The 144,179-nt window shown below is 42.1% G+C and overlaps 1 protein-coding gene and 1 pseudogene across 1 annotated transcript; both read right to left on the bottom strand.

Moving 5' to 3' along the window:
• Positions 1-16,474: 16,474 nt before the first annotated feature.
• On the bottom strand, positions 16,475-22,446 carry LOC130088880 (ornithine decarboxylase-like). Its single transcript, XM_056255856.1, has 11 exons — positions 22,310-22,446; positions 21,305-21,438; positions 20,447-20,580; positions 19,640-19,813; positions 19,330-19,502; positions 18,653-18,869; positions 18,481-18,564; positions 18,220-18,382; positions 17,746-17,861; positions 17,436-17,650; positions 16,475-16,803 (listed from the first exon to the last, which is right to left on the bottom strand). The coding sequence occupies exons 3-11, from the start codon at positions 20,546-20,548 to the stop codon at positions 16,665-16,667; spliced, it is 1,383 nt and encodes a 460-aa protein (XP_056111831.1). The 5' UTR covers positions 20,549-20,580; positions 21,305-21,438; positions 22,310-22,446; the 3' UTR covers positions 16,475-16,664.
• A 52,612-nt stretch (positions 22,447-75,058) lies between these two features.
• LOC130088841 (nucleolar protein 10-like) lies at positions 75,059-123,925 on the bottom strand (annotated as a pseudogene).
• Positions 123,926-144,179: the final 20,254 nt, after the last annotated feature.

Raw genomic sequence — 144,179 nt, 5'->3', positions numbered from 1 at the left:
ACAGTATCCCCATCTATTCTCTCACACACTGTCCTACCCATTGTCAAGTAATAAATAAACTTGTGCTGAATTTATATTCCGTTTTGAGTCTTAATTTATATAATGCAGGGTATGGGGGGAGGGGGGCGTTGGGGTGGCCCTAAAAATTTCCCTTATTTTCAAATCCCAATGTTGACAGGTATGGACAACCATAGCACTACACTTAATCTATATGCTTTGTCGATGCCATCAAAAAACAGCCCTAGGGCACTAAACCCTCTCAGCTATCAGGCTGCGATGCTACTGACAAAATGTTGATGGGTGACTAAACAGCAGGCCCCGGGCTTGAAGAAAAATATATGTCGCTGATGATGGAGAACATTTTGGATAAGACTATCAGTGCCTTTGACGAGTGATTCGATAAACTAGGAGTGACTCTTCAAGCCATACAAATGACGCAACGAGAGTTAAATGAGAGAGTCGAGACGGTAGAGGGGTAGGGCAGTGATCATGAAACTCATATCCTTTCTCTGGAAACTTCCCTGGATACTTTAAGTAAAGAGAACAAGATGCTGAAGTCCAAGTTTAATGATCTCGAAGGCCGATCGCGCTGTAATAACATCAGAATTGTCGCTATCCCAGAAGTAGCTGAAAAAGGTAGGCCAACCGAGTTTGTGGTGGAGCTCATCGAGCATCTTTTCGAAGACTTCTCAGATCCCCCAGTCATCGATCGTGCACACCGCATTCCACAGCCAAAGCCCCCTGAAGGAGCCAGATCGCGCGCAATAATCGCACGGCTCCGTTACTGTCAGGACAAAGAGTGCATTCTACGCCTTCCGCAGGGACGTCAGCTTGAGTACCAGGGGCGTATGGTGCTGTTTTTTCCAGATTACACGGCTGAGGTAATGGAACAACGTTGGAGCTTTCTGCGAGGTGATGCAATCATTAAGAGAGCTTAAGGTGCATCGTGCTCTGCCCTTCCCTGCTAAGCTTATAATCACTTATAATGGAAGTACCCGAATGTTTACATCTCCCACAGACGCAAAGCTATATACAGTATAAACAAAAAAACTGAGGCAAGTCGCTGTGACAGATCAAGAATAAATTCTGTTGTGTAGGACTATAGAGTCTGTATAGAGACTGTAAATGTATATGATCTTTTTTCTTGTTGTTGTATTTTTTGTTTTTCCTATCTTGTTTTACTTAGTTTAATTGGGAGTGTTAGTGTACTTTGATCTTCAAGTATCCAGTGCTCTAGTCACTAGGGGGAGCCATAATGCTTCGTTTGGGGAAGTCATTTGAGGCACTGGAGTGGGATGAGGGGCTAAAAGTTTGTGGTTTGGTTTGTTTGTTGTTGTTTTTGTGGAGGGGGCATGTTATGGTGGTTTTACCTTGTGGTACAAGAGTGAAATGAAAGGGAATGGTCAAACCAGTAGAAGAAATCTTAACTTTGGCATCTTGGAATGTTAAAGGGTTTGGAATTTTATAAAGCCTTCTCTTTAAAACTAGCCCCTTACTTATTGAGAATGATCAACGACTCGTATAACAAAGGCAGACTCCCCAATTAATTATATGAGACCAATTTGTGTTCTATTAAAGAAAGGAAAAGACAACACTTACCCGGCCAATTATAGACCTATATTGCTTCTTAACGTTGATTAGAAGGTAAGGACACTTAGTGCGATCGAGACACTTTGGCTTCACTTTTCAGCACTTGTGCAGCACGCTTGGTTTATACCAGGTCGTTTTTCCTTTTTCAATGTTCGTCTCATTGAAGCCTCAGGAGCAATCATTTCACTAGATGCCCAAAAGGCGTTTGATCAAATAGAGTGGCCATTCATGCTAGAAGCGCTTGAGCACTTTGGGTTTGGGAGTCGTTTTATCAAGTGGGTAAAAATTCTATATTTATGTCCTGTTTCATCCATTCTGACAAATTCTAACAAATCTAACCCCTTTGAGTTGTGTCGAGAAGTTAGGCAAAGGAGATCCTCTTTCTCCTCTTCTTTTTGATATCGCGTTGGAACCGCTAGCAGTAGGGATCAGAAGTCACCCACATATACATGGAATAACGATTGTAAATTAGGAAGCTTTAGTTAGTCTATATGCTGATGATGATCTATTATTATATCTTTCTGATCCAGCCAAATCAGTTCCCCATTTAATTTAATGCCTTTTGCAAAATCTCTGGGTATACTATTAACTGGTCCAAAAGTGAGTTTATGTCACTTGCTAGACACACAAATACAAGTCAGGTTGGTCCCTTGGCTTTAAAAACAGTCGAAAACCCTTTTACATACCTTGGCATTGTGGTTCCAAAGATCCCTAAGCAAATATTTAAATAACATTTTTAAGCTAGGATTGACAAATTAAAAGATAACACAGAGCGATGAAGGCTCATTCCGCTTTCTATGATTGGCAAAATTAATGCAATTAAAATGTTCACTTTACCACAATTCCTCTTCCTTTTTCAAAATGTAACTATTTGTATACCTGTATTTTTTTTTAAAGCTTGTTGATTGAATTATCATACTGTTTATTTGGGCTTACAAGACTAGCTGGATAGCAAAAACTTACAGAAACCCACCCAGATGGGAGGCCTAGGGCTCCCAGTGTTCAAATTGTACTATTGGACAGCAAACGCCAGGGCTTCATCTTATTGGCAGAAGGGTATTCCTGGTGAAACTTTCTCAGTGGCTGATCCTCTATGATGGCTTAGGATAGAGAAATTGTCTCTACCAACATCTTGTCTCCCAGTTTTACTTTTTTCCAAAGTGTCTCCCTCATCAAAACTAATTGGGACCAATTTAATAATTAAAAATTCAATACAAATATTAAATCAAATAAGGAAACATCTTGTCGCCTGACGTCTCTGTCCTTACACCCATGGCTAACAATCACGCTTAACCCTCTCAGCGATTTTATTGAATGGAAAAGCAAAGGCCTGATGTCTATTGGGTATCTTTATATAGATGGTAAATTAGCATTTTTTTTATTAATTGCAATCTGCATTTAATCTCCCAGGTTCCAACTTTTTTTCCCGTTTCTACAAGTGAGACATTATGTTCAAACGGTTACTCCATAATTTATTGACAAACCAAAGTCTAATAAATTTGAGCAATGTTTTTTGGTAAATCAAAAAACAAATTATATATTTTGTGAACACAAATTATATAAAAGAAGCCTGGGCTAAGGACTTTCATGAAGAAGTGTCCAATGAAACCTGGAATGACAGTCTCAAGAAGATTCAAGACTGCTCAATAAATGTGAGGCACAGGTTGATTCAGTTCAAGTGGTTCATTTACTATTTACATGGTACAGACTGTATTATTCCAAAACTAAATTGAGTAAAATATACAATTCTATTTATCCAGTCTGTGACAAATGTAAAACAGAGGAGGGTTCTTTGTCACATATGTTTTTTTTTGGGTTTTGTCCCAAACTGTTTAATTTTTGGACTGCCATATTTTATTTTATTTTTATTGTATTTTTTCAAAAGGAGGTTAAGACCATGGCCTTGCAATTCTCTGATCTATTAAACACTCTTCCAAACTCTCAGCAACGACCTCTATTGATGGGTTCCTTGGAGTCCAAATCTCATCGCCAAATTCAAACTAAATGGCTGCCCTTCGTGGATTTCCTCAAGTCTGAATAGTGTATTATAATTGTTCTCACTGTAATAATTAATTGAATCTGTGATTATGCTTTGTTTATGTTATGTTTTATAAAAATAAAATATTTTTAAAAAGAATACAAAAATACAGGTCTTTATTGGCATCGATGGTTCCATGAATCTATGGAACGTCTGAATAGTGTATTATAATTGTTCTCACTGTAATAATTAATTGAATCTGTGATTATGCTTTGTTTATGTTATGTTTTATAAAAATAAAATATTTTTAAAAAGAATACAAAAATACAGGTTCTTTATTGGCATCGATGGTTCCATGAATCTATGGAACTTTCCATTGCATAAAAGTTTTTTTTATAGCGCCCCCCCCCCCTCCATGGAAACCTTATTTTTAAGTGTATTGTAATGCTTTATTACACACCATGATTATTCAGACATCCCAACGTTCTGTAGGTTAGCCAGGAATGTTTTCTTAAATAGTTCGTTCCCTGTTGGTTTGGAGAACGTTCTCCTAACATTCCCAAAATGTTCCCAGGACGTTTCCCTAACCTCTTCCGACATCACCAATCTTCCAGCACGGATAATAATCAGCAGCAGCAGCGTCAATAATCATATACAAACCATATGTCTTGTTTTGAACTTTTAATCAAATAATCACATAAACCTTCATATGGAGGATTAAATAGGAAATGTATTTAAATTAAATTAAATAAGAAATGTATGCATTATGTAAGATTTCGTAACTTGCTTATTGAGTTCGCTTGAGTCACAGCCCCGTGATCGGATGTTTCTCCACATTACCTCATGTTCTTTCACTCGCTGTTCCGTGAGTTTTGTCGTCAGTGAGGAGGAAGATGTTCCCGGAAGCGGTTTTTACAACTTGTGCAAATTTAAAGAACGCGTCACTTTTTTTGTTTATTATCCTTTTTCTCTTTTTTTCCCTTCCCTTTTTAACTGAGATCAGTTGCCTCTCCCAAAATGATAGAATCGTGACATTTCTCACCCGAAATGCATTTAATAGGCTAATATTATCAACATTTATGTCGAAATGTTCCAAACAAAAAGTAAAAAATTTAATTTTAAAAAACTAATTCTAATGTAAACATAATTAGGTAACTTTGTGTAGGCTATGTGTGTTAAGTTTTATCTAGTCTTATCTTGTCAGTTAAATGAACAGGTTGGTCAATGTCAAATCAGTCAAATTTCAGAAAATTTCCATTACCTAAATGTGGCATTAAGGTATTATAAACATGAACATTAGCTGCTTTGAAACAATGTGTTTTGCAGAGTGAAGGGAAATACACAACTGATCAAAGCCAAAATGTTATTGAATATTAAATATCATATATTTAATATATAGGCCTACCAAGTAATCCATTATTTATTTTGTAGAGGGTTATCAAACATAAGTTTAGGTGACACTTAATTTTAAGGTGACGTAGTTACACATTACCACATGTACTTAACAGCAAATTATGCATAATTACAAGTAACTAACCCTAAACCGAACTCTAACCCTATAGTGAGTACATAGTTAACTAATATAACTCAGTGGCAGTTCTTGTGTGTGTGTGTGTGTGTGTGTGTGTGTGTGTGTGTGTGTGTGTGTGTGTGCGCGCGCGCGCGTGCATTCCTTGGTAAAAACAAATGCATAGAAAACTATTTTTGCCGAAAGTGCACTGAAATGGTCATTTTGAGGCACATTAAAATGGTTGATAAATTATTAACCATTTATAAGACAACTGGACACTCATTGCATCATGTAGTGTTTAGTAACGGTCTGTTTAATCGAAATTGTCCGTTCAAAATAATTTAGTAAAATGAAGCAAACCTAAACCTACGGTGGCCGAGACAGCTCAACGCGCTGCAACTGAAGCAAACACATGCAAATAGAGAAAAACGCGTGCAAATAGAAAAAAACGCATGCAAATAGAAAAAAACACATGCAAATAGAAAAACACGCGTGCAAATAAAAAAAAAACATCATCAGTTTCACAACACACGTGTGCTCCAAATAAGGAAACGCGCTGCAAAAGTTCACAACACAACCAAATACAGAAAACGCGCTGCAAATAACACAGACCACAACGGAAAAGTTTCCAGGGGAACCAAATAAGTGACGAACCCGGCTGAGACGTGCTTATTGCCCAAGGGGGTAATCCATCAGCCGGAAGTTGAAGCCTCGCGGGAGCCGCCATTGTAGCAGACCATCACCTGCTGTTAGCATCCCATTGACTCCCATTCATTTTGGCGTCACTTTGACAGCGAATAACTTTACATCTGAGGCGTCCAAAGACTTCATTTGTCCATTATTAATTTCTAAAGAAACACGACAATGTCTAAAATGTTCCATTACTTTGTATCTTACGTTATAGCCCCGTAGAAGCCGTTTTTTTAAAAATAGGATAGTCTGCGTCATAACCACGGGACTTTCTGTCGCACAATAGAAACATTACCGTATGGAGGAGAAGCTCGCAGGCAATCTTTAACTGTCTATGAGGCAATCGGGGGGACATGGAGGCACAAAGTCAAGGTAGAAGCCCATAAATAGAGAGTCTATAAAAGCAATGGGACAAAATATTTCAACAACGTTTTTGAGGAATTAGGTGATTTCAGATTTATCTTGGCACAGCTACTTGAAGATTTTCAACTGCCAGACTGTCGTCACGCTCAGTTTGAGCCTGGGCAGTCGCTCAGACATCAGACAGGAAGTGCAATAATCGGGCTTCAAGTCTTCTCCGTTGAAATCAATGGGGTCGCTCTGTCCATTTCTTTTACTGTCTATGCTTATTGCTCGTGAGCTTCCCTATGCCATACTCCCTTCGAAGGGCAGATTGCAGAGCCCTTTTGGAGTGAGCAAGGCTCTAGTGTGCTGTTAGGCAGCCGTGTGGAGCGCACTTGATGAAGGGAGCAACTAAAGACAACGTAATTTCCTCATTATTTTCACCTGGGATGTTCCCATGACAACGCAGCACGGCGTCCATCAGCTGGTCTTACTACAGAAATATAATGCTGTTAACATAACGGATGCAAATACATTTTTATTTTTAGTTTACAAAAAAAGCTTTTAAAATATGCGTTATATATCTGTGTCTCAACTTTAAAATTGTGGACCCTACATTACCTAACATTTCTTATGAAACTTTTCTTTATGAAAATGTAATAACATGAAACAATTTGTACAGTGTAACTGATCTATAGATAAATATCTTACCTTCATGTTTTTCTTCTTTATCTTTTTTATTTATTTATTTTAGTTTCCAGCTCATTGTTCTTTTCTCATTTGTATTCTGATGACATTGAACATATTGTTAATACATTTTGTACATTGTATACAAGTTGTATGTCATAAAAAATGTAATCTCTGTATGTTTTGCACAAACAAATAAATAAATAAACAAATAAATAAAGTATAATTTTAAGCTGTAAGCACCAGCACGCATGGATTTATGGATATCTATGCCAGCACGTCCCAGCCGGGTTCGTCACTTATTTGGTTCCCCTGGAAACATTTCCGTTGTGCTCTGTGTTATTTGCAGCGCGTTTATGAATTTGGTGGTGTTGTGAGTATTTGGAGCACACCTGTGTTGTGAAACTGATGAAGATGTTTTCTTAATTTGCGGGTGTTTTTTTTATTTGCACGCGTTTTTTTCTATTTGCATGCGTTTTATTTTATTTGCATGTGTTTTTTTCTATTTGCAGCGTTGTCTTCTATTTGCATGCGTTTTCTTCAGTTGCAGCGCGTTGAGCTCTCTCGGCCACCGTATAAACCTGTTGGCTTTAACTGTAAGAAATACAAACATCACCAGTAGATGGAGCTACAGTCATGTTACAGTGCTTTACAGTTGCTTATACAACAAAAAGTGGAACTTGAGACCCACTCAGAGAAACCATTCCCTCATTTATCTTATCTTTAGACCAAGTCTGAAAAACTGCAAGCACATTATCTGTTGTACAGCACTTTTTTTTTTTTTTTTTGAAAGAAATCATTTCTTTTTACTCCCTTGCATTTCTGTTTATAGTGTAAATATACCTAATTTGTTCACTTAGAAGCCAAAACTCGATGTTTTGAGAAACAAATACATTTTCACCCTTGCATTTGTTTATTGGTGACGTATTGAGGCCCTTGGTGACGTCAGATCCAATGGGGGCGCTTCGTGCCCACTACGTCACCTCCCGCCACAGCGGGCGTGGCCTGGGCCTATAAATATAGCTCGATGGGCTGATATAATCTGGTTTTTCATCTCTGAAGCGAACCAGAGCGTGTTGCAGGCACGGCAAAGATACGTACTCGTTCCCTCTTCTGGAGAGAACCGAGGTTACGTTAGTAAACGAGTACGTTCTCTTAGGAGAGGTTCTCTCGTACTGCGTAATATCTTACGCTAGGGGAACACAGTCTAAAACGCTGTGCGTGCTGGGATCCAACACCAAAGTCCCAAGGGCAGGTGCCCGGGGCTCATATAGTGCATAATCACCAGGGACTCACAAAGAGTCTGAGAAGAGAGGCTAGAAGCATCATTCCCAATAAGTTAGCGTACTAAGGGAGCTAATCACATTAACAGTGTTTCACACAGTCAGGGTGAAAATGTTCGGCCTGAACTGTGTAACAGTATGGGTCTTACTTTTGCCCATGGAGTAATTTTATTGATCAGCAAGCGGTGCTCAAGCGGTTGTAGTATTCTGAGCCGGAACAACGGAGCAGACAGTTCTGATCTTTAGACCGAAAGTAGTTTAGCCTGTAAGGCGGGAACCTCTAGGTTATAAAACCTTATAAATGTAGACAGGGAGGCCCAGCCTGCCGCAATACAAATATCCTGCAAGGTAATCCCGCTAGACCAAGGCCACGACGAGGCCATGCCTCTTGTGGAGTGCGCTCTAACACCTAAAGTCAAGTCAAGTCATCTTCATTTATATAGCGCTTTTAACAATGAATTGTTTCAAAGCAGCTTTACAGAGATAAACATATAATTTAAGGTAACAGATTGTTTTGGCGTTATAGCGGTTCTTGAATAATGTTACTTCCAGCTAAAGTTAACTTTGATTGATTCACCTCCGTCGAAATGATCAGACTTTAAACGCGAACCTGTGATTAACGCTGACGGCGTTCACATGCTCATTCAGAATTCTATAGTTATGTGCTTTTTAAAATATGTGCGCAGGTTTGAGAGGACGTTTGAGAGGACGTCTTAAGAACACTTCAAGCCTTTAGACGTGTATACCAGCGCTATGGCATCAACTATCCATCTGGATAGGCTCTGTTTTGATGCGGCTAGTCCCTTAGCACGTCCGCTGAACGAAACGAAGAGCTGCTCAGTCTGTCTGAAAACAGACGAGCGAGACACATAAGCTCTTAATGCCCTGACTGGGCAAAAGAAGCTTGCGTGCTTTTCCTCGTTGTAAACCGGCAGGGCAGACAGGGAAATAACCTGAGCCCTGAACGGTGTGTTGAGGGATTTAGGCACGTATCCGTGTCTTGGTTTGAGTATGACTTTCGAGTTATTTGGCCCAAATTCCATACACGTCGCGCTTACTGCGAGCGCTTGTAAATCCCCTTTGTGCTTCACTGAAGCAAGAGCCATAAGAAACACTGTCTTGAATGACAGATGTTTCATGTCCGACAAGTGGATTGGCTTGAACGGGGCACCTTTCATAGCTTCCATAACCGTGAAAAGGTCCCACATGGGGACTGAGGGGGTCTGGGAGGATTCAGCCTCTTAGCTCCTTTAAGGAAGCGGATGACCAGATCGTTCTTCCCTAGATGACTGGCCAGTCGCAGATTTTGTAAACGCTGCTATGGCCGCCACATAAACTTTGAGCGTGGATGGGGTTCTGCCCTTATCCAGTAGCTCTTGAAGGAAGGAGAGAACTTCCGTAACCCCACAGTGTAGGGGTGAAAAGCCTTGGGCTTTGCACCAGCCAGAAAACACAGACCATTTTGAGGAATAGAGTCGTCTAGTTGACGGCGCTCTAGTCTGCGTGATCGAGTTTAACACTCCCTCCGGGAGGTTTGCGGGTACCCGTTGATGGCTCATGCGTGCAGGGACCACAGCTCTGGGCGAGGATGCCAAATCGAGCCCTTGGCCTGAGAGAGGAGGTCTTTCCTCGTCGGTATTGGCCATGGGGCAGTTCTTGTCAGCTGCATCAGACTGGGAACCAAGCCTGGTTTTTCCAGAGCGGAGCCACAAGTAGCACTGAGCATCCGTTTTCCCTGATTCGTTCCAATACCTGAGGCAGGAGCGAGACGGGGGGAAAAGCATAGAGTGGGCAGCGGGGCCAGACGTGGGACAGCGCATCCCTGCTCTTGGAGAAAAACTTCGGACAGTGAGCGTTTTCTTGGGACGCAAACAGGTCTACCTGCGCTCTGCCGAATGTCTCCCACAGCAGTAAGACCGTCTGTGGGTGTAGAGACCATTCTCCTGCTGGAACATTGTTTCTGGACAGTCTGTCTGGTCTCAAATTCAGTTGACCAGGCACATGTGCTGCTCTCAATGAGTGCAGATTGTGCTGAGCCCAGACCAGGAGGCGTTCAGTCAGCCTGTAAAGGTTTCGGGACCTGACGCCACCCTGCCGATTTATGTAGGCCACCACTGACATGTTGTCCGAGCGGACCAAGACGTGGTGACCTTTTATTCTGGGACAAAAGTGCCACAGCGCGTTGTCGACTGCCATCATTTCTAGACAGTTTATGTGTAGGAGCTTCTCCCGTTCTGACCACTGGCCAAAGAACGGTCTGCCCTCGAGCAGCGCTCCCCATCCCGAGGTGGAGGCATCCGTGGACACCACTCTCACACTCGAGGAAGTCCCCAGGTTTACACCTGACTGGTACCAGTCGATTGCTCTCCAAGGTTTCAGAGCTGTGACGCATTTCTGATCGACCTTGAGGCGAAACAGACCGGAGGCCCATGCCCGAGGTCGCTCTTTTAGCCATAACTGCAGCGGGCGCATGCGAAGCAGACCCAACTGGAGTACTGATGACGCTGAGGCCAAGAGACCCAGCATTTTCTGAAACCTTTTGAGCGGGACTATAGTGTCGCAGCGGAAGGATTTCGTGATGCACTGAATGTTCAGTCTGCGCTCTGGTGACAGTCGCGCTGTCATAGACAGTGAGTTCAGTTCTGTGCCCAGAAAAGATATTTTCTGACTGGGAGACAGCAAACTTTTCGCCCAATTGACTTTGAGACCTAGATTCTCGAGATGTTTGAGTAATATGGTACTGTGTTCTATGAGCTCTGAGTGTGATCGAGCTAGAATCAGCCAATCGTCCAAGTAGTTCAAAACTTGCATGCCCTGAAGTTTCAGGGTTGCGAGAGCCGCGTCCATGCACATTGTAAATGTACGGGGTGCTAGGGACAGGCCGAACGGTAGGACTGTGTATTGATATGCCTGGCCCTCGAAGGCGAATCTCAAGAATCGCCTGTGACGTGACGCTATTTGTATTTGGAAATACGCAACCTTCAGATCTATTGACATAAACCAGTCCCCTTGGCAAATCTGCACGCGGATTTTCCTGGTTGTGAACATTCTGAACTGGCGTTTCACAAGCGCTTTGTTCAGCTGTCTTAGATCTAGAATGGGTCTGAGACCCCCGTCTTTTTTCGGTACCAGAAAATATCTGCTGTATAGGCCCCCTTAGCTCTGAGCTTGAGATAAAGGCTCTATTGCCCCTTTGCTCAATAGTTTCGCTATTTCGGCTCGAAGTAGATGGGCTACTTTGGTTTTTACCGTAGTTTCGACCTGCGCCGTGTAGCGGCGGGGACGTCGAGCGAACTGCAGCGAATAGCCTCTTTTTATAATGTTCAGCACCCATTCTGATACACCGGGAAGCTTTGCCCACGCATTTGCATGAATAGCTAGGGGTAGAATGAGATCTGGGCTCTGGCCGCAACATAGTGGCAACAGGAAAGCTTTGGTGTTCTGTAACGTAAACACTGTGCTTGCAGCGTTTGAGGCCCGGGCGCGCCGTTCACGGCGGGCAGCCTGGCCGCGCTCGATTCCCTTATGGCAGTTTGTTGAGAGAGAGCGAGCGGGGTGAGCCCCGTGGGGCTTAACATGTCTGTGAGTGAATGTGGGCGCGGGACAGCGGGCACATTTACTGCACTGAAAACACCGTCTGCCTGAGCTGACTGTATGTGTGTTGGTTTCGTTTTTACAGAAACCGTGGGACATGCAGTGTGTAGTGTTTGTGGGCACTGGGTTGTGGGCACAATCACTACATTTAATGCACAATTGACATGAGTCGATTTTATTTGTGCGAGCCCTGTACCGTGGCGGGCTGTGTTTGTGTGTAGAAATGAACACTCGGCTGTGGGCATTTTTATTACACTCATAACACCATCGGCTGTGGCCGGAATACCAGAAATTACACTGTTTATGTGATTTATCTGGGTTGCCGTGGAAACCGCATTTGTGTGCAGGCAAGCGGGCCGTAGTACCGGCTTGTTTACTGTAAAATACACTGGAACAGTCGCATTTTCTGGAACTGAACGAGCGAAAAGTTTCGGTGGAAGTCTGGCCGCGGCGAGACTTTAACACCGTTGTTTTCCTAGGAGGGCTAGGAAGACTTTGAGGCCTCGGGCTTTATCTCAATCTTTTTCCGGGGCCCACGCGGAGGGGGGCGGCGGCCGGCAGAGCGAGAGCGTGGTCTCTGGTCCCGGGCTTGACGGCGCTGTGAAGCGGGCGGAGGCTGTGGCTGGGAGCTTCGAGCAGACGGCTGTTTTGGGCGATCTGCTGCAAAGCTAGAGCGCTTTGGTAAGAAGTGCTACATAGCCTGCGATGTCTTCTGAACCTCAGCGAATCTATCCGCGAAATCTTTGACGGATGATCCAAAGAGGCCAGCTGGGGAGATGGGTGCGTTGAGGAATGCGGAGCGCTCCGCGTCCGGCATCTCAGATAACATCAGCCATAGGTGTCTCTCAGCCACAGAGCTCGCCCAATTCTCACTGTCCGACGCCAGGATAGAGCAGCTGGCCTCCTCTACAGATGCAGCTATCTCGTCGTCGTTAATGGTGGAAGCGGACGGCGGCCGTTGTCCGTCGTGAGCGACTCGAGTGAAGCTGGTGAAGCTCGCGGGCGAACCGGCGAGCTTTCACGGGCTGGAGAAGGCTCGGGGACCCAGCTGAGTACGGCGCTTTTTATAGCGAGGCACTATAGCGGGCGGAAGTGCAGACTCTGAGAAAAATGCCAGGCGAGTCCTCAGAGTCACCATGGCAATAGCTCGCAATGATGGCAGCCGCCGTCAGCGAGGGCGAGAGCTGCATGATCCTTACCCAGGCAGGAAACGCAGATGAAATGGCGGTCCCCGTCGCTGAGTGCGGCTCGGCATGAGAGGGTGCAGGTACGGCGACTGAAGGCGGCGAGGTGAAGGCCAGCGGCTTCAGATGCAACGGCTCGTCCCGCAGAAGGCTTTTCTCAGACGGCGCGGCTTCTAGACTCCGGATCCAGCGATGCGTGAGCTTCGCTGAAGAGATGAAAAATCTGATTATATCAGCCCATCGAGGTGTATTTATAGGCCCAGGCCACGCCCGTTTCGGCGGGACGTGACGTAGTGGGCGCGAAGCGCCCCCATTGGATCTGACGTCACCAAGGGCCTCTCTCGATAGGCTGCTGCAGTTGCCGCAGGACAGCCAATAGGCACGCGAGCCGTCTTGCCTATGTCTGCATCAGAGTTTCCGCTAGAAAAAAATGGTGCCGGTCAAAGTGACCGGCAGAGGTTTGATTATACGGACATTTTGATGATATGCCGGTCAAATATCGCCTCTTAATTAGTCAAGTTGAGGAAAACTGGAGGCAGGCTATATAACTTAAAAAATGACATAATCAGGCCTTATAGAATGCAACATGTTATTATTAGCCTAACTTTCAAATAGACGGAAAAAAACATGAACGTCTGATTGGCGTCAATCAACACCAATTGTTTTTTACTATGGTTTCACACACATTCACTTTTTTAAACATTGAGGCACATGTACCTAACACAAATAAATAAAAAATCTCCAGCTAACTCATTCATTTAGTTCGCTATTAAATAAGAGATCTAGCGCTAAAATCAGTTGTTTTTTTAAATCAAGCTGAGCGCTCGTGTCCGCCGTTGGGCGCAGAGATATCACGCAACACCTGAAATAAAGCTTGCCACAAAGAACCGGCGAAAGTAATGATTATGCATGAAACATTTAAATTGCTGATAAATTGATAAAGTTGACGATGCAGACTCCACATCTTCTTCGCAGTAGTGAACGCGCCTATAGAGAGAGAAATGCACACTTCATATGAATAAATTCTTATTTATTAATCCAGGCAAATTTGTTGATGAAACATTGATTAAAATGAATATACAATTTATACAAAACGAAATAAACTTTAAAGAAAGGCTTTCTACAAAACAAAACTAAATAACTGGTCAAAATCATGTCTGACCAATTCCAAATGTTTTCCGATATATAGGCCTATTGGTCATCTTATGATCCTATCTTACTCATCTCATGCGGTTCCCTTTTCATATAGCCTAATCAACATAGATGAAATAAAAAAATAATAACATTATATTTTTTATAAATATGAAACTTATATTTATTTATTTTTACTTATAATAAGCGTCACACCGCTCTGCTTTGCTCACATGCTCTGGGGTGTAGCCTAATGCATGTGTGCGTGCATGTGGTGGAGGGGTGCGATTTTCGAATAATAATCAACCCAGCGATCTTCGAATATTATTTTTGCTTGAAAATTTCGTTTTGTATAAATTGTATATTAATTTTAATCAATGTTTCATCAACAAATTTGACTGGATTAATAAATAAGAAGCAAATATAGTGGACAATATAGGCTAATAGGCTAATCAGGACACTGAGGGGTCGGCGCGTGCACACTTCTCTCTATAGGCGCGTTCACTACTGCGAAGATGGCGAGTCTGCATCGTCAACTTTATCAATTTATCAACTTTATCAATAATATCAATGGACCTGGCCATATTTGAAACGTCTCACTCAATCGTTTGTTGTTAAGGTCTATATTACAGCGGCGTGCGCTTTATTTGAAATGCAGCATGCGATGTTGTTTAATAACTTTCTAACGGTAGAGCCTGTTCCTATAACATAGCCAAAGGTCGGTGTATTTTTGCTTTATACATTTTAGGCTTATTCTCAAATTCATATTGTGTTAGGGGGGCGGGATTATTACGCAATTTTAATCGGACAATTTGACCGGAGAGATTTAATTTTGCCGGACATTTCATTTTTTTCCCGGCCAATGTCCGGTAATTACCGGACAACGGAAACCCTGGTCTGCATGCTGCCACAACACGTTTTACATTAAAGGTTCTCTAAGCGATGTCGAGTGACGTCACTTCTTGTTGACGTTTAAAGTATTGTCAAACAAAACAGAGGCTAGCTAGACCCTCCCTCCTCCTCATCCGCGCACTAACCCCCCAAACCCCGCCCCCAAGTCCTTCTTGTCGGTGATTGGCTGGAACTGTTTGTCATGTTTCGTGGAGCGGGTTAGCCCAGTTTGTTTTTGTTGCTGTGTGTGGAGCCTGGGCTGTCTACAGAGATCGCGTTTCTTTACAGTGTGTACAGGGGACAGGCAGCCAGCGGATAGTGAGGAGATGTTTGCTGTATGTGACAAAAAATGTTTTGGCCTAAAAAACGCGTGACATCGCTTAGAGCACCTTTAATTCAAAATTATAATTTTTGGCTTCAATATCTTGTGGAAAAGAGGTTTTCCCCTAGCGTAAGATATTACGCAGTGCGAGAGAACCTCTCGTAAGAGAACTGTAAAATTCATCAATTGTGCATATGGACTGTATGTAGTGTATTTGTGCACAAGCCACAAACTCCTGTACACTCCACTGCACACTGAACAAGCAAGACACAAGAGTAGTTTGCATTATGACGCATTTCTAGCTAAACATTTGATGTATGCATATAGTTATTATACAATAACACATTTATTTGAAGAGTTGTAGTCTTAGATGAAGTGTTTGCTTTTGCAAAAGATGTGGCATTTTGCATGCTATGTGGTTGTGTGGTCTTCCAGGAAATGGAGCTAGTTTCAGAAATTGCATGTAAGCAATTTGAAAAAAAAAAACTAAGTGTGTAGTTCAGCATTTTGTGCACACATGCACCATGAATAATCAGAAATCATGAACAGCCATGAAGCTTATTCATTTGACAAGCTTTTCCCATTGCACTCCATATATAGTTGTATTGGTTTGTTTCAGTGTCTGTAACCCAGAATCTTTGTGCACAGTTGTAAAATACTGAAAGGCTACTAGCCATGTAAATGAAAAGCAAGACAAATCAACATTTTACAGCTACCTTTATTTATATAAAAATACAAAACTTAAAAAAAAAAAGTTTCCATAGGAAAGCAATATAAATGCAATCCCATCTCTTTCGTATCCGCTTCAAATGCATCAGTGGCATACAATTCAGATCAATAATACATATTTCAGGTCAATAATCGTAATGTTAAGTTACTAATCAAGTAAAAATAAAGAAATGGTCACTGAGGAGGAAATCTGTGCGTGTCTTTATGGAGGGCGAGATCGAAAAGCAGCCATTTCATGAAATGTTCTCCCAACAAGCTCTTAACGCTCCTCCATGGAAAGTAGCATGTGTAAGAGGGTGAATCAGTTCAGGAATAGACCTTCCTCCAAGAAAGAATAACAGAAACAATTAAACCTCCCTTGTATCCTCCACCCAAGTATCTGGCCTCAAATTACAAGTATATATGTAAAGTATATATATATATATATATATATATATATATATATATATATATATATATATATATATATATATATATATATATATATATATATATAAAAAAAAACAAGTAGAAAAAAACTAAATTAAGAAACAGCCACAGGACTGTCAGACAAAATTGTGCGTCTTTCAGGTCTGCAACTTTTACAAACAAGAGGCAAAAGAGCTGCATTTAGAATAGTTAATTAAACTTATGTTGTAACTTAAAAGCACAAATTTGGAAATGGACCTCAAGACAGTGTTGTAAAATGCATGTCTGAATGAGAGCTGGCTCAAGCTGTGGTGGTCAGAGAGTCTCACAGCACGTGAGTAGGGCTTGGCTTGGCTGGCACGTCCAGGGTGCTCTCGCGCCCGCAGTGCGATGGCATGTTTCCAGAGCTTTGCTCCTCAGCAGGAAGTGGAATCCCCTGGTCACGGATCTGCTGCATGCACTGCCTACAATGAAAGATCAGTCAGTCAAAAACAGCCTTTTCCATTAACGATTCTTTTAGTACAATAATCTGTAACACTACAATAAGGTGCATTAGTTTACATTAGTCAATGTATGAACTAACAAAGATTACAATAAGGTGCATTAGTTTACATTAGTCAATGTATGAACTAACAAAGATTAAGAAATACTGTAACAATGTCATTGTTAATGTTAGTTAATAAAAAATCCAGCTGTTCATTGTTTGTTCATGTTAGTTCACAGTGCATTAACTAATGTTAACAAATATAACCTTTGATTTTATTAATGTATTAGTAAATGTTCAAATTAGTATATTATATCAACTAAGATTAATAAATTCTGTAGAGGTATTGTTCATTCTTAGTTCATGTTAACCAAGTTAGTTAACTGAACCTTATTGTAAAGCGTTACACAATAATGATAATTTTTGTTTGGATAGAGGTATTATTTTTAGATATTAAATAAAAATATGTGTTATTTTAAACTAAATATTTAAGAAATTCAGTGTTATTTTAGATCCTACTGAACATTTTAATAAGGTGTTTGGTCTACATCAAACGAAAGAACTTAAAAGAACAGTTAACATCATGAAAATGACTTCCCAAGCCCAACTTACCAGGCTGTTCGGGACATGATGTAATAAATATCGGGTTTCTGGAAGCCATTGAAGGTGGAGGATGCGGCTACAGTGTAGGCACCCATGTTCTCGAACAGCAGCCAGTCGCCCACCTGCATGTCCGGCAGGCTGCACTGCTCCACAATGCGGTCGAGCCCATCACAGGTGGGTCCCCAAATACTGCATGGGTACATGCGCTCATCAGGCTTGGGTTTCTACAACAGAGTACGGGTTACGGGTTAGTTTTAGAGAATAAAAAACCATCATCGAACTAAAAAAAAATCTGATGGACTAAAACTCATTTCCACACCTTGTGCAGAGTGGGCAAGACATGCGCATGGTCGTACAGAATGCAGTTGAAGGAACCATAAACGCCATCATTCACGTAGTACATCAAGGTTCGGTCATTGGTCCCATCCTCTTCTTCTGAAGTGGGGAAAAAAATTAAACCAAGTCAGTCATCACATTTATTCATATGGCGCTCCAATGAGGATTCAATTCAGGTCAATAATAGTGTCAATACTGCAAAGTTAAAAAATTACACAAAAAGTTCAATTCAGCTAAAAGCAGCTCTATAGAAGACGAGTGTCATTATTCAGCTCAAGTCAGTTCAATGTTGATTAAATTCAGTTCAATAACAGTGACGATGCTGCAAATTAGAGTCATAACCCATCTCAGTTCAGTTCAAATTTTCTTATCCGATAGTGTCAGTGCAGTTAAATCGATATTGCTGAATATTAAGAGCATATTAGAAACAAACATGGTTTTGGATGTTAGCTTTTACCGTCAGAGGCTGATTGCTCCTTCATGATGACCTTTTTGGCAATGATGTTGACCGCCAGTGTGTATGCAGACGCCACGTAAAAGCGGCCAGGTTCAGAAATGATCCTCACGCCGGAGTCAGCAGGGAAGTATTTATCCAGTGCAGGGTTAATCACAGCAGCGATCTGCAAAGCAAAAAAAAAAAAAAAGTTTATCATCTAAACGTCTTTGATCACCCAAAGTGAAGATGGTGATTAATTTTTTTTTTTTTTTTTTTAAATACCTCTTCAAATTTCAGTTTGGTGTCATCTGAGCCTGGAAAGCCTCCACCAATATCAATCAGGGTCATGTTATATCCCAGCTCCGCCTGGTGGACAATGCATTTTTCAGATTAATTATACACTATCGCAGAAATGAGGGCGTTTTTTGAATTTCTACAGTAAAAGGCCACTCACCCCCATGTCAAACACACAGCGTGCATCTGAGATGGCCTGCCTGTATGTCTGCGGATCAGTGCATCCGCTGCCCACATGGAAACTGACTCCGATCACATCCAGCCCAAGCTCCTTCGCCCTCTCCAGCAACAGCCGGCTGCTCTTTAACGTGGCACCAAACTTCACACTTAATCTGCACACGGCCTTGGAGTCGTCAGTGGCGATACGGAGAACCAGTCTGCAGACACAGAGAATGGGTTTAATGGTCATGAACACCTTGTCACAATCTTCCATTTCTTTTATTAGTCTGTAGTGGTCAACCAATATTTTGGGAGGTTTTTTTACATTATCGACATTATAAGTGTCATGAGTGGGACTTTCATTTTTGATTGAGAACACCTGAGCACAGGCTTAGTCTATTTAACAGTTCATTTTTTAAGTTTAACAGATTTGTTATATAAAAAATGTTTTCCAAGTTTCACATTTTTCTAAATATTTGTAAATTGCATGTAAAATATAATTGCAGTAATTGTTATGCTTGTTTACTATCTATACATATAAAAGTCTGATTTATATTTATATCAGTTATCAGCCACCCTGCTCTCTAAGATATCAGCAATCAGGAAAATCCATATCGGTCGACCACTATTAATTTGTGTACTGAAAGTGAGAAATGGTTTTCTAGCGACGTTACTCACTTGGCACTATCATGGCATCGTGCAACCTTCATGAGCTCCACGTCGCTGTCAAACGTCATCATCTGCACGCCGTGAGCGGAGGCGTATTTGATCTGAGACACCTGCTTGCAGGGGTTAGCATAGATGATCCTGCTGGAGTCCACACCCACAGACTGCACGAGCTGGATCTCCGTCTAGCAGAGGATTGAAAGTCAGGTTAATACAGGATTAAAGCTGCTAAACATACTTAGTTTTTGCTGCTGAGGTTATTGAGACACATGGAGAAGTCACATTTGCGATTTAAAGGACTTGAATGAAGGATCTTCCATACCTTGCTCGCACAGTCGAATCCCGCTCCCAGAGACGCCAGTGTCGAGACAACAGCCCTGCTGTCGTTGCACTTCACTGCGTAGAACGGAGTGATTCGGGGTAAAACACGCAACCAACGGAGGTGCTTCTTCAGGACGTCACCCAGGTCAGCCACGTAGAAGGCATCTTTGTCATCCTAAAGGAAGAGAAGAGATGTGATCAGAACTCTTGACTGTATATGCAGCCCCATTTAGGAACAAATGGAAGTATATCAAGATTAATTATAGTGCACGAATCTCATGAAAACGTGACCGTGTCACATTTCATCACAAAAACCTTGTGCATAAACAAAAGGAGGCATATTTTTATATTAACATTTATTATTTTTTACAGCAATTAAAGCAAGACACCACAGGTGAATAGGGTTAAAAAAAAAACGACATCATACCTCCCAGCTGACTGATTATATTAACTTTAGATAAAGCCAGATTCAAAATTCTTGTTTTATTTTGTTGACATATTAAAGTTCTCATCACTCCATAAATCAGACAACACTGTCAACAACCAGAAAAAAAAAAAAAAAAACACACCACCTTTTAGAAATAAAATGTTGTATAAAATCAGGCAAAATATATATGGTGGTAAAAAACTCTGTAAAAACCTTCATAATAATAATAATAATAAATATATATATATATTTATTCAGACAAGTAAAAAAAAAAGAAAAAAAGAAGCCAAATAGCCCCAAATCTCAAAATTGCCGAAAACACCATTCCTTGCCTTAGGCGGACAAGTAGGAATGCAGGTATAAAAGAAAGGGTTAACTCACCGATAAGGATGACTCGTTGATCTTCTGTTCCACGATATCCCGTGCACAGAATCCCTCCTCCAGGAAGGTGAAGTCTGAGTCTGATCCAGTCAGTGTGGTCATCGTGTTTGTTCAAGAATTGATTGCAAAAGAAACTGTAAAAGAAAATGACAGGGGTGTTATAAAAGTGACCTCTAAGATAACAGACTTTACTCGGACAGATAGTCTTTCCTTGAATTCAACAGCCACAGTGTCCTCAAACAAGCACCTTATCTTTGCTACAATGACTCTGTACAGGACGACTATCACAGCTACTGTGCGGTTACAGTCTCAATTTAAACTATTTTAATATAAAGGAGATACCACTACAGTTATCATTAAGTTTTTATTTGTAAATTCCCCATTGTCGTTTTAAATTTAAAGTCTCAGTAATTTTATGGTGTCCTTTTTATTTATTTACAAAATGTTTATATACTTTTTTAATAGAGTTTTATTTCTGTTTTAGTTATTTTAGCACATAAGGAAAACTAAATGAAAATGAGGAATGTTTCCTTGGCAATTAGCATTCATTTTATTCTCAGAAATTCATAAACTAACAATTGCGAGTTATAAAGTCCATTTATGAGGGAAAAAAAGGCACTTTTTTCTCAGAATTGCGAGTTTAAATCTCTCAGCAACTCATGTTACCCCCATTAACAGGGTTTCATAGCTTCATAGCATATAGATTTCACTAAAAAAAATATCTCTGCGCTTCTCTCAATATCTACTTAATGATTTCATTATAGCACTAAACATTACAAACATATTCACATTCAAAAATTGTCCAAGATTTAAGATCCTATTAATTTCCTATTTTTTAGGTCACTTATAATGGCTTACCAGATGAATGGAAGAGATGGAATTATAATATGCTAACAGACGTCAGACAGCCAGGGAGGTTCACCAGTGAAGTTGAATCCTTTCAGATAAACCTCAAGGCCAGGGCCAGTGTGTACTTCTCTCAAGCAAGAATTCTGAAATTGATTAAAATGACAAGAAAAATTATTACGTCGTACTCTTTACAGTCTATTAAAGTCTAAAGAGAATGTAATAAATCAGTCCAATATACGAAGTTTCTGGTAAGTCACATTGCGTGTGAAACTTTCATTGCATTTATTAAAGTTACAACACGAAATGTGTCGTTTATCGTAACAGACAGACCATATCGTGTAAGATTAGGAAGTTGTTTCTCAACGGAACTGGAACCCGCACACATTTTTGGACACGACGCCGGGCACTTACGTAAAGACAGAGAGTAACATTAGTCCCTCCCCTTTGAAGACCGCGACTACACCAGTTACCCAATAAGGAAACGCTCTGTTTGCACAAACTATAACAGGCATTCCAGTCAGCCAATCACTGATCAACTCCAGCCGGCTTCCGATTTCAGCTCAGCCAATAGAATGCAGTCATTCAGGCTAGTCAGGCTTAGGCTTTGCAGCGTGTTAGACTCCTGACTGACTTCATTCATTGATCTTGAGAATAACCGTTAACCAAATAATCAAGATATACAAGTTACTTCGCGCTTGTCAACACAGCTGGTTCCGACAAAAAAGATATTAGTTATAACATTTATAAAAGCCGAAGTTAAAATTGCGCAAGAAAGCGTGACACACACCGGCCACGTTGACTCACAGTCTCACACCACAGAAGGCCATTATGTCATACGCCACAACTACACAAGCCACGATCTTTAAAAGTCAGAAAAACACTTTTAGCGATGTAACTAGCGGCTAGTTTTTTTAATTTATGATTATACTGTACCATACTGAAAGTGTAACGTTATCCTAACATAACGGCTATATAATGATGCTAAATTTCACTCAATAATATCATATAACTCACCTTAAAACGCATTTACAAAGAGTGTTCCCATTAGATCAGACAGTTGAAAATTAATAACGTTGTTCTCCTCGCGCAAAAACGGCTATGGTGATAATCAACTGGCGAACTGTCGGAGTAAAAGCCGGGGCTCGCTCGCAGCCCTATATATAGTGACGTGGTTTCCAAGGTGACGCACTAGCTGAAACCGGCTTCCTCCGAAAGAGCGAACCGGTTTGGTCTTGTTAGCAGCTTGAAGAAGCGCGAGCGAGTGAGTGATAATGGAGGATAAAGAACTAGAACTAGAAGTGACATACTTCCCGCTTCCCAATCAAACAAAGGTACTTACTCATTTGGTAAATAAATTAATAAATATTATACTAAAACCTGTTAATGATACAGAATCCCCTAAAATGAACAACTTGCTAATTTTTTTCAAAAAAGGTTTTGTAGTTTACAAAAAACTCCCAACTGAACTTTGTTGCTAATTGGAAAAGTTTATAGTTTTAGGGAAGTTTGATATACACACACTTACATTTTAGTATACTTTCTATGAGCATAGAAAAGTTTGAATTGTACAATAAGATTGATCTATGCATATCAGTGTTGTCATTGATATAGTAAAACTTCTACAGATTTTCTGTAATTGATATGAAGATGGAAGTAAAATGCAAGTGTTATAAATATGAAATATTAGATTAAAGACAAACAAAAGTACGCACTAAAACTTTAAATATAATGGTAAAAGCTAATTCAAAATGTTAAAATAATACTCAAATAGCACTATATTTTCTCTCTCTCTCTTAAACTATTTGGCTTAAGTCATTTTGGATAAATCCCTCTGTTAACTGTATATAATGAAAATATAGAATAGAATAGGTCTTTATTGTCATTAAAACAACGTAAGATTGTTTAGCAGAGCTCTCACAAAGATTGGTAAAAATAGAAAAAGCGTAAATTTAAGACAGTGGTAAAATAAACAATAGTTTTTGTGCAAAAAAACATCATAGTGCTGTAACAATATATAGTATAGATGTTATAAATATGACAATATATGTAGATATACTTATCCATATGATATATAGACATAACACACATATATATACACATACACACATTATATAGCTATACATACACACACATATAGATGTCAACATAAAAAATATTACTTATATGGAGTAGTACAGTGTATGTGTGTTGGCTGAGGAAGGGTGTTGTACTTCCAGTTCGTGAGACAGGTTTATTGCACCCCAGTGTTTGGAAGTGAAAGGAGGGGAGGAAGATATATTAGGGGAAAACAGTTATACAGCTACATTTGCATTTCATTAGTAACACTTGTATTTAGATCGGGCCAGTGTGGATGAAGATGTCATGTGGAGGAGAGTTTCTGTGCCTTTGTAACTTTGTTCCTTTCTCGTAACCAAAGCAATCTGGTTCCAGTTAAACCTCACTTTCATGACAGCAGCTTTCAGTCCACATGCTGCAAGACCTTGCTGAAGATGCCAAAATGGATGTTTCCTCATCTTTTGCACAAACGCCCCCTTCCGTGTTTTATCTTTGTTCTGCAGACTTTGTTGTCATCCTGCCAGATGTTAGAAATTAGCAGTGGACACTAAATATATCAATCCTAAAACTCCCCATAATCAAAGGAGTAGACTAATCATGGCTATATCCTGTGCACCTGGGCACTGCGCAAACAACGTTTTCCTTCTTCTTTTTGAAATACACTATACTTAAGAAGAAAATTAGATCCATTGAGGCTCAGGAGCATCTTAACATAGATTTAACTGCCTCAAAAGCGCAGTATTTCATACTGTATTCACCATATAGGCCCTTGTAGGTAGTTGTCAAATCAGTTGGCATTACATTAAATGATTTTATCTTAACAGCCGGATATCAGACTGCTGTTATCTTTGAATCCGTCTTTCAATTGTCTTCAAACCAACGGAGTTATCTTGCATATCATCGCAGTTATTACCATGTTTTCAAAAAACTTTTGATTATTGATGTATTATTGAATTACTGGCAGTCACCTCTAATCAATCAATTAATAATAAAAAATACACATATTATTTTGCGAATTCATACAGAATTGTGCTTAAAGGTATTCACAAATGCTTCAAAAATAATCACTATACTGGAAAAAGCCATAAGCCTCTGTATTTCACATCCTTGATGTGGCTTTTGCCCTGCTCCCTTTAACTCTATGATCCATGAAGACCACATTGCTGTGGTCAGGAGTACATTTTCCAGATCCAAATGAGCCCAGACCTTTTGTAATTCATCGTCTTGCCGCCAGTCAGTGTGTTTCCAGAATCCACACAGAACCATTAGAGGTCAAGAGCATGAGGTCATTGTTTATTACTGTCCTCGAACACCACAAACCACATCACTTTCTCGTGAACGCAATAATATTTAATGCGTAAGAAGGTTCCTATGTCAGTTTTTCCCACTCCCATAAGGCTCCAGACAACACTTTTCATGTGGCAACATTTTCCACCCTTATCAAGATGTTGAGATCTAAATAGGTTTTCTTAATCTGTCAATCATGCATTTTCCCTGGAAGTTACTACAGAGACATCATGGAAAGAATAAGGAGATTTCTCTCGTTCTTTTCCTCTCTATGTAGCTACATGGCCTTAGTGGACATTTTAAGGATTCATTTTGGATTTACTGTGTGTGCAGTTGATAATTATGGAAATATACTGATGTTTACAGCTGTGTGTTGATTTGGAGAGAGACAAAACGGCACATGCACAATATCATAGTTTCAGTAATATGATATACACGACACACGGGCTGTTCTGTGTACAGTATACACAGTCTTGAACTAAGAACCTCAATACCTCTATTTCTAGCAACACGGATATTTTGAGTCTAAGCAGTTTGAAGGGTATGCCTTATTATTTAATCAAACCCAAACACTTGACATAAACACTGAGAACATGCTAGGTAAATAATTGAGTAGTTTTTGTTTCACTTATCAAAATAATCACAGATAGAAATATCCCAAGAGAGCTCAGACAAAAAAACGAAACAATTACAGTATGAGGTACTAAGATGTTTCATCCACATATTTGAATGCAAGTTTTAGGATATCGCATATAAAAAATTGCTGGATGGAAACGCCAAGATGCGCTCAAAATCGTAAAATGTGCATATAAAATGCATACGCTCAGTTGAGGATATTTTTAATATGATAAGAAGATGTGCATAACTTACGATTTCTGCATTTACCAAATAAATTCTTGGTTGTACAACAAAAAACTTGCGTGACTTAGAAGATTATATGATTGAATCTCAAATGTTGTTTTAGTCATTCTGAAATGCCTGAGTGATTTGATATAAGTAATTTGTTATTACATCATTTCCTTAATTTATTACGTAAAAAAGTCACAGGCTTGGTCGCAGTGACTTTTTATCTTATCATTGATACGTATATTGCACAAAGTTTCCAGGAAGTCAATATTTTGTTCTCTTGATCACATGAGGTGGAAATGGTGCTTTATTCCTAAATGTTTATTTCAGAGCATTAGAAGGAAACAGACGAGCTTTTGTGCCCCTAAAGGTACTATTTTTGTACATTTTCTCTGAGAGTGTATAATGTATAATGACAGTGATTAGAGGAAGGATGTTTCTATGTCACATGTAAGCCTGCTGTATTTACCAGGACTGACCAGGTGACTATTTCAGGGGCAGCATCTGTGATGGAAACAGATCTAAGAGCATTAAGACACTTTATGTGTGTCACAAACACAAGTCACACACACACACACACGCACGCACGCACACACACACACACACACACACACACACGCACGCACGCACACACACACGTACGCACACACACACACACACACACACACACACACACACACACACACACACACACACACACACACACACACACACACACACACACACACACACACACACACACACACACACACACACTCTCTCTCTCTCTCTGAACACAGCTGATCCAGGAGAAGGGTTATTATCGTTTACTAAAACTAAAACCAATAAAAACATATCTGTTCATTAAAATAAAGCTAAAATAAAATACAATAAAATAAAACCATTCACTCGTAAAACCAATAAATAAACTAGACAGAAGTGACAGAACCCTGATAGTTTTACCTTGATTTCTCGGTCTCAATATTTAAGTCCTTAGTTTCCTCAGTTCTGTGTTCCTTGTCGTTAACGCTTTGTTGTGAGCTACCCTGGTTAACTATTTAACTGGTTAACCCCGTTTTCTATTTTTGTATTGTTATCAAAGATTGTTTTAGTTTTATTCCTTGTGATTGTGCACTTCATTGCAGCAACACATAACAAAATATTACCTGTTTTATTTATGTATGACTGACAAATATGCATCACATTGAGTTTATATTAAAACTGGGTTATCCAAACAGATGTATATTTTATGTGCAATCCGAATACATAAACCTAAATTTAGGCCTAAATATTTTTTGGAGCATACTCTTATACTGTAGCCTCATTCAGTTTGTTGTATACAGACATGAATGATCCTTCAAATCTGGCATTACATTGTGTTGAGTTTTGGTTGAAGGAAATGTTTGTAAACTTAATGGACAACGTACTATTTAATTTCAGTTTTTTTATCTGCATATTTTTAAATTCTTATGTATTTTTCAAGCTTTTAATGTTGTTTATATGTCTATGTGTTGTTTTTAATGTGCTTTAAGACAAACCATGTGTAAGTTCATAAGTCGACAGCATTGCTGAGTATTTTCTCCTTAAAACTGCAGTGAACCAAAGACAGTCTCAAAAACACGTTTTGAAATCGCTGGTGTTTCTGACGTCACAAACTACCTTTTAACCAATCAGATCAACGTGTGATCGCCAACGAGTGGATCTCTGAGCTGAGTGAGTGAGTGGAGGCGGGGCTCATTTGCATATTCATAGAGCCACGTATACTAAATGAGGCAAGGCTGTTGAGTTACATTCAAGCTATTTTAAGGCATGCAGAATTGTTTTTCAAGGAAACATTTTTTAAAATATGGATTTTTAGTGATCAAAGATGAGTTTTAAGGGATACAATTATTGACTACAGGGGGACTTTAAGGGGCAATACAGGTGTAGTGTCAGCACAGGTCATGTTGTAGTTTAGACGGCAGTCTTTTAATCCTCACACAGGATGTGTAAACATGGGTAAAGAGATTCTTTCCTCTTTAAGCAAGTAGAGTCTGGATTAAAGTTGTTCTTGATCCTGTCACATCTCACTCACATACACTGTCTCTCATCATTGTGTGCGCTACTCCCTTTATATTGTACTTCAGGTCTTTGCTGGATTGTTGTGTTGCGTTTATGTCATAGACCTGTCTCAATTCTTGTCTGGGTGTTATTGTCTAGAGTTCTGTTTGGTTAATGGTAACCTTGCAGTTCTTGCTTTGGTTTATTTTTAGTTAGTTACTTTAGATTTTCCTTTCATTTATTATTTAGCCTGGGTTTACACTGCTTTAAACCTATATTTCTCTTGCCATAGTCTTGTTCTTTTTTAGTTATTTGTTTCGCTTTTCCTTAGATTTTATAGGTTTAGTTTATCAGTTACTTTATTCTAGTTTTTTGCTCTGCCTTGTGCTTATTTGATGTTTGAGTGTTTTGATTTGTTCTTGTTGTGTCTTGTTTCTCCATTTTACATAGCATACTTCCCTACTATTTAGTAGGGCGAAAAACAGTATGTGACAAAAGAAGTGTGTCCGAATTCACAGAACTCATAAAAGAGTAGGTGAAAAGGACCCGGATGACCTACTTCTTCCGGTGAGATCCTGAAGTGTGCATACGATGGACACTTTACTATCCCATGAGGCCATTGGAGAAAGATTTATGAATGGCAATGACGAGACTCAACTGACACTGGTAGGTCATATGATAATGACAACGTGGCGAATGTAGTATGTCTGGATTACATTCATACTACACACACTCATACTATACTCACCTAAAGGATTATTAGGAACACCATACTAATACTGTGTTTGACCCCCTTTCGCCTTCAGAACTGCCTTAATTCTACGTGGCATTGATTCAACAAGGTGCTGAAAGCATTCTTTAGAAATGTTGGCCCATATTGATAGGATAGCATCTTGCAGTTGATGGAGATTTGTGGGATGCACATCTAGAGCACGAAGCTCCCGTTCCAGCACATCCCAAAGATGCTCTATTGGGTTGAGATCTGGTGACTGTGGGGGCCATTTTAGTACAGTGCACTCATTGTCATGTTCAAGAAACCAATTTGAAATGATTCGAGCTTTGTGACATGGTGCATTATCCTGCTGGAAGTAGCCATCAGAGGATGGGTACATGGTGGCCATAAAGGGATGGACATGGTCAGAAACAATGCTCAGGTAGGCCGTGGCATTTAAACGATGCCCAATTGGCACTAAGGGGCCTAAAGTGTGCCAAGAAAACATCCCCCACACCATTACACCACCACCACCAGCCTGCACAGTGGTAACAAGGCATGATGGATCCATGTTCTCATTCTGTTTACGCCAAATTATGACTCTACCATCTGAATGTCTCAAAAGAAATCGAGACTCATCAGACCTCATTTTCCAGTCTTCAACTGTCCAATTTTGGTGAACTCTTGCAAATTGTAGCCTCTTTTTCCTATTTGTAGTGGAGATGAGTGGTAGCCGGTGGGGTCTTCTGCTGTTGTAGCCCATCCGCCTCAAGGTTGTGCGTGTATTGGCTTCACAAATGCTTTGCTGCATACCTCGGTTGTAACGAGTGGTTATTTCAGTCAAAGTTGCTCTTCTATCAGCTTGAATCAGTCGGCCCATTCTCCTCTGACCTCTAGCATCAACAAGGCATTTTCGCCCACAGGACTGCCGCATACTGGATGTTTTTCCCTTTTCACACCACTCTTTGTAAACCCTAGAAATGGTTGTGCGTGAAAATCCCAGTAACTGAGCAGATTGTGAAATACTCAGACCGGCCCGTCTGGCACCAACAACCATGCCACACTCAAAATTGCTTAAATCACCTTTCTTTCCCATTCTGACATTCAGTTTGGAGTTCAGGAGATTGTCTTGACCAGGACCACACCCCTAAATGCATTGAAGCAACTGCCATGTGATTGGTTGATTAGATAATTGCATTAATGAGAAATTGAACAGGTGTTCCTAATAATCCTTTAGGTGAGTGTATATAGAACATACTTTTTTAGTGGTTGTTAAGTAATTACTTCACGCCCGAGCTTCGTTTACAGTCTGAGGGAGACGCACGCTGTAAACAAAACAATCTTCGCAAACATGTCTAAGGATTTTGACACAGAGGAAGGCTTGCATTTTTTTGCCCAGCCATATTTATTTGAACCCGAATACACGGACACACCAGATACACGTCAGCAGCGTCTTACGTCAGCAGCGTCACTGAACGTGGATCCACAACAGAACCGGAAGACAATACAATGCTCAATAAAGTCGTAGTTTTTGTTATTTTTGGACCAAAATGTATTTTCGATGCTTCAAAACATTCTAACTAACCCACTGATGTCACATGGACTACTTTGATGATGTCTTTATTTCCTTTCTGGACAAGGACAGTATACCGTACATACATTTTCAATGGAGGGACAGAAAGCTCTCGGACTAAATCTAAAATATCTTAAACTGTGTTCTGAAGATGAACGGAGGTCTTATGGGCTTGGAACGACACGAGGGTGAGTCATTAATGACATAATTTTCATTTTTGGGTGAACTAACCCTTTAATATATCAGTACCACGATTAGTTTTATCAGTATGTAACCATTGTATATCGACATAAAATATTACTTAAAAATCACCTACATAAATTATAGCTGCGTATTTATACTCGAGAATGCTTTGACGCTCTACCAGAGCATGATCCCTAAGGCAACGTCTGGCAATTCCACCAAGTGGTTAAAACGAATAATTTATTATAATATAATTTGATAAATAAAATAAAAACCATTTGGTGAATTGCAGAATTACAGGAAGGTATTCACACAATTTCACCTGTAATAAGTCAGTCTAGTCACTAGGAACCTACCACAAGCAAAAAACCTTTAGGGGAAATACAGTAGGCCTAATGTTTTTATAAAAAAAATAATTGTGTACTGTGCATACAGGGAGCTATTGGCACAATTTCACCTGTTGTAAGTCAGTCTGGTTAATAGGAACTACAACCTTTGAAACATGATAAAAGAAAAGAAAACTTTTATTATATTACAGAAATTTCCTAAAAAATAATTGTTTACTGTAAATACATGAAGGGAGGTATTGGAAAAAAGTCACCTGTAGTAAGTCAGTCTACTACCAATACAATCAAGCTTTGGATTTTGAACATGTCTGTTTTTGAATGTTAAAAGTAATTTTAATTAATTCAAATTACACGTTTTAACAACTTGGAGGAATTGGCAGACGTTCCCTTATTATGCGCTGTGGTAGCACATCTGAAGACTAAAAATGTATTGTTTAATGCTATTTTTTAGTATTATTTTTCTTTATTCATTTTCATAATAATTTCATAATGTATTTTGTGAAGTCAGAGTATGTTGTACACGTGCTGAGCAGAGACACAGGGAGGAGAGCTGGGAGAGTTATATTTTGCTTAGAGGTATGTGTGCGATGTAACATGTTCACTGAGAAGAGATGTTCCGATGATGATGATACAGTGTGTACAGTTGGCATGTTCTTTACAAGGGAAGGAATGCAACACCACTAATGTATACACAGAGTGGATTGTACCATGTGTAAGCATGAGGTATACGTTCCATTTTAAACATAAGCCACATGTTTTGCTACCTTACAAGGACATTGTAAGTCCCTGAGTGATGTATATAAGCTCAATCTTACTGTACCACCTCAGAGAAACATAAAGGCATGATGGGGTGAGAGAAATCTAGAATGAAGACCACCTCTCATGTAGCCTTATTCTTCAATGCTTGTTTCTCTCATATGTCTGATACATGTATAACATAATAAATAAGAGATCTCTTGGCAAAATATCTGATGTAGCTTCCGTGATTCAACAATAATGGGGAAAAGCATGATTTTCAAATCTACAGCGTCAAAGCATTCTAGAGTAGCCTGACTTCGTCATACTCATATTCTAGAAAGAACATGAGTCTGAAACTGCTCCATTGGGCTGTGATTATGGGGCGTGTTTCAACCGAACCAGGAAAGAAATGCCTCTGCATTCAATTGGATAGACCTACAACCAATCAGAGCAACGGAGTAAATGACGCATGTTCTTCATTCATCTTTCCGACCTATGTTTCCAACCGAAAAAAAACAAAAAACAAAAGTTTCCGACCGACAAAAGCCTTGATCGCGGTTCTCTGTTCCTCTTTTAAAAGCAATGCGCTGTCGATATCTTCTATAACAGACGCGATGGCGGAATCTACACATGATGTTTCATAAACAAAGTTCGGGAGGAGTTCAAATAATCAATCCAATCAACTTGTCATCAAACAATACCATGTCTAACGTTACCCTATCAGCACAAGAGGAAGCATATTCACTCTGTCAACTCACCTAACACTCCTCGACAGTTTCAGCATCCCTCCACCACCCCGACTCCTCACTCTTGGCCTGTTCCTTCACAGCCAGTAACGGGGGAGTACTAGCTGGGTTCGGGCCGAATAGCGATCACGGAGCCCTCTCCTCGGACAGCACGTCATAATATACGCATTTATTCTATCTGACTTATTTGTAAGTGTGAACTCGTGAAATCTCAATTCTCCAGCGGCAGTTATCTTTGTTGTAAACAAATTCAACCCAAGCGCTCTTCGATGACGTGATGATTACGTAACTGCACATCATCTGTCAATCATCGTATAAAGCCCGCCCTGGCAATTTGATTGGCCCGACGATTTCTGAACCGGTCATAATTACTCCTCTATGGACCGAGTCCAGACCGAACTTCCCGACCAAAAAATGTTGTGGGCGGGGTTCGGGCTGGCATCCAGGCTAATTCTAGAGTATAAATATGCAGCTATAATGCACGTACGTGATTTTGAATGAATAAATGTCGATATACAATTGTTAGCTACATACTGTTAAAACTAATCATGGAGTTGATATATTTTTTAGACTGCTGACTCTATAGAACAGTGGCAAGGAAAACTTAACTGTATCGCGCTCCGAGAGCCCTCCAGTGGCCGGGAGCATTTCTGTTGTGTTGTGGCTTATTTCCGTTGTGTTGTACATTTTCCGTTGTGTTGTGGCTTATTTCCGTTGTGTTGTACATTTTCCGTTGTGTTGTACATTTTCCGTTGTGTTGTGGCTTATTTCCGTTGTGTTGTACATTTTCCTTTGTGTTGTACATTTTCCATTGTGTTGTACATTTTCCAATGTGTTGTACATTTTCCGTTGTGTTGTGGCTTATTTCCGTTGTGTTGTACATTTTCCTTTGTGTTGTACATTTTCCGTTGTGTTGTGGCTTATTTCCGTTGTGTTGTACATTTTCCGTTGTGTTGCGGCATAATTTCCGTTGTGTTGTACATTTTCCGTTGTGTTGTGGCTTATTTCCGTTGTGTTGTGGCTCATTTCCGTTGAGTTGTGGCTCATTTCCGTTGTGTTGTGGCTTATTTCCGTTGTGTTGTACATTTTACGTTGTGTTGTGGCTCATTTCCGTTGTGTTGTGGATTCATTTTGTTGTGTTGTGAACTTATGTTTGCTTTTTCAATTTTGTTGTGTTGTGCACTACTGGGCCACCGTAGTTATCACCTGTGTGCCTGCTTAAGGAATTATTAAACTTTGAGTTTTTTGGTCTTGAGCCGTCTGTCTTCGTCTTCCTTCCTAAACACGAGTGTGACAATAACGTTCTCAGATTTAAAGTTTTGGCAAGCTTCTCTCGGAGTTATGAACAAACGTTCTTCCAGTAACTTTAATAGAACGCCGTTCAAAGTTATCTGGAATATATTTTTTGGAATGTTTTAGTTGGATGTTTATCTAACATTTTTTTAAAGTTACTACTGCTTGATTTATAAAGAGAATTAAAGCGAAGAGAACATGGAGTCCCAAGACACATGCATAAGGAACACACACTGCAAGTTGTACATTAAACATACAGGCAAGCAGGTATAATACACTGACTTGAGCCTAATGCATTACACTAAGCAATCAGGACTTTGAACTTCCCCTTCTGTAACAGCATTTCACCTGATTCTGAGCTAAATTAGTAACCGCATTAAAGAGCCGGAATATTCCTTTCCCTTTCGTTGTCACTCCGAGTTACGTCGGATGACGACGAATGGGGTTTCGCTTAGAAAGCCTATCAACTTCGAGTCTTACAAAACGAGCCAATGGCAAAGAAATGCCATGGGTCTGCGGAATTTGCATGGCGCAACTCCGCCCCACCTCGTGGGTATAAAACGAGAACGCCGGCAATATGCAGATATGTTTTCGACTTCGGAGCCAAGAAGTTCTCTTCACTCCTGCAGCCTATTCTCTGACTATCTTCAAGAATCTTCTAGACGAGCAGCTTCCAGTCGGTCTTGGTGTGATGGCGAGTTCCAGCGAGTTTCACAATCCTGCCTGCTGAACTGAACAGCGTGTGTGTTTCTCCCTGGGCACTTCAGCACTGCTGCGAGCTTTTCTCTCACAAAAAGAGCGTGCACGCAGCACGTCTTTCTAAAGACGATCTGCCCGTGTATTTCTAAGTGTGGTATTCTGAAAGATTCAGCTGATGGGCACGAGCGCTGTTTTGACGTGTTTCGATCACGTTCAGACAGCGTTCCTGGATGCGTCACGTTCTCCCAGCGGGAACATGACCATCACAATGTAATGATCGAGACTCAATGAGCTCAATAGAGCGAGAGTCCCCTCATCCACACCCCGATCTATTTTCTCCACGCGAGATAATACTTCGGCTGGTGGCCAGGGTGACCTAAGACGGCAGGTCTGGAACTAAACCGACGAAATATCCTCGGTCCACACCCCGTCTTTCACATTGCAACCCACGTGGTTCTGAATGAGTCGCCGACCCGAGCCGGCCCGCCGGTGGGCCCGCGATCTCATTCGGTCCCCCGGCTGATGAAATCATGTATATCGCCGCATCACAAGGTGAGGGCTCGTCTGTGCTGCCACCCTCGGGGGCGCTAGCATAACGAGTCTGATCCAGAGTTGACAGCTATGCTTTCCCGGGCCGCCGCGAGTATCGGGCTTGTGTGGAACCTTCCGCCATGTCCCGAGCACTTAAGGCTGATGATTGGTTTTTGGGGGAGGCGAACCCAAATCCTTTCTACCCGGACGTGCATGAAGAGGTCATGAGATCGTGGGAGTCTCCTTTGACTTTTCGCGACTGCTCAGCGGCCTCTTCCGCCTTCTCTGCCCTCGCAGAGGCCGCGGCCAAGGGTACACTGGGGTTCCCCCCGTGGAGTGTTCTGTGGCAACACATCTGTGTCCCCACAGCACCTACACCTGGCGTGGCGACCCTAAGCACCCCTCCAATGCCTGTAGGTTTTCTGTCTACTCCGGTGGCAAAGACCTATAGAGCTGTGGGGCTGGCTGCCGCCTCACTGCATGTTATTGCCATCCTTTTGGGTGCTCAATGACATGCACGAGGGTAGGGCTGATTCAGGGCTCATCCAAGAGATGCCTGCCGTCACCGACCTTGCTCTACAAGCGACGAAGGTGACTGCACGCTCCCTGGGTCAGGTGATGTCCACATGCGTGGTCAGACATCTCTTGCTTAACCTGGTGATATGCGCGAGGCTGAGCGAACCCGCTTCCTCAACTCCCCCATATCCCAGGCTGGCCTCTTCGGCGGCACCCAGAAGCAGACTGAGGCTACCAAACATGTTCTGACCCCGTGGCCAGCTGCTGCCACCCAGCCGCCGGCTCAGACGCCTCAGTCTGCTTGCCACCGAACGCGCCCTCCTGCGACTGCCGCCCCCTCCCGCCCGGCCTCAGCAGCACCAGGCCACGCCGTGTAGGTGGTCGCAGGAAGGCGCCCCTGCTCGTACCAGCCCCGCAGCCTGCTGAACGGCAGGCGATGCGGCGCTCCCGTTACGGGCTGCTCAGACGTGGGTTGCAGGGCCACTCCTACCCCCGGTGGAGGGCCGGGAGAGAATCTCTTCTCCAAAGAGCTGCATCCCATCTCTGAGCCCCCAGAGGGCGTGGATGGCAGTGTGCGCCGCTTACGAGCCTCGCGACTCTCGTCCCCCTCTGTCACAGAGTTCTTGGATGACAAGGTGCACCGCCCACGGGCATCGCCACTCTCGTCCCCCTCTGTCGCCAGACCCCTGGCAGAGCAGGCCCCAGTGGAACGCTGGTCCTTCCCTGGCCTCCTCTGTCAGGATGCGGCTAATGACCGTGCCCCCGCACCGGGCCGCTATGCCACCCATGTCTGGGCCGGTCATTCCGCCTCGCTGCACCACCAAGGGGACGTCTGTGGTTCGCATGACTCCGCTGGTACAGTCCTTGGGAGCCTGGCTAGAGCTTCCCAACCTGTCCCGCTGGGTCGCCCGAACCATAAGGCTCGGCCATGCGATTCAGTTCGCACGGTCTCCTCCCCGCTTCAGGGGAGTCCGCTTCACTGTGGTCGGTGGCAATGCCCCTGTCATGAGAGCGGAGGTCGCCACCCTACTGGCGAAGGGTGCAATCGAGACTGTCCCTCTAGCCGAAATGAGGTCCGGCTTCTACAGCCCCTATTTCATTGTCCCGAAGAAATCCGGTGGGTTACGGCCAATCCTGGACCTGCGCGTCCTGAACCGCTCCCTTCACAGGCTGCAGTTCAAGATGCTCACAGCCAAACACATTTTCGAATGTGTGCGGCCCCAGGATTGGTTTGCAGCCTGAAGGACGCCTTCTTCCATGTCTCCATTCTCCCTCGACACAGACCGTTCCTACGGTTTGCTTCGAGGGGCAGGCATACCAGTACGCGGTTCTCCCATTCGGGCTAGCCCTGTCTCCTCGCGTCTTCACGAAGGTCGTCGTGGCAGTCCTTGTGCCGCTTCGGCAACAAATGGCGGCGCCCTGTGTGGCTGCGGCTGCATAGGCTCACGACAGTTTCGAACTCTCTTACCAAATTACTCCGTTTTTCCGACCAAATTTTTTGTCTGGGATGGCGGAAACAGTCGGCACTTATCATGGTATATGATCGTCAATATTTATTGGAATTACGACCATACAGCGACTTTGGGTTCGTAGACAAAAGTGTCCAGGAGTGTCTAAGTAGCCTTGGAGTGCTATGTCGGCAAGTTCCAGCGGCCGATGGATCAGCGGACTCGTCTACCAATGCAAGCCGACAGAGAAGGAAGCGGAGGCGGTGCGACCGAAGGCGGAAGCGCGGCTGTCGGGGAGGTTTAACAGCTAGGCTAAAAGCTAATCCACACAGAACGCCGCTTCCATCTGTCTTTCTCTCAAATGTCCGCTCGCTGGACGGAAAAATGGATCACCTGCAGCTGGAATTAACCCCAAAACAAGAGCTTAGAAACTGCTGTGTTTTAATCCTGACAGAGACATGGCTAAAAACATCGATCCCGGACAACGTTGTTGACATTGAAGGATTTACTACATTTCGAGCCGACAGGAGCCGTGAACTCAGTGGTAAATCCCGGGGGGGTGGTTTGTGTATCTACACAAATAACAACTGGTGTAAAAATGCTAGGACAGTCTCAATTCATTGTTCATCGGACATTGAGTTTTTGACTGTAATCTGCAGGCCTGTCTACCTACCCAGGGAGTTTGGCTGTGTTATTATTACTGCCGTGTATGTGCCTCCAAGTGCCAACACGAGGGTGGCTATGTCTGTTCTCTACCAGACCATCAGTGAGTTGCAATCCATTTATACTGAGGGCATCTTCATTGTTGCTGGGGATTTTAACCAGGCCAACATGAAAACAGTTCTTCCACACTTCCATCAGCATGTGGATTTTGCAACTAGGGGACAGAACATATTGGATAAAGCGTATACAAACATCAAAGGTGCTTTCAGAGCAGCCCCCCGCCCCCAACTTGGCTCGTCAGACCATCTATCCGTTATGCTAATTCCCGCATACAAGCCCCTGCTCATCAGTGGGAAACCTACAGTGAGGCAGGTGAGAATATGGTCAGAGGGGGCAATGGAGGCACTCCAGGACTGTTTTGATTGCTCTGACTGGGACATGTTCAGGACTGCTGCTACCTACAGCGGCCATACGGACATTGATGAGTACGCCATGTCGGTGTTAGCTTACATCAGCAAATGTACAGAGGACGTTAGCGTCATGAAGACCATCATTACCAGAGCTAATCAGAAACCCTGGGTTAATGCAGAAGTACGCAAGATGTTAAAAGCACGCAACACTGCTTTTAAGTCTGGCGACGTAGAGGCTGTGAGAACAGCGAGAGCCAATCTAAACCGTGCCATCAGGCTGGCAAAGCGTTCTCATAGTGAGAAAATCCAGGACCTGTTCCAGGACCCAACCAACACCAGCAACATGTGGAAAGGTATAAGGACCATCACTAACCATAAGGTAACACCTCCTCCGGGAGGTGAGGCTGACACTGACTTTCTAAATGAACTAAATATTTTCTTTGCGAGGTTTGAGGCACTGAACAGCACTTGTGCAAAAAAAGCAGTGTCTGAACAGCAAGAAAAAGCACTGTGCCTGGACATAGCTGATGTACAAAGGTCTTTGAGGAGGGTAAATACCCGGAAAGCCCCAGGCCCTGATAACATTCAGGGGCGAGTGCTCAAGGATTGTGCAGATCAGCTGGCCTGTGTTCTGACGGATATTTTTAACATCTCGCTAGACCAAGCCATAGTGCCAACGTGCTTAAAGACTGCCACCATCATCCCAGTGCCAAAAAAATCTCAAATCATCTCACTAAATGACTACCGACCCATCGCACTGACTTCCGTTGTAATGAAGTGCTTTGAAAGGCTGGTTAAAGACTATATTATCTCCAGACTCCCTCCCATGTTTGATCCCTTCCAGTTTGCCTACCGGCCAAATCGCTGCACTGCGGATGCCATCTCCTCCGTCCTGCATCCGAGTCTTGTACACCTAGAGGAGAAGAACACGCATGTGAGGCTGCTGTTCCTGGACTTCAGTTCAGCTTTTAATTCCATCATTCCTCAACATCTGGTAGACAAACTGGGACCCATGGGTTTCAGTACACCCTTGCGGAACTGGCTGCTTGATTTCCTCACTGACAGACCTCAATCAGTGAGGGTTGGACAAAATACGTCTAGTGTCATTACTCTCAGTACTGGCTCCCCCCAGGGCTGTGTCCTGAGTCCGCTGTTGTTCACTTTGATGACACATGACTGCGTCCCTAGGCATGCCACAAATCACATCGTAAAATTTGCGGATGACACAACGGTGGTAGGCCTAATAAAGGATGACAAGGAACTGGCCTACAGAGAGGAGGTGGAGCAGTTGGTGGGCTGGTGCAGAGAAAACAGTCTGATCCTGAACGTCGAAAAGACCAAAGAACTCATTGTCGACTTCAGGAAGAACCAGCCCAGCCATTCTCCACTACTCATCAACAACATAAACGTGGAGGTGGTTAGCAGTATAAAGTTTCTGGGTGTGTTCATTACTCACGATCTTACCTGGTCTGTAAACACTGCATCACTGGTGAAGAGGGCACAGCAGAGGATGTACTTCCTACGGAGGATGAGAAGAGCCCATCTGCCCCCGCCTACCCTCACCACATTTTACAGAAGCACCATAGAGAGCATCTTGACCAGCTGTATCTCAGTGTGGTGTGGAGGCTGTAGGGCCTCTGACTGGAAGGATGTAAGAAGGGTGGTGAAGACAGCGGAGAGAATCATCGGCACCTCTCTTCCCTCCATTCAGGACATTGCAGAGAACCGCTGTGCCTCTCGGGCCAGGAAAATTTGCGGGGACCCCTCTCACCCCCACTACGGTCTGTTTAGTCTGCTGGCCTCCAGAAAGAGGTTTCGCAGCATTCGGTGTCGGACCTCCAGGTTTTACAACAGCTTTGTACCCCAAGCCATCAGACTGTTAAATACTAATAAATAATCCTTAGTACTGCTGGTTTTATACTTGACTACTGTCAAATATTGAGTTAGATGTTTAGAGGGCTAAATTATTTATACTCTGCTATTTATATATTTATTATAAACTGTTTGTACAAATTTTTGGGATGAACATTTACACTGTAAAATTGAAACTGTAAGAAATTTGTGGCCTATGCAAATGAAATTTCGTTCTGTATGCACTTGTTGTATTCTGAATGACAATAAAGTCTGTCAAGTCAACATGGGGTTCGCATCCTGAACTATCTCGACGACTGGCTGATCCTAGCTCACTCTCGAGACCAGGTTTGCGAACACAGGGACCTAGTGCTCCAGCACCTAGCTCGTCTGGGCCTTCGGGTCAACTGGGAAAAGAGCAAACTTTGCCCCGTGCAGAGGATCTCTTTTCTCGGTATGGAAATCGACTCGGTCGCCATGTGCGCGCAGCTTCTGAGCGAGCGCGCGCAGTCACTGCTGACTTGCCTGAGACAGTTCAAGGGCAAGAGTGCGGTTCCACTGAAACTTTTTCAGAGGCTCCTGGGGCATATGGCATCCGCAGCCGCGGCAACGCCGCTCAGTTTGCTTCATATGAGACCGCTTCAGCACTGGCTTTGCGATCGAGTCCCGAGGTGGGCATGGCATCAAGGCACGCTCCGAGTACCAGTTACTTCGACCTGCCGTCAGACCTTCACCCCGTGGACGAACCTCAGCTTTCTACGGGCAGGAGTGCCCTTAGATCGAGTTTCCAGCCATGTTGTTGTCTCAACAGATGCCTCCACCATGGGCTGGGGTGCCATGTGCAATGGACATGCTGCCGCGGGCTCCTGGACAGGAACCCAGTGCCTATGGCATGTCAATTGCCTCGAGTTGCTGGCAGTACGTCTCGCTCTGCACCGCTTCCATGCGTTGCTCAAGAACCAGCACATACTAGTCCGATCAGACAATACCGCGACAGTAGCATACATCAACCGACAAGGTGGTCTACGCTCCCGCCGTAATGTCGCAACTCGCCCGCCACCTCCTCTTATGGAGTCGAGAGACCTGAACTGTGCAGCCGACAAGCTCTCACGGCTTCAGCCTCTTCCTGGAGAATGGAGACTCCATTCCCAGTCGGTCCAGCTGATTTGGGATCAGTTCAGGGACGCACAGGTGGAGCTGTTTGCCTCCCATGACTCGGGTCCCATTGCGACCTGTTTTACTCCCTGACCGAGGGCACGCTCGGCACGGATGCACTGGCGCACAGCTGGCCGAGGGGCCTCCGCAAGTATGCGTTTCCCCCAGTGAGCCTTCTTGCACAAACGCTGTGCAAGATCAGGAAGGACGAGGAGCAGGTCATCTTGGTTGCGCTTCATTGGCCCACCCGGACCTGGTTTTCCGAACTTGTACTCCTCGCGACAGCACCTCCCTGGCCAATTCCTCTGAGGAAGGACCTCCTTTCTCAGGGACGGGCACCCTATGGCACCTTTGTCCCGATCTCTGGAACCTCCACGTGTGGCTCCTGGATGGGACCAGGCAGGTTTGAGTACCCTACCACCAGCGGTGGTGGCTACCATCACTTCCGCTGGAGCGTCGTCCACCAGACATGCCTACGCGTTGAAGTGGAACCTCTTCGTCTCCTGGTGCTCTTCTTATCGAGAAGACCCCAGAAATTGCCCGATCAGTGTCGTGCTTTTCTTCCTGCAAGAGGGGTTGGAGCGAAGGCTGTCTCCCTCCACCCTGAAAGTCTATGCTGCCGCTATCGCCGCACATCATGACGCAGTTGAAGGTAAGTCCGTGGGAAAGCACGACCTGATCATCAGGTTCCTGAGAGGAGCGAGGAGACTGAATCCTCCTCGCCCTCCTCTCGTTTCCTCTTGGGACCTCTCAGTGGTTCTAACTGCCCTGCAGAGTGCTCCCTTTGAGCCTCTGCAATCAGTAGAGCTTAAGTTCCTGTCAATTAAGATAGCGCTCCTGGTTGCATTGGCCTCCATTAAGAGGGTAGGGGACCTTCACGCATTTTCTGTAGACGAAGTGTGCCTGGAATTCGGGCCGGCCTATTCTCACGTGATCCTGAGACCCCGGCCTGGATATGTGCCCAAGGTTCCCACTACTCCCTTCCGGGGCCAGGTGGTAAATCTGCAAGCGCTGCCCCTGGAGGAGGCAGACCCAGCCTTGGCATTGCTCTGTCCAGTACGTGCTCTCCGCACCTATGTAGACAGAACGCAGTGTTTCAGGACCTCAGACCAGCTCTTTGTCTGTTATGGTGGGAAGCTGAAGGGAAAGGCTCTCTCCAAGCAAAGGCTGTCTCACTGGATAGTGGACGCCATTGCTTTGGCATACCGGCAGCAAGGTCGACCGTGCCCCCTTGGTGCGACTGCCCACTCCACCCGGAGTGTGGCGTCCTCTTGGGCTCTAGTGCATGGCGCCTTGCTTACAGACATCTGCAGAGCTCCAGGCTGGGCGACACCCAACACATTCGCCAGATTCTACAATCTCCAAGTGGAGCCAGTGTCCTCCCATGTACTCGCTTCAACCAGCCGGTACTAGGACCCGCTCAGGTGTCTTCGCTTGCTCGCCATTCCACTCCACGGACTGGATACGTGCGATATTTCCTAGGGTGAACTTCCCTCAAGCCCTGAGTTCCTCCAGCACTGCTGACGTCGACGCCAGGGTCTATTGCCTGCGCGTTGGCTAGGTGCATCCGTGTGCATGGTCCCCCCTTTTGGGCGACCCCCACATGTGTATTTCCACTGTAAGCCACCTTGCCACCCCTGGGGTTGAAATATTCCACCTGCGGCTGGACACCCCAGTGTTCTCCATATGCATCCCTCTGGGTCATATGTGCCCCCCCCCCCCCCCCCCCCCAAAGATGGGATTAATTGCATATTTCTCTGACATATGAGATATGCTCCCCAGTATACCATGGTATTCCATGGTATACCATGGCTAAATAGGAGTCCTTCATCCGTGCTAGTCTCACGACAGGGATCTCAGATTTACGCAGGGCACTGGAAGACAGCTGTGAAGGTAGCGTGATTAGACTGGTAACCCCATTCGTCGTCATCCGACGTAACTCGGAGTGACAACGAAAGGGAACGTCTCGGTTACGGATTTAACCCTCGTTCCCTGAGTAGGCGGTATTCCACATATTGCCGGCGTTCTCCTTTTATACCCACGAGGTGGGGCGGAGTTACGCCATGCAAATTCCGCAGACCCATGGCATTTCTTTGCCATTGACTCGTTTTGTAAGACTCGAAATTGATAGGCTTTCTAAGCGAAACCCCATTCGTCGTCAACGGAGAGAACGAGGGTTACATCCATAACCGAGACGTTATCAAGACGAAAATATGCTTATAAATGACCTGATAGCAATATGGTGAAACACAAATACAGTTTTTAATAATTCCAGTGCTATATTAAAATGAATCAAACAGAAGCAGCTTTAAAGTGTGTATTGTAAAAGGCAATTTTTTTATATGACAAATAAAAACAGCCACAGGTCACTAATTCAGCCAAGCACATTAAACGACTTGGAAAATTACAGGGAACTTGATATCAGACGGTTTCTTTGAGTTCAGTTTCATCTTTCCAGCAGATGGGAGAGTGTATAGCGGCGAATACTTTAAAGCTTTTATATAGTTTATAATCTTTATTATGTACATAAATGGGCCGTGGTGAACATTTTTAGTTGCGAACCCTGTATTTTTCAGACAGTTGAATATGAAAAAAAATGCTCATTAAAGGAAGCTTTAACAGTCACTGGTTGACAAGAAAATCCCCTGTAGGCTCCGTCCCATTTAACAACGTTCGCTTTTGACGCGTGACCTTTGACCTTCAAAGGGAGCAGCCTCTGAATGGGGAGTGTGAAATTACTCTAGACTTAGAACCAGCGTTATTTTATTTTTATTATTATGTAATATTATCAATATTTTGAATTAACTTTTATTTTTATATTTTTTGTTTTCATGTTGATTTTTGTTTAATTGTTTGTAATTTCGTTATGAGCTTTTGACATTTTATTAGTTTTCCCTCCCAATATGGCTATTTATGTTTTATTGATTTTAATTTCCGTTTAGGTTAGTTTCATTTTTTTGTTTGTTTCCAGTTAATAATTTTAGTTCTACAACGTAAACTGCCATGGCAAATCTGTATTTCAATGAACAGAAATGCTTTAAATAGTTTTAGTTTTAACAACAAACACAGAATTCATATACACGTGTATTTCTGATGAAATGACAAACTTTCTCAAGAGCAAACTCTCATCATCGGCACACGGTTGTGTAACAGGCGTGCATAAATGCGCACAAACAGGTTGTATGGCAAAATAATTACAAACAGAAATGAGTCATTATTCCCTCAATGCTGTAATTATTACAGAAGATCTGAATGCATTTATTAGTACGCTCCATCAAAACAATAAATAACACACGTATACTACAGTTCAAAAGTTTGGGGCTGCTAAGATGAAAAAAGTCTCTCATGCTCACGAGTTTGCATTTATTTGATTGAAAAAACAGTGATATTGTGAGATATTATCATATTGTGAAATGTAGTTTATTCCTGTGATCAAAGCTGAATTTTCAGCATCATTACTCCAGTCTTTAGTGTCACATGATCCTTCAGAAATCACTCTAATATGATGATTTGATGCTCAAAAAAACATTTATTGAGTATTATCAGTGTTGAAAACAGTTGTGCTGCTTGATATTTTTGTGGAAAGTTTGATAACTTTTTTAAGGATTCTTTGTTGAATACAAAGTGAAATAAAAAACAGTATTTATTTGAAACAGAAATCTTTTGTAACAATGTAAAAAACAATCTATGAATAATAATAATAACTTTCTGCATTATCACATGCTGCCAGTATAGAGATAATATAATCCGATGGGAGTTGGCATTGGAATGAATCAGGACAGTGTTGTTTAGGAAACAAGCGCAAACTGCTTCATACCGGCTGTAGGTTGTTCAGACCCCGGCTGATGACATCATCACACATCTTCCTCACAGACTTCTTTCTTTCTTTCTTTCTTTCTTTCTTTCTTTCTTTCTTTCTTTCTTTCTTTCTTTCTTTCTTTCTTTCTTTCTTTCTTTCTTTCTTTCTTTCTTTCTTTCTTTCTTTCTTTCTTTCCATGTTTTATTTGGTTCTTCTATTGGCTGTGGGAATGTAAATCTGTCATATGTCAGGGTCATATAGCACGTGTCCAGGAGGAAGTTGTTATTTGGCTTGATTTTTGCCATCATGTTGTTCTAAATGTTGCCCTAAACGGATCAGGGCAAATACAATTTTTAACTGCGTTTGTTTATATTACTCATGCATTAAAATGAAAGTCACAAACTGGGATTTCTGACATCAAAACCCAGTCTTCTTGATGATCTGTTTGGTAAAGGATGAGTCCTGAATGTTTTGAAAAATTTGATAAAAAGAAAAAACTTGTTTGATATGACTTTTCTGGAGCTTTGGTAGTTGGTGTTTAAATAAACTATTAATACGTTTAACTTATCATTTAAGGCAAGACAGCCCAGGTGAATAGGGTAAAAAAAAAAAAAAAACTAATAGATATCAGCATACTTTACCAGTTGATTGATTACATTATTAATTGCACCAAAAAAATTGTATTACAATTTTTCTGAAATATTATGTTTAAATATGCAAATTAGGCGTTATCTAATTAAATATTAATTCATTTGCATACATTTGTAGAACAAAAATCAACATTGGATAAAGCCATTTTTTTATATATATTAGAGTCAAAGATTTTTACAGAGGGGATTCTGGATCTCTATTTAGAGATAATGTCAACAGCCAAAAATAAATACAATTTTGCGTAAAATCAGGAAAATTATATGAACAAACCCCTCTGTAAAAAAAACCCCTTCAGAATATAGATAAGAATAAATCTGTAAAGTTTGGTGTATGAAAGTGCTACTGAAGTGGAGACTTCTGGCTCAATGTAGGAGGAAAAACTCATTTTGGAGAAAACGGCCTTTAAAAATATATACTGTCATTGAAATCTACAGACGCAAATAGACAAAGTGCTCTAAAAGATACAGTTAAAAGTTTTTTTTTTCCACTTGTCTGAAAAAACACTTTATAAAAAGCCAAAAATTTCAAAGTTTTTGCCTCTATAGTGTCTCGCCTTAAGAAGTAGTTAAGAAGAAGTAACAAATAATTGTACACTATCTTGGCTATTCTAAAATAATTCCATCTTTGATGACTACCCTGCTCTGTTTTGGCAACTAGTTTAATGAGTTAAAAGCATAATGTCTTTAACAATCAGCATTTTTATGAGAACAGAAGTGGAGGGATTTGCGTGGCTTTTCTCTCCGTTACATCATGTCTGAAGAGTTTTGTAACCACACTCTTCTGTGGTCGCATTTAAGCCCCAGTTCTAGACAAAATGCATTAGATTACATATTTCCCTGCTTTTGATCTCTCTGGGCTTTGGCTTTAGCAGGTGAGCGTTGACCCCAAAGCAGGCCATTCGTTTCAGAAGCTCCCCGCATTACACTGTGCAACACAGAGATGGCGATGATCTCAATAAATGTCATTTTTGACTCTCAGCTGCTCCTACACTAGACAGACAGACAGACGGACAGACAGACGCACAGACAGACAGCACAGAGGCCAAGCGCCAGAGCTGAGGTCAGCACATTTCTCCCGCAGAAAACCCGGCAGACAAAAGAGGGAGATCAGAAGGAAAGCATAAATGACGGCAGGATCAAAAGAGGATAAATGAGGGCAGAAAAAAAGAGACGTCAAAAGGGTGATTGCGTGATTGAGACAACTTCTGTACACACATGGATGGACATTTATAGAGAATGACAAAGTGCCAGCAGAGACGGGCTCATGCGCTTGTGGAAAAGAAGTGCACTTAACTCGAGTGAATGTGTACTTCAGATCTTCAGTGTAATTGAAAAACATTGAAGATAATATATTAAAGAAAAAAGGCCATTTGGCCATTTCAAAAAAGCCAAGTGTACCAAAAAAATACACTTTGTACCAACGCCAAATTAAAAGTTTTACTTTAAAGTACATTTTAAATCATTATGTTTAAATAATATTTTGTCGTGTTCTAAAGAAGTTATTTGCACTTATTTTGATGGGTTGACTAACATCCTAAAGTACATGTGAAGCATTTGATTATAATTTTAACTGTAGTGTGTTTGATATTACAATTAAAGTATTTTAAATGTACTAACAAATGTTACAAATGTTTAATCATAGTATTTTAAAATGCATGAAATACAAGTTTCAATAGTACAGAGCCCCTAAAGACACATGATGAAGGAAAATATGAGATTGGAGGAAGAATTGTGTCAATGCTTTTGCATTAACTATGCAAACTATAAGTATGATGTTAAGTTCACTTGCAGTACAAAAACAACTAAACTAGTAGTCTACTGAGTGTATACTTTAAAGCAGTGGTTCTCAATCTTGGTCCTAGGAGCCACTGCTCTGCACATTTTATATGTCTCCTTTATCTGACACACCCACTTCAGTTAATAAAGCTCTTTCCTAACGAGCTGATGATCTGAATCAGGTGTGTTAAATGAGGGAGACATACAAACTGTGCAGAGCAGTGGCTCCCTAGGACCAGGATTGAGAACCACTGCTTTAAAGTGTATTTTCATAAACTAAAAAATGTATTTAACTAGTAAACTATCAGATATAAGTTCACTTGTAGTATAGTTGCAGTACAAACAGAAAAACTCAAAGTTCCCTTTAAAGGGAACTCGAGCTGCGTTTGAGACGCGGTGGGAACGCCCTACGTGATTGCGTCGTGAAGCACGTGTATAATCAATCCAATGGAAAGACGAGACGTCATAGGTGACGTCATCGACCAGGAAACTATAAAGCACCCCTGAAAACAGACCGCGACAGCTTCTGTGCCTTCAGCAAGCGCTCTCTGTATACTGTCCTTGTCTATTTATTGTTGTCTGTCAAGTTACAAAATACACACACAATATATATATAATTATGGCGAGCAAGCAAGATTTTAAGCGTTGTGTTGTTCCCTGCCCTCGTTTCATCACGGGTGGAGAGAACTGTTCTTCTCCGCTCCCGCCGGGCGTTCTTTGAGGAGGACGGTTTGGTTCGCGCTCCTCGAGGTGCGGGTCCCGCTGTTGCCGAGGCACAGCGGCGGCGTGCATCTTGGGGTTCGCAGATGGATCTAGCAGCGGGGTTTGAGACGGGCCCCGCCCTTTCTCTGCCTTTACCTGCTGGATCCAGTGCCTCTGCCCAGGGAGAAGTCCGCGCTGTAGTTTCTTTTCCCCAGGTTGAGGCACCAATGCTGCAGCTATCCAGTTCTGAGCAATTGGATGTTGATAGTATTGATACAGGGGATTATGAGTCTTCGCCAGCTCATATCTCTGGTGATGAGGAGCTTATGGAGGTTTTATCTCGTGCTGTAGCTAAATTAAATATTGACTGACCAGCCGATGATTGTGAAAGGGATACAAAAAAGAGTTTACTAGATGATCATTATTTTCCATCTAGATCACAGCCTCCTCGTCGGGGACTCCCGTTTTTTCCCGATCTCCACACTGAGGTGTCGAGATCGTGGAATAAACCGGTATCTTTCAGAATTTTTAACCCTCAGACATCTAATTATAGTAATGTTAAGGGTATTAATGATCTTGGTTATATGGCAATGCCTCGGCCGGAAGAGACGCTTGCGAGCTATCTCTCACCTGAGTCAGCATCATCACTGAAAGCCCCGACGTTACCCACCAAGCCTCTAAAAGCTACATCTACGCTGGTGAGTAAAGCGTATTCGGCAGCAGGTCAGGCAGCAGCATGTTTACACACCATGTCTATCTTACAAGCGTATCAGGCTGACCTGCTGAGGGACATTGATGATCTGGAGGAAGTTAGCGCTGATGCAATTCGAGAACAGGAGAGTTTTGCATAGAGTTTTGAATCCGAGGAGAGTTGCAGCGCTGCCACTTCGGTTGTTCCCTGCCGGTTCGCCGTTTCAGGGCACCGAGGTGTCAGCGTCCCCATACGATCCTCCGAGGAGGGTCGTAGAGCGGTCAGTTCGGTTGTTCCCTGCCGGTTCGCCGCTTCAGGGCACCGAATTGATTGTTCAACCGAATCCAGAGGCCAGTCTCGAGAGACTGGTTCCCTTAGCAGAATTTCTGGCAGCGTGGAAACTACTACCAAATATTTCTCAATGGGTCCTGCATATAATAGAAAAGGGCTACAAAATTCAGTTCGGTTCTCGTCCGCCCAGATTTCAGGGGGTCCTTCCCACAGTGGTGGACTCCGAGCAGGCTCTGGTGATGGAGCAGGAAGTACTGACGCTTCTGCAAAAAGGGGCTATAGAAAGGGTGTCTCCTCCCAGCAGAGAGTCAGGGTTTTACAGCCGTTACTACATCGTTCCAAAAAAGGATGGGGGGTTGCGTCCTATTTTAGATCTCTCGTCCAACTCTCGTCATTTAGACAGCAGAGTTCAGAAACTCAAGTTCAAGATGCTTACACTCAGACAGATTGTATCACAGATTCAGTCCGAGGACTGGTTTGTCACAATAGACTTGAAGGACGCTTACTTCCATGTATCTATCCATCCTCATCACAGGAAGTTCCTGAGGTTTGCTTTCGGGGGCGAAGCATACCAGTATCGGGTTCTTCCGTTCGGCCTAGGTTTATCACCCCGCACCTTTACAAAATGCGTGGATGCAGCTCTGGCTCCTCTGAGACTCCAGGGCATTCGCATACTAAATTATATCGACGACTGGTTGATCCTAGCTCAATCCGAGCTTATGGCAGTTCGACATCGAGATGTCGTTTTGTCTCACATAAAGAGGTTGGGGTTGCGGCTAAACGCCAAGAAGAGTGTGCTCCTCCCAGCTCAGAGGACCACTTTTCTAGGGGTGGTGTGGGATTCGAAAACGATGCAAGCACGATTGTCTCCAGCACGTATTTCTGCGATTCTCACAGTTGTAAAGAGGGTAAAACTAGGCCAGTCACTCACTGTGAAACAGTTTCAGAGACTGTTGGGTCTCATGGCAGCTGCGTCCAACGTAATTACTTTTGGCCTTCTGTACATGAGACCCCTGCAGTGGTGGCTCAGGGCCAAGGGGTTTTCTCAGAGGGGAAATCCGTTCCGCATGATCAAGGTCACGCGGCGATGCCTACGTGCCTTGGTCATGTGGAAGAAACCTTGGTTCCTCGCCCAGGGCCCAGTGTTGGGGGCTTCTTGTCGACGCGTACCGCTATCGACGGATGCTTCCCTCACAGGATTGGGGGGCGGTCATGAGTGGCCGCTCGGCGACAGGTCTCTGGCAGGACCATCAGCTTTCTTGGCATATAAATCGGCTAGAAATGATGGCGGTATTTCATGCACTCAAATACTTCCTGCCAAACCTGAGAGGCCACCATGTGCTTGTCCGACACATCGGTGGTCTCCTACATCAACCATCGGGGGGTCTGAGGTCTCGATTATTATGCAAACTGGCTCATCAGATCCTCCTATGGGCCCGAGGGAAATTACTGCCACTCAGGGCAGTATATATTCCAGGGCATCTGAATGTGGGAGCAGATATCCTGTCAAGGCAGGGGCTGAGGCCCGGGGAGTGGAGACTTCACCTCGAGGTGGTGGAGCTCCTATGGTAGAATTATGGTCAAGCTCAAGTCGATCTTTTCGCATCATCAGATACAACCCATTGTCCGCTGTGGTTCTCCCTTACTTATCCAGCTCCTCTCGGACTGGACGCGATGGGGCAGGTGTGGCCGAGGCTACACCTGTATGCTTTCCCCCCGGTATCATTGCTCTCGGGAGTTCTGGAGAGGGTTCGCCAGGAAGGGGCTCATCTATTGTTAGTAGCCCCGCACTGGCCGGCCAGAGTATGGTTCTCGGACCTAGTGTCCCTTTTGGACGGCTCTCCGATGGAGATTCCTGTCAGGAGGGACCTGCTGTCCCAAGCAAGGAGCACGATATTTCACCCTCACCCAGAGTTGTGGAAACTGTGGGCTTGGCCTCTGAGGGGGCTCAGCTCATAGAATCCGGTCTCTCGACTGAGGTCGTTGAGACCATCCTTAAATCCAGAGCTCCCTTCACGAGAAAACTATATGCATTGAAATGGAAATTGTTCTCTACCTGGTGTTTAAATCCTGTTAACTGCCCGGTTGGTACAGTTCTCGAATTTTTACAAGACCGTTTCTCTGCTGGACTATCTCCTTCCACCTTAGGTGTATGTAGCGGCTATATCTGCTTTTTACACCCCTCTGGGGGCTTCTTCTCTTGGGAGAGATCCTCTTATTATTCGTTTTCTCCGTGCCACATTGAGGCTGAGGCCTGCACTGCACTCTAGATCACCGGCTTGGGATCTGGCCATTGTACTTGAGGGTCTGGCCTTGGCTCCCTTCGAGCCTATTGAAGAGGTTTCAGAGAAGTTCCTTACACTAAAAACTTTATTTCTACTGGCCATTTCTTCTATCAAGAGAATTGGAGATTTGCAAGCCCTGTCGGTGGCTCCTTCATGTCTGGAATTTGCACCTGGTATGGTGAAGGCATTTCTACACCCTAGGCCGGGGTACATTCCTAAGGTCCTTACTAATGCTGCGGGCCCAATTGTGCTGCAGGCTTTTTGCCCTCCACCTTTTAATACACCAGATCAGGAAAGACTCAATCTGTTATGTCCCGTTAGGGCTTTGGATGCCTACGTTCACAGAGCTGCCCTGTGGCGTAGATCAGAGCAGTTATTTGTCTGCTTCGGTTCAACTAAGAAAGGGTGCCCTGCATCGAAACAGATTATGAGCAAGTGGGTAGTTGAGGCTATCTCACTTGCTTATGAAGTGGCCGGACAGCCTTCACCTATGGCTGTTCGGGCCCATTCTAAGAGGAGTATGGCTGCCTCTACGGCTTTAATTTCGGGTGTTTCCCTTCGGGATATTTGTAATGCGGCAGGCTGGTCCTCACCACATACATTTGTCAGATTTTATGACCTAGACCTCTCCACTCCTTGGGCTAGGTTGCTTGCTTCTTAGTGTGCACAAGGACTACACACAGAACGGGCATTTTTCATTATGGCGTAGTGGGTATGGGGTTCCCACCGTGTCTCAAACGCAGCTGGAGTTCCCTTGAAAGGGAACGTCTCAGGTTACGTATGTAACCCTGGTTCCCTGAAGGGAACGAGACGCTGCGTTCGCCTGCCATACTTCCTGCATGCCCGGATCGACTTGCTTCAGGCTTGCCAGAAGCTGTCGCGGTCTGTTTTCAGGGGTGCTTTGTAGTTTCATGGTCGATGACGTCACCTATGACGTCTCGTCTTTCCATTGGACTGATTATACACGTGCTTCACGACGCAATCACGCAGGGCGTTCCCACCGCGTCTTAAACGCAGCGTCGCGGTCCCTCTCAGGGAACCAGGGTTACATACGTAACCTGAGACGTTTACTACTGCAACACTTAAAGTAAACAAAAGTAGTATACTTTATACGCTAAAATATTAATAAATTAATAAATATAAATTGGCCCAATTTATTCCCAAGCAATAGTGCATTGAAATAGTGCACTTACAAGTATACTTCTAGTACATTGATATTAGTATACCTACTACATAAAGTACACTGATGGGCAGTAACACGTTAGAAGTAACGCGTTACTGTAATCCAATTACTTTTTTCAACTAACGAGTAAAGTAAGGGATTACAATTGCAAAAACAGTAATTAGATTACTGTTACTTCCCCGTAAGCAGGCTGTGTTACTGCGTTAGTTAACCGTCATTTTGTTTTGTGAGACTGTCTCGTGCCATGAGTCGTGCGTGAGTGACAATGATGTATGAGCGCCGCGACGTCAGTGGTAAACACTGAAATGTGTAGTGTTGAACAAGAGACAACATGGAGCGCGGGAGAGAGACGCATTTGATTGGTCTCACACGCCAGACCCCCGATTTCTCAAGCTGAAGTGTCAACCCGGTCGGTCAAATGCCTGAAAGATGAGTTTATCTACAGATCTACCTGTTGAGTCACTCGTGATCGACTAGTTATACCGCAAATTAGTTTAAATCTCCCGGAATCTAGAGCGAGCGTGCATGTGAGACAGAGACCGCATAGCGCACGCGCACCCGCAGAGAGGGAGAGCGTCAGAGCGAGCGAGAGACCTTGCGTGTGTAGAGAGCATCCTGATCTAGAAACAGGACCCCCGTTGGAGAATGTCAAAATTCCACCTCAAATCTGAGCAAGCACCTAGCAAGAAGAAGGAAGAAGAAGGACTTTCTTTATTTCATTAAAATATGGTGGAATGTGCAGAAAATAGGATTAGATGTTCATCAAAAGTCTGAGACTGTTGCATTTAATTTAATTTTTGCTTGATTAATGTGCATAAAGTTAAAATATTGAAACTAATAAAACAAGTTTTAAAAAAGAGAGTGTTTCATTTGATAAAATTTTAGATGATGGAATATGAAGAAAGAATAGAATTAGGCTGAAAGGTCTATTGCTTTATAGCGTATTCAGGTCGTGCATCATGTTTTTGAAAAGTAACTTAGTAAAGTAACTAGTAAAGTAACTAATTACCTTTGAAAATAAGTAATCAGTAAAGTAACTGGATTACTTTCTTGGAGAAGTAATCAGTAATCAGTAACTAATTACTATTTCCAAGTAACTTGACCAACACTGATAAAGTATACTTAAAAATATACTTGAACTTAAGTGTACTTAATAAAATTAACTTATATTTTTTGTAAGGGTTTACAGGATTAAGAGTGGACGTAATATACAAGAATGGATTCGGCTGGTTGAAGACGAGCGGCTGAGATTTGTAATATACTCTGAACGAGATTTTGATGAAAGATTGGTGAAGAATTATAATTTTTTCCTTTAATGTGCACCGTATGTAAGTCAGGAGTGTGCATTGAGGAGGCAAATATGGTCCGCTTGGACTGCGTTGACTTTAATAAGTGCTAGTGTTCTCTGGCATTGTGTGATCTGTCAGCACACAACCTATACAACAAATACAAGATACAAAAGTGTGATGAAGTGGAAAGAAGCAAGTGTTTACTAGAAACTTCCCTCTGGGCTGTCCAGCATTCAGCCTGTAAATCCCAGCGCGGCCTGCGACGGTCCCGGGCTCAGACAGTGACGTGAAGAGGGGAGGCTTTTAGACCTGGACCGCTGAAGGGGGATTACTCTAAATAAACACACACTCTTTTATCTGGCTGTGTGAAACCCAACCAAAACTTCTCATCTCATCCATCCACTGTAGACACCAAAGAGAACTTGCACTGGAGTAAAACGTTTAAAGGGACAGTTCACCCAAAAAATGAGAATTTGCAGTTCCCTCAGGCCATCCGAGATGTAGGTGTCTTTCTTTCTTTCTTTCTTTCTTTCTTTCTTTCTTTCTTTCTTTCTTTCTTTCTTTCTTTCTTTCTTTCTTTCTTTCTTTCTTTCTTTCTTTCTTTCTTTCTTTCTTTCTTTCTTCAGTAGAACAGTATTGAAGTTTTTAGCTGAAACCGCAACACATTCTCATCCCAAGGCGTCATCTAACTGACACTTTTGACCATGCGTCAACATGCCGACGCACATGGTACCCCTTAAGCGTCAATATGAGACGCTCATCCTCGGGCGTCATCTAACTGACGCTTTTGACCATGCGTCTAAATCCGACGCACATGGCACCCTTTAGCGTCAGTTAGATGACGCTTCCGTTATGGGTAGGTTTAGGTTTGGGGTAGGGTTAGGGTTAGACCACTAAGAGGCGCGTCTCATATTGACGCTTAAGGGGTACCATGTGCGTCGGCATGTTGACGCTTGGTCAAAAGCGTCAGTTAGATGACGCCTTGGGATGAGAACGGGCTGGAAACCGTGGTCCTCGCTGAATCATATAATGCAAGTCAACAGCTAACTTTAATTCAGTGATATTTGTACAATTTTAAATGTCCATCTGTGCATTTTGGATATACTTTTGCATGCGGGAAGAGTTCATACTAGCAAGAAAATCCGGGTGCATTAGCTCGTTATAAAGGCCATAAAACCCTATTGATACCATAGCAGCACAATACCTGAAATGATCGTTTAATAGAGGTGCCACGAGATCTCGCGGGACTAAAATGTGACAAAATTTCTTTTCGAGTGAAAAGCTCTCGTGATTTCAACATGACGGAGCGTGAGGATGAAATTAGCATATCATATGCCACCGCTACTACAGTGCCCATCGCATCACTGTCGTTTTGCTGTTTTTATAAAAATAAAAACCATTGTAAACCATTGTAAACGTGTGCTCTGCTCATCCAGCGTGAGTTGCAGTCGCACACAGCAGAAATCACAGTCCGCTGATCGCAGGACGATGGCGGAGGATTTGTTGCGCAACGCAGCCTAAGCGTTTGATAAATGTCTTGTAGAACGTGTGATCAGCACCGCTCCCATACACAGAGTACCCGCGATAACGAATTTAAAAGTGAAAGTAAAATACGAGCTCCCTAATGCGCGCAAATTAGGCTTCATACAATACACTGGAAAGGAGTTGAATAAGGAGGTCACACACCGCCTCAATCAGAAGTTCTGGAAGCTCATAAATCATGTTCAGTAAGATCTGAAGAGACTGATGTGATATCATACAGGAGAAAAGCCAGTCAGTTGAGTTTGTGGCAAAACCTTTTACAGTGCTTGTATATTGTTGTCTTTCAATGCATTTGATTATTCATACTCATAAAACAGAAGTCAAGACAACTTAATTTATATAGTGCTTTTAACAATATAGATTTCAAAGCAGCTTTACAGTGATAATAGGAGATTACAGTAACAGAGATTGTTTTGGCTTTCCAGCAGCTCTAGAATAAAGTTATTGTCCAGCTAAAGTTAATTTTGATTGGTTCACTTCCGTTGCAATTTTTTTCAAAAACTGTATCATCTCCGCGAACTGAAATGACATTACAAGAATATTAGTTAAAACATTTCAAAATGCACCTGCAGACTTTTTTTCCAGTCATGAATTTTGTCATTGAAGATTTCTAAAAAATATTGTGCAAACATCTCGTCTCGTTCTCCTGAACCCAGTGTCTCGTCACACCCCTATCGTTTAATAGCCTGCTGCCCTTCGTGTTTTATCATCACTGGACACGAGCCTCTTATCAGTCACTATTACTGTAAAAGCATCTTCTCATGGAAGAGAGATAAACGTGAAATATGTCATAACTGCAGCATTTAAGCCCAGTATTTCTGCTCAGTTTTTTTTCTTCCCCTCTTGTCTTCTAAGATAACTGGTAACAATCTCAGACAGGTTGAAGCAGTTTGCCGGGTCTTAAATGGAAAAACCTTCTTCAAGAGATTGTTCCACGTTAGGGTGAAGTCACAGTTCACAGCAAGTCACAGTTCTCATGAAACACAGGGAGGAAGAAAGATCTTTCTGAAGATGAAAAGCATCTTTCTCACTGCAAATATAGTCCAGTCATTTTATGAAAAAAGGTTGAACAAATTGCAACAGAAGTAAACTCAACTGATTTTGTATCCTCAATATGTCCTGAGTAAGGAAAAAAAAGCCCCGAAGAATCCCATTGGGGGAAAGTTTAGAAAAAGACCCAAATATATCCCATTCATACGCCTATTCATTCTTTTTCTCACGTGAAAAGGGTAAAAATTTTAACCTTTAGATATCATCATGAAAATCACTGAGTTGATTACTTACATGAAGACAAACAAAAAATGTATTACAATTTTTTTTTAATTGTTTGTTAACATACACAAACGGTGCATAATATAATTACGTATTAGCTCATTTGCATCATTACCCAAACAGATCTAAACATTGGGTATAGCAGGTGAAAATGTTTTTTTTTTTAATCTTGTTGACATATAACAGTAAAAGACTTAATGTTAAGGTCTGAATCGAACCCATTTAGGCTACCCATGAACATTAATACAGGAAGAAGTACTTTAGAAACCAGCCTTTATTAATTATTATTGCAGAGATGGGGTTTGAGCATTGAGTGCATTGTGTACGTAATTAGATTTTTTTGATCCAGACACTTTTTATTTCACCTACCTTTTGTCTTCTGCATTCTCCTTACCCATGTCTCCTGTTCTTCCCTCAGACTCATCCCCCAGAAACAGTCCCACTGACCCAGCCCCAAACCCCATCTCTGCCATAATAATTAATAAAGGCTGGTTTCTAGGCAAGGCAAGGCAAGGCAAGGCAAGTTTATTTATATAGCACATTTCATACACAATGGCAATTCAAAGTGCTTTACATAAAAAAATCAAAAGAAATAGGAATAATTAAAACAGTTAGGAATAAAGAGATTAAAATAATCAAAAGAAATAAGAATAATTAAAACAGTTTAGAATAAAAAAATAAAATAAAATACAGTACAAACAGTCGGACACAGTGGCACAGTGCTCATTCAGTAAATGCATAGCTAAACAGAAGTGTTTTGAGTCTGGATTTGAAAGTGACTACTGTAGGAGCACATCTGATCTCCTCTGGAAGCTGGTTCCAGCTGCGGCTGGCATAGTAGCTAAAAGCAGACTCTCCTTGCTTAGAGTGAACCCTTGGTATTTCTAGCTGATGTGATCCTAATGATCTGAGTGATCTGTTGGGTTTATATTCAGTGAGCATATCTGCAATGTATTTAGGTCCTAGGCTATTAAATGATTTATATACCAGTAATAATACTTTAAAATCAATCCTAAATGTAACTGGGAGCCAGTGTAAAGACCTGAGGACTGGTGTGATGTGTTCATATTTTCTGGTTCTGCTCAGAATCCTGGCAGCAGCGTTCTGTATGAGCTGCAACTGTCTTATCGTCTTTTTGGGAAGGCCAGTGAGGAGTCCATTACAATAATCCACCCTGCTGGTGATGAAAGCATGCACAAGTTTCTCTAAGTCTTGACTGGAAACAAAGCATCTAATTCTTGCAATATTTTTTAGATGATAGTATGCTGATTTAGTTATTGATTTGATATGACTACTGAAACTAAGGTCTGACTCTAGAGACACACCCAGATTCCTCACTTGATTTTTAGTGGTTAGACCCCTAGCGTCAATGTATGCGTTCACCTTGAGAACTTCATCTTTGTTGCCAAACGCAATGACTTCAGTTTTGTCTTTGTTTAACTGAAGAAAGTTTTGGCACATCCAATTGTTTACTTCCTCAATGCATTGGCACAGGGAGTCAATGGGGCTGTAATCAAATTTCTATCAATTTCTAAAGTACTTCTTCCTGCATTAATGTTCATGGGTAGCCTAAATGGGTTCCATTCAGACCTTAATATTAAATAGTTTACTGTTATATGTCAACAAAATTCTACAAGACATTTGCACCTGCTATATACCCAATGTTTAGATCTGTTTGGGTATTTATGCAAATTAGCACATATGTAATTAGATTATGCACCTTTTGTCCATGTTAACAAACAATTGCAAAAAACTTGTAATACATTTTTTGTTTTTCTTGATGCAAGTAATCAACTCAGTGATTTTCATGATGATATCTAAAGGTACATTTTTTTACCCTATTCATGTAAGAAAAATAATGAATAGGCGTATGAATGGGATATATTTGGGTCTTTTTCTAAACTTTCCCCTAATGGGATTCTTCTGGGCTTTTTGTTCCTTACTCAGGACATATTGAGGATACAAAATCAGTTGAGTTTACTTCTGTTGCAATTTGTTCAAGGTTGACCCCCATTTTGGCTTAAAATGACTGGACTAATACCCGTTTGCTGCTCACCAGTGGCTTTTTTTTTTACAGTAGCCCTTTTAATCAAATGAATTTTTTTGACAGAAACTTTCCTTAAGCCTTTATCTGACCGAGTTCTCCTTTGCTGTAAATCCCTCACAAATCTTAGTTTGATAATCTCTATTCAGTTTTCACACATTAGTTGTTTTCATCTTCCTGAGGCTTCAGGGCATCAGGGTGCTCAATTATATCGACGACTGGCTGATTTTAGCACAGACTTAAGAGCTGGCGGTTCGGCATCGAGATGTCGTCCTCGCCCACATCCAAAGCCTGGGGTTGAGACTCAACACGAAAAAGAGCGTGTTGACACCAGCCCAGAGAATCACGTTCCTGGGAGTGGTGTGGGACTCGGTCACGATGCGGGCACAATTGTCTCCCGCGCGGATCGAGTCCATCCTGACCACAGTGTCCGGGATAAAGCTAGGCCAAGCCATCACTGTAAAGCACTTCTAGAGAGTGTTGGGGCTCATGGCAGCAGCGTCCAATATCATTCCATTCGGCCTGCTGCACATGAGGGCCCTTCAGTGGTGGTTAAAAACCAAGGGGTTCTCCCCCCGAGGGGAAACCCGTTCCGCATGATCAGGGTTACGCGCAGATGCCTTCGTTCCCTATCTATGTGGAAGAAAGCTTGGTTTCTGTCCCAAGGTCCAGTGTTGGGAGCGTCATGTCGCCGGAGAACCGTTTCGACAGACGCCTCCCTCACGGCCTGGGGCGTGGTCATGGACGGCCGCTTTACGACAGGCCTATGGCAGGACCATCATGCCTCCTGGCACATAAACTGCCTGGAGATGTTGGCCGTGTTCCGAGCTCTGAGGAGCTTCCTGCCGGACCTCAAAGGTCATCATGTCCTTGTGAGGTCAGACAACATGTCGGTAGTGGCCTATATAAACCATCAGGGGGGTCTGAGGTCTCGCCCTCTATGCAGACTGGCGCATCAGATCCTCCTGTGGTCCCAGGGAAAACTGTTGTCTCTAAGAGCAACATACATCCCGGGGAGTCAAAATCAGCGAGCAGACATCCTGTCGAGACAGGGGCTGAGGCCCGGGGAATGGAGACTCCACCCCGAGGTGGTGGAGTCAATATCTCAGAGGTTCGGCCCAGTGGAAGTGGACTTGTTCGCGTCTCGAGAGACGACCCACTGTCCACTGTGGTATTCCCTCTCCCATCCAGCCCCGCTGGGGTTGGATGCCATGGTGCAGACGTGGCCGAGGCTACGTCTGTACGCATTTCCCCCGATCGCTCTGCTCCCGGGAGTTCTAGAGAGGGTCTACTGCTGTCTACTGCTGGTAGCCCCGTTGTGGCCGGCCCGAGTGTGGTTCTCCGATTTAATTGTGCTCCTGGAAGGCCCTCCATGGGAGATTCCCATCAGGAGGGACCTGCTGACACAGGCAGAGGGCTCAATATTTCACCCTCGGCCCGAGTTATGGAAACTGTGGGTCTGGCCCCTGAGGGGGCACAGTACCTAGAGGCCGGCCTATCAGCTGGAGTAGTGGAGACCATACTCAGCTCTAGAGCTCCATCCACGAGGAAATTGTACGGCTTAAAGTGGAACGTCTTCAACGTTTGGTGTAGGGAGCGTGAGGTGGACCCAGTTAACTGCCCAGTGGCTTCAGTGCTGGAGTTCCTCCAAGATCGCTTCTCCACTGGTCTTACCCCGTCCACACTCAAGGTGTACGTGGCTGCCATTGCGGCTTTCCACGCTCATCTGAGTGATGGGCCTCTGGGGAGACACCAGTTGGTCGTACGTTTCCTCCGTGGGGCATGGAGGATGAACCTGCGGCTCGTACCAGGGTTCCCACATGGGACCTGGCAGTGGTTCTTGAAGGGTTGGCTGAGGCCCCCTTCGAACCTCTGGAGTCGGCTGAGGCCAAGAACCTGTCAAAATAGCGTGAGGGTGAAATTAGCATATCATATGCCACCGCTACTACAGTGCCCATCGCATCACTGTCGTTTTGCTGTTTTTATAAAAATAAAAACCATTGTAAACCATTGTAAACGTGTGCTCTGCTCATCCAGCGCGAGTTGCAGTCGCACACAGCAGAAATCACAGTTCGCTGATCGCGGGACGATGCGGAGGATTCGTTGCGCAACAGAGTCTAAGCGTTTGATAAATGTCTTGTAGAACGTGTGATCAGCACCGCTCCCATTCACAGAGTACCCGCGATAACGAATTAAAAAGTGAAAGTAAAACACGAGCGCCCTGATGCGCGCAAATTAGGCTTCACACAATACACTGGAAAGGAGTTGAATAAGGAGGTCACACACCGCCTCAATCAGAAGTTCTGGAAGCTCATAAATCATGTTCAGTAAGATCTGAAGAGACTGATGTGAAATCATACAGGAGAAAAGCCAGTCAGTTGAGTTTGTGGCAAAACCTTTTACAGTGCTTGTATATTGTCGTCTTTCAATGCATTTGATTATTCATACTCATAAAACAGAAGTCAAGACAACTTAATTTATATAGTGCTTTTAACAATATAGATTTCAAAGCAGCTTTACAGTGATAATAGGAGATTACAGTAACAGAGATTGTTTTGGCTTTCCAGCAGCTCTAGAATAAAGTTATTGTCCAGCTAAAGTTAATTTTGATTGGTTCACTTCCTTTGCAATTTTTTTCAAAAACTGTATCATCTCCGCGAACTGAAATGACATTACAAGAATATTAGTTAAAACATTTCAAAATGCACCTGCAGACTTTTTTCCAGTCATGAATTTTGTCATTGAAGATTTAAAAAAAATATTGTGCAAACATCTCGTCTCGTTCTCCTGAACCCAGTGTCTCGTCACACCCCTATCGTTTAATAGCCTGCTGCCCTTCGTGTTTTATCATCACTGGACACGAGCCTCTTATCAGTCACTATTACTGTAAAAGCATCTTCTCATGGAAGAGAGATAAACGTGAAATATGTCATAACTGCAGCATTTAAGCCCAGTATTTCTGCTCAGTTTTTTTTTTTTTCTTCCCCTCTTGTCTTCTAAGATAACTGGTAACAATCTCAGACAGGTTGAAGCAGTTTGCCGGGTCTTAAATGGAAAAACCTTCTTCAAGAGATTGTTCCACGTTAGGGTGAAGTCACAGTTCACAGCAAGTCACAGTTCTCATGAAACACAGGGAGGAAGAAAGATCTTTCTGAAGATGAAAAGCATCTTTCTCACTGCAAATACCCGTTTGCTGCTCACCAGTGGGTTTTTTACAGTAGCCCTTTTAATCAAATGAATTTGTTTGAACCTGTCTGAGAATGATACCAGTTATCTAAAAAGATGTGGAGAAATAAAACAAACAATTTCTTTGAAAAACTTAAAATCCTACTGATGTCACTTGCATAATAATTTGGAAGTGTAAATAGAGACCTATATTAACATTAATTTGCATTTCACCATTAGATCTTAAATCTACACTGTATATTTTTTTAAGTTGTAAACAAAACAAAAATTATTTTTTTCTTAAAAAACTATTTTAGTCGTTTAACTTCAAAATATCACTTTTGATTCAATGTGACTGGCCATTTGTTTTTAATTATTTGTAAGATTTACAAGTCATTTCTGAATGCAATCTATAAATTGTTTTGATAAAAAAACAATGATTTAAAGAATCTTTGTGTCCTTAATATTTCCACTCAAGATGCACTACATCAAGTATGTAGTGCCTAACAACGGCTTTAGCTGTGAACAAACTCAGAATGTATATGAATGATTTCATGTTAAAATAATGAAATTAAAACACACTCAGTCAACACATTTGCTGGGTGAGAGTTTTTCAGCTCCTGTAATCATGTGGTTTGTGTAGTGATGATGTCACGCTGCTCCTAAAACAGACATGAAGCAGTTTCCTAAGAGAAAGTAGAACCAGAGCACACTTCTATTATTACTTTGCAGGATTAAAGACCCCAAAAAACCAAAGTGGTTTGTTTTTTAAGGAACTGATGAGGAAAAGATGATCTGAATCTGTTATCTTATCATTGAGATTTTTAATTTGGTTTAAGTTATTTTAGTAGGCTACATCAAGATAAACAGAATGAAAATTGTATTTAAAAGTTAATTTAAAAAAAAAAAATTATTTCAAGTAATTATTACATTACTAATTCACGCAAGGTGATTTACTAAGGTTTGCGTTCGTCAATGTACGGGTGTTTGCGCCATTATTTATAGCCCAAAAAAGCACGTCTTAAACTAGACGCTACCTGGTAGATTGTGTTGGTCATTATGGAAATGATCTGACTCCAATCAGGTCAACGAGTGGATCTCTGAGCTGCTGTGAGTGAGTGGAGGCAGGGCTCATTAGCATATTCATAGAACCGTGTATACTAAATGAGGAAAGGGTATAGAGTTACATTCAGGCTATTTTAAGGCAAGTTTAAATATGTAATTTTGGTGATCAAAGATAAGTGTTAAGGGATAAAATGATTGATTATAGGGGGACTTTAAGTGATCTGGTTGCAAATACTCTGTGTCTGAATGCAAGTCGTCGCAGGAATTCTGACACTGAGGGCAGGAGGAAATGACTAAACATTCACACATCAGAATCTGGTACTTTCACTTCTCTATATTACTCTCAATATTCAAATATTATCAACTGATAGTTTCATATTCCATTAAAGCAGATGTTAATTGTTTAGAAAACCTTATGAATTTGTGATTATTTTGATGTTCTTCATTCAAACAGCGAGGGAGAAATATATGTTTTACTGAGAGTGCCAGTTTTTTTTAAATGAGGTTAGTTAAGAGGATGGAGCGTATATCCGTTTGGACAGTTACATATTTGTAAGTCTGTGAAGCTCTGTAAGTGTCATCAATGTCTGTGTCCCGATTTGCATCTTAAATAGTGAGAAATATTAGAACTGAGTCTCCAAAATCATAGTATGTTTGCAAAAATATAACAGGTGTACAGACACACCATTTCTGATGGATTTTCAAAGTATGCATATTTTTTTGAACAAGCGTGTGCGCATCAAATAAACATTTTGCAATCATTCTGCCTAAAAAATGCATTTTGCTAAATTGTATGATGTATTGTGATTAATTGACTAAATAATAAACAGATTAATGTCAAAACAATCATTAGTTGCAACCTGAATATAATAGAATGTCAGAAACGATTGACTCGAGGCAACGAGTATAAAAGACCAAATCCTATGATAAAGTGCAAATATTTAACTACACAGTAAAAGCACGTGAAACAGCACGTTCAGTTCTCTTTCAAGCATTCGTTTCAGTGTTTCACTATGGGAAACGCCCCTTCAGCATATTCCTCAGAAGCCCGATTACATTACGCCAGCCCCAATTGGCTGGCAGACATGACGTAGTGTCTGGGAGTGGCTACCCCACCCCTCAGTATAAGAGGAGCAATACAACGTCATTACGACATTCAAAAAGTTCTTCTCACTTCACACCAGAAGCCTACAAAGTTTTCAACGAACTACTGGCCAGTGGCCACCATGCCGTTTTTCGCCTGGCTTCTTCGATTCGCAATCCAGCCGATTGCAAGTATTGTTTGATATAACGATGGCTGCAGCAATGCAGACTATCCCGGCTAGTGAGGGAGATTCTGTGCGACTTTGTTAATGTGGGAACAAAATTTATGCTCTGCATGTCTTGGGCTGAAACATGCTCAATTGGCGATTGGGAATCCTGGTTCAGCCAAGCTAGCCTGTCGGGCCAGGATCCTCTCATGACACCTAGCCGCGTGCCAGCTGCCACTCCGCAGGTATCCATTCCTGCAGAACTGCCCACCACGGCAGCTCTATCCTGGAGTGAGCAGCTCGATGTGTGCGTACCTCTGCCCAGTCTGCTCAGCACGGACGAGGAAGAGGACGCGCTTGATTTCGAGGAAGAGGGGCAATCGAATACAAATATTTCTTCTCCCCATTCCTCCCCCCTACGCACCTGGCACAACTCCTCGCTGCGGCGGGATCCACGGAAGAGGTGGGCGGGGCAAAATCCTCCCCGCTTCTCAGTGTTGATCTGCAAGATGTGTGCAAACGCGCTGCAGAGAATCTAAATATTCAGTGGTTGACCGTGGTAGCAGAGACTGCAAGTCTCGCTATGAGGGTAAGAGGCTTCCGAGTGCGAAACGGGAAGCACGACAGCTCCAGAGACCGTACGTGAATGCAGCGGGTCAGAGCGGAGTACCGGAACAGAGAACTGCCTGGCATAGGAAGAACTATCCGCCTGCAGCAGCTCAGACAGTCCAACCAGCTCCTCAACCTCTTCCTCAGGGAGCGAGGAGGAAGAAAAAGGGAGTTTGATGGGGTCTTCCCAGAGGAAGGGAGTCAACAGCCCCCCAGGTCGCTAGCTCCCGACATTCAGTCTTTTAGCGTTCGACAAGACACGAGTTCCAAAGTTCCCAGATGTTCCGTGGGAAAAACAGAGCCCGGTTGGGACAGGGGAAGCAGAGCGGTGAAAAAGAAAAGGGACGTCCCAGTGGTACACACCCACCCACCAGTCACAAGCACATTTCATGTTCAAAATTTAATAAAGTTTTCACTGTACCCCCAGAGAATGTTGCCAAACATAATGCCCCAAAAAAATGTTGCAAAACATTCACAGAACACATTATAACATCACCTCGGGGAGTTATCGCTCTCTTAGAAGTGATGAGCCACCCAGACTCTGTCCAAGCGCTAAGTGAACACGCATACGCAGTACAGACCAGAAACTCGTTCACAGCTACCAGAACACTGCAAATAAACGATTGGTGAGAGTGCACACAGTCCCGCTGGGTATTTAAGACAACACAATTCAGGTACAGACTGCAGTTTGCCACTTCTCCAGAGGTATAATTCATTCTCAGGTGCGGGGAGAGTTAAAGCATGTTCTTCAGGAAGAAATTTACTCTCTGTTGAACAAAAGGGCGATAAGAGTGGTCCCACCCGAGCAAAGCCACAGTGGGTTTTACTCGAGATACTTTCTCATCCCAAAGAAAGGGACTCGTGCCCTTCTTCCCATATTAGATCTGCGTGCACTGAACAAATACCTCAGGAAATACAAGTTCTTAAGTGCTAACTCATTCTACACTCAAACTGGTGCGCCCGGGCGTTTGGTTTACATCGATCGACCTGAAAGACGCATATTTTCACATAAAGATCCACCCCACAGAAAATTCCTGAGGTTTAAAATTAAACACCGAAAAGATAGTTTTAATTCTATACACAGGGGCACAGTCTATAACATATCTAGGGTTGTCACTGGACTCAGTGACTGTCAGAGGAGAGAGTGGGAAATTTCACCCGATGCCTGGACGAATTTTGGAGGGGGAAAAGTGTCTCTTTCCACACATGCCTCATTCCCTTAGACAGACGGTTCATGAGAGATTTTCAGCGCTGGGTTGCGTCTCTGAGGCTGAACCCATTAAGGCACTCCCGGAGGAGAGTGAGAGTGAGGTCAGCGGCAGTCTTGGCTCTGTGCCAGTGGAGTCACCCAACCTTTCTGGTTCAAGGGGTACCCATGGGCGTGGTTCAAGCCAGAAAAGTCATAATGACGTTGTCAGGTAAGGTTGGGTTGGGGGGGCATTCACAAGGGCAGGATAGTGAATGGAAGATGGGGTCATCATCTGACCAATCTTCACATAAACTATCTGGAAATGCTGGGCGTATTTCTGACGTTGAAGCATTTTCTCCCTTTTTTGAAAGGGCATCATGTTCTCGTGAGAACACTACAGTTGTGGCTTATATAAATCGACAGGGAGGTCTAAGAACACTTCCCTTGCACATGCTGGCAAGCAAAGCTTTACGCGTACCCACCGATAGCGAGTGTCAAGTGTTTTGAGCTGCACAGGTCCCACACTTGAAAGGGGCTTCTTACTTCTGAATTGAACACTGGATTCCACTCACAAGAATGAGACGTAGTTTGCCTTCTCTCAATTTATTGCAGAATTTCAGTAGGTGAAAAACCTTTAAAACCACACAACAAACCAGTGTAAATATTTACAACAAATCTCAAGTAAACAGCAATGCACATAAATTTAATCACCAAAATTTCACACTGTACACACACTGTTTATACTGGTTTAATCTGGTAAGCATTAGCACAATACCATTTCCTTTTACTAATTTACACTACAGCAAATAAGCTTCAAAAGAAATAGCTTTTATCACCAGATTTGCATTTTCAGTAAAGGAGAATTGAACTACGTTTACCATAATAAATATTTTAACAAATGAATTACACATTTTAAGACAGTGAATTTTAGACAGAATTAATTTAAACAGATTGTAAGAAAATATAGTCTGCTCCGATCCAACTTCCACTCCAATATATATTGTCAATGTTCCTTCACTAAAATAGCTTATTTATCATAAGAGACAATTCATTCCAATCTCAGTAATATGTAAGTAATATGCACAGAGTCACGGTTATCACCTATAGCATGGGAGCGACAGCAGGCAATCAAGAACCATCTTGATTACAGGGACTTAAAATAAAAGTTATCACCTTAACATTTGACCGTTCTACATTGAAGTGATGTACATTGTGTTTTGCACTTTGGAGTTGTGAAGATGATGTCACCTGTTAAGCATGAGAGTTCTGCCAGTCCTGTTCTCCCTATTGTAAGTTAAAAGAATCAGTTGGGCTGATTGGATTATCATCAAGATGTGAATGAGACTGTTATGTTGATGAGATCAGGACTGGGGAAATGGGCTGACTCTTGTACTTCATTTACATGCTGAGGGGGAAGACGAATGGAATACAGTATAAAATGTTTGAGCTGAGATTATTTCGGGGTTCATTTGGACGCCGGTGAACCCAAGGTGCTCCGTGTATCTTGCCACTGCTATGCTGTAATAAACTTCATTTTTGAGATCTTCGACGTCCACATTATTTTTTCTTACAAGATTGACTATATGAATTTCTTAATAGACCTTTTTAAAATTGCCGTTACCACTACTGCACGTTTAGACTCAGACTTAATCAGATAACAATTATAAAACAACCCGGTAACCCAAGTCCATCACATGCACATTTACATGAAGCCACCACACGCAGGTGTTAGTGCATAGATTGCGCAACACATAGACGAATTTCCTCTTACCGGCAGTCTCTTCAGATTAGGGGTGTAACGATTCATTCGTTTTCTCGATGCATCGATTACAAATCCTGACGATGCATATGCATCGATCTTGAAACATGTATTTCGAATCGTGAATCGTTTATTTCGGTCAATATTCGATTTAAAATGCTAAGAATCGAATAATTTGCGATTCTATATCGATTCAGTGCTTTAAAACATATAAACATTAAATGACTACATGCGCGAATTAATGAGGCGTTGTGCGGCGTCATTTCGCGTCCTCACAGCTCTCACACACTCGCTTCACTCTTACCATCTTTCACTGGATTTCGCTCGCGCTCGGTCCCATATAGCTCTCATCTGCAGATTTTTGAGCAGTCCATGTTTGAGCTCTCCTCAGGACAGCCATTGGTGTTCACATGAGCAGATGACAGCTCTCTATCGAGAAAGCAAGCCATTGATAAAGCTGCCATATCATTGCACGGGCACTGCTATGAAACAACGCGTTCGTTGCGTGGAAACGTGACCGTTATTTTCTTTAAGATAAGATACTGAAGTTTTACGGAAATGGGTCATACCCATCCTGAGCAGTTAAAGTAAAACCCCACTTATTCAAGGGTGCGCATTCATTACATGGAAAGAGAAAACAAAGAGTAGCTATTCCATGAGGAAACGTTAGTTAAGGTTTAGTTGGGAAAGTTCATGGTATTTTTAGTCTCACAATGGAAGGATGTTTAATGTACCAGGAACACTTTAAGGTTGTGTATCCATTCCTACAAAATAGTTAGCATGATGAACTAACTATACTTTTAAAGCCTTTTTAAATCTTGGTTTAGATTTTTACAAATGCTAATTTATAGGCTTTGGAAATATTTTTTAAAATAATATTCATTAAAAACTAACATGAACTAACGTTAACAATAGACAAAACAATTGTTTTTTTTGTTCCCACTCTCTGACCCCCGAAGGCAGCTGTAGCCTATAATTCACACCCTGACTAAGACCCATTGGGGGAAGGATTTAAATAATCCTATGAATGCATATAAAAAATTAAGAATCAAATCGAATTAATCGCATCGAATTTTAATGTGAATCGCATTGAATCGAATCTTTCTGAATTTGCAAAAATCGTTCTTGAATCGAATCGAAAACCTATGAATCGTGAATCGAATCGATTCGCTGCCTACCCAAAGATTCACAGCCCTACTTCAGATGCAAGCAATCCCGTGCAGTTTAAAATCAAAGTTTTTGACCCAACGTTTCCACTGCGCCCACGCTACTCACAGTACACAATGAAATGAGCAGCGCGAGCACTATTTCAAACCCAAGGAGTGTGCCACGCTGATTGAAACCAGCTTCACCTGGCGTTCATTTCCGTGTGACGAGAGGCGTGACAGCGGACAATTTGCCGCAACAGCGAGTGAGGGAGGAGGGACTATAGTTGATATTAATAGGGAAACTACTGGTTGGCGGAGATCATACATATGCTGTACGAAGACCCATGCTTTCTCCCGTTATGCAAAGATCTACTGTCACATGCAGGGGGGGAGATCTTTCATCCTCACCCAGAATGCCTGGCACTATGGGCCTGGCCAGTGAGTGGTTAAATTTGAATACAACTGGTCTGTCTGACTGTTATCAGAACCATACAGAATGCTAGAGCGTCATCGACTAGGTCTCTTAAAGAAAATGCAAATGGGGTGTGTTTGAGCGCTGGTGCGCGGCTAAGCACAAGATTCCCTTTCAGTGTCCAGTGGCAGTCGTTCTATCATTTTTGAAGGATTTGATAGACAAAGGGAAAGTGTTTTCTACCATAAAAGTGTATTTGGCCGCTATGTCTGCTTATCACATAGGTTTTGAAATTCAAAACCGCTTTCTCCTTCATGGGATTTAGCACTGGTACTTGATGCTCTCTCAATGTCCCCATTTGAGCCACTGGACAAGATTGATTTTAAAATATTGTCGTTTAAGACAGCGCTGCTGTTAGCTTTGGCTTCCGCAAAGCACGTAAGTGAGATGTATGCAGTTCATGCCCGGGATGCAGGGGTAGTTCTGAAACCTAATCCTGCATTTATGATCAAAATAGTTAATTCTATCATTCCTATTGAGCTAAGAGCTTTCTATCCACCACCTTTTGGTTCATCAGCACAGCAGAAGTTAAATGCGTTGTGCCCAGTGCGTGCTTTACACATTTACACAGAAAGAACAAGAGGGTTCAGGGAGAGTGATCAGCTGTTCGTATCTTGGGTGAAACCATGTACGGGGAAGCCGATTACTAAGCAGCATTTGTCGCACTGCTTAGTAATCGGAGTTTCAGTCATGACTCATGACTCGTCCAGCCCTGGAGGCGGGGCTTGTGGTTGGCAGGAGACTTCGAGGCAGGCTATCTGGCAATACAGGAGTTAGGATATCCCATAGTGAGACAACAAAACGTATGCTTGAAAGAGAACAATAGGTTACTTGCGTAACCCTGGCTCTCTGATAGCATTAAGTGAGGTGTTTTACCAGATCACCCTCCTTGCTGTGTGAAGCGAGGAAGAGGTGTGCTTATTTTGAATGTCGTAATGATGTTGTGTTGCTCCTCTTATACTGGTGGGTGGGGTAGACACTCCCAGACACTACGTCACGTTTGCTAGCCAATTGGGGCTGGCGTAATGTAATCGGGCTTCTGAGGAATTTGCGGATCTCCCATAGTGAGACACCGAAACGTATGCTATCAGAGAACAGGGGTTACACAAGTAACCTATTGTTTTGGTCTGCCTCTCTGTGCGTTGGTTAATAATAATAATAATGCATTTTATTTGTAATGCGCTTTTCTTTAACCTAAAGCACTACAGTGGAATAAAAACTAACACAAAAAGTAAAGAACAAAACAATATATTAAAAACAACCTTTAATAAATGCGTCTTAACTTTTTAAAATGTTCCAAAGTTGAAGCATTTCTGATATTGATTCGAAGCGCGTTCCATAACTTGGGGGCTATAAATGAAAAAGCTCTTTCCCCCATGGTGTTAAGTTTACAGGAAGGCTGATGAAGTAAAAGAGTGTTGGGGGAACGGAGAAAACGTGAAGGAGTGTATGGACTAATAAGATCACAATCACATACACTGGTGCTGTTCCATGTAATGCTTTATCCGTTAAAATTAGAATTTTGAAATCAATTCTAGCATTAATGGGAAGCCAGTGCAACTGTGAAAGCACTGGTGTAATTGTGTTCCCTAGGAGAGGTACACGAGAGTTAGCACACAAGCAACAGAATTTTAAATATACTGTAGCCTGCTTAAAGATTTAGCTGGAAGGCCAGAGATCAAGGCATTACAGTAATCTAACCTGGACGTAATGAATGCATGTATGAGCCTTTTTGCATCTGCAAAAGAGAGAAAAGGTCGAAGTCATACAATGTTCCAAAGATGACAGAAGGCGATTTCTGAGATGCGTTTTATATGTGCATCAAATGTTATTTGAGGATCAAAAAGAATTGCACACCTGTGAAGTGGGAAGTACCACATTAGAGTCAAAAACCAAGTTAATATGATTAGCCTTACGAGTAGCCGCCTTCGTACCAATAAGCATCAGCGTAGTCGTTCAAGTCGTTCAATTTCAGGAAGTTATTCTGCATTCAGGTTCTGATCTCTTCTAGACACTTAAAATAGTTAACGCACGGTGGACTTTAGGGCTAGTAGTGATGTAGATTTGAGTATCATCCTCATAGCAGTGATACCCAAGGCCATGCTTTCTGATAATCTACCCAAGTGGAAGCATGTATATACTAAATAAAGTTGGGCCCAACACTGAACCCTGAGGAACTCCCTGTCGAACAGGTACAGTATCAGATTTGTGATTTCCCAGGCTAACAAACTGGGCACAATAAGATAAGGTAAAATAAGATTTAAAACTGTCCCAGAGAGTCCCAGCCAACTATGCCTATCCAACAAATCAGAATGGCATAGAGCGGTCTCAGTACGGCCCTTTTTCTGAAACCAGATTGAAAAGGTTCAAGGAGACTGTTTAGTGCTAAGGGATTATTTAACTGAGTAACCACATCACGCTCCAGGACCTTAGCCAGAAATGGGAGGTTTGAAATAGGCCTATAGTTAGACAAGTTAGAAACATCACAACCAGGCTTCTTAAGGACTGGTGTAAACACAGTTATTTTTAATTCTGTAGGAACAGATCCAGAACACGATGAATTCACAATTGAAGTTATAAGAGGACGAATCAATGCAAATTGACTAGTTTTGTAGAGTAAAACCATGACTTATTGAGTTGTAAACTAGTATAAAGATTTAAAAGCATTTAAAAAATGATCAGCAGTAAGTGAATTGATGCTGAATGGGAATTGATTTGTGTGTGTAAATGTAAAAGAACAGAACAGGATGTGGTGTAAATTTTAAACTATATATTAAACTAACCATGTTAGACTAACATTTAGGTAACCTTATTTAACATCTAACATTTGAACAGAATGTACTGTACTGAAACCAAGGGAAAACTTGTGACTTTGACTGTGTGTGTGTGTGTGTGTGTGTGGCAGGGAGGTGCACAGACATTTTGAGGGGCAGGGGCTCAAGTGAAAAAAAGGGCACTTTTCATAATTACGTTTTTTTTTTTTTTTTTTGCTTTTTTTAAACAAAAAAGTATATATATATATATTAACACAACTCTGACTTTTTAAAAAATGTGTTAAAATAGTTTGTTTATAAAATAGCAATTGTTTCATTTTCAAAAGATGTCTACAAAATAATCAGTTCACACAGAAACCATGGTCTCCTTAGTATTCATATTTATAGAGCAGCAAAGGAAACCATGCCACAATGTGCATGTTTTCTATGCTACTAGTTTCAATCAAGTATATATTTGATACACCTGATGGTGACATGGACTTAGTTTCACATTTGAGGGAGGACTGTATCATCATCATCAATTAAAACCTTCAAAATCCACATTTAGATGGAGTTTGTTTTAAACCTAGGCTACTATCCTCCATCTGTTTGCATCTGTAGATTTCTTCTAAATTCACAAATTTAGATTTCAACATTTCAGGGGGAAAGACTCTTGATGTATGTAAGTCATTAACTTTAATAATAAGAATTTTTTAGGCCACAAAAACGTCCGGATTTTCCTTACAAGATCATAAATTACATTTAGCCTCGTCTTAAATTGATATGCTCATTTATTCATTATCGCGATATAATTTTTCTCGATAAAACAATATCAAGTTCGAGTTAATATCGTCAATACTCGATATCACTACTCAATATCGAGTTCGATAAATGTTCGATGATGTTTATGTGCCAAAAGCGGAACGAAACTCATTTGAACCGCACGCGCCTCACGTAGCCTACTTTTTATCCGCTCGGCTCAAAGTCCAAACGGCAGCGCAGCGCGAGCTCACGAGAGCAGACGCGTTTACTCTGATCGGCGCTTCAGAACTCCTGACCTGATATTTAGATACACTATTCAATAAATATATTTGTTTGACAGGGAAGCTGTGCGCAAACAGGAATATATATTATTTTCAAAAAAAAAAAAAAAAGCACCCCAGAAAAAAGGGCACTTTCTCTCCAGGAATAAAAAGGGCAGGTGCTCAAGCCCCTTTTGATGTCTATGTGTGCACGTGCCTGTGTGTATATATATATATAACAAATATGGGAAATGAAACTGGACAAAAACTGTTGTATTTGTGGTTTACTGGTGGGATTCTCAAGGTAATATGTCTGAGATCCTCCGGCCTTGCTTCTTCTTGGGGGAAGTTCTCTGAGGAAATGTCCAGAACTCCCGGCCGTGATTAAAGCATTTAGAGGACATTTGCTGAAGTCTGTTTGTCAATTATTCCTGCGCAGGAAGCAAGTTAGTTAGGGGGACAAGTATTAGCACCCAGCCGCCGTCGATGTGTAGACGCGCTAGGGTATAGGATTAGACTTAGCTGACGTCGATGTGTAGATGCGCTAGGGCAGGGGTCGGCAACCCAAAATGTTGAAAGAGCCATATTGGACCCAAAAAAAATAATAATAATCTGTTTGGAGCCGCAAAAAATTAAAAGCTTTATATAAGCCTTATAATGAAGGCAACACATGCTGTAAGTGTTATATTAGCTTTATTAGTATCAAAATGATAAGTAGGCTACAAATTAGAGCTTAGATCGGGCCCAAAAAATCAAGCCCGGCCCGGCCCGACACATTAAACGTAATTATGAGCCCGAGCCCGATTTTAACCCGACCATTTTTTAATGCGCGGGTCGTTATAACTGACGTTCTCAACTTTCTTTCTCCCGCCCGCAACATTTATGTTTTGTCCCGCTCCCGCCCGCAAATACACTTTTTTCTGTACCTCCAAATACTTTCAAGTTAGCCTACGTATCACCACCATACATCCTCCTGATAAATTATGTTATTAAACGTATGTTTAATAACGTGTGTCACAGTCTATGACGTAAATTCTTCGTTGACAGAAATGTTGAAATTAAATATTTATTATACACATTTTTACAACGTTGAAAAACTTTAAGAATATTTGTCATGTTTTTCCTCCTACAGAAATTATATTAAAACAAAATGTTTTTTTTCCATTTTCAAATTTTTGAAAAAGCTCCAGGGAGCCACTAGGGCGGCGCTTAAGAGCCGCGGGTTGCCGACCTATGCGCTAGGGTATAGGATTAGACTTAGCCGATGTCGATGTGTAGACGCGCTAGGGTATAGGATTAGACTTAGCCGACCTCGATGTGTAGACCCGCTAGGGTATAGGATTAGACTTAGCCGACCTCGATGTGTAGATGCGCTAGGATATAGGATTAGACTTAGCCGACGTCGATGTGTAGACCCGCTAGGGTATAGGATTAGACTTAGCTGACGTCGATGTGTAGATGCGCTAGGGTATAGGATTAGACTTAGCTGACGTCGATGTGTAGACGCGCTAGAGTATAAATATTAGGATTAGCACCCAGCCGCCGTCGATGTGTAGATGCGCTAGGGTATAGGATTAGCACCCAGCCGACGTCGATGTGTAGACGCACTAGAGTATAAATATTAGGATTAGCACCCAGCCGACGTCGATGTGTAGATGCGCTAGAGTATAAATATTATAGGATGTAGTTAGGTTTAGGGAAAAATCTACCACAAGGACAGAGCAGATGTTGATAAAAATGTTTTATGGTTCTTCACAAAACACAAGGTTCTGTTTACTGTATTTATTTATTTATTTATTTATTTGATATGGACATAACAACAGCATTGGACGAACCAGATACCTTGTTTTCAGTGTTATAGCAAAATTGCTAATTTGCAACACTTGTCCATAGGAGACAACACATGTCACCAATCACAACACAAAAAAATAAAGTAAAAATAAATACAGTAGTTACAAAGATTAGCAATACAAATCATCACTATACATTTTATACAGCATTAGCATGTGTGCAGCTTTGACTTGACTTTAGCCACTGTTTTAGACCTCTATCGAAGCTGGTCATGTCTGTCTGCAATTTTAAGTCAGTGGGCAGAGAGTTCCATAGTCTTGTACCGTTATAAGAGAAACTTGACTGACCGATAGATTTTATACATTTTGGAAGAACACAGTCCCCACTGACTGAGGCTCTGGTGGATGGTCTAAGTGAACCTTGACGCCTACGAATGAGAGCAAAAACAGTGGCGACACATTGCTGTTCAGACATTTAAAAACCAATTTCAAAATACTAAAATTTATAAAATTTTCAAAAGTAAAAAGATTATGTCTATGAATTATGTCACAATGATGCGATGTCACAGGTTTTCTATCAAAAACCTTTACCGCCTGCTTGTACGAGACAACCGGCTTTAGTATTGACGGGGATGTTTGTGACCAAGATGTGAGAGACGAGAGACTCTGAGAGACGTTGTGAAAAAAAGACATTGGATTCACACACACGGATATACAGTGTCTTAATGTGAATCAGTGACGGCATCTGTACTTGAAGACAAAAGTGATTCCTGCAGATGTCTGATCAGACACATTTTATGGCAGTATTAAAAGTCCTGTGTCAACGCCAAGTGACCACGATCAGTCCTGAGTTTAAAAGGGTCTCCTTCCTCTTCCTCTTCCTCTCCCGCCGCCTCTTCCTCTCCCACCGCCTCTTCCTCTCCCACCGCCTCTTCCTCTCGAAACCGCCTCTTCCTCCCCTTTGAGAATGTAAGTGTTCAGCCGCTCCTCATGATGGTCACGTTCAGCCTGCTGTTGAAATCGCTGCTTCTCCGTCTGTGCAAGTATAAGATGGAGTTAGTGGCGAAGCTAAAATGGTCCACAACTCGTCAAAGGGATTTTTTATAATTGGTTCCAAAAGGTTACTACTCTGATGAATCTTAGCAGTGTTGGGTTGACTTGTGATGAACTAAAAGCAGTGACACAATAAACGTATCTCCAACTGTTCAGTAGCACAATACCTCAGCTATTTTAAAAATAGTCTCTTTTCCACTAACAGGCGACCTTTTCAGAAAAAGATCAGGTTAGCTTGACAAAACTCGGGTTGTAATAAGATGTTTTTTCGTGCTCCTAAGAGGCACCGGGAAGCTTGATTCAGTTTAGTGATTCATCAGCTTACTTTAGTCATTCATTGGTTTGTTCTGACAGTTCATGGAAAGAGACAGTTCAAAGAAATGTCCCAGCATGGCATTTATAGTGAAATACAGTCTTTAAATATGAACTGCTGTCAATCATAATATTCTGACTCTTTTCTAGTTTTGTAAGTTGTATTAAGTGTTTAGTATTAAGTTATCTGTTCAAGTGTTTTTTTTTTTTTTAACCCTCATGTGGTGTTCGGGTCAATTTGACCCGGAGAAGATTTTCTTTTTCCCGAAAATACTAGTTAATGTTATCGCTTTGGACTGAAACTTAGTGACTTTGTTCCCAAACGGTTTAACTAAATCTCAGTTTTTTTGTGAAAATTTTCTTATTTTTTTGTGGGAGTTTTGTTACCTTGTTACACTTGTGGTGTTCCCGGTCAAAAATGACCGGCCTATAAAAAATAGCTTATAAGTCACTCATTATACCATATTTTCACCCAATCTTGGATTCAATCTTTTTGTCAACTTGTTCTCTTTCAATTAGGACTGGTTTTATATTTCTGTTTGCATCTGATTAATCGTGGGCCTCATTTGTCTGAAAGTAGGCATCTCATTTTTTGAGTAAAAAACAAATACTTTATGAGGAAATTTGGAAATATGAAAAAAAAAAAAATGAAAAAAATGGCTACTGTTGATCACACTAGTCTACTCTAATGTTTCACCAGGAATTTTGTTTTGAAACTTTTGTTTTGTAAAAAATATGGCACATAGTCACACTTGTGGTGTTCCCGGTCAAAAATGACCGGCCTATAAAAAATAGCTTATAAATCACTCATTATACCATATTTTCACCCAATCTTGGATTCAATCTTTTTGTCAACTTGTTCTCTTTCAATTAGGATTGGTTTTATATTTCTGTTTGCATCTGATTAATCGTGGGCCTCATTTATCTGAGAGTGGGCATCTCATTTTTTTAGTAAAAAACAAATAATTTATGAGTAAATTTTGGAAATATGAAATAAAAATATGAAAAAAATGGCTACTGTTAATCACACTAGTCTACTCTAATGTTTCACCAGGAATTTTGTTTTGAAACTTTTGTTTTGTAAAAAATATGGCACATAGTCACACTTGTGGTGTTCCCGGTCAAAAATGACCGGCCTATAAAAAATAGCTTATAAATCACTCATAATACCATATTTTCACCCAATCTTGGATTCAATCTTTTTGTCAACTTGTTCTCTTTCAATTAGGTTTTATATTTCTGTTTGCATCGGATTAATCGTGGGCCTCATTTATCTGAGAGTAGGCATGGTCAAAAATGGTCACAATGGCCGACCATTGAAAGTGAATGGGAGAGACTGAAAATAACAGAACAATTTAGTTTTCAGGAGCATGTTCATTATTTTCATGTACACATATGAGCATGTGTGCTTGCAAACATTGAGCCCTTGGACCTGTGCATGTATCGATACATTTATACACACGCTACCCAGACACACACACGTTAAAACACACAAACTTTTTTGAGTATTACACACATTCTTTTCCACAGAGAGAAATTTGATCCTACCCTAACCTGCATCTAATATACATTTATCCATCTGACATTACCACAGGGGCCAAGGGCAAGGGGCGGGGCAGGGGCAGGGGTCGCGGTTGCCGCAGGTGGGCGCCCTCGCCGTGGGGGCAGGGCCAGCTGAAGCGGTTCGCCAATATCCACATGAGCAGGCTTGAGACGGTCAATAGCCACCCGCTCAGGCCTGCCGCCCATATCCACCACAAAGTTCTTAGACCCCCCCACCAGGACATGGAAGGGCCCATCGTATGGGGGCTGCAGCGGTGTCCGATGGCCATCATGGCGGATGAAGACATACTTGGCTGATGGTAAATCCTTGGGCACATAGGACCGGGGAAGGCCATGGTGAGACGTTGGAATAGGAACAAAAGCATCTGCAATGTCCCGAGACGCAGCCCGATGTGAGGCAACTGACCACGGGGCCGTGGCATCTGGAAGAAACTCCCCCGGAACACGCAGAGGCTGGCCATACATCAGCTCGGCCGATGAGGCTTGAAGATCTTCCTTAGGGGCGGAGCGAAGGCCAAGCATAACCCATGGGAGGCGGTCAGCCCAGTCTCTGCCCGTAAGGCTGGCCCTGAGCGCGGCCTTCATGTCACGATGAAACCGCTCGCACAATCCGTTGCTCTGTGGGTTATAGGCTGTGGTACGGTGGACCTTCACCCCAAGGACCTCGGCGACCGCAGACCAAAGCTCCGACGTGAACTGCGGACCCCGGTCCGAGGAGAGGTCGGACGGTGTGCCAAAACGGGCCACCCAAGCCATAATGAACGCCCGGGCCACTTCCGCTGATGTAGTGGAGGACAGGGGAACTACTTCTGGCCACCTGGTGGTCCTGTCCACCATGGTGAGGAGGTAGGTGTAACCACGGGAGGGGGGAAGTGGGCCTACCAGGTCCACATTCACATGATCAAAACGTCTCTCTGGCACTTTGAAGGGTGCCAAAGGAGCCTTGGTATGACGAGTCACCTTTGCGCGCTGGCACGCCACACAGGCCGCAGCCCAGGCCCTGATGTCCCTCCGCAGTCCCGGCCAGACGAACTTGGCCCCCACCAGCTTGGTAGAGGCCTTCACCCCCGGGTGGGAAAGACCATGGATGGCATTAAAAACTTTATGCCTCCAGCCAGCAGGTACCATGGGGCGAGGTTGGCCAGTGGAGACGTCGCAGAGGAGTGTAGCGTTGGCCGTGTCAAACATCACATCTTCCATGAGCAGCGCCGTGGGGGCCGTCCTGTAGGCTTGCACCTCAGAGTCCGCCATTTGATCCGCAGCCAAACCGCATAGGTTTGATCCGCATAGTCGAGGCCCAAGTGGACGGAACCAGCGACCGCCCGGGAGAGGCAGTCGGCGACGAAATTGTCCTTGCCAGCCACGTGCTGAATGTCAGTGGTAAACTCGGAGATGGCTGAGAGCTGACGCTGCTGTCGACCAGACCATGGCTCCGTAGACTTGGCCATAGCAAACGTCAGCGGCTTGTGGTCAACGAAAGCCGTGAACCGCCGACCCTCCAACAGGAAACGGAAATGACGGGTGGCAAGGAAAAGACCCAGGAGCTCCCTGTCGAAGGCGCTGTACTTCCTCTCATTGTCCCGGAGCTTCCTGCTGAAAAAGGCCAGCGGCTGCCAGGCTCCGCTCACCCACTGCTCACACACAGCCCCCACGGCGTAATCAGAGGCGGCCATAGTAAGAGCAACTGGGGCGGTTGGAGACGGGTGCGCCAGCAGAGCAGCGTTGGCCAGTGCAGTTTTGGCAGCATCAAACGCATCAGCCATCTCTGGGGACCAAGCCAACACGTCCGCCGGTCTCCTACCCCGCAAAGCGTAGTACAATGGACGCATGAGCTGGGCCGCACGGGGGAGGAAACGGTTGTAGAAGTTCACCATGCCCAGGAACTCCTGCAGGGACTTCACAGTGCGTGGGCGTGGAAAACTGGCGACGGCCTCCACCTTGGCAGGGAGGGGAACTGCCCCCTTTGGGGTGACGTGGTGGCCGAGGAAAGTGATGGATGACCGGCCAAACTCGCACTTGGCCGGGTTGATGATGAGGCCATGCTCACTGAGCCGGCCGAACAACTGCCGGAGATGCGTCCGGTGGTCGTCTGCGGACGCGCTGGCCACGAGAATGTCGTCCAAGTAAACAAACATGAACGGCATATCTCGCAGCACCGAGTCCATGAGGCGCTGAAACGTCTGCGCTGCCCCCTTGAGGCCGAAAGGCATCCGTAGGAATTCGAAAAGGCCAAAGGGTGTGATGACTGCTGTTTTGGGGACATCCTGCGGGTGGACAGGCACCTGGTGGTAACCGCGCACCAGGTCCACCTTTGAGAAAATGGTGGCACCGGCTAGGTGGGCGGAAAAGTCCTGGATGTGCGGCACTGGGTACCGGTCGGGTGTGGTGGCGTCGTTCAGGCGACGGAAATCTCCACAGGGACGCCATCCGCCATCAGCCTTGGTCACCATGTGCAGGGGGGACGCCCACGGGCTGTTGGAGCGGCGCACGATGCCGAGGTGCTCCATGGTGGCAAACTCCTCCCTGGCGATAGCAAGCTTGGCAGAGTCGAGGCGCCGGGCTCGTGCGTAGACTGGGGGGCCCACCGTGGTGATGTAGTGCTCCACGCCATGCTTAGCCACCGCCGATGAAAACGTGGGTGTGGTGATGTCAGGGAACTCAGCAAGTAGGCGTTGATACAGGTCCCCGTTGGTCAGCGTGTTCGACAGACAAAGCGCCCCTGTCCCTCCCAGCGTGCAGGGGTACGAAGCAAAAGAGAGGGCGTCGATCAGGCGGCAGTTTGTAACATCCACCAACAGTCTATAAGCGCAGAGAAAATCCGCCCCCAGGAGCGACGTAGACACAGAAGCCATGACGAAGTCCCAGCCGAAACGCCGTCCGCCGAAACACACTTCCACATGTCTCGTGCCATAGGTACGAATGGGTGTGCCGTTAGCGGCGTCCATCGGGGGGCCGTGCCCGCCAGCCATGGTGTCCACAGGCTACGCCGGCAGGATGCTGCGCTGAGCCCCAGAATCGACCAGCAGCCGCCGGCCGGACAAGGTGTCAGTGATGAATAACAGCTTGCAGTCACGGTCAGCGCCCATAGCTGCTAATGAGCGCCGGCCCTGGCTTTTCCCTGGGCTCCGAAACTGCAAGGCTGACGACACTGCTTGGCTTTTGCCCCAAACCTGGAATGGTAATAACACCACCCGTCCTCACGCTGTCGGCGGGCCGTCACAGCAGCTGCAGTGTCTGGGTCGTCCTCCGAGGGTGGAACAGACGTGTGCTGGGTGGGCAGCAGTGCATGGACAAACTGCTGTCGGTTGGCGAGGAATATCCTGTCTGCCTCCACAGCCAGTGCTCGGTAGTCTCTGGAGGAAGGGAGGGGGGAACTAGCCAGTGCGGTGCGCACGGGTGCTGGAAGCTGCCGCAGGAATATGTGGGCGAAAAGGAACGAGGGATCCGCCGCGCCCAGCACCGCCAGCATCCTCTCCATTAACTCGGACGGCTTGCTGTCGCCAAGGCCGTTCAGGGACAGCAGGCGGTCTGCCTTCTCCAGTTCTGACAGTTCAAAGAGGCTCAACAGGAACGTTTTAAGTGCGTCGTACTTGCCGTCAGCTGGAGGAGCCTCTAACAGCGCCATAGCCCTGGCTGTCGTCGAGGCATCCAAGGCCGCTACTACGTGGAAATACTTTGTAACGTCCTGTGTTATTCCTCTCAGCTGGAACTGTGCCTCGATGTGCTGAAACCACGGCCGTGGATTGTGTTGCCAAAAGTCCGGTAACTTGATGGTGGCTGCGTAGATAGCGCCGACATTAGCCGCGCCGCTAGCAGCAGCCGGCGCCGCGGCCGCAGCGTTTTCACCACCGTCGTTGTGTGACATAATTCAGCCGTGTTCAACTCGCGTCAGGGGTCACCAATGTGGAGTGCAGTAAGTGAGGAGACAAGAGACGGAGATGCGTCGAGTCAACTTTACTATCCACTTCAATATTTCTATCACAAGTACAGCGAGTGATATCAAAACATAAACACAACGTCAAAAACCGGAACTCGTCATCGTCTAACCCCCCTTTCCTTAAAGGTACAGTCCCTTGGTGAATGTCTCTTTCAGACTTCCTTGTGGGTCACTACACTTGACAGTTTGTTGTCGTTCTATGGAAAAGATCTGTGTGAAGATATCTTTGGTTAAATTGGAAAATCTATTAGCATGTGAGTAAACAGTTAAAAAATTATCCATTTATTCATTCTAGGGATGCACCGATATGAAAATTTGGCCGATACCAATAACCGATAATTCCTTATATCTAGTCAAGTCAAGTCATCCTCATTTATATAGCGCTTTTAACAATGTAGATTGTTTCAAAGCAGAGATAAACATATAATTTAAGGTAACAGAGATTGGTTTGGTTTTATAGCGGTTCTTGAATAATGTTATTTTCCAGCTAAAGTTAGTTTTGATTGATTCACTTCCGTTGAAATGATCATTTGTTATTAAATTAGGGGCCGCTAAGATGACACCGTTCTCTCTAAACAGACTTTAAACGCGAACCTGTGATAAACGCTGATGGCGTTCACATGCGCATTAAGAATTGATCCTATAGTTATGTGCGTTTGAATATATGTGCGCAGGTTTGTAATTCCCTACAAACCATGCCTAAACAAACTACTTGTCTTGCCTATAAACTTTGATACAGAATTTGATTTAATTTGATCACTTGGTACGTGAACCCTAATTTCCACAACGCTTTATCTGTAGAGTGGAATAGGGATCCTCCATAGGGAGAGGCTAAAGGGAGGCTATCTGAAAGCCGATAACCAATATATTGGCCGATAAATCCATCTTTATATAATTTTTGAGAGCCATGTCCCAAGCACACAATTATAATGATGTTCTCATTATAATTTTATGTAGCCTTTTAACCCTAACACTCACCTAAAGGATTATTAGGAACACCATACTAATACTGTGTTTGACCCCCTTTCGCCTTCAGAACTGCCTTAATTCTACGTGGCATTGATTCAACAAGGTGCTGAAAGCATTCTTTAGAAATGTTGGCCCATATTGATAGGATAGCATCTTGCAGTTGATGGAGATTTGTGGGATGCACATCCAGGGTATGAAGCTCCCGTTCCACCACATCCCAAAGATGCTCTATTGGGTTGAGATGTGGTGACTGTGGGGGCCATTTTAGTACAGTGAACTCATTGTCATGTTCAAGAAACCAATTTGAAATGATTCGAGCTTTGTGACATGGTGCATTATCCTGCTGGAAGTAGCCATCAGAGGATGGGTACATGGTGGCCATAAAGGGAAGGACATGGTCAGAAACAATGCTCAGGTAGGCCGTGGCATTTAAACGATGCCCAATTGGCACTAAGGGGTGTAAAGTGTGCCAAGAAAACATCTCCCACACCATTACACCGCCACCACCAGCCTGCACAGTGGTAACAAGGCATGATGGATCCATGTTCTCATTCTGTTTACGCCAAATTCCGACTCTACCATCTGAATGTCTCAAAAGAAATCGAGACTCATCAGACCAGGCAACATTTTTCCAGTCTTCAACTGTCCAATTTTGGTGAGCTCTTGCAAATTGTAGCCTCTTTTTCCTATTTGTAGTGGAGATGAGTGGTACCCGGTGGGGTCTTCTGCTGTTGTAGCCCATCCGCCTCAAGGTTGTGCGTGTTGTGGCTTCACAAATGCTTTGCTGCATACCTCGGTTGTAACGAGTGGTTATTTCAGTCAAAGTTGCTCTTCTATCAGCTTGAATCAGTCGGCCCATTCTCCTCTGACCTCTAGCATCAACAAGGCATTTTCGCCCACAGGACTGCCGCATACTGGATGTTTTTCCTTTTTCACACCATTCTTTGTAAACCCTAGAAATGGTTGTGCGTGAAAATCCCAGTAACTGAGCAGATTGTGAAATACTCAGACCGGCCCGTCTGGCACCAACAACCATGCCACGCTCAAAATTGCTTAAATCACCTTTCTTTCCCATTCTGACATTCAGTTTGGAGTTCAGGAGATTGTCTTGACCAGGACCACACCCCTAAATGCATTGAAGCAACTGCCATGTGATTGGTTGATTAGATAATTTCATTAATGAGAAATTAATAAGGTGTTCCTAATAATCCTTTAGGTGAGTGTATGACAGACTTGCGCTTCACATGTTGCACTTAACTGTATTTTCCTTTTTTGAAGTGATTCCAATCATATTTCAAGCAATTCAAAACTATCATGATGAACAGTGCACATCTGAAGTGTCTCAGCTGAAGGAAGTAATCCATTATTTATCGGCTTTAATATATAGGCCAAATTTCCTTATTTTAACATATATCGGCCGATACCGATATGATGGCCAATTATCGTGCATCCCTAAATCATTCCTTTAATGCAAAGAACATTCATGTGTGTTTAGATTTTGGAAGGATCAGATGACCTCAGACTATCCGGTTACTAAAATATTTCCATGAACATCCAACAAAGCAGCAAAGTGACTTGACTGAATGATGTGTACGACCGACAGGAGCAGTATGGGAATTAAATGGGCGTGCGAGCGGTCAAAGGACAGAAAACAACGGTGCGATTTTCAGGGCATACTGAAGCCATTCTTCAGTCTACGGTGTGAGTCAGCAGAAATCTGAGCTGGGAATGTGTCTGACCCAATTTTACCACACCTTCATCTTCATTTAACCAAAGAGGGAGGAAGAGTGAGAAACAAACATGACTAGGTCCGGGTTAAATGAAAAGGTTTTCAGCAAACCTTTAAGTAATGGCTTATGTAATTGTTTGAATAAATCATCCGTATTTACTCCTTCAGAAATTTCTAGGATTACAACATCACAACTGTTCATTAAAGAAAATTCACCCATATTAACACACACTCAGTGCTCTGCAACTCAGCTGATTTGGATGACACATCAGTAGAGTTCAATCAAGTGTTATAAAGCGTTAGTCTGCACAGGTGGCAGCTGGGATGGGTTGCCATCATCATGCTCACCTTCTTGAGAGTGAAAGTGAGCTGTTTGCTTCCAACTGCTGCGTTGCTGAGGTTTAGCATCCCTGATCTCTCCTCCCGCTGCAGTCGCTCCTCCAGAGATGTCCTGTGTGGCGGAAAACAGTGTTCAACTTTCATCTAACAGCGATTGAGCAAAAGACATAAAAATTACCAACAAACAAAGAACGTCTCAAGTAATGGGGCACAACGGCAGAAAAACTCCCCAAAGTTGATTCTGCACCAATTTGATCTTATATCTTATAATGTAGGGCTGTCAGTCACTAATGATCATTTTGGTAATCGAGTAATCAGTCAATTATTTAGACGATTAAAAGAGTGATCGGATATTTTTGGTAGTAATAAAATTGACCTAAGCAAAGACCTAAGTGCGAATGTGTGTATGTGTGAGTGTTATTGTAACACTACTTGACACTTTCATGCGCTTTAAGTATTTACCAGTGTATATTAGTTCTAAATGCTTCTGTTGACTTAAGTTTGTTCGACTACATTCAGGAAGTGTACTGAGCCACTTCCGGTGTTTTGCTGGTTACTCGACATGAGTTAATTGCAAATGAGGATTGTTTTAAATCGAGTACTCAAATTTAATCAAGGAATTGTGACAGCCCTAATTTAATGTTTATTTTTAATATTTTTATTTTAGTGTATATTTTTAATGTTTATTTTTGGTGCAATATTCACACATATTTTTTTAATCAAAGGACTTAAAGGGATAGTTCACTTTGAAATAAATTTTTGGTATGTTTTAGCTTATGTTTTAGGTCATCTAGTCTTTTTCTCTATAATAATGTGCATTTAAGAATCATTCACAATAAGACTATGAATATGTATAATGCAAATAGATAGAATTTGGATCTCATGTTGACTTTAGTATGTCAAAACTAAGTCTGGGAGCATGAGACAATTGTCTAGCACTTTAAAAGCCATTAGGAGGTTCAGAAGGACACACTCTCTATATTTGGCATGCTCATTTATATGTGGCCCTGAGTCAACATGTGTTACCTGTCAATAAACCACCCACTAGCTATGTTTCCATCCACACGTTTTTATCTGCATTAAGTGATATCGAATGAAAACTGCCTTATGGAAACAGTAAAATTCGATTGAATTTCATGAATATCGACTCAAATTAAATACGATCGGTCTCATCGGATTTTATCTTGATCGATATACGGCTTATGCGATAAACGCGGATGGAAACGTTATTATGGTGCAATCCATTTTGCCTAGTAAAACTTTGTTCACAAATGTTGGCTTGAATGTTGTGCAGTTCGGTGAAAAAATGAATGGAAACACCTTAACATGTCTCAAATCAATACGATATACCAATTTGATCGCAAAACAGCATGTGACGTCATTACGCACAGGTTTTTATCCGCTTTAAAGCCGTTTGATGGAAACACACTTTCACCAGCTTTATTCGCATGAGGTTTTTTACCGAACTTCAGATAATTCGATTGACAAGTGGATGGAAACATGGCTACTGAGTGTCAGACGAGGGTAGGATAGGAGTGCTAGTTTAGTTGTTTTAATAGTTTTATTACAGCATGTACACATTTGTCCTATGTCTTAGTAGTAATAATACAAAAAGCACCATTTTAACTCTATTTTGGCTTTGTTAGAAGTATTGTGAATCGAACCAAATTGTGACATTAGCATATTGTTACACCCCTAATAAATAAGTGATTCAAATATGAATCGATATGCATCAAACCGATATTTTTGACAACACTAGTCCCTTCCCTTTAAGCAATCCATCTTTAAAGACGACCTATTATGGCCTTTTTTAAAGTCTTGATTTTGTTTATTTGCTCTACTAGAACATGTTTTCATGCTTGAATGTTCAAAAAACACATTATTTTTCTTATATTCTCCATTGTTGCAGCTCCTCTCTTCCTAGTCTGTCAGTAATGCTGTTTAGTTCCTGTCTTTATGAAGCCCCTCCTCCTTAAAAGCACAGTGTGCTCTGATTGGTCGGCTGGATCAGTGTGTTGTGATTGGTCAAGTGCTTAAAGTGTGACTAACTAACACATTACTAACTAACTCACCCAGGCCCCGCCCCTTTATTCTGCTTATGAATTATTTAAATGAGGAATATTGTGACGTGTTCATTCCTGGAAGAAACTCGAGACTACAATGGAGGCGTTTCAGGAGTTCAGAAACACTGACACTAGAGAATAACTCCCGCTGGAGGGACTTTGTGCTTTGAAAATATGCAGAGATTTTTCATGCTCAAACAACAACATTAAACACACTACAGAAATATGAACATGTGAAAAAAAAGCATAATAGGTCTTCTTTAAGCTCAAGGGTGGACTTAATTCTCCAAAATGTGGTGCTAAAAATGGTTTTAAAATGCATCTATGAGAACAGGTAACTTATTTCTGCATCTTCTGCTTGTGGGAAACGTCGCTGAAGCTGCGAAACTCCTCTCCTGCTTTGATCTGGTAGAATCGAGGCTGGCTCTGGTTCTGATGCTCCCCCTGGAGGTTCCCGACTCTGAACTCTGTAAGTTGGTGTCTCGGTCCTGTTGCCTCCTCTCTTTCCTCTGGACGAAGCTGCGCTCTCGCTCCTCGGCCCGTAAGAGACGCCGCTGAACCCTCACCTCCTCCACCCAGCTCTTATCGTCATCATCAGAGCTCTCCTCTTCCTCTGAGCCACGGCCTTCCACCTCCTCCTCCTCGCCATCCTGCTCGTGGGACCACGAGTTTGAGAGAAATTATGATTATTATCTCCCACAAATCAGAAGATGTTAGCTCCGTTCCTTGTGACCTGCATTTTCGTCAACACCAGTGTTATTTTAGTATCACTGAGATACTACTGTAGTTTTAATTCATATTTTGAATTATTTTTATTTAATATTTTGTGTTTCCTTTTTAATTTTTAGCTTTAGAAACGCTGTTGTTTTTCAGGGTTATTATGACTAACAAATACAAAAATGAATACATTAAAAACATTTCTGTTAATTGAAATTGTTTATTTGGTTAACAAAATTATGATGAAGTTTGGTTGACGACCTTTTCTCCATGATGATAACGATAAATGTCAGTAGCCAAACAGTTGATAGTTCCCATTAACTTCCAAAGTATTGTTTTTTCCTACTGTGGAAGTCAACGGCTAGCTTCAACTGTTTGGTTACCGACATTCTTCAACATATTTTCTTTTGTGTTCAGCAGAAGAAAGAAACTCATACAGGTTTGGATCAACATGAGGGTAATGGTAAATGTTGACACAATTTTCATTTTTGGGTGAACTATCCTTTAAGTGCATAAATCAGTGATCAATCAGAGGTCATAAGCCTTTTTGTGTCTATGAAACAGTCCCAATGAGGAAAGTTTAAGCAGCCTGATACAAATATGCATGTTTTACTTGAAAAATAAGAAACGTCAGTGTTTTGTTCAGCGCCAGCTCACCCACTGCCTGTCATTGAGCAGCATTATAATCAATGCAGGGTAGACACGGTCTAAATCAGAGGTTTATTGTGCAGCACTGACAGCTTCGCTCAGCACAACGAGAGAGTTTGTGAGGGTGCAGTGACAGTCAGAGAGCTCGCGCTGAACCATTCAATCAATCTGATCATTCACAACCATACAGCCAGAGCTTTAGTCTGCTGTCGCTCAGCGGTCATCTTGGTTTGCATGGATATCCTACATAAATAAAATGGCCTGCAACACTACACTACCGTTATAAAGTTTGGAGTCATTAAGATTTATAAAAAAGAAATTAATACTTTTACTCAGCAAGAATGCATTGAATTAAATAAGAAGTGACAGTAAAGACTTTTACATTGTTACGTTTGAACCTTTTTTTATTAATCAAAGAATCATAAAAAAGATGGTTTCCACTAAAATATTAAGCAGAAATTATTAGAAATCAGCACTGATTTCTGGAGGATCGTGTGACACTGAAGACTGGAGTAATGATGCTGAAAACTCAAGCTTTGATCACCGGAATAAATTACATTTTACAATATATTCACATAGAAAACTGTTACTATAAATTCTTATAATATTTTACTCCATATTGTGGTTTTTACTGTATTTTGGATTAAATAAATGCAGCCTTGCGGAGCAAAAGAGATCAACTCCAAACTTCTAAACAGTAGTGTATGACGGTAGTACACTTAATCGTAGTTATATTTATCATCATTAATAATCGCATTATATTATATGGAAAATAATCGTGCTGCTCTGATTAATCGCAATTTACATTTACATCGATTTGGCTTATCGCGATTAGTAGTAGTAGTAGTAGTAGCCTTTATTGTCATTGGTCACAACAAGTACCAACGAAATTAGCCATCAACCTGTCCATACAAACATACATACAATATGACAAGGGGGTAGACAGGACAGGAAGACAGAGCATTTAGGAAGAAAATACAGCATAACATGAGGAGAGGTGAGGAGAAAAAAAGGCAACCCCCAGACTATGCTCCTGTGAGGAGTACAGTTTGGGAACAGTAAAAAACACCTCAGCAACATTTGCACATAATCAGTACACTCTACAAACATGAACACACAAGACTTGCAACAGGGGAGGGGAGTGGGGGATGGAGGTAACCCAGCTCAGACAGGTATCCGTTCCGCTATTGTATGTTTCTGTTGATGGATACGCATTCTGGCTTCCCAATGTTACAATATAAAACGTGGACAAACAGTCACTCTTTGTAAACTATGTTTTCGAGTGTCATATGCTCTATATGAGCAGTCATTAACTCGCAATCACCCGGGTGTTCATAGCGTAACACCTGAACAGCACACGTTGCTCTCTGCATTTAAAACTCGTTTAAGCATGAGAAGATTTGTGTGTGATAACAGAAAAATCTGAGCCATGATATATTGAAGGGCAGATAAATGTGACATTTATTATAATGGGTTTATGTGAAGATTGTTTGAAGTTCACAAATTAAAAGTTGTTGTATTTTGTAAAACCTGAAAATATACTGTCTTTATGTTGTTTCTACATTAATTTGGAGATTCAATGTGAAATTATTACAATAATATATTTAAAACGTTAATGTTAGGTGCAGTTAATCGCGATTAATTACATAAAAATACGCAATTAATTAGTTAATTTAATCAGTTGACAGCACTAGTTTATAATTGTCATCTTTTAATTAAATATTACTCATGTATTTTTTTCCCCACTGTAATTGTCTTCTCTAAGCTGGATACATGTGATACTGCATAAGAATATGGCCAAAATGATCTTATATGTTATTATGACACCTATCTTTTTAAACAGATTTTGGGACACATTAAAATAGTCATTAGGTTTTGGAGCAGAGCTGTAGAAAGTGCTGGATTAAAGTGAAGATGTTGTGTACCTGCTCCTCTTGCTGAACAAGCTGGCTGAGTTTCTTCCTCCGCTTTTCTCCCACTTTAGACACGATGGGGTTCAGCAGACGGAACTCCTCGCTCCGCTCATCCACCTGGTAATCCGGGTTCTCGAACATCACCTTGAAACGGTCGTCTATCAGGAGATTGTATACGGCCTGGGAAAGACAAAAAGATGATAGCAAATGTTTTAAAAAGATTTAAAAGATGACTACAATGTCTGAAATATTTCTATAGTAAATCAGTGTGAAAGAAACATTGCCCACATTGGCCTTTTTCTTCCTCTTCTTGCTTGGAAGCTCACTTTCCTCCATGAGTTTCAAGGCCAGTTCCTTATTGACCTTAGGCAGTTTCTGCTTAGAGATAAGAGAGAGAGAAACAGTCAAAGCATTGACCATAACAGACTCTGAGGAATTAGAAAGATTACATTCACTCAACCTACGACTCTATAATTTCAGCGATGAGGAATCCAGTCATAAGTGTGTCACAGAATTTGGCTAATTTTGGATGAATAAATAAAAAGTAAGGCTGTACACAATCAAATCGTGATTATGGACGAGTGTCTGTGAACATAAAAATGCAAAAAGACTATTGATATTGAAATATGAAATCTGCACATATCTCAAGCTTGTTAGAGGAATAATCACACAAATTTCAAAGGAATCGTTACATTTTCATTTGATTATAAAAAAAAATCATTAAATTTGTTAATGTTTTTATGCCAAATTTGATTACAAGTGTTTTTGCTAATACATTTGTATTAAATCACAAATCCAGAAAAAGACAACAGAATTTCTGAAAATACAAAACATTTTATAGGGCTCTATTTTTGTAAAAAAAAAATGTAGTGAAATCTTAAATTGTAAAAGTTCTAATTATTCAAAATGTATTTTACAAAAAAGTAGCAAAAAAAATTTAAGGAATTTCATAACCACAGCTAACTAAAACATTTCTGAAAATTGTATTCAGTGATTTTCTGGTAACACTTTATTTCTACAGTGTCCTTGTTAACATGTACTTACCATATTAATAACAGTAAATTATTATTATTATTTTTTTTTTTTCAAGTATGCTTTATTGTCAGTTCTACTCCATGTACAGTACATACATACAGAGAATTGAAATTGTGTTACTTTCAGACCCCTGGTGCTTACAAATAACATCAACAGTAAAGCCTAGAAATCTAGATCAATATAAAAATACGACTCTCTCATAAATAGTAAAAGAAAAAACAGCGTAAAACACATGACAAGTAAAGTGACCAAACAGTGCCGATAAAGATATATTTAGTGCTTGTTCCTGTCTGATTAAAGTGCCAAAAGGGCTCAAAGGGGGGGGGGGGGGGGGGGGGGGGGCAATTTCGGGAGCGAATTCAGCTTCCTGATAGCCTGATGAATAAAGCTGTCCTTCAGTCTGCTGGTCCTGGCCTGGAGACTCCGCAATCTCCTCCCTGATGGCAGCAGACTGAAGAAGCTGTATGATGGGTGAGTGGGATCTCCTGCAATGCAGAAGGATTTTCGGGTGAGACGGGTTCCGTAAATGTCCTGGAGGGAGGGAAGAGGGACACCAACGATCTTCTCAGCTGCTCTCACTATGCGCTGTAGGCTCTTCCGACAAGATGCGTTACAGGCCCCGTACCACACAGTGATGCAGCTCGTCAAGATGCTTTCAATGGTGCCTCTGTAAAATGAGTACATGATGGAGGGCGCAGCTCTGGCTCTTCTCAGTTTACGGAGGAAGTAGAGACGCTGCTGTGATTTCTTTGCCAGTGCTGCTGTGTTTACGGTCCAGGAGAGGTCCTCAGTAATGTGCACACCCAGGAACTTGGTGCTGCTCACTCTCTCCACAGTGGCACCTTTGATGGTTAGAGTAGCATGCTGAGTGGGCACTCTCCGGAAGTCAACTACAATCTCCTTCGTCTTGTCCACGTTCAAGGAGAGATTGTTGTCACTGCACCACCTGGCCAGGCTCCTGTAGTTTGTCTCATCATTGTTGCTAATGAGACCCACCACAGTCGTGTCATCCGCAAACTTAATAAGGAGGTTGGAATTGTGTGACGATGTACAGTCGTGAGTCAGCAGAGTGAAGAGGAGGGGGCTCAGCACACATCCTTGGGGGGCCCCAGTGTTCAGAATGATGGTGCTGGATGTGTTACTGCCGACCCGTACTGTCTGAGGTCTTCCAGTTAAAAAGTCCAACAGCCAGTTGCAAAGCGAAGTGCTGAGCCCCAGCTGAACCAGTTTGTGAATAAGCTGTTGAGGGATGATAGTGTTAAATGCAGAACTGAAGTCCAGGAACAACATTCTGACATATGAATCCTTTTTGTCTAGATGAGTAAGTGCTGAGTGGACAACAGTTGTGATGGCATCATCGGTCGAGCGATTTGATTTGGAAGGGGTCCAGGGAGGGGGGGAGGGCAGACTTGATATGGTGCATGACTAGCCGTTCGAAGCACTTCATAATAATAGGAGTAAGCGCAACTGGTCGGTAGTCATTAAAGCAGGATGGAAACGGCTTCTTGGGAACTGGAATGATGGTGGTAGCTTTGAAGCATGTAGGGACAACAGCCTGACTTAAAGAGATGTTAAAAATGTCTGTGAAGACATCCGTGAGTTCTGCTGCACAGTCTCTCAGTCCCAGCCCAGGAATGTTGTGAGGACCCGGAGCTTTGCGTGCATTGATCCTTCTGAATGATCTCCTCACGTTGTCCGGGGTCAGCATCATCATCTGGTCGCCGGGAGGAGGTGGAATCTTCTGTGCAGTGGAACTGTTTTGTTTTTCAAAGCGAGCGAAGAAGGCGTTCACTTCGTTCAGCAGAGAGATGTTACTGTCACAGGTCCGTGGTGGGGGCTTATAGTCCGTAATGGTCTGTATCCCCTGCCATAGGCTCCGAGTATCTCTGCTGTCGCTGAATTGATGGGCTATCCTCCTGGAGTACTTTCTCTTAGCCTCTCTGATGCTGCGGGACAGGTTGGCCCTAGCTGTTCTCAGACCCCCCTCATCTCCAGCTCTGAAGGCAGCATTCCGCATCTTCAGGAGTCTGTTAGACCTCCCCTGTCATCCACGGCTTCTGGTTGGCCCGGATAGTGATGGTCTTTGTGACTGTTACATCGTCAATACACTTGTTGATGTAGGCAGTGACAGTCTCTGAGTACTCTTGGAGGTCTATGGTGTTATTGTATGTGGCAGCCTGCTTGAACATATTCCAGTCAGTGGTGTCAAAACAGTCCTGAAGAGCCTCTGACGACCCTTCCGGCCATACTTGTATCTGTTTTTGAACTGGTTTAACGACTCTGATCAGCGGTCTGATCATGCATAATGATCACCGCATGACGGTGATCATTATGCATAATTACATGCAACTAACCCTCAACCAAACCCTAACCCTACCCTAACCCTATAGTAAGTACATGTAGTTAATTGATATTACTTAGTACTTAAATGTATAATTACACTGTAACAAGGACGCTAAAATAAAGCGTTAACTTTTCTGTAACAAGCTTTCTTTCAGCCAATCCTTCTGTCATTCTTCATCTGCCACGTTTACTCGTAGCTGAGAGAAGCACACACCAAACATGCAGACAGCGTTACCTTGAGCTGGACTCTCTGAGCTCTCGACTCATCGATCTTCTGTCGGATTCGGTCCTTACGGTACTCTTCATAGGCGAACGGGTTCGCCATGGTCTTTACCTACAGAAAAGCACAGCAATCAAATTTGTATCATCATTTAACCATTTAAAAGATGTCTTTTAGAGAACATGCACAAATGCCCTGACACAAATCTGCACCTTGTGGTAGAGCCTGATGTCCATGAAGAAGCCGTGCATGTAGGCCCGGAGAAGAGCCGAACCAATCAGATGCGTCAGACCTTAGAGGGGGAAAACAAGCTAAATTACAGGAATTCATCCAATTACAAAGAACACTATGGTGAAAATTTTGCACAAATAACATAACCAGTTTAGTTGGTCCCAATCGACAATTTGTTCCCTTTCGAGGGAACTCGAACTGCGTCGACAACGACACTTTGGGGAACGCCCTTAGCGTAATGCATCTGAAGTATGAATGAAACTAATCCAATCCTGATTGGTGCTGCGTAATGACGTAACATGTGACAGCATACACGGAAGCTACAAAGGGACGCCGGCACACAACAGAGTTAGCTTTCTGCTCTTCAGAAAGTGCTCTGTGTCAAACTGTCTGTCCTATTTGGTGTTGTTTGTCCCATTAGAATTGTCCTAAATAATTGCAATATAGAATCTAGTGGCCGAGGCAGCGCGTAGATTACGGGTCTACTTTGCAATAAAGATTCTGTGACTGTGATATCGCGTTTGCTGAGGCAGCGCGTAGATTTAAGGTCTGCATTGCAATAAAGAATCTAGTAACTCGGATCTTGCGTTTGTTGAGGCAGCGCGTAGATTGGGTCTACTCTGCAATAAAGATTCTGTGACTGGGATCTCGCGTTTGCCGAGGCAGCGCGTAGATTTAAGGTCTGCATTGCAATAAAGAATCTATTGTGACTCGGATCTTGCTTTTGTCGAGGCAGCGCGTAGATTCGGTCTACTCTGCAATAAAAATTCTGTGTGGGTGCGAGGCATGCACAGTCAGCTCCTGAGGGTGCTGGCTGTGTTCATTGAGAAATATCTCAACGCATACAGCCGTGCGTTTTCGGGTGTTTCAGCATCGCGCCCGTTGACTTTCTTCTCAAGAGATGAAAGCCAACTATATTGTGAATGACTCGAATCTCGCGTTTGCCGAGGCAGCGTGTAAATTACGAGACTGTAAATAATATTAAAACAGTATTGTTTGGTGATTATGGCTGCATTTAATTCTATGAAATTAAAATTATGGAATATTATCTCACTTTAAGAAGTTAGATATTTTAATTCAGCCTGCCATTATACAGTGTTTATGGCTGCATTTAATTCTGAGGAATTAAAATGATGAGCAGCGAACGTGGAGAATCGTTTTCAATTTTTTCCCCGCCGGTCCTCGCTTCAGGGTATCGAAAACAAGACGAAAATAGCAGGGCTGTCCTCCCGTGGAGGGATGAGTGAGAATCGGTCCTCCGCGGAGCCCTCAGGAAATCGAAGTTTGTATCCAGCGTCAAGTGCGTTTCGGAACACATCGGTTTTCAGTGAATGAACGCTGCAGTGTCCACCACAAGGGCTTGCGGCCAGGCAGTGTGCGCGTCCGCACATCGGAAACTGTTTTCGATTATTCTCTGCCGGACTTCCGCTTCAGGGTGTCGAGAACGAAACCAAAAGAGCCTCCCATCTGGGGAGCCCTCAGGAAATCGTTGTCTGTATCCCGCCGTAAGTGCGCTTTGGGACACATCGGTTTCCAGTGAACGCACGCTGCTCTGTCTGCCCCACAGGCTTGCGGCCAGGCGGTGCTCGCGTCCGCACATCGAGAATCGTTTCGACCAAACCCTGCCGGAGAGCCGCTTCAGGGGATCGAGAACGAATCGAGAACGATACCCAAAGCCAGTCCCGAGAGGCTGGTTCCCTTGGGATACAGACTGCAGTTCAGTTTCCACCCACCAAAGTTCAATGGGGTGGTCTGGACTGTAGTCGACCCAAAGCAGGGTTGGGTATTGGAACAAGAAGTAAACTCCCTGCTGGTAAAGGAAGCTACAGAACGTATTCCTCCGCCAGACGGAGTCCGGGTTTTACAGCTGCTACTTCATAGTTCCTAAGAAGGATGGGGGGTTGCGTCCAATAATAGATCTCAGGCACTTGAATCGGTCTCTGAGGAGGTTCAGGTTCAAGATGCTCACCATCGTGAATCAAATTCAATCCGAGGATTGGTTTGTCACGATAGATCTGAAGGACGCATACTTCCACATATCCATCCTTCCATCTCAGAGGAAGTTCCTGAGGTTCGCTTTCGGAGGCAAGCGTACCAATATCGGGTTCTTCCGTTCTTCCTAGCTCTCTCCCCTTGCACATTTACCAAATGCATGGATGCAGCTCTAGCACCGCTGAGGGTTTTGGGTGACTGGCTGATTTGGCCCAGTCACAAGAGCTGGCAATTCGGCATCGAGATGTCGTCCTTGCCACAACCAGAGCCTGGAGTTTGAGACTCAACACGAAAAAGAGCGTGTTGGCACCAGCCAGTGAACCATGTTCCTGGGAGTGGTGTGGGACTCAGTCACGATGCGGGCACAATTGTCTCCTGCACGGATTGGTGACCAGGATAAAGCTAGGCCAAGCCATCACTGTCAAACACTTTCAGAGACTGTTAGGACTCATGGTAGCAGCGTCCAACACCATTCTATTTGGCCTGCTGCACATGAGGGTCCTGCAGTGGTGGTTGATAACCAAGGGGTTTTCCCTGAAAGGGATCCCATTCCGCATGATCAGGGTTACGCGCAGATGCCTTCGTTCCCTATTTATGTGGAAGAAAGCTTGGTTTCTGTCCCAAGGCCCCGTGCTGGGAGCGTTTTGTCGCCGGAAATCCGTCTCGACAGACGCCTCCCTCACGAGCCGGGATGCGGTCAGGCAGGGCTCTGAGGAGCTTCCTCCCAGACCTCAGGGGTCACCATGCAGACAATGTGTCGGTGGTCTCCTACTTGATTCTTCAGGGGGTTCTGAGATTGCGCCCTCTATCCAGATTGGCGCATCACATCCTCCTGTGGTCCCAGGGGAAACTGTTATCTCTCAGAGCAATGCACGTCCCAGGGGACCAGAATCAGAGAGCAGACATCCTGTCAAGGCAGGGGCTGAGGCCCAGGGAATGGAGACTTCACACCGAGGTGGTGAAGTCGATATGAGTGAGGTTCGGCCCAGTGGAATGGATTTGTTCGCGTCTTGAGAGACGTCCCACTGTCCATTGTGGTATTTTCTCACTCATCCAGCCCCATTGGGTTTGGATGCCATGGTACAGACGTGGCCGAGGCTACGCCAGTACGCTTTTCCCCCGATTGCTCTGCTCCCAGGAGATCTGGAGAGGGTCCGTCGAGACGGGATTAGTCTACTTCTAGTAGCCCCATACTGGCCGACCTGAGTATGGTTTTCAGACATCATAGCACTTCTGGCAGGCCAGCCTTGGCAGATCCCTCTGAGGAGGGACGTGCTTCCACAGGCCATGGGGCTCAATATTAAGCACTCTCGACCAGACCAGTGGAAGCTTTGGGCTTGGCCCCTGAGGGGGTTCAGTACTTAGAGGCTGGCCTGTCGGCTGGAGTGGTTGAGACCATACTCCGTTCCAGAGCTCCTTCCACGAGGACATCGTACGGCCTAAAGTGGAAAGTGTTTCCACTTGGTGTAGAGAGCGTGAGGTGGACCCGGTTAACTGCCCAGTTGGCTTCAGAGCTGGAGTTCCTCCAAGATCGCTTCTTGGCTCGTCTTACCCCATCCACACTCAAAGGTGTACGTGGCTGCCATTGCAACTTTCCACGCTCCTCTGGGTGATGGGTCTCTGTGGAGACATCAGCTGGTCGTAAATTTCCTCTGTGGGGCTCGGAGGATGAGACCTGCGGCTCGTACCAGAGTTCCCACATGGGACCTGGCAGTGGTTCTCGAAGGGCTGGTCGAGGCCCCCTTCGAACCTCTGGAGTCGGCTGAGGCCAAGAACCTTCCCTCAAGGTAGCTTTTTTTATTAGCCATTACTTCTCTGAGAAGAGTAGGAGACTTCAGACACTCTCTATATCTCATGCTCCAGGCAACATTAAGGCTATCTTGCATCCCAGGCCGGGCTATGTGCCTAAAGTGCCATCTAATGTGGCACGGCCTACGGTTCTGCAGGCTTTCATCCTCCACCTCACGTGACGGCGGATGAAGAAAGACTTAATTTGCTCTGCCCTGTCAGAGCTCTCAAGATATATGTCCATAGGTCTTCTTCATGGCGGAAGTCAGATCAGTTGCTGGTGTGCTTCGGGTCGCCCAAGAAGGGGCTTCCCGCATCCAAACAGACCATTAGTAACTGGGTCGTTCAGGCTATCTCTATGGCCTATCAGGTGCGCAGCTTGCCTTCACCTTTGGCCGTGAGGGCTCATTCAACCAGAGTCATGGCGTCCTCTAGAGCAGTGGTTCCCAACCTTTTTTTGTCTGAGACCCCCTTTTTCCCAAGAAAATATTTTAGGTCCCCCCTTCATATTTAATGATATCATCGCTTTTGTAAGCTTGCAGCAAGGATGACAAAATATGTTGTTTTCAAACTAACGGTATGTTTACTTTAACCAGATATGTTTATGCACAAATAATAGCCTATAATATTGAAAATACAATAACAAAAACATCGCTTCCACGTCGCTTCCATTATGAGCGCGCATACCGCACGCCTACATTTGAAATAACGAACTTGAGCACGCAAAAGACGCGATATGTGAACAGGCCCTAATGCGTCTTTCGGAAGAACATTGTAGCCGGAACTACTTCTCTCTGTGTACGTCTATGACGAGTCACGCGGGTACTGGGCTACTCCGCAGCGGCAGTGATCCGAACCAGTGTAAAATAGTCCCAATGTAAACACCTATTATAGGTGTACCATAGTGGTTCGGGATAAGACAAAAACACGGATTGAAAAATGGATTCATGAACTCGCTCATTATATAAATTTTGAACAGAAAAAAGTTAAGGACTTTTATTTAATGCTCATTGCTCAAAACTTTTCAAAATATGACGCGACCCCCCACAGAGCTCGCTGAGGCTCCCTTGTGGGCCGCGACCCCCCTGTTGGGAACCGATGCTCTAGAGCCCTCCTTTCAGGGGCCCCGATCCAAGAAGTGTGCGATGCAGCAGGATGGGCTACCCCTCATACTTTTATCAGATTCTATAGCCTGGAAATTTCTTCTACGCCAGGCACTCTAGTGCTCTCGTCCTAAGTGTGCCTGTGCGCAGCTTCACTCTGGGACAGGCAGGGCTCGTTGTGGCATAGTGGGTACTCGTTCCCCAAAGTCTCGTAGTCGACGCAGTTCGAGTTCCCTCGAAAGGGAACGTCTCGGGTTACGACTGTAACCCTTTGTTCCCTGAGAAGGGAACGAGACACTGCGTCCCTCCGCCACGCCTTCCCCTGCCTGGGAGCGACTTGCTTCATCGCAGAAGCTAACTCTGTTGTGTGCCGGCGTCCCTTTGTAGCTTCCGTGTATGCCGTCACATGTTACGTCGTTACGCAGCACCAATCAGGATTGGATTACTTTCATTCATACTTCAGATGCGTTACGCTAAGGGCGTTCCCCAAAGTGTCGTAGTCGACGCAGTGTCTCGTTCCCTTCTCAGGGAACAAGGGTTACAGTCGTAACTTGAGACGTTTTCTTGGTATGGACACTTTTAAAGCACATATTTAAAGTACTAATATCAAAGTAATATAAACTTATAAGTTAAAAATGAAGTCAAGTCACCTTTATTTATATAGCGCTTTTAACAATATAGATTGTTTCAAAGCAGCTTTACAGTGATAATAGGAGATTAATGGTTTGAAATTTTGAAAGTTTGAAAAAGTTATCATCTCCGCGTAAACTTCAAAAATGCGAATCTGTGAAAACGCTGACGGCGTGCACATGCATATTACGTGTTCAGTTTATAGGTGTGTGTGTGTGTGTGTTTGAATATATATGCGCGCAGGCGTGTAGTGTTTCTTTACAAATTGACCTGTACTACATGGTACAGTAGTACCCCCAAGAGGATAAAAGTACAACTCCAAACAGCACAAAATAAATTAGTTAGGTTGATTTTAAACATTAATAATAGGAACCATGTTGGTTCTTTTGAACTTAAGAATTTAAAGTGGTTGTCAGTCGAAAATAGGGTGAGACAGCTGAAACTGAGATTAACAAGAAAGATTTTGCATAGGAATGAGCCAAGGTATTTTAAAGATTATTTTAAGTTTATTAGGAACTCTCATAGCTACTCAACTAGAAGCAGTGCCACAGACATAGTACCTTGTAGATTTAAGAGTTGTTCTGGGCAAAACACCTTTTTGTACATGGCAGCAATTGAATGGAACAAACTCCCAGTTGAGATTAAGTTAAGCCAGTCAGATCGCTGCTTTAAGCAAGCATGTGGTGAATGGTTGCTAAAAGCTAATCAGATTTAGTTTTTATGTAGTCTTAAGGAATATTTATTACTGATGTGTATGTATTTGTGTGTTTGAGTGTACAAGGTGCTCTATTGTCATCTGTGGCTTGCTTGCCATCTTTATCGGACTACAACGAGGACCACAATGGAAATAAGTTTTGTAACTTTCTTGTGCTATCCTTTACAGCTCTGATAAATGTGTAGTGTCATTGTAATGGCATCTTTTTATGCATTTATTGTTATTTTTTTTACTGTCGAATAAATCAAATCAAATCAAATCAAAAGACCTGTCTGGCCTTAAAAATTCATTGTACAGCATTTTTTGTCGCTTCCGTGTATCAATGTGAACTGGAATCAAAGAAGACTATTATTGTGCCACTTTGCGTTGTTTGTGGTTAGTGGAACATTAATAGTACATTAACTCCAGTTGTGGTTCCTCTGCTTTCTGTGTAAAGTTCAGCAGAACTGACTTCCGTGCACTAATCATCACCTTGACATCAGTTAATTAAAGTCATTTAGCAAAAATTATTTATTAGTTATGAGAAAAACGTGAGCAAAATTGGTTTAATACTTTAATGCAATGACATTCAGACAAGTTACATAGGCCTAGTGCTTTGAACAATACAGATTGTTTCGAAAATCTGTGTTAATTTTCGAAAACTTATCGATGTGTTAATGTTAAAGTTCATCAATTATGAAACAAATTCAATTTCATCTGCAAAGCAGCTCTACAGAAGACAAGTGACATTATTCAGCTCGTTGATTAAATTCAGTTCAACAAGTGTAAACGTAGCAAAGTTAACGTTTAGTTCAAGTTAACGGTTCAAATTTAGTTCTCATTCGATAATGTCAGTGCAGTAAAATTGATAATATTACTGAATATTAAGTATCTTTTAAACCCCAACTCAGCAAAGCCAAAGGCGACAGTGGCAAGGAACCCAAAGTCATCAGGTGACAGAAGGCACTGCAGTCTGTAAGCATGATAGTTTCCATGCAGTATAACCTCCATGATCACCACCTAAACACTCAGACACACTCTTGAAGTTTGAGCACCCTGAACCAACAACATTTGTCCTGCTTATATGGCATTTTCATTGTTTTCATTGATTTAAAATGACAAGGTTCAAAGAAGACACACAAAGCATTTCAAGAATTCAGTTGAGCTTTGTCTGTATTGAGCAGGGATGAGCTATTCTATAGATTACATTCACTGATATCAGCAGAGGCTGATGCTCAGCGATTACACTACTGACGAAACACACATCAGTGAATCACAAAACACATGAATAGATCCAGACCCACAGCAGCAAATATGTCTCTGACGCATAATGAGAAATAATGAGAAAATATAAGAACAAAATTGCTTACCACAGCTATGCAGACGACACACAGCTCTACTTAGCCCTATCGCCTAACGACTACAGCCCCATTGACTCCCTGTGCCAATGCATTGATGAAGTCAACGGTTGGATGTGCCAAAACTTTCTTCAGTTAAACAAAGACAAAACTGAAGTCATTGCGTTTGGAAACAAAGATGAAGTTCTCAAGGTGGATACATACCTTGACGCTAGGGGTCTAACAACTAAAAATCAAGTCAGGAATCTTGGTGTGTCTCTAGAGTCAGACCTTAGTTTCAGTAGTCATGTCAAAGCAATAACTAAATCAGCATACTATCATCTGAAAAATATTGCAAGAATTAGATGCTTTGTTTCCAATCAAGACTTAGAGAAACTTGTGCATGCTTTTATCACCAGCAGGGTGGATTATTGTAATGGACTCCTCACTGGCCTTCCCAAAAAGACCATAAGACAGTTGCAGCTCATACAGAATGCTGCTGCCAGGATTCTGAGCAGAACCAGAAAATATGAACATATCACACCAGTCCTCAGGTCTTTACACTGGCTCCCAGTTACATTTAGGATTGATTTTAAAGTATTATTACTGGTATATAAATCATTCAATGGGCTAGGACCTCAATATATTGCAGATATGCTCACTGAATATAAACCTAACAGATCACTCAGATCATTAGGATCACATCAGCTAGAAATACCAAGGGTTCGCTCTAAGCATGGAGAGTCTGCTTTTAGCTATTATGCCACCCGCAGCTGGAACCAGCTTCCAGAGGAGATCAGATGTGCTCCTACAGTAGTCACTTTCAAATCCAGACTCAAAACACATCTGTTTAGCTATGCATTTACTGAATGAGCACTGTGCCACTGTTCGTCCGACTGTTTTTACTGTACTGGTTTTGTCTTTGTTTGTTTTCTAATTTCTAATTTATTTATTTTTATTATCTCTGGAAAAGATTTTGAAGGAGAGCGGGAGAGTCTTCACTCCGATGAGGCGAGTGAAGGAGTAAGTTATACTGCTGTATAAGAAGTCGCTGAGAGCGCCGTTAAGGGTAACGGCAGCAGACAGCGCACACGAAGCGTGCTCTGTGGGGGCCCCGCTGGGCATTACTGGTGTAGCACCACCCCAGCAGAGTACGTCCCTGGGCTAGAGGTCCAGTTGCACCGTAAACCGGCTCAATCTCTTCCATCTCAGATAGGGGTGGACCAGTACTACTTTATTTGATTTTTAATTCTAAACTGTTTTAATTATTCTTACTTGTTTTGATTATTTTAATTTATTCTATGTAAAGCACTTTGAATTGCCATTGTGTATGAAATGTGCTATATAAATAAACTTGCCTTGCCTTGCCTTGCCTTGCATTCTAACCAAAATGCAAAGATTTCATCATGGTCTATTTTTATTTCCATTTCACGCTAAAAACCTTCAAATTCCACCCTCTTTTGAATTTACTTCTGTGCAACTCAAAGGGAAACATTTAGCAGTTCTACTTTTTCCCCACAGAGATTCCTCTGAAGCCTTAGAATAGCTTTGAGTGAGAAACAAACCGAAATTCAAGACCCTTTTCCAGTAGAAATGTTGCTTTCCATCCAATCATATCATGATTCACCCAATAAATGAACACTTCACATTACATAAAATATCCTATATATTACCATACCTTTCATGCATTAGGCACCTTGAACTCACAATGACATTTTCAATAGCATTTTTTAATTTAGAATTTATTAATCATAATAAATTTATAAATAAACTGACATGAACTAACAATAACCAGTTGTATTTAGAAGATTGATAAATTATAAATACTGTAATAATAAATGTATTGCCCATTGTTAGTTAATGCATTACTGAGCGTTAACTAATGGGACTTTTATTTTAGGCCTACGTGGTTACCTAAAATGTATTTTTTTGTGAACTAAATCTTTAACATGATTAATAAATGCTGCTCTTACTTTGCATTAACTAATAATAATGTATAAAGCCTACTGAATTACCATCTTATTTGTTCAGGAGGCGCAACCGACTTTATCGGATCTCTTGTGCATCTCAATGCGTTAGATTATTGTATTTTATCGGTCAAAATGATAAACAGCATTTGACTTGCACATTTGGTAAATGAGGGAAAGTTTCAGTTCCCACAACTTTTGCCTATGATAGTGCACGAGAAATACGCTCACTAGACTTTCTCTCCTGTTACATAATCCAGCCATTGCACCTGGCCCTCCACATCACCCCCACCACACACACACACACACACACACACACACACGATGCGATCCGCTTTCTGCTGACGGCAGCATTCCTGAGCGGTTTTCCCATCTCCGACCCGCTGAACTGGATCTTATCAACACGGTAGGTCTGACTCCATCCAGTGTGGCGACTAACATATCTGTGATATTTGTCTCTCTCTGTGTTTGAAGTTTAGCAGATTGAAGGTTTGAGGTTCAAAGCTTGTAATCACAGCTCTGTCTGTCTTTCGCAATTACTGGAATGTTCTCATACTAAATACTTTGTATGCAGACACACCCCATACTCTGCATATAGCGTGCCATTACGTGCTCCTCAATGATAAAAATATAACTATATGTCTGAACTGAATCTGAAACTGCAGATTTCCAGATTTCCTCTTCATCTGAATACACACAGGCTATCACTCACTTCCATTAAATAGTGCAAAACACTAAAAACAAAACACTAGAAAAACAGAGCTGGGGAATAAAGAATAAAGGCGTAGTTACTTTTTTGCCCATTCTTCTTTAAATTTTTGGTCTACTTTAATGCTTTGTGTATCAGAATTCATCGTGTCATCGGGTTCATGATCAGACGTACCGCTGTATCAGTGTCCTTATTTGTATGGGGTTAGAATTCGGTCACAATTCTGTGCGCGCAAGATCACATTTTGAGCGTGCAAAAGGGCATTTCGCACGCGCGGAAATCAATTTTGCATTTAAAATAAGTATTTGGATGTGCGCAGACGCTCTCTTTCGCATGTGCAAAGTTTCACTTTCTTGCTCCTCTCACACCAGCCCTGAGCGCTCTCTAAGCGCTGACGGCTCGCGTGCTCAACACAACCCAGCGTTACAATATGCCATAATTCCAGCCAATCAGAGATGAGGCTGCTAAATTCTGATTGGCTGGCTTGAAAACCAATCACAAGACTCCCTGCAGCTGTGGACGAGGTCAAATACATGGTGGAAGATATTTATGTTTAATTTGTTTAATGGATTGAACACTTCAATTTAAGTTCAAGTAAACAAAAACATTCACAGCAGAGATGTTCTATAAAAACAACTATCATAGGCCTACTAAAAAAATATATACTGTATTTTCTTATATACTATTTTAGGATGGATAGTGTGCACATTGGGATGCAGGCTTGTTCCCCTCACTACACACACACAAAAAAAGACATGTGGGTAACAATGCAAACATATATGCAAATATAACTGTAAGTGAAAATCTTGGGTGTGTGACCCACAAGACTTCTATATAATTACTCGCATTATTCGATTTTTATTTTTTTGCAGTGAGGGGAACAAGCCTGCATCCCAATGTGCACACTATCCATCCTAAAATTGTATATAAGAAAATACAGTATATTTTTTTTAGTGTGATAGTTCTTTTTACATGACATCTGCTGTGAATGTTTTTGTTTAAATAATTCCAAGGATTTGAAGTAGATTGATTATTATTTTAACGTTATTACATTGCATTTCTACGTTTATTTGATGGCTTTTTTTTATTCTGATGTGAGTGATGTACCGTTTTTACACACTTATTTCATTAAAAGGGGAAAAGTCTGTCCATCTTCATTTCTGAAAATGTGTAACATTTGAGACCCCAGCTCGGTCGCATTCATATTTCACTAATGTTAGTTACATAACTTGCTGTTCAGAAAGAAGTTAGAAAGAAACTACTACCTCTTGAGGTGTAGCAAACACTGGGACATGCCATTATGTACAGTAGCCTAATAGTACGATTTGATTTTGATTAAAAATAAACTAAAGAAAATTAGCTTAAAATAAGCTAAAAAATAAACTGTGAATTGAATTTAAATAGAAGTGTTGAAGCCATTAAACAAATTAAACATAAACATCTTCCACCATGTATTTTTCCTCGTCCACAGTCGGTGATGCAGGGAGTCTTGTGATTGGTTTTCAATCCAGCCAATCAGAATTTAGCAGCCTCATCTCTGATTGGCTGGTATTATGGCATATTGTAACGCTGGGTTGTGTCTGCGCTTCGAGAGCGCTTATGGCTGGTATGAGAGGAGCAAGAAAGTGAAACTTTGCACATGCGAAAGAGAACGTCTGCGCACATTCAAATACTTATTTTAAATGCAAAATTGATTTTCGTTCGCTCGAAATATTTTCTTATCTGCGAGACGAATATTTCTCTGCAAAACTCAGTTCACGCGCGTGCGAAATGCCCTTTTGCGCGCTCAAAATGTGATCTTGCGCTCCCAGAATTGTGACCGAAATCTAATCCCTATATTTGCACATATACATTTCATTTGTTGAAGACATGATGAAATATGTGCGCATACGGTGCTGGTTCATGTTTGGAGTAGGAGAGTATGTGAAATATGTCTTTATTCTCATGTATAACATGGAGAAACTGATGACGTAGAAACATACTCTCTCCAGCCACAGCTGCCAATCACCACTCCGAATTACCGTACATACCTCACTTTGGTTCAACTTCGCTTTTTAAAGCGGGAGAACAAAATAGCTAAAAAATATCACTTTTCCCTTAATAATAAACATATTGGCCCTCATTTATCATTCTTGCGTAGAAACGGGCGTATATATTGGCGTAAGATTATGCTTGCACTCCTCTCACCGCCTGATTTATGAAGCTGTGCGTACCTTTGAAATCCAGGTGTACGCAATACCTGCCCTTGATAAATCCCGCGGCTGAAAACGATCGTCATTAGAATAACACGCCCCTATATATTCAAGTCTCCGCTTCCCCCACGCCCTCATTTTACGCCATGTACACACGGAAGACGGCACAGAAGAGAAACTTCTCTGACGTGGAGCCGAAATGACCTATCACAATGCAATATTTTACAGCACGTCTTTTGAAACAATTAGCATTCAATTTCGAATCACGTCACATGTATTGGGGTGTACAATAGTGATGATGATGATGTGATGTGGAGTACCATTCATTCACATTAATAATTGCATGACAATTTGTAATATTCTTCTTATTATTATGATTTTTATTATTAATGACGCTTATTGTTATTTAGAAGAAGAACGTCGTTATTATTATTTGTATTATTATTATTATTATTTAAAAGAAGAAGAATGTATTTTTTATTATTTTGTCAAGTCTGAATTATTTTTTGGTCATTGAAAGCCTTTCATTACCAAACCCAGTCCGTGCGCACCTGCCGGGCCAAACCCTGAAACGTCAGGGTAAAGCACACAGGCTCGCAACTGAAGGAATACATATGGCTACAAATCAAATGGTTTGGTAAAGTCACACAAATTAAACATTGAAGTCCATGTTGCACAAAAATAAACACTGAAGTTTATAATTACTATGTTGTTGTTGTTGGTCATAATATATCACATCTTTTAGTTTGTCAGTGCGTTTTGTGGTGTTAGGAATTGTTTTTCTGCGCATTTCCGCACTAACTCAAAACGTGCGTACACCACCTCCTGAGCTGGCGTAGGATTTGAGCGTACCGTACGCCAACGTCCATATTGATAAATCTCAAAGTCACCGTGGTTTTGGGTGTACGCCAGGTGTACGCTGGAAATTTGGTGTACGCACTATTGATAAATGAGGGCCATTGAGTGTTATTGTGGTTTTCATTGATGTGCAACCTGCACAAATTTGTTAACATCCCAAAAAAAATGTGTTTTAGGGTTTCATGACGCTTTAATGCAAGTATCTTATTGGTGATCTTAGGACAGATTCTGCCAATTACCCAGGTTCTCCAGGTCTTTGCGGGTGACAAACTTGTAGTCGTCATAGATGGTGCTCTCCGGGTTCTCCTCAAGCTCCTCGGTGAGGTTATCCAGGAAGGAGCACCAGCATGGAGCCGGACCGAGAGACTGAAACACAGCACACAACAGAGAAACCGCGAGTCAATGGCAAATAAGGATCCTTCTCAGGTAGATCATAAAGCGCTTACCAAAACATGGCGGTTTAGAGATATCATGAAGATGATCTTTAACAATTAAGGATCAATCTATAATAACGAAAACGGTTGTAATTGGTCAGAATTCACAGCAAAATTAAAAGAAGTTGCTTGAATGAAGGCTATTTTATGTGCCAGTTGCATTGTTCTTAAATGTTGTAAAAAGGAACAGTGAAGTGCAAAAAAGGGTACATTATGGCAATATTATGTATAAATGCCAATAATTTATGCAGAAAAAAACAACAACCTTCTGATCTTTTCTACAAACCACCAGATAAAATTGTGACAGAATTCGATTAATGTTGTACAGTAAAATGTACTTCTCAAAGTAATAATAACAACGTGTAAAACATTAGATTGATTTATTATTATTTGGAATATCAAACAACCAAGATAGTTTAAAAGATGTTTTAACTTGTACAGTATACGAGTTCTGTTGTGCAGCCCCTTAAACGACAAAAAATAAAAATGCAGTTTAAATTGTTAAAGTTTAATGTTTTTTTTTATTACACTTATTTTTATTTGATTACACTTCAAATTATTAATTAAATTTTTGTTTTTAAGTTTGATTAATTTATTTTTAGACACCATTTTTGAGATACAATTTTTAATCAAATCCCAAAACATAATCCCGAAGAAAATACAATGGAGAAAACAGAATCAGGCAAAAAATAAAAGGGTTTTCATGTGTAAAAGAAGTAGCTTACTCTGAGGAGTTTACGTTGCAATTACATTCATTCTTGAAGTCTAACAAACACGTGGAATGCACTTCCTTCCCCATTAATGGTATGAAATTAATATTATTGTTAAATATCAATATCGCCAAAAATATGATCATACAGCCCAACCCTAAATGTGTGTTTGGAGGAAATGTAATGAAAATAACATAAAACAGTCTTCATTTTCTTTATGCAAAACGTTATTTATTTAATTATTTAATTGTATAGTTTTCTTTTGAGTTTAGTGTGAAATGTGATTCAGACATTGATACAAGATTCACTGTTAGAAGTTCTGAACCATGTTCTGTTTGACAGAAATGTCAGTGTAGGGTTAGGGTTATGAAGGGCTTATAAACTGAAATGATTTTATTGAGATCTCGAGTTTGTAGTTCTTATTTCTGTATTGTGTGTACTCAACTCAGGTCCTGCCCTGACAGTCTTTCCTGTCTTATCTCGGTTTAATGTATCTTTGTTTGCCTTGTGTCTTGGTCATGTGCTCTTCTAGTCCCGCCTCCTTGTTTCCCGTCACCACACCCCTTGGTTTAGTCCTTTTCTAGTCCTCATTTGCTTTTGATTGTGTTCACTTGATCCTCATGTGCTCTGCTGTCTTTATATTGTACTCCTTTTCCTCTTGTCTTTGCAATTGTTGTGTGCGTGCGTTTCTCACAGATCTTGTAAGTCAATGCTAGATTTAGTTTTGTTTGTCAGTTCTAGCTTTGAATTAATTTAATTTAGATTTTTTCAGTTATCTTACGAGAGGTTCTCTCGTACTGCGTAATATCTTACGCTAGGGGAAAACCTCTTTTCCTCGAGATATTGAAGCCAAAAATTATCCTTAATTTTGAATTAATGTAAAACACATTGCAGCAGCATGCAGACATATGCAAAGGCGGCTAGCGTGCCTATTGGCTGCCCTGCGGCAATTGCAGCAGCCTATCGAGAGAGGCCCTTCTGTGACGGTCCAATGGGGATGCTTCGCGCCCACTGCGTCACCCTCCCGCCGAAACGGGCGTGGCCTAGCCCTATAAATATAGCTCGATGGGCTGATATAATCTGATTTTCATCTCTTCAGCGAAGCTCACACATCGCTGGATCCAGAATGAGAAGCCGCGCCGTCGAGACAGCTTTCTGCGGGACGAGCCTCTGCACTGAAGTCGCTGGCCTTCACCTGGCCGCCTTCAGCCGCCGTTCCTGCTACGCTATCCGGCGTACTACGTATATATCCTTTACTCTGCTCTGTGTGTGTGTGTGTGTGTGTTCGCCCCGCGACTCACACGTCTATCATCTAAAAGAGCCGCGTCTTTTTAAGCCTTTATGCCTTCCTCCTGTGGCAGCAGGCAGCCCTAAACAGCCGTCTGCTCGCAGCTCCCAGCCACAGCCTCCGCCCCCCGCCGCTCCACAGCGCCGCCAGGCCCGGGATCAAAGGCCGCGCTCTCGCTCTGCAGGCCGCCGCCCCCCCTCCGCATGGGTCCCGGCCAAAGATTGAGATCAAGCCCGAGGCCTCAAAGTCGTCCTAGCCCTTCTAGGAAAACGACGGTGTTCAAGTCCCGCCGCGGCCGGACTTCCACCAAAACTTCTCGCTCGTTCAGTTCCAAGAAATGTGACTGTCCCAGTATATTCTGCAGTAAACAAGTCGGTACCACAGCCCGCTTGCCTGCACACAAACAACGTATTTACGGCGACCCAGATAAATCATATAAAGATTGCAATTTCTGGTGTTCCGGCCACGACCGATGGTGTTATGAGTGTAATAGAAATGCCCACAACCCAGTGCTCATTTCTACACACAAACACAGCCCGCAAAAATGCAGGGCTCGCACAAATAAAATCGCCTCATGTCGATTGTGCACTAAATGTAGTGAATGTGCCCACGTCTCAGTGCCCACAAACACTACACATCACATGTCCCACGGTTTCTGTAAAAACGAAACCAACACACATTCAGTCAGCTCAGGCCGACATTGTTTTCAGTGCAGTAAATGTGCCTGCTGTCCCGCGCCCACATTCACTCACAGACATGTTAAGCCCCACGGGGCTCACCCCGCTCGCTCTCTCTCTCTCAGCAAACTGCTCTAAGGGATTTGAGCGCGGCCAGGCTGCCCGCCGCGCCCCCCGCCTCACACACTGCAAACACAGTGTCTGCGTTCTCTCACTATGTCACGGCCAGAGCCCAGATCTCATTCTACCCCTAGCTATTCACACGAAAGCGTGGGCACAGCTTCCCGGGGTTTCAGAATGCAGAACAGAAAAGTGCAGAACAAAGCGGTATAAAAATAGCTTTGTTCCAGCAGCCATCAATCAGAGGAACAAAATGCACAGATGACACAGAAGCTATGTTTTATTTATTTTTATTTATTTTATCTTTTTTATTTTTTTTGTTGTCAAATGTGTATTGTCTGTGTTTGTCGTAAAAATTGTGTGGATAACTCTGACACTGCAAAACAAATCTACCTACGGGTACAAATAAAGGAACCTGAACCTGAACCTGAACCTGGCACAGAATACTACAATCGCTTGAGCGCAGCTCGCTAACCGACCAAAAGCTAACATGGGCAAAGTAAGACCCATACTGTTGCACAGCTCAGGTCGAATGTTTTTCACCCTGACTGTGTGGAACACTATAAAGTGATTAGCTCCCTTAGGATGCTAAAAGTTATTGGGAATGATGCTTCTAGCCTCTCTTCTCAGACTCTCTGTGAGTCCATGGTGATTGTGCACTACATGAGCCCCGGGCACCTTCCCTTGGGACTTTGAAGTCGGATCCCAGCACGCACGGCGTTTTACACTGTGTTATATTGTCTATGTCTAAGCCTATGTCTGCATGCTTTTTACAATGCGAAAAAAATGCGTTTTACATTAATTCAAAATTAAGGATAATTTTTGGCTTCAATATCTCGAGGAAAAGAGGTTTTCCCATAGCGTAAGATATTACGCAGTACCCGTTCCCTCTTCTAGAGAGAACCGAGGTTACGTTAGTAACATAGAACGTTTTTTCTTTGTTCCTGATTTTTATTTTAGTCAAGTTCCAGTATTAATTTTGCTCTAGTTCTCCCAAGCTTCGTTTTTGTTTTCTCTCTTGTTTTTGATTTGATTGTTCAAGCCCCCAGTAGTCAATAATTTGATCCCTTAAAACTCAACTCTGATCACCAAAATGACAAATAAAAATTATTCACGCCTTAAAATATCTTGAATGTAACTCGACACCCTTGCCTCATTTAGTATACACGGTTCTATGAATATGCAAATGAGCCCCGCCTCCACTCACTCACACAGCTCAGAGATCCACTGGTTGACGATCACACGTCGATCTGATTGATCTCAGTTAGTTTGTGACGTCAGAAACACCAGCGATTTCAAACCGTATCTTAGAGACTGTCTTTGGTTCACTGCAGTTTTAAAGAGAAAATACTCAGCAATGCTGTCGACTTATGAATTTACACATGGTTTGTCTTAAAGCATATTAAAAACACCACATATACATATAAACTCACCACAAGGGGAACTTTAACTATATATAGGACTTGTGCTATATAAATAAACTTGCCTTGGCTTAACTAATATTTTATTTCTTTTCTCTCTTGTTCCCTGTAAGGTTGAAGTCTTGTTTTATTTCTTTTTTTCAAGTTTCCAGTTATTTATTTCTAGACCTCTTTTGTTTGTTTACTTATTTATTTGCCAGATCCTGTTATTACAGTATTTAGTTTCTTTATTTGATTTTCTCTACTCTTTACTCTGTTTAATTTGCTTTTATATCTTGTTGTCTTGGCCTATTAAATCTTGTCTTGTGTGTTGCGTTGACTCTCCTGGTCTGGCTAGTCTGGTGTTCCCTGAGCCGCTGCCTTGTGTCCATCTCTGCGGTCTCATCCCCAACCAACCTGTTCTCCAGTTGTGTATCCTTGCCTTATTGTTTGATCTGTATTCCCACCTCACCTATCTTGTGCTGTTACTTGTTGTCAATAAATAACAACCGTTGGTTATTCTGCATCTGGGTCCTCCCTCTCAGAATTCCTGACACAGACAAAATAAATGCTCTCTTATTGCCAAATACACAGAGCTATATAATGTGCAGGTCTGGATCAGAAGGCAGTTTCTCAGAAAGGTTTCGGTTGCCCTTAACTGCCGCTGCTCTGTAAACTATAAACACTATAAAGCCACATGGAGGGTTGCTTTTACTTAGAAAGACATGAAAAGGTGTTATTGGTAGAAGGTGTTCACGGGAAGTGCCGTGACTAATCAAAGTACAAAGAAAAAAATGTGCTCAAAGCATCTGCTCATTTTCACGTCATACTTCAAATTACGCCATCTGGTACTTACAGGAATGTAAAAGTGTTTCATTTTGGGATCTTCATTGGCAGTGAAGAGCATACCTGTAAATTGAGTCATATAGAAGCAATTAGAAAACAGAAACAACACACAAAACCCCTATATACGCGAGTCACCTTCAACAGCACGTGTCAGATGATGGTCACAGACGTGTGTGTGTCCATCAGATGTGTGTATGCAGGCCTTATCATTCAAACTGTGTAAATATAATGCACTCACAATAAAGCAACCGTTCATTTTTGAGATCAGTAAGATTTTGGTCAGCATGTCTCTAATGCGCACCATAGTTTTGATCAAATTAATTGTACCGTAAAACAGTAAAAAAGAAATCACTATTATTAAAATTATTATAGATTTTAGATTTTATATAGGAGTTACTGTATTGTTGTAAGATGTTTAATTGTATATTGTGTTATACTTTATATGCATGTACTTTTATATTTTAGTCATATAAAAAAGTTTTCCATATATATATATATATATATATATATATATATATATGATTATATAATTATTATTTTGTCATATATAAAATGGCAATAAAAATGTTTAATGATTAACAATTTGCACTAGCTTTCAAAAGTTTTTGAAAGAAGTCTCTTCTGCTCACCAAGGCTGCATTTATTTGATCAAAAATACAACAAATATTGTGGAATATTATTACAACAATTTAAAATATGAATATAATTTGAATATATTTTAAAATGTAATTTATCCCTGTGATCAAAGCTGAATTTTCAGTATCATTATTTATTATTAAACATTTATTATTATCATCATCATCAATGTTAAAACAGTTGTGCTGCTTCATATTTATTTCTGGAAACCATGGTATCTTTGAAAAAAGAGCAGCATTTATTTGAAATCGAAATCATTTGTAACATTATTAATGTATTTACTGTAACTTTTGATCATTTAATGCGTCCTAGATGAATAAAAGTATTAATTTAGTTCAAAAAACAAAACTCTTGAACATTAGTGTAGGTGTGCTAGTTTTTTGTATCACGGTCTTTCTTCTAACATTCAAAAAATATTTATTAAAACTGAAAACCCAAATCAGTACTTCACATCTATTTATTAATCTGGCATGTTGGCATTAATGCTAAATAAATCCTTCAGGATAATACAAGATCCTCTTTTGATCCTGTAGTGATAATGACTGGCAGACTGCCTTTTAAAAGGGGTGGGATACATTAAAAGCTCTTCATGGGGTTTTAAATATCTTTTGTTTAACACAAACAGAGACGTTCTCATTCTAGAGAGCATCTGATTGGACAAAAAAGAAATGCTTGTACACACCCCTGTGAGCAAGTTGAGATCAATCATTTTGCTCTGCTTTCCAGTAAGAGAAAAACTGTAACTTTTAAATATATATTTCTTCTACAAAGTTTATGTTGGCAAGCTCCAGCGGTGTATAAATGACCTTAAAGCTCACACACAAGGGTGAAATGCCACACAATTCTACTTTAAGTTTCATGGGGTTAGATAGAAATAAACTAGTATCTTATTGTGGTTAAACTTCAGTTCTATTTGTGTGAACTAACCAGAGCCGGGGTAGAGACACACATCATTGACGTCGGCCTGCGGTTCCATGGAGGAAAATACTGTTCCCTGAAATCAAGACAAAAAAACAAAAAGTAGTTACGCTTTTGATGTTTTTCCAATAAAGGATCCATGCTGAATGTCTAGAATAAAGAAATACACCAGCGAAGCCGGTCTTACATTGTCTTTGTGCCACATCTTGATGATTTTGGAGTCGGCGGACAGCACCAGGTCCAGCGGCTCGTGGAAGTGAAGGGATTTGATGGGAAGACCATAGTAATGATCTTAAACTAGCAGAGGATGTGAAGAACGAAGATCATAGACCAGAATCTGAGAAGGCATCACAACTCCAAGTCAAAACAAGCACTGCTGGCCATGAATCTGAGTTTACGTTTGCTCTCTCCTTTGAGCTGAGTTGTCTCTATATTTTACCAGGACTTTACACTTTAGATGTGAGGGTTAAATCAGTAGTGACCTGTCCGGTGCTGGTGCCCACCGCCATTCCCAGAGAGCCGTTGAACTTCAGAGCGCTGACGGACGGCAGACCTTCCACCCTTCAAACACAGGACATCAGACGGTTATAATAGTGTTGTCAAAAGTACCGACTTCGGTACAGAAATTTAAAAAAATGTCACGGTTTTAGCGCTGTTGGGCGGAATCGTAAACACCTCTGATTGGCCATTGTGTTCATGAGCTTATCAAATATGTCTGTGATTGGCTACAATGGTCAGTGCTTCAAAAACATGTTGTAAATATACATCAATGACACTTCACGAGTACTTACACAAATACACTCGGGAGCGTTTTTAAAAACACTTTTTAAAACACTTAGCGTAGGGCTGCACGATTAATTGAATTTTGGCTTCCCACGATCAAATTCGCGTGATCGAACGATATTTAAAATGCATCATTCCGTTCACAGAACGCTCTGTATCAAAGTTTTTTTTTGCAAAGCCAATGAAACGTATCGGTTACCTAACGTAACCTCGGTTCTCTCTAGAAGAGGGAACGAGTATTGCGTAAGTTAGCTTACGCTACGGGAAAGATTAATCTTTTCGAGATATTGAAGCCAAAAAATTATCCTTAATTTTGTATTTATTGTCAACGCAGTGCAGTAGCTAGCAGACCTAGTGCAGGCTGTCACAGCATCACAGCCAGCCAGAATGGGCGTGGCTTAGTGTATATAAGCAGGGCTCGGAGGCTGTTTCTCTGGTTTTCATCGACTGAAGCAAAAAGTCGCTCGTGGCGCGAGCACGGCAGGTTACGCAATACTCGTTCCCTCTTCTAGAGAGAACCGAGGTTACGTTAGGTAACCGATACGTTCTCTTACGAGAGGTTCTCTCGTATTGAGTAAGTTAGCTTGTGTAAACTCTCAGTGCCCTGACTCGCCATAGGAGATTTAACATTGCTTTCGCTATTGGATGATGGCAGAGCCGATAGAGAAATGACCTGCGCTCTGAAGGGAGTGCCCATCACCCTTGGAACGTAGCCATGTCTAGGTTTGAGGATGACTTTGGAGTCATTTGGCCCAAACTCAAGACACGCAGCGCTGACGGACAGCCCACACGTTTGACTGATGACAGTGCAGTCAGAAAAACGGTTTTGAGTGATAGGTATTTCAGTTCCACGGACTCTAGTGGCTCAAAGGGGAAAGCTTTCAGGGCCTCGAGGACCAAGGAAAGATCCCACATAGGAACCGAGGGGGGCGCGGAGGATTCATCCTTCTGGCTCCTCTAAGGAAGCGGATGATGAGCTTGTTTTTCCCTAGTGACCGGCTGCGCGTCGATTCTGCGAGCGCTGTGACGGCCGCCACATAGACTTTAAGCGTGGATGGGGACCTCCCCTTATCCAACAGCTCTTGTAGGAAACTGAGCAGCCGCGAGACCCCGCATGTCCGCGGGTCCAGATTTTTGTCGGTGCACCATTTAGAGAACACAGACCATTTAGACGCGTAAAGCTTTCTGGTAGAGGGAGCTCTAGACTGCGTAATCGTGTTCATCACTCCTTCTGGCAAGGTAACCGGTACCCGTTGATCAACCATGCATGCAGCGACCAGCGCTCTGGATGGGGATGCCAGATCGAGCCGCGAGCTTGAGAGAGAGGAGATCTGTTCTCACCGGAATCGGCCATGGGGCTGTGTTTTTGTGACAGCCGCGTCAGCTTCCGGGAACCAAGTCCGATTCTCCCCACGCGGGGCTATAAGGAGCACCAAGTGGCGCGTTTCCCTGATCCTCTTGATTACCTGTGGTAACAGAGAAATCGGAGGGAAGGCATACAGCGGGCGGCTGGGTCAGATTTGGGCCAGTGCGTCCTCGCTCTTCGAAAAGAACCTTGGGCGGTGAGCGTTGAAGTGGGCGCATGCACAGTAGGCCCAGCTGAAGCACCGCTGCAGCTGAAGCCATACAGCCCAGCATCCTCTGGAATGTTTTCAGAGGGATGATGCTGCCCTTATGGAAAGACGCGGCTAGGTGTCGAACATGGCGCGCACGCGCTGTGTCGATAAACGAGCCGTCATGGCCACAGAGTCCAGTTCTATTCCTAGAAAGGAAATTGACTGACTGGGCAGTAATGAGCTCTTGGTCCAGTTGACCGTGAGACCCAATCTCTCCAGATGACTGAGGAGCACTGTTCTGTGAGATAACATTTCTATCTTTGACTGTGCCAAAATCAGCCAATCGTCCAGATAGTTCATGATTCGCAAACCCTTGATTTCTCAAGGGGGCGAGCGCCGCGTCCATGCACTTCGTAAATGTACAGGGTGCTAAAGACAGGCCGAACGGCAGGACGGTGTATTGATAAACCTGACCGTCGGAGGCGAATCTCAAGAATGGCCTGTGACGGGGTATTATCTGAATCTAAAAATAGTCATCTTTCAGATTGAGAAAGATAAACCAGTCCCTCGGGCGAACGTGCACGAGGATTTTCCGGGTCGTAAGCATTTTGAACGGCCTTTTCATAAGCACTTTGTTCAAATGTCTCAGATCTAAGATGGGCCCGAGGGCTCCGTCCTTCTTGGGCACGAGAAAAATATCGGCTGTAAAAGCCTGACTCGCTCAGAGAAGGCGGTACCAGCTCTATAGCACCTTTGCACAGTAGCTTCGCTATTTCTGCGCGGAGTAGATGTGCTACTTCCGCATTCACTGTCGTCGCGGTCTGCGCTCGAAAGCGCGGGAACGGGGAACGAACTGACGTGAATAGCCCTGCTTTATTGTGCTTAGCACCCATTCTGAAAAAACCCTGGGATAGCTTCCCATGCATTTACATGTACAGCTAGGGGGCGAATGGCCTCCGCGCTCTGATCGCCACACTTTGGGGGATCGAGAAACTGAACCGGAGGAGCGGGCGCGTTGCACGTGCCCTCTGTGCTTGAAGGCGGCAGCTCGCTGACAACCATGACAGGCTGAATTGTGTGTGACGTCCCGATTGCCATGAATGGGGAGCGTTCTTTTACCACTTTGTGATGCACGAGCAGCGCCCTGGGCGAATTGTCTATAAGTAAGCGTGAGCGCTTGTGCGCGGGCACGAGACTTACATATGATTGTGACGCCCCGATCGCTTTGGATGGGGAGCGTTTCATGATCGCCTTGAGACGCGAGCGCGGCGCTATGGGCAGAGTGTTTATTAGTAAGCGTGAGCGCTTCTGAGCGGGCACAGGACTTACAGTTATAAGTGACGCTCCGATCGCTTGGGATGGGTGGCGTTTTATAGTCACTCTTAGATGCGCGGGCGGCACTCAGGGAGAGGTATGTGTTAGTAAGCGCGAACGCTCGTGGGCGGGCACGTGACTTACATTCATAACCTGACTGATATGAGTCTTTAATGGCCGTGTGAGCGTTGCCAGTAAGCGTGCGCGCTCGTGAGCGGACACGTGACTAACATTCACGACCAGTTATGAGCACTTGAGTACGGTGGAACGGGGAACGTTTTTTGAAAACATTGTAATGTGCGAGCAGCGCCGGAGGCGGTGTGTCTGCTTAGTAAGCGTGAGCGCTCTTGAGCGGGCACGTAACTTTTATTCATAGCCTGACCAATATGAGTACTCAAATACGGCGGCTCACTGACAGCGACAGCTGGCTGTTTTACATGTGACGTCCCGGCTGCTTTGAACGGGGAACGTTTATGAAAACTTGTAATGTGCGAGCAGCGCCGGAGGTGATGTGTCTGTTAGTAAGCGTGAGCACTCGTGAGCGGGCACGTGACTTACATTCTTAACCTGACATGTATGAGGCTGTTCTGGCCGTGTGACAGAGCGGGCAGAAAATAGGCGTGAGCACCGAGTTGTGGGCACGTTTCCTACATCTAGCACTCGAGCGGCATTTGCCAGCTTTATGAGAGTGGGCTCTGCGAGAGACACGGGGGGTATCGTGCTTGTGTGTAGGGGTGAACACCGAGATGTGGGCACATTTTCTACACTCAAGACACCAACGGCATGAGCCGGATAACCAGACATTATACTCACTTTGAGATTTCTCTGGGTCGCCGCGAAAACGGCGGATGTGTGCAGGCGAACGGGTTGCATTACCTCGTATTGCAGCTCGTTGGCTGCCAAATACACCGCTGCAGTAGCCTTTTCTAAGGGGACTGACAGGGCGAGACATTTCGACGGCGGCGCGCAAGCCCGTCCGGGTCATGCAGAGAGCTCGAGAGGGCTCTGCATGACGCGCGAAACGGGGACGCGAGGGCGGGGTATCTCTCTTGTAACGTAAGGAGAGCTAACCGCGTGCTCGTTGGTCGAGCAGTTACTGTGGGAACAGTGTTTGTATGAGGGCGCGCGCACTTCGTAGTGGGCACGGGACCTACATGTGACACAGATGATGCCCGTCCGGGTCATGCAGAGAGCTTGAGAGGGCTCTGCATGACGCGCGAAACGAGGGCGCGAGGGCAGGGTAGCTCTCTTGTAATGTAAAGAGAGCTAGCCGCGTGGCACTGTGGTTAAAGACTTCGATTCGAGCCAGCAGGGTCGACATCGGAAGTTCCTTGCAGTGCTCGCATCCTCCACGAGAGGGCGAGGGCTGTGTGTTCCTGACCCAGGCAGAGAGCACAGATGAGATGGCGGTCTCCAACACTGAGCGGCTCTGCACGAGCCACAGGAAGTGCGAGACATCTTGAAAAGACATCTCGCTGCTCTTTTAGGAAGTGTAGAACACAGAATACAGAGCTTAAAAGGATATGTCGCCGGGTAGCGTAGCTCGCATGGATGGCTGAAGGTGGCGAAGACGGCCGGCTTCTTCAAGCGCTGTCCTAAGCTGGCTTGTCGCTTTTCTCAACGGCGGCAGCGGCTTCTCTCTAGATCCAGCGATGCGGAAAGCTTCGCTGAAGAGATGAAAATCAGAGAAACAGCCTCCGAGCCCTGCTTATATACGCTAAGCCACGCCCATTCTGGCGGGCTGTGACGCTGTAAAGGCGCGAGCGCCCTTCATTGGACGTGACGTCACGTCGGGCTCAGTGGTAGGCTGCTGCAGTTCCCGCAGGGCAGCCTATGAGGACGCTAGACAGCCTGCACTAGGTCTGCTAGCTACTGCACTGCGTTGACAATAAATACAAAATTAAGGATAATTTTTTGGCTTCAATATCTCGAAAAGATGAATCTTTCCCGTAGCGTAAGCTAACTTACGCAATACGAGAGAACCTCTCGTAAGAGAACTAGCGCTCCGTAAACCACTGTCTGATCACGTGCCTCCATGAGCGACAGTGCGCGAGAGAGACCGAGTGTGAGCATTAGTAAATTGCATTAGTAAATTGCATTAGTAAATTGCATTAGTAAATTGGTACATACTACATAGTAACATATAATTACTATATAAGAGGCATGGAAGTTTGATTAATGGACTTCAATAATCAGTACTACAAACGTCTTGTTTTGAACTATTGTTTTATTTATTTTTATTTATTCTTTAAGGAGATTCACTGAGTTTTGGTGAATAAGAGGACCTGTTTTATGTTGATGCACATAGTTGTACATTAGCAGGAATGTAGCACAATATGGATGTGAAAGCAGTTATAATTAGCCTATGTGACAATACAATTTATTTTGGTTAAAATCAACAAATAATCGTGATAATTAATCGTGATCTCAATATTGATAAAAAATAATCGTGATTATCATTTTGGCCATAATCGTGCAGCCCTAACTTACCGCCACATTTGTAAATTTTAAAGTCAGTACTTTTGACAACACTACGTTATTACTGTATTACGTTATTAAAGTCAGTGTGCTTTACAATAACAGCGTTGCTTCGCAGTAATAAATTGCATCTTAAAATCTATTACAATAGAAAACAGTTTCTAAATTATTTAATAATTTACAGTGAAGATCCAGATCCAGTGAAGAAAACATTTGAATTCGCCAGTAAAGTAATAACATCGCTGCGAGATCTAGTGAGAAGCATTCAAATTGCTCCGTTATTAACCGTAGATCTCTATTAGATCAAACAGCGCTGACGTGGGAACCAGGAGAAACATTGTGCCGTGAATGAACATGGATTTAATGTTGCACTTCAAAATTCAAATATTATATAAATATATATTTAAATGTTATTTTTAATGTGATTACCAAAACATTATTTGTTCATCCTTCAAAGATTACCCCCATTTATAAACCTGAAAGTTTCAAGATGTAGGAAAACTCAAACTTAATAAAAATATTTTTTATTTTAATAAATAGAACATTTCTCAGGCATTTCTTTCTTTTTGCTGTATCGTATCGAACCGAACCGCAAATTTTGTGAACTGTTACACCCCTAATGTATGGTAAATGGTAAATGGACTGCATTTATATAGCGCTTTCACAGACCCAATGGCCACCAAAGCGCTTTACATTTTGCCTCACATTCACCCATTCATACACTCATTCATACACCGACGGCGGTGTCAGCCATACAAGGCTAGGTGTCTTGCTCATGGACACCTCGACACTTGGCCAGGTGGAACCGGGGATTGAACCACCAAATCAATTAACTACATTAGTTAACATGAACCTTCCGGTTTGTAGACAACCTACATGAACCACTGAGCCACTGCCGCCATTGACAGAAAGCAAAGCTTCAGGACCTCAGATCAGCTCTTTGTCTGTTACGGAGGCCAGCAGAAGGGGAAGGCCATCTCCAAGCAGAGGTTAGCTCACTGGTTAGTGGATGCTATCACCCAAGCGTATGAAGCTACGGGTGAGCCTTGTCCTCCCAGGTTGCGTGCTCACTCTACGAGAGGTGTTGCCGCCTCCTGGGCGTTGGCTCAAGGCGCCTCGCTGACATACATTTGTAGAGCTGCGGGCTGGGCGACACCGAACACGTTCGCTAATCGCTAGATTCTATAGCCTACGTGTGGAACCGGTTTCCTCCCGAGTACTCGCTACGGCCAGTGGTACGAGGGAATAGGTTGTGTCGGCTTGCTACGCCACTCCTTGCCTCAGCCGGATACGTGCGTCTTTCGCTTCGTTGGCGACCTACTTTGGTTAGCCTCGTTAGTTCCTCCATCACCCCTCCGGTGCCAGGCGTGGCGGACCGCCGGCGCCAGGTCTACTACCTCTAGGGAGTTGTTGTGTAGACTGGGTGTTATGTCCAGTGGTCTCTTCGGTGACCCATTATGCCACGTGCAGTCCAGCCGTGTCTTCCCCTTATGCCACGTGCAGTCCAGCCGTGTCTTTCCCTTGACAGACTCGTTCTGTCGTCCCTGTTGAGTACGCTCCCACTCCCCTTGGAGGGGACTACCTCAGGGGCTGCCATATGTTTCACTATCCCCCTGTGCTAGTACATATGTGTATTCCAGGCCTTCATCAGGTAACTGGCTTCCGCAGCGTTCCCTTCCCCTTTTTTACGGGTTGGGCACGCTTTCCCAGTGTTATCCAATGTCCACTGTGTGGGTCTTGCGGAACAGCAGTGTGACTCCCTAGCTAGCTCCCGCAATTTGTGAAACTGCTTTTGGGTAGCTTAGCTGGGCGCTGGAAGGGGCCAGCACCATGGCGTTTTGTTTGGGATCCCAATTCGTCAGGGAACTCCCCGACGACACGTCAGAGTTCCCAGGACGAAAGGGAACGTCTCGGTTACGTATGTAACAGGGTACAGGGAACGGAGACGTGTCGTCCCCTCGCCACGTTGTTGTACCTTCGCGGAGGTCTGAACACTGTTCGGCTCCTCAGCGAAAAGCATTGTGCAATGTTAACTTCCGCCTTTTATACCCACGCTGGTAGGCGGGTCGCGGAATGCAAATCTTGCATGCCAATTCCATTGGCTCGTTTTTAATTCTCTCGAAGGCAATAGGCTCCCTAGCGTGATCCCAATTCGTCAGGGAACTCCCCGACGACATGTCTCCGTTCCCTGTACTCAGGGAACAAGGGTTACATACGTAACCGAGACGTTTTTGAAAGAAGTTTATTATGCTGATCAATTTTTGAAACACTACAAAAAGGTTTCATTTGTTACCATTAATTAACTACATTAGTTAACATGAACTAACAAATGTACAATACTTCTACAGCAATCTTAGTTCAATATTTACTAATACATGATTAAAATCAAAAGCTGTATCTGTTAACACTAGTTAATGCACTGTGAACTAACATGAACATTCAACATTTCATCAAGCTTTTTTATTAACATTTACAAAGGTTAATAAATGCGGTGAGAATATTGCTCATTGTAAGTTCATGTTAGCTAATGCATTAATGCTCACAAATGACACTTATTGTAAAGTGTATGCCATATATTTGATCAAAATTACAGTAATGTTGTGAAATACCATTACAATTTTAAAATAACTATTGTGAATATTTTTGTAATGTGTAATTTATATAAAGTGTAATTTATTCCTGTGATCAAATCTGAATTTTCAGCATCATTACTCCAGTCTTCAGTGTCACATGATCCTCCAGAAATCACTCTAATATGAAGAAACCATGATCATTTTCAGGAATCGTTGTTGAATAGAAAGTTCAAAAGAACATACATTTCTATTTTAACAGAAATTTTAAATGGAAATCTTTTGTAACATTATAAATGTCTTTACCATCACTTTTGATCAATTTAATTTATCCTTGCTAAAGAAAAGTTTTTTTTTAAAATCTTACTCAAAACCTTTAGTATCTGACAGTTTCCACAAAAATATGAAGCAGCACAACTTTTTCCAACATTGTAAATATTTCTTGAGCATCAAATTAGACTGATTTCTGAAAGATCATGTAACACTGAAGACTGGAGTAATGATGCTGAATATTCAGATTTGCATCACAGGAATAAATTACATTTTTACATATACAGAAATCAGTTCTTTAAATTGCAATAGTATTTCAAAATATTACTGATTTTCTGTTTTGATCAAATAAATGCAGCCTCGGTGAGCAGGAGAGACATCTTTCAGAAACATAAAAAACCCCTGTAATTTTTCCAAATTTAGTATATTTAATGTGATATTTCAGGTCTTCTTAAGCCATATGATAAACAGACTGAACCTTATTCACAGAAAATCTTGTTTAACAGCCACCGACATTTCAACGCATTCTCATCCTTTGGCGTCATATAGGTGACGCCATATGACATTTCGTCGAAATCTTACGCACATGGCATCCTTTAGCGTCAATATAACACGCACTGTTATGGGTAGGTTTAGGTCTGGGGTAGGGTACGGTTATGACGCCTTGGGATCTGCGTCTCATATTCACGCTAAACGATGCCATGTGCGTTGGATTTAGACGAGCTACACCTTTATGACGCCTTGGGTTCTGAGTCTCAAATTGATGCTAAAGGATGTCATGTGCGTAAGATTTCAACGAAATGTCCAAAGCGTCACATGTATGACGCCAAAGGATGAGAACGGGCTGGACATTTTCATTGAGTCGCCAGAATAACACAATCACACGAGTATAGATAAACGAGATGGAGAGTAAACAATGACAAATGGTTCATTCTTGGCTGAACACTGAACTATTTCTGTAAATGAACAACAGAGATGAATGAAACTTACTCAGTGGCGTCAGTGATGCTGCTGAGAGCGCAGTCCAGAACGCCCACTCGGCCCCGGACACGAGGATCCCAGCAGTCCACTCTGCCCTTCACAAACACACACGCTCATTGATACACAGCAGCACAAACATCAGTCGGTCTACTGGCATCAACACATACCTCTAATGTTCCCGCAGCAAACAAGTTATGAACGGGGTTGATGTCGCACACTTTGATTTCCCTGCGAAAATAAGTTTATCATGACAGTGAAAAAATCTCAAACTATCATAAACAGCATTTTCTATTCCTTTCTTATATGTTATTGTTGCAGTCGCTCTTTAATTGAGAGAATATATGTGTCATTTTAAATGTGTATGTCACACAGCTAGACTACGCATTAAAAACGTAAAGAAATAGTGATCATTACTAAAAATATACATTTTGTCATGATTCTGCCCTCGGTTCATCTGTGTCACCTGCTGTCATTATCAGTTTCTCCCATTTAATCCCCTTGTGTTTGCTGTCCTGTGCCGGTTCATTTTCATACCTTGTTTAACCTTGTGAGTATCCTGTCAAGAATATTGTCTTGTGAAGGTTTTGATTCTATATTTGCTGTTTATTTATCGTCTAGTTATCTGTCTAGTTTAGACACTCTTTGTCCTGTCCATGTTTTGCCCCCTGGTGAGTTTTGTTTTCCCTGGTTGTTGTCCTATAATAAACTGTGTGTCAAGCATCCTGTCTGCGCTTGGGTTCATCCTCAAAATCATAACACATTTCTTATTAGGGGTGTAACGATACCCTCATGACAAGATTCGATAGATATCACGATACTGAACTAACGATATGATATTATTGTGATACTCCAAGACATGATAAAAGGTAAACAAAAAAATTTACTGTTGATTAAAATGCTAAATTTGATATTACATTGTGTGTGTAAATGAATAGGCTTGGACCTGGTGCTGGAAACCCAAAGCACAGGACAATAGAGACACCAGAATAACAATATTTATGATTCTGAAGCAGAAAATACAGAACTATTTTAAACTAACATATATGCACTCAGTCAATATTTAAAATAACGTAGGCCACTTTTTACTGATAACATCAGACATTTGGCATCATCAGGAACCACAAATATTCTCCCATTGCATTATTTTACGTTATACTCAACATTATATAAAGTAGTTTAATGTAGTACTGACACTAAAACTCTGAAAACTTGAATTTTTTCTCACACAGAAGTTTTCATTTTGGGTGAATTATACACAATACGTATATCACGATACATATTGATGGATTTTTTTATTGCGATATATTGTTACACCCCTATTCCTTAATCGATTCATTCAAAATGCACCCTGAAGTGTTGGTGTTCAGGGTTGTAGAACGGCGCCCTCTGGCGGAGAGATACTTACGCAGCGTCTGTCTTTAAGGAGTTCAGGAATCTGCCCTGTTCAAGATTCAGCCTGTAGATATCTGAGCTACACATGCATTAGAAAAACAAAAGAGAGGACACAACGTTAAGAGTTAAATAGGGATTTGCACAGTCCCGTGTAATGGTTCTAAAGGTCGTTTAATAACAAAAATTGCAATGAAAAAAATCAAAGCGAATCTAAGATAAAAGGTCCATTGACATCGAGAGTGAACTGAAAAAAAGTGTTCACTTGTGTTCATGTCAGATGGACAGACAACAGACGTCAGTCGTTCTAGCAAATATCAAAGTATCAAAGTTTTTTTTGCAAAGCCAATCTAGCGCTCCGTAAACCACTGTCTGATCACGTGCCTCCACGAGCCCCAGTGCGCGAGAGAGACTGAGGCCCTGTCCACACGGACACGGGTATTTTTATAACCGTGACTTTTTTTACGCGGTTCGGCCGTTCGTCCACACGAAAACGCACTGAAACCGAACATTTTTGAAAACCCCTGCCAGGGTGAGGATTTTCAGAAACGCCGGTTACAGTGTTGTCGTGTAGACAGTGAAACCGGGGTTTTTGCCTTGCGATGTCAGAGTGTGCGCCGTTATCAGCTGTGTTTGACATCAGATTTGCGCTTCTGATGTAGTACCAGTGCAGTCTGGACGATGGGGCGGGGCGACACTTTTAGGCGGGGCGACACGTGTCGCTCCGCCCACCCCCAATTTAATTGGTTTATAATACAGCAATCTTATTGGTGTAAACGATTCAGGTCTGAGCATGCGCATTCCTTTATTATATGTACGATTTTGTGAATGATTTGGCCGTATCAAAGAAATATTAAATGCTAACTTTAATTGTATCTTATCAGTTTACCATGGTATTTTTTGTTAATATCTATTGGCTAATACTTTATTATACTTAAGACACAGTATAGATTAAAGCCCATCTTTCAAGTTGAAGATCCCTGTGAATAGATGTGTAGATAAATGGTGTAGGAACTCGATTTGCGTGAAGAAATTAATCATAAATGTGCATTAAAAAAGTTTTTTAAAAGAAATTGTGAGTAAAATTACTTCCGCTGTCAAAAACGCTCTGATCGGACGTGACGCAACGGCCGGTAAATCTCATCTCTTTGTAATGGAGTCAGCCATTGAAGAGGTTGCAGTAGGAGTTCATGTCAACTCTTCCGATGGGCTATTGCCATATAATTATGAGCCACCTAGGCGAGAGAGGGGTCAGGCAGAGTTAAGGGGAAGGGTAAATGGACAGAGGAGAGAGATAGAGTTGTGGTGTGAGGAGAATCGGTGGAGAATTGGGCAGGTGTCTTGGTGAGTGACCACAGGCTATAGCTAGCTAATTGTGGCTAACGTTGTCTCCATGTTTATCACATTGCAGTATCTTTAATAAATCGTATTTAGCAATATTGCTGTCGACTTTGTTGTTTTTCAAGCATCCATGTATATTGTCACCATCTATGCTAGCAACATGCGTCTTAAAATGTTTAATTTAGATCCCAGATTTTCCGAACTTAGCCGGCTGTTATACTACTCCCATAGTATTTCCGACGGACATTATGTAAATGAGTTCGCATGTACTGCGGAGTATGTGTATGAAAGCAGTTAGTGTTCCGGTTAGGACGGGAATATGCTGTTCATGTAAATATAGTCATTATTACAAGGATCTTTTATTGTCAAGTGGACTGGGTGTAAGGCATGCAGATAAATGCCATTACCACCCGATCCCGCCCGCCGAATTTCTGACCATTACCACCCGTTCCCGCCCGCGCCCGCGCCCGCCGAATTTCTGACCATTACCGCCCGTTCCCATCCGGTGTGAAGTGTTTTTCACATACCACCGTGTGTCTTGTCACCGAGGAGGCAGAGAAATTGCTTCTCTTTGCCTGGACGAAACGTATCCAAGCACGGAAATCTTTGTGTTTCTTGATTGGAAATCGGTGGACCCGATGACCAGAAGTTGGAGTGGTTGCATCCAAAACAAACACAAGAATTCACCATTGTGACAATTCAAACCAACTCAACTAACGTTATAACGATAACTACAAGCTCTATTTTCTGTACCACCTCTCAGACTACGTAAAACCACACTGAGAACCAGGGCAGCAACGCCTATTTGTTTGCCTGTCGTTGCGTCATATGACGCGTTCTCTGGAAAAGGGCGTTTTTTTAGCCTAGCTTAGAATAGGTACACTTTTTCCTGAATTTCTGCCTGTGGGTGTTGTAAAACATATGTATTCTTATGTATGTCTTTTTAAATTGACATTTTCATACAAGATTCTATATAAATTAAGTTATACAATTAAATTGAAAGATGGCCTTTAAGTTATTGTTTAAAAACGAACGCTTGGTGACATTACTTGTACTTCAGGGAGATGTTTTACATTAGATTAGTGCGTCATTCACTTGGCTTCTTCATATTTCTATCAGGATCGGTGGATCAGCACAAACTCGGGATTTTACGCAAATGATGATAATTGACTGTAAGAATGTAAGCAGCTGATTTTAAATTCTAAAGCATGACCGTTTTTTGTTGTCATTTTTTTTAACAAGATTGTCCAATGCTTGCATTATTTGGTACAAAGTGCAAATAAAATGTTTAATGGCAAACACGTTTCCTGGTTGATTACCTGTTCATACAATATGAGGGCCTATTGGTTCTGTAAAGCCCTATGTTATATTTTTTAAAGATTCATGTTTTCTAATAAGTGTCAACCGGTTATGTACGACTGTCTATCTGTGACTGTGACATCAGGTATATTAAAAATCCAATTGTTTATTCATCCACCATCGCATTGCGTGTTCATGTTCATGTAGGCTACTGGATAAAAATGGTTACAAATATTAAACCTCACATATAGGCTAGCTGCATAACCATAAAAAAAACACACTGCTATAAATCTGTGCAATTATAATAGGCTGTAATAAAATAAATAAAACACCCAGCAGAGAAGTGATATGAACATGTAGGCCAATTGCTTAAATACGCTCTTGAGCACATAGCCTAGATTATAATATTTGCTATAGATCAACATAACATCTGTTTTAGTAAAAAAAAAAACACAAAAAAAAAAAATATATATATATTTATTTTCACATTGCAGCGCTGCACGGATTTTATTCCCATTGTACGCACATAACCCAATGGCCAGGGCTTGCTATTTGGTAGCCTGTCTCATTTGTCACCGTGGTTTTGCTTTAAAATAAAATAAAACACACTTTCGGATTTATCCTTTGTTTATACTGAAATACAGGGAATTATCATAATTTGTGTAAAATCCCGAGTTTGTGTTTATTCACTGATCCTAATGGAAAAACGAAGAAGCATAAACGAATGATGTAAAATTAAGGAGCTCTGCATGACATGCGGAGAAATATTGTCTAAATCAGCCCACATAGAAATGATCTCTCCTTTTGATCTGCCAGTAATTTCATGCAGTCATGCTCATTGCCCACCAAAAGTGGCACTGACTTATCTGCAGGGTAAATTAATATAGTAGCCTATCTAGGCTAAATCTCAAACAGTGTATTATTTATCAGCAACATATTTTGTGATATCGCCAAGCCATAAAACTGCTCAATATTAAAGCTTGCAACATGACCTTTTGTAAAGCTGCTTTGAAACGATGTGAATTGTGAATACATTTTGACAGTAACTTCATCTAACTTGATTCGTAAGTTCATCAAAACATTATCCAATTGATCGTTACTGAAATCGCAATTATCACTTAATATAGTACGGCCAAACAGCGTCATAGATAATTCATAAACTCGTACATAAAGGAATGCGCATGCTCGTGCCTCAAGCGTCTATGCCAATAAGATTGCTGTATTATAAACCAATAAAATCGGGTGTGGGCGGAGCGACACGTGTCGCCCCACCTAAAAGTGTCGCCCCGCCCCATCGTCCAGACTGCACTCTGGGGCTACTCCTTCTGATTGGCCAACGTGGATTTAGGGTTAAGGTTTATATCGCCGCCTGCTGGCGTGGCATGCTCTTGACCGCGCTTGATTGCGTGTTTTTACGTTTTCATGTAGACGGAGACCAGGCATGTGTGGACGGGATTTTTTTTTTTAAACGCTGTAGGAAAAACTCCGGTTATAAAAATACCCGTGTCCGTGTGGACATGGCCTGAGTGTGAGCATAAGTAAATTGGTACATACTACATAGTAATATAGCCTACAATTACTATATAAGAGGCATGGAAGTTTGATTAATGGACTTCAATAATCAGCACTACAAACGTCTTGTTTTGAACTATTGTTTTATTTATTTTTATTTATTCTTTAGGAGATGCACTGAGTTTTGGTGAATAAGAGGACCTGTTTTATTTTGATGCACATAGTTGTACATTAGCAGGAATGTAGCACAATATGGATGTGAAAGCAGTTATAATTAGCCTATGTGACAATAACATTTATTTTGGTTAAAATCAACAAATAATCGTGATAATTAATTGTGATCTCAATATTAATAAACATAATCATGATTATCAATTTGGCCATAATCGTGCAGCCCTAACTTAGCGCCACATTTTTTAATTTTAAAGTCAGTACTCATCATATTAGAATGATTTCTGAAGGATCATGTGACACTGAAGACTGGAGTAATGATGCTGAATATTCAGATTTGCATCACAGTTAGGGCTGCACGAACGATTATGGCCAAATTGATAATCACGATCATTTTGATCAATATTGAGATCACGATTAATTATCACGATTATTTGTTGATTTTAACCAAAATAAATTGTATTGTCACATAGGCTAATTATAACTGCTTTCACATCCATATTGTGCTACATTCCTGCTAATGTACAACTATATGCATCAAAATAAAACAGGTCCTCTTATTCACCAAAACTCAGTGCATCTCCTTAAAGAATAAATAAAAATAAATAAAACAATAAAGAAAATGTAGCAAAACTTCATCAGGGCACTATTTTACATTTTACATTGTGTAAATATATTTTAGGAAGCAAAATATAAACTTGCATAATGGATGAATAAAACGCGCAAAATATACAATCAATAAAAAACAAATATTCCATAACAGAATGTAACCAAATGAGAACATTTCAAGGCAGAACTATGGAAGTTCGATTAATGGATGAAATTCAGTCATTGTTATTTGACGCTTAAGAAACTTACCTGTTTGTGGTACAGTGTCAGTGATTAGTTGTGAAGTCTTACTGCATAAATTAAATCTATTTAATCCTCCATATGAAAGTTTATGTGCTCGAATTATTTCTATTTATTAAACAATAGTTCAAAACATGACGTTTGTAGTACTGATTATTGATCGAACTTTAATGCCTCTTATATAGTAATTATATTTTACTATGCAGTATGCACCAATTTACTAATGCAATTTACTAATGCTCACACTCGGTCTATCACGCGCACTGTCACGCGGTCTCTCTCGCGTGCAGGCACAATCGGTATCTCTCGCGCGCTGGCGCTCGCATACTATGGCAAGCCAAGAGGGTCAGAAATACGCCATAGATTAATCGCGTTTGAAGCCAAACTCCGTCAAATACGGTGTTTAACCCTTTCACACGTAAGTTTAAAATATTCTAACTGACCCCCCAGCGTGAGTTTTTCAAGGCGACCGTTATTTCGAACCTGTCACTTTAATGTTTCCATGGTGACGCGTCATTTCTTGTCACGTGACACAGCGCAATCACAACACAGAGCTGAATGAGTGATGATCTGCTTTTATGTCTTTTTTCCTTTTCTATTCAAAATATTCACAAATGTATTAGCTACAGCATGAAACACTGATATTCCGATTGTCAAATATGTGCAAGTGGATGTGTTTTGTTGTTTAAACATATTTATTACGATCGCGTTAGTTGAGCTGTATGCACGATGGGCGGTGCCATGTTAGTTTGTTTCACAGTTCAGAGAATCGGACCTGTTGTTTCTCACGAAATACATGAAAGTAAGTGGCCGGTGAACTAGGAGAAGTATAGGGTAAAATGTAAAGCTACTTACACAATGTGTATCTGATATGAATAAAACGTTTTGTCTTATTATAATGGAAATGATTATTGTTGCCGTTTCCATAGACATCAGTGTCTATTTTACTAATTCAAAATCACTGTTTTGCTAGTACTTATGTGCATTTAAATGTCTGAAACCTAAAATAAACATAATGTGGTTTAAAATACTCAATAGTTGTGATATATGACAGCACTGAGTGCGTCTGTCTCTGGCTCAGCGCCAGCCAACGCGCGAAAGCACGTTTGAATTTAGCAGTTGATCACGTGATGCACTGACCGTTCTAATCACACCGGTGTGATCGTACGCTCCAGGGACCAGCCAAGACTGATCACACCGGTGTGATCGTACGCGTCAAAGGGTTAAACCGTATTGGACGCCGTGAAATACGGCGTTGCAATTACAAACGCCGTAAAAGACGCGCGAAATACGTCAATGACGCCGTATTTGACGGCGTTTTAGTGTACATGGAAAGCGCCGCTTTTTACGCCGCTCATCTCGCCATATGACGCCGTAAAAAACGCCATTTTGGTTGCACAGCGCGTTATTTTACGGCGTTTTGCTTGTATTATAATGAGCCACGCCCACTGATTTCCACAGCCACTAAGTTTGAACTGGTCTCTCCCAATCAATGATGAACTGAGTCAGACCAGACCAATTCAGCACGGATCATTTGTGGTAATCCGATGCTCCTAAGGAGTTATCGACATTAAAACAAGGAAAATAATCCAGTTCGCTAAAGATGGACAGAAGAAGCTTCATTTTACGCTGCAAGCGAACATTAAATGACTGCTCTCGTCAGCTAACACAGGATGCTGGACCCAATGTTCAGTCAATTTTAGTGAGGTAAGGATTGCTTTCAAACATAAGCAAATATAGTGTAAAATATTTTACGCTGCTTGTATCAATGCATTGCCCACTACGAGATTGTTGTGATTTTTTGGTGTACATGTCATCATCATAGGTCTTCGTCTAAAACAAACTGTAGAACACTTTGGCTGGGTGTAATGAAGATATTATAATTATTTTATTGTGTAGGACCAGGCCTATCCACTAGTAAAATACCACCAGCAACTTGGATACATTATCAACGTGTATTTTAGGCTATTTTCTCAACAAATCCTTTTACATTTACCGCCCGGTATATGCAAAACAAGAATGAAAAATATAAATGAATACATAAAACAGTGCCATTCATTAGGCCACAAACAACTGAACATTTTTAAAATATAAAATATTGGTTTCAGGCTGGAAACAATGCAGAGAAGTTTTGAATGGGCAAGAGGGAGGCTGATCATTGTGCCGGCAGCGGATCGGTTACTCCGTGACATAGCGGAATATATTGCAGAAGTAAACGCACGTAGGCAACATGAACAACAAGGTACATTACAAATCTTTGAATTATTATTTAACAGAATGTATTTGAATATAGCCTACAATAAATTATTACAAATCTACAGGTACTGATATAATATGTGTTTATGTAAGCTAAGTATTTATGGGTATTAACGTTAACTAGCATTCATTATTTATTTATTTTTGTAGTAAAACTTGTAGTAAAGATCACTAGGTCTACATAGTGGACGGACATGGTTATTAAATTAACTGTTCTGACAATGATATTCGTACCACAGATGACATTCTTACCATTTTAAATACATTACATTTTAAATTTAACGTAAAACATTGTATTCCCTTAATATTGTGTTTCTAGATAAACCTCTCTTTGTGACTTGTAAAACTTGATTGGATTACAATTATTTATCCTTGTTATTATTGTTGCAGCCAGTTCCAGTTATCAGGCTCCACTTACTTGTAGTGGAGGTAGAGGAGCGCCCCATTACAGCATCACTAGAGAGCAACTTTCTTTTCTGACCTCATGTGGTTTTTCTCTTTGTTCGATAGCTGAGATTCTGCAACTGTCTTTGGCTACAGTCAAACGTCGCATAAAGTATGTTGCATCAAGATGTAGGCAAATTTCATTTTAAACTATTTGATGCGCATGAAATGAGCATTGTATTTACATTTGCATTTAACTTGTGCATTCCCTTTCAATTCATGCATTCCCTGGGTATCAAACTTGCATTTCTATAGTGCCATACTCTACTATTTGAGCTACAAGAACATGTTTAGCATTATCTTGATAATAAACAATAGTTATGTTTGAATTGTTTGTTTCAGGAAGTTCAACTTGAATCAGTCTGTGACATATTCTGATGTAACTGATGATGCCCTCGATGACATGATCAAAGATATTGTGGCTGGGAATGACCTGCTTGGGTCTGAGGCTGTCAGGGCACAGTTACGGGCAGGTGGAGTACGGGTGCAAAGAGACAGAGTGAGAAGGAGTTTAGTGCGAATCAACCCCAGTGCTGCAGCTCTAAGAGCACAGAGGCGACTGTACAGTGTAGCTGGACCAAACTCCCTTTGGCACCTTGATGGCAACCACAAATTGATAAGGTACAGGGCTATGTTTTTTTTGTATTATACGTTACATTTAATAAAGTGTATAAATTATAAAAAAGTATTCATAAACTTCCGATTATGAAAATATTTGGAAGATGTACTGTAATGTATATTCTTTTTGTTCTTAACGTCTTGTATTATAACAGTGTTTCTCTATGTTTTAGATGGAGAATTGTCATTCATGGAGGTATAGATGGCTACAGGCGCCCCATAGTCTTTCTCCGTGCCTCAAACAACAACCGCAGCAGCACTGTAATGGATTGCTTTTTAAATGCTGTGGCCAGATATGGAGTGCCTTCCAGGGTCAGAACAGATCATGGAGGTGAAAATAATGATGTCTGTGTGATGATGAACATTTTCAGGGGCTCAGACAGAGGCAGTGCTATCAGAGGCAGGAGCACTCATAACCAGCGTATTGAGAGGCTCTGGGGTGACATGTGGCGGGGATTGACTAATGTTTATTATAACCTCTTCCACTTCCTTGAGAGTGAAGGTATAGTGGACATAGACAATGGGTGCTTCTCAATATCCCTCCTCGTCTCCTCGCTCCTCCGTCCTCCATCCTATGACCCGGAAACCAATCGAGCTTAGCCATCTTGAAGGACATCTCAATTCTCTAATTGCACCGTGAGGAGTCGAGGATCGAGGAGTGAGGAGGCATCCAGAGGAGCTATGAGCGAGGATACACAGGTGTACCCTTTGCGGAAGAGTTTTATCGACTAAACATGACGCATGTATCAATTCTCCTCCCCCTTCACATCTGTCACAATCATTTGAATTTATACTTTACTTTTGTAGTTTACATAAACCACACAACTCACAAATTTCAACAAGGTATCTTGCTGTATTATTATTTATTATGAATTTCTTAAATAAACAAACTTTATCAACATAAGGGCAGATCCTTTGAGCACTGCTGATGACGCAGTGAAGTGACGCTCGAGTGATCAAGTATTCCAATGTATAAAAAAGCTTTCATTCAATTCCTCCGTCCTCATTTTTTTTCCTTGCAGCCTTCCCTCTCGTCCTACAGGGGGTGGAGCTGAGACGCGAGGAAAGGAAACGAGGATGCACAAATAAGAAATGAGAAGCACCCAATGAAATGCATCTCTGGGCCCTTCATTATCTCTACTTACCACGGGTTAACAGGGACTTGACTGCATTTATCCAACAATGGAACAACCATGCGCTGAGAACTGAAAGACATCAGACCCCAATACAGATTTTTGTCCGAGGCTGCCTGGGACAACAAGGACAAAGAACCACAGCGATACAAGAAAGCTTTGGCAGAACAGCTGGGCCAGCAGATGAAATTGTTGTTCAAGGATTGTTGTTGAAATTGTTGTTGCTGTGAGACTGAGGGCCGTTGCCTTTCAAATACTTCGATAAGAAGATGAGATTGTGGCTTTAAGTGACGAATGTAATATTTTGTTTCAGAGACAGAGAAAGATGTCTGGGCAAAATTTGGCTGAAGGACGCCGTTTGGGTTGGTGTTGATGGCAAATCAAATTAGTTTAAATTGATGCATGAGTTGATTAATGCATCAAAAGGGGGATGGTATAACAATTGCCAAATATGGTTTATTAAGGGGTTCACAGTTGCTGAATAAATGTTGGGAGAACACTAGGGGTAATTTGATAAAAGCCCTGAAAGAAGCCATTTTTTCTGCCTAACAAAATTGATGTCTGTGAGTGTGCACACACCAATAACAAAGATTGTTTCAACAGGAAACGCCAGGGCATCGAAGGACACGGGAGAACAGTAGACAAAAGAAACTACGTACTTTACTATCTGACAATAACCTCGAAATTTGTTTCTCTTTACAGAGAGCATGCAGGATTGGGAGACAGGGCAAAATGTGCCAATAAAATAATGGAATTTGGCTAACTGTCCTGGCCTGGGTTATTAGTGTGGCAGAAAGGTGCTACACCTGCGCAGCGCATAACTTAAAATTTTCCTTTTACAGAATGTCAGGATGGATTGGGTCAAACAGAACTAATTCTGTTCCAAATGTATAAATATTGTGTGGACATGAGCAAAGTGGGTTGAGTTTTTTCAGGGTAAAAGGACCCCGAGTGCTATTAAGTGAGCAAGAAATTATCCGGAGATAATGTTTCAGATTGTTGATTCCACAGGTCACACCAAAGGGGACGAGCGGTTGTCAAGCGGTCACTAACAAAATACTTAAGGTCTCCATTCACAGATGACAGTTCACTCCAGTGGGGGTGCGGTCGTGATATAAGGGAAAACCTTATAAGGATCAGAAAATGGTTGGAGAGTGTGACACCTGGGTCCAAGCCTCTCACCTTAGACAACACCAACAGGCCTCAACCATCCAATAGAGCACAAAGTGAGGGATTCAAGGACGTGCTAGTAACGTACCTCCCGAACCTACGAAGGAAAGACCATTGCAACGGCACGCAAAGTGTCACCCTGGCGAACACGGAACGTCCGTGGGGCGAACGAGATGATCAACACAACTGATGGTTTAAGTTTGACAGAAGAATCTGGTTTTGTGATGATTTGGTTTGATTGAATCAAACTAGGTATTGATTTGATTGTAAATGTAGAAAATATATTGATTGTGTCCGTAATGGAAATATTAGAGTTAATATTGAACAACTGCATTGGTTAGAAGAATGGATAAAATTATAAGACTTCTCTGGTTAGATTTTGTTAAATATGGCATTAAATAGAGCTTACTAAATTGAATTAGAAGTGAACAAAATATGGTTAGGAAAACCGAGGTGAAATATGGAGATGGGCGTAGAATAATGGAAAAGGCTTAATGATAGGAGTTAGGATTGTTATTCTAATAATTTTGTTATTCATGGGGGAATACGATTACAGTGACAGGTGAAACATGCTGTCTGTTCAATTGGTGAAAATGACAGTCTATCCCAAGGATGAACAAAATTATGTGACGATACATGTAGCGGGAGCTACAGTGAGATATGTGTTAAATGTATGTTCTGTTTGTTTTTCTTCTATTTGTTTATTTTCTGAGAAAGATTAAGGGCAAAAGATTTAAAGAAGGTTACAAGCAGCGGTCATCCGTGTTACGAGATGGCGTACAAAGATAGGGTTTGAAACTGAGTGATTTTTATTATACTTTATCTGTTTGTTTCCTTACTATGTTATAACTACCTTTTTCCTTACTGGCGTGACTGAGGGTCTGTTTACAGGAGCGCAGGAACAGTGATTTCTCGCTTAGCCCGGCGTCGTAAAAATGTTTACTTGCTAGCTAAAATATTACGGGGCCTTTCCCCCACAAAAACAGCCTTATGCTTCTTCATTCTAAACTTTTCTTCACAGGTTCAAGGAGAGTGATCATTTATGCAAAAAATCAGAGATGAAGAGTATAAGTGTGATGATATGACTTAAAATTTGTTTTATTGTTTATTATTGTGATTATGGGTAATCAGAATGATAAAAAGTGAGAAGTTGTAGTGGCAATTTTAATGATATTCATTGATCTTTAGTAAAATATAGATGATTCAAAGAATGTCACATGTGTGTCTCTCACTTGTAGTGAGAGAAGATTCTGTTTATGTACCTGGGGAGGCAGAAGAGGGAGACACTCCAGAGAACAGACGAACAAGGACCTCTGACCTAGATGTCAGAAGGCCATTTTGGTGCAGGGGAGCTTAGTGGGCCAACTAGTGACGTCTATGGAAAACTACTGGGAGGAAGGCTCTGGGGGGAAGAAGGCCTTGAAACTAAGATGAAAGCTAGTTCAGTCTGTCTGGGGGGGTGTCACTCTTCTGCACAGGGTAACAACTGTGTATTAGACTGCTCCTATTCTTGCAAGAACAAATACTTCTATTTTATATAATTTGACTCTGAGTGTCTCTTACGCAGTGATGTATGTTTGAGATGAATTTTTGCCACAACACTTTTTAAATGCTGTGGCCAGATATGGAGTGCCTTCCAGGGTCAGAACAGATCATGGAGGTGAAAATAATGATGTCTGTGTGATGATGAACATTTTCAGGGGCTCAGACAGAGGCAGTGCTATCAGAGGCAGGAGCACTCATAACCAGCGTATTGAGAGGCTCTGGGGTGACATGTGGCGGGGATTGACTAATGTTTATTATAACCTCTTCCACTTCCTTGAGAGTGAAGGTATAGTGGACATAGACAATGGGTGCTTCTCAATATCCCTCCTCGTCTCCTCGCTCCTCCGTCCTCCATCCTATGACCCGGAAACCAATCGAGCTTAGCCATCTTGAAGGACATCTCAATTCTCTAATTGCACCGTGAGGAGTCGAGGATCGAGGAGTGAGGAGGCATCCAGAGGAGCTATGAGCGAGGATACACAGGTGTACCCTTTGCGGAAGAGTTTTATCGACTAAACATGACGCATGTATCAATTCTCCTCCCCCTTCACATCTGTCAAAATCATTTGAATTTGTACTTTACTTTTGTAGTTTACATAAACCACACAACTCACATATTTCAACAAGGTATCTTGCTGTATTATTATTTATTATGAATTTCTTAAATAAACAAACTTTAACAACATAAGGGCAGATCCTTTGAGCACTGCTGATGACGCAGTGAAGTGACGCTCGAGTGATCAAGTATTCCAATGTGTAAAAAAGCTTTCATTCAATTCCTCCGTCCTCATTTTTTTTCCTTGCAGCCTTCCCTCTCGTCCTACAGGGGGTGGAGCTGAGACGCGAGGAAAGGAAACGAGGAAAGGAAACGAGGATGCACAAATAAGAAATGAGAAGCACCCAATGAAATGCATCTCTGGGCCCTTCATTATGTCTACTTACCACGGGTTAACAGGGACTTGACTGCATTCATCCAACAATGGAACAACCATGCGCTGAGAACTGAAAGACATCAGACCCCAATACAGATTTTTGTCCGAGGCTGCCTGGGACAACAAGGACAAAGAACCACAGCGATACAAGAAATCTTTGGCAGAACAGCTGGGCCAGCAGATGAAATTGTTGTTCAAGGACCATCTGAACAAGAGGAAACGACATCAATGCAGGGGGCACCAAATGTTGACTGGCCAGACAGAGTAGCAGTCCCACAGAATCACTACTCTGTGAATAACGCAACCTTGGAGCAACTTGCTGCACGATTTAATCCACTTGGTGGGGTACAAGCAGAACTTGGATCAGACATCATTCGCAATGTTTTGTCTTTTTTGACATCTTTAAATCAAGCGTAAGAAAAGGACGAGTTCATCCCAATATAGAAATTATGACTGCATGTTATGGTTGACTTTCATTAAATGGACAAAACATAGAGCTAAGCTTTTAAGTTTGATCAGAGTATGGTCCATTATACATTTTTTCCTTTCATCTTCTCTTTTATTTAATGACACCAAAAACATCCAAAACATCCACAACCTTTTTTTGTGTGTGAAATTTGGTCACTGTTTTACATTTCTAATCTATGGACCCAAATAATTGCTGCTTGCAGCTATGACTTTAATAGTCATCATTTAAGGTCATGTGCCTCAATGTTAAAGTCTTCTGAAATAAAATTGTCCATTTCCCACACCAAGTGTTTTGTGCTTTACTTATTCTTTGACTATCAAATACATTTAGATCTTGCACCCAAATATTTACCAGAACTGTTTTAAAAAAAAGTAAAGATTCAGATGTTTGCAAAACATCAATCAAGTTTTTATTGAATGAAAATAAACATTGATTTGTTCTGTATTGTAATACAATAACACCAGTATTAAATATTTTACAAAATGTATATATGTTTCTCTAAATCTTAATGTTTCACAATAATTAATGGATTAGTTCACTTTCAAAAAAATGTTTGCTGATAATTTACTCACCCCGATGACATCCAAGGTAACCATGTATTTCTTTCTTCAGTCGAAAAGAAATTAAGATTTTTGAGGAAAACATTCCAGGCTTTTTCTACACAGAATGGACTTTAATGGAAACCAACAGTGTAGAAAAAGCCTGGAATGTTTTCCTCAAAAACCTTAAATTTCTTTTCGACTGAAGAAAGAAATACATGGATATCTTGGATGACATTGGGGTGAGTAAATTATCAGCAAACATTTATTTTTTTAAAGTGAACTAATCCTTTAAGAAGGTGACGCTTATACCTTCCCAAAGCCAAGAGATCTTTTTATTGCAAGGAACATTAATTCCTTGAAATCCTCTTCTTCTGACACCCCTCGTGTCTGACCCAACATAGTACACTTTATTAGGATATTTTTAGGAGACATTTTTGAGACAGCTGAAAGTTAAAGTAAATGTTATATATTTATTTACCTGTGGTAGATGAAGTGGGTCACTAACTGCCCATAAATTGTGGGCAGATCACTCATGGAGGCTGTGAAAATATTGGGTACCCCACAGTCGCAAATCCAGTCCCCCAGGGAGTTTTTAAGCTCCGTCAGCTCCTCTGTAGTGCTGCACCTAACAACCTAAAATCATAGAAAACATGTGGACTTGAAAAATATTAGTTACTGAATACATTGTTCTCCTTAAAGGTGCTATAAGTGATCTCGCGCATTTTTTTTAGGCCAAACTTTTTTTTTTTCACCTACCGCAAACATCTCCTCACTATCCGCTAGCTGCCTGTCCCCTGAACACACTGTAAAAAAAACGCACTCTGCAGACAGACCAAGCTCCACAAACTGCAGCAAAAACAAACCGAACAATAAACAGAGCGACCTGCACTACGAAACATAACAAACTGTTCCAGCCAATAACCGACAAGAATGATGTGGGGTGGGGTTATTGCACGGATGAGGAGGAGGGAGGGTCTAGCTAGCCTCCGTTTTGTTTGATAATAATTTAAAACATCAACATGAGGTTACGCCAACTGGGATCACTTAGAGCACCTTTAAATGAGCACATAACTACATTATGTGGGATGTAAAATTACTTTAGTTACCTTTGCCAGCTTTTCTGCCAGGTCATTTTCCAGAAAGTTATTAAGATCAAATGTGGTGAGATCTGGTTTCTGGCCACACATGATCATAAAAAGCTCCTTGTTAATGGACAAGAATAAAAAAAATAAAAAAATTCAGAGTTTTAGTGTCAGTAGTACTACATTAAAGGGTCACTCCACCCATTTGCATTAAGAGGTCCATTGTTAGACAACCAGTCATACTATTGAATGGTCGTGCAACATTCTTTCATTTTCCCCTGAGACGAGAGAAATCTACTATTTACCTTTTTCACTTCCTCCTACAATGACGCAAAAATCGTCATTTGACGTCATTGTAGGAGGAAGTGTAAAAAGGGGGGATTTCTGTATAGACTACAAGCACAAATTCCCACCCTTTCAAACCCGCCCATAGGGGGTTGTGCCTAATGCGCTAACAGAGCTATCACAGATCAGTGGGTGGGACTTCACTTGCAGATACTGTAATCAATATCAGCCATCTTGTTTATAAGCTAAGCTAACAAGCGCTGTGGATATAGGAAGTTACGACAATGACGGAAGAAACTAAACATGATATGGAAGTAGAGGATTTTGAAATTCTGCTGCTCGAATCCGATGTTCGTGGCTATCTTTACGAGCCGCAATATAGTGAAGAGCAGCTGAGGCTGATGAAGGATCAGGAGGCGGCTGCCTGTCGCGGAAGAGGAGCCCGGACTGGGTCGAGCTGAGGCGGGCTGCTGGTGCGTGTGCTCTCGCTGTGCGCTACGGACACAGATAGAGTCCGTCTGCTGCAAAGAATTTCAACGATCGCAATTTCTCCTGGACGAAATCTCTGAATCAGACGAGCACACGGACGTTTGTGTTGTGATGTGAACCATCCTAGTTTCGCCTGACTGAAAATACAGGTATCATGCAATAATTCACCATATAGAAAGAAATACAAACGAGTAATTCACTAATGAGTTTGCCAATGTAACGGGGTTCGTTGTTGTGGGAAGAAGGAGGCTGGAACCGGCGATCATTTAAACGTTTTAATAGTAAAATAAACAAATACAAAACAAAAGTATAAGCCAGCTGGCCACACACAACAGAAACAAAACATAAAATCAGGCCTGTTCCTTTTGTGCTTCCGCTCCTCCGTGAGAGATATGAGACCGCTGCACAGGTGTCATTCATTATCACTCGCGTCGTCCTCTCACGTCCCTCGCCCTCGTCCTGCTCGCCACAGCCAACTAACTAGACATTTTTTGTGAAATGAATTTCAAACTCATTTGGCAGCTATCCTTCTTGTAGACGGAATAGTGATTTCTCTGATGTTTGCGCTGTTCTGGATTAGTGGGAGTGGCTTGCGGAGCTGTGCAACGTGGTGCATTGTGGGAGTTGTTGTCTTACATACAAATGCGCCCCAAAGTTATTTTCTGTCTTTTCTCGGTCAAGAGGGCACCAAATTCAAAATTTCTTTTACATTTCGACTACATATATAACCCACTTTCAATAAAGATTAATGTTGAAATGGGTGGAGTGACCCTTTAAACTACTATATAATGTTGATTATAATGTATAATAATGTAATGTTAAGCATATTTGTCTAAAATAATTCAGTATTTTCAGCTTTAGAATCATGAATATGTTATACATTATTCTGGTGTCACCATTGTCCTTGGGTTACAAGCACCAAGTCCAAGCCTATTCATTTAAGCCCACAATGTAATATCAAAATTATCATTTTAATCAACAGTACATTTTTTGTTTACCTTATGTCTTTGGAGAATCGCAATAATATTGTATCGTGAGTTCAGTATCGTGATATGTATCGAATCATGAAATGAGGGTTTCATTAACACCCCTAATAGAATTGTATTAAATTAAAAAAAAAATATTAAATCATGTACCTATTAAATATCACTGTATTCAAGATATAGGAAAAACGAGATATTTCTAAAGCATCTGAGCTGAAAGTGTTCCTGTAGCTCAATTGGTATTGCATTGCATTATCAGCACAACGGTTCAATTGGGTTAAATTCCCAGGTAACACACAAACTGATACAAATGTATAAATTGAAAGTAACTACAAATCAAGTTTAATCCAATAATCAAACGTCACAGCTGCCAAAGGGGCATGTCTAACTGTCACATATACTGACATTATTATGTCATTATAGATTTATATAAATTTATTGCTGCCTATTTAATGTTGTTTAATGCATTTACGGCAATACCAAGTAAGGACTTAAACTGATATTGTCCAGAAACACACTTTGAAACCTAGACATTTTCAAACTTTTGAAGGTCACTTTAGACATTACTGTATATACATGTAATACCTAATGTACCTGAACAATTCTCTCCTTGGACCTCCATAGTCCTCAGCCATTTCTCCCACAAACTCAATATTGGGAGTTTTGTGCCACTCAAAGTACCCTCTTGACAGGGCCACACATGCACTCTTTAAAATGTTTTTGCGTCTTGCTATAACAGTTATGTGGGAATAGAAGTCCCGATTGTCCTCACGAAGCTCCTGTAAAATTGCTGGTAGCTCTCTGTCAAGCTGAAAATACAAATAAATAAAAATTCACCAACATTAAATTGGATAAAAATACATTTTCACTTGAAAATAAATAAATAATAGTAATTGATAATACATCTATAAATAAACTAGTGCAAAATGCCTGTGCAAAATCTGTTTTCGTGTGTGTTTTTAGTAATTGTTAGTTTGATGTGCTCATGGTTACAATAACACAATTATCCATCGGACTAATGGTTCGAGAGATATACGCTTAACAGACAGACATACAGATAAACACAGACAGACAGAGACAGACATACAGACATACAGACAGACAGACAGACATACAGACAGACAGACAGACAGACAGAAATACAGACATACATACAGACAGACAGACAGATAGACAGACAGACATACAGACAGACATACATACATACATACATACATACATACATACATACAGACATACAGACAGACAGACAGATAAACACAGACAGACAGAGACAGACAGACAGACATACAGATAAACACAGACAGACAGAGACAGACATACAGACAGACAGACAGACAGACATACAGAGACAGACATACAGACAGACATACAGACAGACAGAAATACAGACATACAGACATACAGACAGAGACAGACAGACAGACAGACATACAGACAGACAGACAGACAGACAGACATACAGACAGAGACAGACAGACATACAGACAGACAGACAGACAGACATACAGACAGACAGACAGAAATACAGATAGATAGACAGACAGACAGACAGACAGACAGACTTACATACAGACATACATACAGATATACAGACAGACAGACAGACAGACTTACATACATGCATACATACATACAGACAAGACAGACAGACATAGAGACAGACATACAGACAGACAGACAGACAGATAGACAGACTTACATATATACATACAGACAGACAGACATACTTACATACAGACAGACAGATAGACATACATACAGACAGACAGACAGATAGACAGACTTACATACAGACAGACTTACAGACATACATACATACATACATACATACAGACAGACAGACTTACAGACATTCATACATACAGACAGACAGATAGACATACATACATACATACAGACAGACAGACAGATAGACAAACTTACATACAGACAGACAGATAGACAAACATACATACATACAGACAGACAGACAGATAGACAAACTTACATACAGACAGACAGATAGACAGACTTACATACAGACAGACTTACAGACATACATACAGACAGACAGATAGACATACATACATACATACAGACAGACAGACAGACAGATAGACTAACTTACAGACAGACAGACAGACAGACAGACAGACAGACCGCCTGAGCCTCGTATTTCTTTATGTTTTGAGCCATCATTTACTATCTAGTTGTTTATACTACTAAATACAGCTTACCCAACATCTCAGATT

This window comes from Rhinichthys klamathensis, unplaced genomic scaffold (genome assembly GCF_029890125.1).
Source record: "Rhinichthys klamathensis goyatoka isolate OS25496 unplaced genomic scaffold, OSU_Roscu_1.1 h1tg000123l_1, whole genome shotgun sequence".
Taxonomy (NCBI): domain Eukaryota; kingdom Metazoa; phylum Chordata; class Actinopteri; order Cypriniformes; family Leuciscidae; genus Rhinichthys; species Rhinichthys klamathensis.
The sequence above is the reverse complement of the archived record's forward strand: the minus strand, read 5'-3'. Positions and strand labels throughout refer to the sequence as shown.

Coding starts and splice junctions, on each gene's coding strand:
- LOC130088880 (XM_056255856.1), bottom strand. CDS start 20,548: ATGACCACACTGACTGGATCAGACTCAGACTTCACCTTCCTGGAGGAG. Junction 18,383..18,480: donor CCAAACTGAAATTTGAAGAG/GTATTTAAAAAA, acceptor TTTGCTTTGCAG/ATCGCTGCTGTGATTAACCC. Junction 17,862..18,219: donor GGAGCAATCAGCCTCTGACG/GTAAAAGCTAAC, acceptor TCCCCACTTCAG/AAGAAGAGGATGGGACCAAT.